This window comes from Podarcis erhardii, assembly GCF_964252035.2.
Source record: "Podarcis erhardii genome assembly, chromosome: 1".
Taxonomy (NCBI): Eukaryota; Metazoa; Chordata; class Lepidosauria; order Squamata; family Lacertidae; genus Podarcis; species Podarcis erhardii.
This window is the reverse complement of record NC_138497.1, coordinates 128,194,089-128,324,462: the sequence shown is the minus strand read 5'-3', so window position 1 is coordinate 128,324,462 and position 130,374 is coordinate 128,194,089. Positions and strand designations below refer to the sequence as shown.

At 43.1% G+C, this 130,374-nt stretch overlaps 3 protein-coding genes across 10 annotated transcripts; 1 reads left to right on the top strand and 2 right to left on the bottom strand.

Annotated features, from left to right (window-relative positions):
• Positions 1–224: 224 nt before the first annotated feature.
• Positions 225–14,023, bottom strand: SGO2 (shugoshin 2). 6 transcript variants are annotated; one of them, XM_081869364.1, is made up of 9 exons: positions 13,894–14,023; positions 12,679–12,856; positions 9,946–10,121; positions 8,328–8,405; positions 7,573–7,655; positions 6,548–6,762; positions 3,891–5,582; positions 1,672–1,822; positions 225–614 (listed from the first exon to the last, which is right to left on the bottom strand). In XM_081869364.1, exons 2-9 carry the CDS (start codon positions 12,821–12,823, stop codon positions 509–511), a joined length of 2,646 nt encoding a protein of 881 aa, XP_081725490.1. In that variant the 5' UTR covers positions 12,824–12,856; positions 13,894–14,023; the 3' UTR covers positions 225–508. The 6 variants fall into 6 exon arrangements, with proteins under 6 accessions (XP_081725490.1, XP_081725492.1, XP_081725493.1 ...); XM_081869366.1 differs by having other exon boundaries at positions 1,672–1,810; XM_081869367.1 differs by having other exon boundaries at positions 4,095–5,582.
• Positions 14,024–15,613: 1,590 nt separating this feature from the next.
• KCTD18 (potassium channel tetramerization domain containing 18) lies at positions 15,614–30,482 on the top strand. Of its 2 annotated transcripts, none has more exons than XM_081842112.1 (7): positions 15,614–16,060; positions 22,540–22,741; positions 24,510–24,721; positions 25,304–25,497; positions 27,271–27,365; positions 28,826–28,928; positions 29,685–30,482. In XM_081842112.1, the coding sequence occupies exons 2-7, from the start codon at positions 22,585–22,587 to the stop codon at positions 30,226–30,228; spliced, it is 1,305 nt and encodes a 434-aa protein (XP_081698238.1). In that variant the 5' UTR covers positions 15,614–16,060; positions 22,540–22,584; the 3' UTR covers positions 30,229–30,482. The 2 variants fall into 2 exon arrangements, with proteins under 2 accessions (XP_081698238.1, XP_081698237.1); XM_081842111.1 differs by lacking the exon at positions 15,614–16,060 and adding an exon at positions 20,439–20,498.
• Positions 30,483–32,621: 2,139 nt separating this feature from the next.
• On the bottom strand, positions 32,622–96,656 carry SPATS2L (spermatogenesis associated serine rich 2 like). Of its 2 annotated transcripts, none has more exons than XM_081879175.1 (12): positions 72,104–72,167; positions 68,496–68,604; positions 65,171–65,220; positions 59,993–60,236; positions 54,350–54,550; positions 52,736–52,871; positions 43,386–43,444; positions 41,909–42,018; positions 40,120–40,222; positions 39,134–39,360; positions 35,318–35,744; positions 32,622–33,213 (listed from the first exon to the last, which is right to left on the bottom strand). In XM_081879175.1, the coding sequence occupies exons 1-11, from the start codon at positions 72,140–72,142 to the stop codon at positions 35,346–35,348; spliced, it is 1,677 nt and encodes a 558-aa protein (XP_081735301.1). In that variant the 5' UTR covers positions 72,143–72,167; the 3' UTR covers positions 32,622–33,213; positions 35,318–35,345. The 2 variants fall into 2 exon arrangements, with proteins under 2 accessions (XP_081735301.1, XP_081735302.1); XM_081879176.1 differs by lacking the exon at positions 32,622–33,213 and adding an exon at positions 96,143–96,656 and having other exon boundaries at positions 34,378–35,744.
• Positions 96,657–130,374: the final 33,718 nt, after the last annotated feature.

The following is a 130,374-nucleotide window of genomic DNA, read 5'->3' as shown; positions in this document are numbered from 1 at the left end:
GAAGCAAGCAAGGGGAAGGCATCTATTCTAGACCAACCTTCCTTATATTGTATTAGAACCCTGTCCTCACTTGTCATTTGGTCACCCCATGTTTTTATATAGGCCTCTACATACAAGACACAACAGCTGTAACTCAGAATTGGTTCAGGCTGTGAGAAAGACTACTTTCCCAAGTAAAATGGAAAACTTCTGTTATCCTCTGAAATAATTATATTCACTTTACATTATGTGCAAAACTTGGAAACTTTAATTCAACAGTTTTAAAGTAGAATATGCTACGCAAAAGATGCTACGAAATGCTTAAACTTACATAAACTATCAACACTAAAGTTTTGTCTGTGTAGATATACTTTTGCTCACCTCATTCATTCTGATTAAAAAGAGAGTGGAAGAAAGCAATCTAGTTCAAATAAAAATTGAGTCAGTGGAATTTAGTAAAGAAGAGATAATAAAATTTGTTTAAAAAGTAGATACAACATACTGGTAGGCACTTTTCTGTATATCCTCTTTAGAGTAATCTTGATTTACTTTTAAAGCTTTGTTTATTTCTGACTTTGAAGACTGGAGCATTAAGAAACTCTGTATCTGTGAATTTATCTCCTCTCCTCAATTTGCTGAAAGGCAAAAATAATTAAATCACTAGTGGCACTGAGAATATAACTGGTGAGCTTTTCTGGCAAACATCATTCATAAATTTTACTTAGTGTAAGAATTTGTACAGAATAGCCATTCCTCCAGTTAAGACACGTTGGCTGCAATCCTAACTCTACTTACCTGGGAGTAAAAAAAACCATCCCCACCCGTTTTAAAGGCCTAAAAATACATAAGTAAATTCCTTGTATTTTGTAATAAGCTGCAGTTGATTGAGAGATGCTAGTTTTGAACTTTTTCTCTAATGGGGTACTTGAAATTATGTGATATAGTCACTATACTAGATTAGCTTAGATTGACACAAGAAGCTCCTCAAAAATCTGTGTACATTTAGAAGTCATAGCAGCTGTGTGATTCCAGAAAGGTGTACTAATTGTGCGCGTGCTCCACTTGCAAAATGTCAGCACCCATGTTTCTTTTTATGAGGCAATGAAATGACTAATACAGATCCATCTCCTTCATGTCTACTCAAAAATATGGGTTTAATGGGACTTAGGTGGAATCACACACATAAAAAATGCTGCGAAAATGCTTTTTTAAAAAATGTTTTGAAAAATACCTTGAATTTGGCATAGCTCACTGTTGCTATCTAGTGTCCCATTCGTATATTCCACTTTACAACATATTTAAAACGTTATTTATTTGCAGTTGTATAGCTGAGTCCCAAGTCCTAGGAAGTGTGAGGATAGGATTGCACCATTAGACTAGTTTGAGTAAGAGTTGCAGCTTTGTCTCTCTGTGTATGTGTTATTCCTTAAAATCAAACCTACATTTTAGGTATTATTAGTCTCAACTGTCATGATTATGGAAATTGTTTCAATAAACTCTCACAAAGTACCGGTAATTATTCTACTCTCCTAAAATGTTTCTGGGTCACTTTTGGGATTCCTTCTTGTACAACTGTATGTTTCCATAAAATATGTGCTTGATAAATGCCAATTGCAGAATAAGGTGTCAAGCATACTTTGAAAAATATTTAAATATAACAAAACAAAAAGAAACCATCTGTCAAAAACTAACCTGTTGATTTTGGGTTCTTTGTAGCAAACTGTAGCTCGCCTGCGTCTAACAGGTGATGTGGAATTTTCTTCTAAGTCTTTATTGGGTTTTGGAAGGGAAGGTGCTTTGATATTTGTCAGTTCTTGAAGAGGCTTACGCCCTGAAATTACAGCTATTATTGAATCACTAATTGCAAAAATATCTGGAATGTTAATAAACTTGAAAAAAATATTAAATATATATTTTTGGAGACACAGTGGTGTGGTTGATTGCATGCCAAACTTAAATTGGGGAGACTTGAGTATAGATTTTGTTCAACCATGATACTTGGTGGCTTTGGGACAGTCACCCTCTCTAAAACTAATTTATCTCACAGAATTGTTGTGAGGATAAAATATTGGTGGGCAACATAGCTCTTTCTGGAAGACCAGTAGGATGAAACTGTAATTAATTAATCAAACACAAGTTAAGCCATGGTATTTGAAATGAACTTTGTGATTTGTAAAAAGTAGATGCTGTAATATTCCCAGTTTTAGCAACTGAAACATAGCTGAAGTGAGAACTCTTAATGCTATTTCCTCACCTACTGCATCAGGCAATACAAGTGGTAGCATAGAAGTACAATGTTTCATTACAAGGAGGGCAAACTTTATATAGAGTGTGAAGGGATGTTGCATTTGTGAACACGGAGGGACACATACTTGTGAGCTGCAATCAATCACATAACTGTTGTGCATGTTCACCATATTTAACCACTGTGTCTCCCTTTAATTATTATTACTGTTTATCAGGCAACTGGATAGCTCAGTTGGTTACAGCATGGTGCTGATAACACCAAGGTTGCAGGTTCGATCCCTGTATGGGATAGCTGCATATTCCTGCATTGCAGGAGGTTTGACAAGATGATCCTCAGGGTCTCTTCCAACTCTACAATTCTATGATTAATTTTTTGCCACAGCAACTTAAAATGACTTACAATATTTTAAGCAAGCCCCGTATACATACATTCAAACCAACACTTTCTTTTTAAAAAAACAAAAAACAAAAACCCTGTACACTAAAACATCCCGTCCATGAATTTAAAAAAGCCATAGATGATTAAAAACAAAACATTTTGCCTGGTCTAAATACATGTAAAAATTGGCAAGCTTCCCTAGGGAGAGCATTGTACAAGTGGGGAGCCACCACTGAAAAGGCCTGTTCTTGTGTTGCTACCCTCCAGACCTCTCATGGAGGTGGGCATACAAAGAAGGGCCTCAGATGACAGTTGCAAGGTCTGGGTCAGTTCTTAAGGGGAGAGGTGGTCCTTGAGGTATTAGGGTCCTGATATGTGTAAGATTTTATAGGTCAAAACCAGCACTTTAAATTGGGCCTGGAAACTAACCAGTATCCAGTGAAATCAGTCAAGGATTGGTGTTACGTGCTGAAACTGTCTTGCTCCAGTGAGCAACCTGGCCATTGAATCAGCTGAAGTTTCAAAATCATCTTCAAAGGCAGTCCCATGTATAACCTATTGCAGTAATCTAAGCTAGAGGTTACTAGAGCACAGACAACAGAATTTAGGCTATCCTTCTCCATATAGTGGTGTAACTGGGCCACCTATTGAAGCTGATGGAAGGCACTCAATGCTACTGAGGCCACTTGAGCTTCAAAGAACAGCAATGGATCCAGAAGTACCCCCAACCTACATATCTTCTCCTTCAGAGGAAGTGTAACCCCAAAAAGAGCAGTCAGCTTTCTGTTACCAGGTCTAGGGAACCACCCATTAACAAGTTTATTGTATGGCATAAATGTGCATGGACTATTATAGCTCACTTTATCGGATATATGAAGTGGGCTAGAAGGCCATGAATATGAGGCAACAATCATTAGATTTTTAAATATAGCTCAAAAGTTTTTGCATACCCCTGTAGGATACCACTGATGGGCATATAAGCATCACTTCATACCAGAAAAGCGGTTAGTGCTACATGCGCTTCCAGATACTAACCAGAGCATAGTACATGATTCCTAATCACCCAGAGCTCACTACCTGATCCATAATGGCTATGGTCCAGGCCTATTCAATTGCATATATTCTAGTTTTTTCGTACAGGGATGTATATCGGAAGAATTCAAATCAAGTATTATTAAAATCAGAATACCCACCCAATTAAATTGGGGAATGGGGGCAGAAATTGACAGAGTCAGACTAATACCTAGAGTGCGTTTCCTAATATCCAAAGTAAAGCTACACATACCAAAGTTTGATACTGGTCTTTTGCTGCAAGACTCTTCACAAATTGTGTTCACATTCTCTGTGGAAGCATAGTGATTTTCTTCTTGGTAAATTATTGAGAATTGCAATATTTCAGGGTTTTTCAGAACTGGAATGTTTTTTGGAATTTTATGGAACTCAGTAGCTATTTCAGTATTGTTAGAAATTACTTTCTCTACACTTTTACCTTGATCACATGAACAAACACTATACGTCTTCTTGCTTGGGTTTGGTGTAGAATCTACCCTTTCTTCGGATGTTTCAACACAACATTCAGCTGCTTTCTTTAGGTAACGTGAAATTGTAACATGCTGAACGTTGTAATTTCTCTGAATGTTTTCATTTCCTTCATGTATATTCTCAGTATACACATTTTCATCATGTAATTTTTGTTTCACAGAAGTTTTTTTCTGAGAGTTTGGGTATATAATGTATGTCTTCCTACCAGCTTTTGCAAAAATTCTTCTTTTATCACCATGTGAAAACTCTTCATTAATTTGATCTGTTTTAGGAATACCTAAAGCATGAGCAGATCTCTCTTCTGTTGTTCCGAAATTGGAAGACACCTCTCTCTTATTAAAGCCACTTTTTATATCAGTCTTTTCATCTTGTATAGTCTGGCTATTAGAACTGCATACTTTTGATCTAGGCCCTTTCAAATACTGCCCATTTTCCATTTCACTGTAATGTGATTTTTTTATTTTGGAAACAACAGGATAGGACTCATTTATGTCTAAATCCTGTATTGAAACTACACAGCTTTGTACTGGTGGCAAGCTTTCAATAGAATAACCTTCTAATGGTACTTTACTGCTAGGTACGTTAAAATCATGTTCTGGGACCTGGCTGTCTGAATTCTGAGCTGTTTTGAAAATTGTATCTTTTATTTTTTCTTTTTCTAAAACATGAGTTGTTTGCTGTAAGTCTACAAGTCTTAGGGGATGCACCTGTCTGTCATTCTTGTTACTGTTCTTGAAATCTTCTCCAAGTTTATTGGTGTTCTTCAGTTTCATTATCTCATCATTTCTCATTTGAAACAATCCTTTTTCTGGTGGTAGAACATTTTTAGATTCAACAATATCAATATCTTTAACTTTTCCAATACTAGGAACTTTCTTGTTATATTTGTTAGGTTTAATGTTATATTTATCCTCAATCTGTTTTTCTGTACTTTTAGTTTTCACTTTTCTCAAAGTTGCTGAAATTTTATCAGTTTTTACTATTTTAGCGTTCTCAACCTTGGCTTTTGATTTAATTAAGAGTATCTCACCTAGTTCACTAGCAGTCAATTCCATGTCAGCATCATATACAGTTTCTTCTGGCTTTTTACCATTTATAAAACATAGATTATCGATCTGATCAGACTCCTTTCTAGGTTGAGATGATTTAGTGCATGAAACATCTTTTGGGGCCATCTGACCAATAGTGTGGACTTTGTCGGTGTCACAATGCAATATGCTATTTTGCTCTGTTTTACTCTCAAAATTGTTTATAGTAGACTGAATATTCGATGTGCAGGACAGTCCTCGTTTCTTCCGTTCAGTCACATATCTTTGGATTAGAAAAGGACTATTGTGTGCTTTTGATTGTCTTTCATATTTTTCTACAGAAGATGTATTATCCAGATTCAGTTTAAAGGTCCTACTAGACATCCGATCCATACATGATGGATTTTCTGCAAACAAAGCAAAACCAGGTTCATTTACATTGCATAAACAGGAAAGGGTTTTTTCCCATTTGGAACATGCTTTATTTTAATCTTCAAAAACAATTTCAGCTTGCCAGATGGAACATTCTCCCCTTGCCTACACCTGTGCTGTTCTGATGGATCTCCAGACACCCAAGAGCCATTTGGGGAGAAGCATGTAGGGGGCACGCAAGGAGAAGGGAAAGCAGGGCTTTAGCTGACAGGGTTCATCAGGGAAATCCCACCCATTATTAGTAACAATTTATATATCAACAACATGCATCTGTTTAACTGAAACTGTTAACAGTGTTTTTATAAATATCAGATGGGAGACCTGAACAAACCTAGTGATACTGGAGCTATTTTATTCAAATTGGTCTGTAACCTACTATAGTGTTTTAAATAGCTATCATAAAAGCATCTTATGTGCCTAATTTTTTTAAATATAATGAAAAAACATTTGGAATAACATGCATTTCTGTGTTGGTGTGTCCCAACATAAATGTTCATTTATTTTCTAAGACTCGAACGAGACATGAATCATATATCTAGCTCTATTGTCCCTGATTTTATAAACATAGATTGCCAGCATGAAACACGCCCCCCCCCCCCGCAATCTGAATCAAGACGCAGGCATGGAGTGGGAAGTAAGGGGCTTTAGTCCTTTATCCTCTTCTGCGGACCTGATGCAATGTGCACTGGGGTGAAATTCCTCCAGTGGGTGTATTTTTCCTTTACAAATTGCATGTATTAGAGATCCAATATAGACAAGAACTACAATGAAGGGAAAGGGCTGAAGACATCTACCCACCATGCCGGGTCACAATCCAAACCTCTCCTGCTGACAATTTATATTTTAAAAGTCCTATATTGAGACTCTTGCTTTCTGCAACATTTGGTAGGGAGAAAGGACCCTATAAAATGAAGTGAATGCAATAAAATATGCTGTATACCTTTGGTAAATTTATTTGCGATAATTACTGTTTCTATTTTATTTGTTTCACTTGATTTTAATATGTTTTTTTCAGACACAAATAATTCTGCATTGATTTGATCTGCTGCAGTTTCCTTTGATGTAACAAGATCATCAGGTACACAGACTGATATGTTATTTTGCTGATTTCCATCATGTTCTTCAGTCTGAGTGCTCACATGTTGCCTGATAGTTCTGAAAGAACAATTTATTATGAAAGAGTTAATAAAATGGGATTCACTTCAGCATTTAACTCATAAGTAAACTTCACTTTGTTCAGTGGGACACTACCAGATAACAATGCACAGATTTGTAATCTAATAATGAATCACATTCTGTGTTATAAAAACCCAAAAAATAAGTAGGAAACAAGATCTAGTGTAAAACAGAAGTGTATGAGATTACATCTAAGGAGAAAAACTGCTAGCAAATGTACTACTGTAAACTACCTTAACCTAAGGTATAAATTGCTATTCCTAATAGCCTGCAAACAATAATTACCATGTATAGGTATAAATTATGTTTTTGTTGGCAAAATACACATAAATGTCAGTTCATAAAAGATCAGAGTCTTTGTCATGTATTTTTCCAGGAAAGACTATAATCCTGCATGTATACTAGTTAAATCCTGTTAACCTCAGCAGGATTAGCTATGCAATCCTATACAGTAGATGTCTACTCAAAAGTAAATCCTGCTGACATTAATGGACTTTACTTCTGGGTGTGAGTATAGAGTTGCACCCTCAAGCAGTCAAACTGTACATATGATTGCAGCCTAAAACACAGTTTATTCATGACACTATGAATGAATTGTGTTTAATTATACTGTATCTAGTTCTTTTTATTTATAAGTACAAAAACTAAACTAAACTTTAAAGTCTTATTTAAAGCATCCCTTAGGAACCTGTGGGACTGTAGCCCTGATTAATACAATCTTTTGGCAGGTTTTATTTAAGGTTCACATTTTTATTTCCATCTAGATTAATAAATCAATTTAAATATTACCTAATTGGTTGATCAGAAATCTCAGGCTTTTGACCAGAACTGTTGCAGTGGTCTTTTTCCATTGCTAAGGGTTTTTGAATATGCTGTTTAAAAAGAGGAAAATGCTCAGAACACTTAAAGAGAAATTTTATTTACAGTATGTCTATAGAGAAATAATTCCCAGTTGAAGGGGGTTTGCTCCCAGTTTTGTGGACATAGAATTGCACCCATACCAATATATTAAGATTTCGAGTGTTAAACTATTTCAATGAGAACAATTTTAATACAGTAAGTGTAAAGATTAGCAGCTGTAAACTAGGAATATATGTATAAAGCACAAATATGCAGATTAAGAAAATATTTGCTCACATAATGTAGTTATTTCATTGAAATGCCACTTCTTGTGCACATATTGAACATTTATAACAGAAAAAGTTTCTTAATAAACCATTGATTTTGTACATGGGTATCATTTTACTGCTAGAAAGTACAGTACAGCAATATTGTGTATTATGTTAGTTGAAGTCATCTAGTTGTATGTTTAAATCTATATAAATATGTCAACAATACAATTGGGTTTCCATTGTTTTGATCAACATGTTTGTCCTGCTGTACCTGTATTTTAATCAAACATCAAAAGTAAATCCACAGCTAACTTCTGAAAAACCAAAGGAATATTGATCACCAAATCAGTTTTTATACTGATTTTCAAAACATGAAGGCATACAGTAGCAATTCCCTCTTCACCCTATGATAAGCGTCACAAAGCAGCATACCTCTGAAAGAGTGCTCATTTCAATTGCAGTTGAAATGTTATTATTCACGAATGCTTCCAGTTCTATGAGAATTTTATTCTGCATACAAAAAAAATTAAATATAAACATAATCAAAACTTTTATTTAACAAAGTTAGAAAGTTAGAGAAAAACAATGATAAAAAGGATTTATCTTTCTGGAGGAAAGAAAGAGACAGTTTTGAGAAATTAATATATTTTATTTGGGATTAAAGAGATTAAATTTATCTAAAAACAAGAAAACATCAAAAGTTTTTTATAAAATATATATTGTAAAACCTTTCCCCGCTCCAACCAGTAGCATTTCCCCCTCTGCTGTTTTACACATAAAGCAATGTACCTTATACAGAACAGATTAAGGTTCAGCAGTTCATTGTTTAAAAGAAACTTTGGGTGCATAGCTCCAGTTGCTGGGCGTGCATGCACACACAGGGTCTGAGTGTGACCAAGAGATAAGAAACATTTTGCCCTGATATAACAGGGAAGCTACATGTATACTCATGGACATACTCATGTATACTCATGGCATATACTCATGTATACTCATGGCAGCTACCCCCCCCCCCCATAAATCAAGTAAATAAATAAAAATAGTTAACTAACTGATCAATAATGTTGCAGATAGCTCAGTTCAGCCCGCCTCCTGCAAAATCCTGGCTATGCCCATGTGCATACTGAAAGAGGTGAGGACAGGTCTGTGTAGTCACCCCCCCAACCAGGCCTCAAAACCAAATTTCCCCTTTCTCTCTTCTAAAATCCACAGCTTCAGCTTTTCTCACATTTTCTCACAAGATGCTGCTGCATAAGCAAAGTGTTCTTTTTATCAGCGCAAGAAAGCTTCAAAAGCTAATGAATGGCTCTGTCAATGCCAAGCAGAAGCAGGCATGAGAACTGGGTCTTATCTCACCCAGTTGCAACAAATCTTGGACATGCTGACACACAGGCTTCTCAACCCCCTTTCTTCCTGGGAAGGGCGCCAGGAGTCCCAAGACAGGAGTTTCTGTTCATGCTCAGAGGAAGCTCATGAGGCAGGGCTCCTGAGGAGGGGGAGAAGGGAGGCAAGGGGCCTGGAGGGAATATATGCTGGGTGCAATGACTGTAAAAACTTGTGCTTGCTGTGAATGATCATGCAAAGCTCCTTCTACCAGCCCTGAAGGTAGAATAAACAGCTCTTTCTCTGGTTTAACCCTTCGGTGTCTGTGTTGACTCCTTCTTCCCTCCCCCCAGGGCGCAATGCTCTTTCCACCCGTGAAAAAGGCCTAAAAAGGCTACACATACCGCTGGTGTAATTCCCATTATGATATATCATTTGCATCATAATGTTTATCAAAATCCCACTGAACAGGATCTTTGAAACACATGGATGCTACGTAGCTGCTTACACTGCACTAAGGTGAGCATTCCACCAGGGCAAGCATTCCCTCTCCTCCCACATGCACTCTTCTGGGGGTTATTCCAACCTGACCCACCCCCAGCCAATTCGGGGAGTATGATGATTGTGGGGATGCCCTGGGACTCATAGCTGAATCCCTTCCCCATAAGTTTTATTTTCATAATATATGAATAATGTAATAGCTCAAATAGTATTTTTCAGAACATACCAGGCGATTCAGCTTTTGGCGCAGTAAGACATTCTGCAAATGCAGCTCATCCACTTCTTTCTGTAATAAGAGCTTTTCATTTTTTAGCTTCCTAGAATTTTCTTTCTCTGCGCTGAGGGCTATGGCCAGAGCTTTATTATTGTGTTTCAAAGAAATCTTAAAAAGTGACGAGTTGCCTGCATAAAATAAAAATATGAAATAATTTGGGATTTTAAAAAAGCACCTATGTATGAGTGTGTTTAAAATATGTATCTATTCTGTTTCTGTATGTTTTTAAAAAAATGTTTTGTATTTATTTTAAACCTGCATCCAGACTCATATCCACAACCATGGAATAGTTATACAGAAGACTTACAAATAAATACTGATATTGCTAATACTCTTGCACTCTACACCAAAAAATAATTTGGAGGTGCCAAAACATCTGTTTCTTCACTATTAAAAATTAATTGCGAGGAATTGTATTTATTTATTTAAAACCTTTAAATATCACATATTCAAATATAGTAAAAAACAAATAAAATCCTTCAGGCCTATATACTTGGGGTAGCTAATATGGTGCCCCCCAAATGTTGGACAGGACCTCTTGTTGGGCCTACACTTACATGGGAGTGAATTCTATTGCATTCAAAGCAACTTACATCTGAGTAAGCATATTGAAGACTGCACAGTTAAACAATTACAATTTTCTAATTAAAATGCTTGAATGACAAAGATTGTGCTCTTTTCTTGTGTATAGTTCTTGTAATCTTGCCTAACCATATTTTCTAATTTCTAGAAACTTGCTTTCTATAATTTCTAACAAGTCAGAATGCAAGCACCACCCCTATATACTATATTACTGAGTGATAATTTAAGGAGTAGTACGGGATAAGGGAATATTTATTATCAGGATTTGATAATGAATTAAATTCTACAGTATATCATACTGAAAATGGCCTTGCCTTAAAGCACGGTGGTTGTCCGCCCCCCCCCGCCCCCCGCATTTCACAGTGCTTTCCTCACTAGCTGTTCACATCAGCAAGGTTAGATTTGTTTATGTTTGTGTACATATCGGGATGTTGATGGACAAGAGTTGTGTTAAGTTGTGGGTGAACATATCAGACGACACAGCAATTCTTCAAACAGCTCTTGTTTATTCACAGGCCAGAACAGAACGGAACTGAAGGGTTCAGCCAGCCTGCTTATATAGAGCTCCACTACAACGCAACAGTAACCATTTTCTGTAACTATCCAATCACTGAACGTCACTTTCAATCCCTTATTTGCATATGTGGACCTGAGTGAAAACTATCTACAGTATCCCCCTGCTGACCCAGGGTGAGAACTTCAGTACATAACAGGTTGTCTTTACCCTGTGCGGAGATGTTCACAACTAGAGACAACTTAGAAATGGCTTAAGAAATCCACTCAGTGTGAAGCTGGTTTGAGAAGCAATGCATTTAGGATATGTGCACACAGATTAGAAACCTAGCATTGGAAATTGTGAGTACACAATAAGCAGCAGTGGGAATACAGTCTGAGAGACAGTAATATCACAGGGGATGCCAACCATTTGGGGTCCCTGAGTGAAACTGAACCTTTGAGGAACACCAGCCACTCTGGTGGCCAATCTCCTAACCTCCTCCATGTTTCCTTCTCCTCTCTTGCTTGCTCCATTTTCTGTCAGCTGCCAATCTAAATCTTGAAAACCACATAGAGCTGAAAGAGGGAAGAAATGGGAAGTGCAATGGTACCTTGGTTCTCAAACGCCTTGGGACTCAAACAACTTGGAACCCAGACACTGCCAACCCGGAAGTAAGTGTTCCGATTTGCAAACTTTTTTCAGAAGCCGAACGTGCTCCATTTTGCGTGTTACGCTTCTGATTTGTGTGCCACGCTTCTATTTTGAGCGTTATGCTGAGGTCTGTCTGTTTTTGCTATTTATTTTGTGTTTTTGTGGCTTTTTGTTTTTGTGACTGTGTGGAACCCAGTTCAGCTACTGATTGATGGAGTGTGTGACTGCAGTACATTGTTTATTGCTTTCATTTTATGGCTCAGTGGTCTCGTTAGATAGTAAAATTCATGTTTAACTGCTGTTTTAGGGGTTGTTTTTAAAAGTCCACTTTGCATTACTTTCTATGGGAAAGCACGCCTTGGTTTTGGAATGCTTTGGTTTTGGAACAGATTTCCAGGATGGATTAAGTTTGAGAACCAAGGTACCACTGTATGCTACTTTTCCAGCTTTCTCTCCTTCAGTTCCATGCACTTTTTGGGGAAGCCACCCTTGCCAGCCCATGAAGAAAAGGGCAGTAAGAAGTAGCAGTGGGAGGGGCAGATCCTCAAGGTCATTGTGCCCACATGCATAACATTATTAATCTTATCCTATTTTATTTGTACAAGCTACTGGTTTATTTATTTAGAAGCATTTATAAACCACTTAATATTTTAAAACCACCAAGTACTGTACAACATAAAAACAACAAACAATATCTTTTTAAAAAACAGCAACATAAAAACCAGTAAAAACAAAAGGTATAATTATGCTAAGACGGTGTGACTGGCCCAAAATTGCTGAATATAATTTGAATAAAGGTTTCATGAAACATTGGCTCTTTTTTCATTTTGGATGAATGTATTTTTGTAGACATATTACACTGGCTATTTTTAAAAATGCTATTACTTAAGGAGGTCTACAAGTATTTTATTTTTCTGAGAGTTACATATATTATCAAAATTTTAGTTGACACTCACTTCTTATCTTAGTTTTGATTTTACATGCAAGAGAAGCATTCAGCTTCCCAGCTTTTAGAGATCCGTTCTTCTTCCCCCCAACACGTCTTTTAATATCTCCAAAGATCAACGAGGAAGATGCTTCTGGAAATGGATTGCTTTCCATTTTAATGGATTCAGTTCATTACCCAGTAGAAATCTAACAATGGATAACACAAAGAAAGATATATTAATGTTTTAGTGGATATTTTTAGTTGCATAGTTTCAGTTAAGGGTTACCATACTCTATTATTCATCATGTGGGTCTTGTATTCATTCTTAAACAAACAAACAATTTTTAATATATCTTTAACCAACTCATTCACTCTATAGAATCCCAAGTTATTCCACACATTTCCAAAGTATGTAAGGGACATGAGAGAAAAAGTAGGAGCAATGTAGTGAAATTACTATCTAACAGTCTCTCCAGAGCTGGCCATGTGTGAGACTCCGTTTGGAACTATTAACATATTGAATAAAATAAATCAGTCAGAAAGGAAATGACTTTTGTTGGACCGTCCTTAAGTCTTTTTTGAACACACTAGTTAAATAATCTACTTCAGATTTTCCTAACAGCACTTCCTTAATTGTTCAATTCAAACATCAAATTCAAAGTTGTGTGTGAGCTATTATTAATAATACATGCCACTTGTATCCTGTTCTTCCCCTGCAGAGAGCTCAGGGAAGCCTTTCTAAGCCACAAACAGGAATTACAAAGTACAATATTGGGGAAATTATTTTTGAGCCCTCTCCATTAGGAAAAATGTGTAAACCACGGTAGAAAGACACAGGGGAAGCCCTGTTTTTGACATGACTGAGGTAAATGATCAGGGCCGGATTTAGGTTTGATGAGGCCCTAAGCTACTGAAGGTAATGGTGCCCTTTATATGTCCAGTTGTCCTTTGTCAATAACAAATTGTCACTGTTTTTTGTGTTGAATATATGCTATATAGTAATTTAAGGACCTAATAGGTATCTAAAGCCATTTGCACACAACAAATAGGAGCCTACACAACACAAAACACTGTAGGTTTTATTTTATTTTATCTTATATTTTGGAAATGTGCATCCAGTTTTCCCCCTCCTTTAAATGTTTTAAGTGGCCCAAGAGAGTGGGGCCTATAGCTTGTTAACCTTATAAGTTAACCTTATAAGTAAATCCAGCATTGTAAGTGGTCTTTCCCATTTATTATTTACTTGAGGAAAGGGACTCGAGCTCACAGGCTCCCCGGGGTCGGTTTTTAAAAGTGGCCTTTTTTTAAAGCAAAGTTTGAGGTAAAAGGAGGCAACACAGAGTCGTTTCTCCACACAGCTCCCCCACCGCTCTACTTCCCGCCAAAGCGGCGGCTGGCGGGGCGCTGATTGGATGGCCCGTCCCTCGCGCCGCAGCCGTTGAGACCGTTGAATCCCGTGGAGGGCGCGCGCACGAACAGCTGCGGCGTTCCCGCCATCAGCTGCTGCAACCCAGCCGAGGGCGACCCGGACGGCTTTGCCTCTCGCGAGCCACGTGGGCGCGCGCGGGGCGCGTTGCAAAGCTTTGTAGCCCGATCCATTCCTACCCACGTCTTTGCTCAAAAGCTGAAGTCCCACGGGGTTCAGTGGGTAAACTCGATGTCTGCTCTCTCACACTCAGCAGTGCATACCCAAGTTCAAATTGACCCCTGGGAAAACAGAAAGAGGTCGCTTTGCCCCTGTGTCTTCAAAACAAAACCAGAATTTGGAAACGTTTTGGGAGAGCTGCTATCTCCCCAAACAGAAGAATTTTACTAGTTGAGGCTGCACTCCTATACAGTGGTACCTCGGGTTACATACGCTTCAGGTCACATAGCTTCAGGTTACAGACTCTGCTAACCCAGAAATAGTGCTTCCGGTTAAGAACTTTGCTTCAGGATGAGAACAGAAATCGTGCTCCGGCAGCAGGAGGCCCCATTAGCTAAAGTGGTGCCTCAGGTTAAGAACAGTTTCAGGTTAAGAATGGACCTCTGGAACGAATTAAGTACTTAACCTGAGGTATCACTGTACATGCTTAAAAGGTAAAGGGACCCCTGACCATTAGGTCCAGTCACGGACGACTCTGGGGCTGCTGCGCTCATCTCGCTTTACTGGCTGAGGGAGCCGGCGTACAGCTTCCAGGCATAGCTGTCAACTTTTCCTTTTTCTTGTGAGGAATCCTATTCGGAATAAGGGAATTTCCCTTAAAAAAAGGGAAACGTTGACAGCTATGCTTCCGGGTCATGTGGCCAGCATGACTAAGCCGTTTCTGGCAAACCAGAGCAGCGCACGGAAACGCCGTTTACCTTCCTGTCGGAGCGGTACCTATTTATCTACTTGCACTTTGACGTGCTTTTGAACTGCTAGGTTGGCAGGAGCAGGGACTGAACAATGGGAGCTCACCCCGTCACGGGGATTCGAACCGCCGACCTTCTGATCAACAAGCCCTAGGCTCTGTGGTTTAACCCACAGCGCCACCCGGCAAATCATATTGCTGACCAATTGTTTTTGTAGGATTGTGCTGCCGTTTCTTTTCCTTTTTTCCAAATTATTATTAATTTTCCAAATTATTACAAATCAACCCAAATTAATCTAATAGTTTCTTAAAATCAGGTTCCCCCTCCTCTGAACATATGACCACCATCGTTTCCTCACGTTGCCACATTGTTTCTTATTTAGGGTTCAGTTGACGTCCTTCAATGTTCAGTACTGCCATTTCTAAACAAAAGCTGGTACAGTAGTACCTCAGGTTAAGTACTTAATTTGTTCCGGAGGTCCGAACTTAACCTGAAACTGTTCTTAACCTGAAGCTCCACTTTAGCTAATGGGGCCTCCTGCTGCCGCTGCGCCGCCGGAGCACGATTTATGTTCTCATCCTGAAGCAAAGTTCTTAACCTGAAGCACTATTTCTGGGTTAGCAGAAGCGTATATAACCTGAGGTACCACTGTACTTGAGAGTAGTCCTGAACCTCTCGCTTTGAGCCTACTGCTCCAGCTTCCTAACTATCCAGCACAAATTATATATGCTTATAAAGCGTGTCCCAGCTATTGTAAAAACAATTTACAGCCCAATTCCATACATATTTGATTGGAAGTTCATGCTTATTCTCATGCATGCATAGGATCATAGCTTTAGACATAGATTTGGAACATAAATGGAGGCATTAGGGCAAGTGGGATTCCAAAAGGAGGGTTGTTTGCTTCTGTGGGATAATATCTGCCAGCAGAAGGTTCCTAGTTCAATTTCTGGCGTCTCCTGACGGATGGGAAATATTTTTACCTGACACCCGGGAGAACTGCCAGTCACAGCAGACAAGACTGGGCTAGATGGGCAAATAGTTTTATCTATGCTCCTCTGTTCCCAACAGCAAATGTAATTATATTCCATGTTTCACCATGGGGCTCTTAGTTAATCTTTACCGCTTAGTAAATCTTTTTCCAAACAGTTGTTACCACAGATCATTGACCATGCATAAAACCCATGCTGCAGTGAGTTACTGTGTGTAGCTAATGAGTAACTGATGGTTTTGTACAATCACTGTGGAAAAGAATGTAATTGAAACACTCAAAGCTACTTTATTTATTTATATATTTGCTGCATCAGCAATCTCTTTTGCTGAGCCTTTCTAATTTATGTCAAAGTTATGCCATCTTAGTATTCTATTGGGGAAAAAAAACTGATTATAGGGCCACAGTCATGGCCTCATGTTATTGGTATGATAGAAGGCTTGCCTAGTGGCAGGAGCCACACCAATTGTTGGGACCAACAACTTGAGGATCATGATGAATCATCTGAATGGTGATTTGAACCCTAGTCAGCATGAGCAGTGTGTGGGATCAAACATGCCAGGCACTCACTGGAAGGTATTATAACATTTCCTGTTGCATTATGGGGCTGGTCAACCTGGGAACATAGCCCATCTAAGAGCAGGAAAACTCTGATCCTAAATCTCTGCTTGCGCATGTGCAGAAGCGCCGAATCACAACCCGCGCATGTGCAGACGCGCCGCTGAGGGTTGCGCTCTTTTCATGTTGCGAATGGACCTCCAGGATGGATCCCATTCGCAACCAGAGGTAACACTGTACACATTTATGCTTAACACCCATAGTCAAGTGGCTAAATTTATATGGATCATGCCCATTGTTAGCTTTGATTTACAAAGCACTAATTAATTTTAACCAAACTGCGGGAGGCAGTGGAAGACAGGAGTGCCTAGTGTGCTCTGGTCCATGGGGTCACAAAGAGTCGGAAACGACTAAACAACAACAAAAATTAATTTTGAGTGGTGTGAGGTTTCATTGTTGCTGTGAATTAATACAATGTAAATTGACTTCTTATAAAAGAGGCTTCTTATCTACAAATGTATAGGCTGAGCATCACAAAACACACATGCTACAAGTTGGAACGATCCCTGCACAGGCATATTCAACCAGACAGATGTTTACTACTGTTAACTTTCCTCCACCTTCCGAGCATGGGGTCTGCTTTGCCAAACCATATGCACTGTGTATGCAAATAGCTGCAGCTGCAGGATGCATTTATCCAGGAAGGGAAACTGCTTCTGCAGCCTCCTTATTCAGAAGCCTGCTTCTGCATGCAGATCACACTTTCTAGACTGTGGGTGCTTTTAGATCATCTGTTTTGTGTGGGATTCAATAATGTATTGAGGTCAGCTTGCACAGTTGCAATTGATTTGTAGCTCTTGCACAACAAAGCCACTTCCCAAAATATCAGACTGTTTGAAGTAAGGCAAGTGATGAGAAAATGCACTGAAAAGCTCCCCACAAATCAAGATGAATCCACAATAAACATATTGTCTGAAAGCACCCTGTGATATATTCTCTCTCTCTCTCTCTCTCTCTCTCTCTCTCTCTGTGTGTGTGTGTGTGTGTGTGTCATAGAAAGTCATCAAATCATAGTGTTGGAAGGGATCATGAGGGTAATCTAGTCCAGGGACGTCCAACTCACAATAGACTGCGATCTACTCACAGTATAAAAAAACTGGCCGTGATCTACCCATTGTCGTAAAAAGACTGGCAGTGATCTACTCAAAGTTATTGAGCTTTCTTTAGGAAGCCAAAGTTGTGGAGCTTTTTTGCAAGGAGAACACTGAGGGACCAGAGATCAACCAGGGTCTACCAGGAACACCCTGCGATCTACCAATAGATCATGATCTACCTGTTAGACATGCCTGATTCTAGTCCAACCCCCTTGCAATACAGGAATCTTTTTCCCAATGTGGGGCTCAAATGCACAACTCTGAGACTCTGAGAGTAAGAGTCTCATGCTCTCCCAACAGAGCTATCATGTGTGTAAGCATATGTGTACAGTCGTACCTTGGAAGTCGAACGGAATCCGTTCTGGAAGTCCGTTCGACTTTCAAAACGTTCGAAAACGAAATCGTGGCTTCTGATTGGCTGCAGGAAGCTCCTGCAGCCAATTGGAAGCTGTGGAAGCTCCGTCGGATGTCCGGCTTTCAAAAGAACATTTGAAAACCGGAACAGTCACTTCCGGGTTTTGATTGTTTGGGAGCCAAATCATTCGAGAACTAGGCAGTTCGACTTCCAAGGTACGCCTGTAATTATATATTGTTGGCCTCCATTTGTCTCAAGAGACAATGGAATGCACCGCGAAGGGTGAAGTGAAACCACTACGTTAGCAGCACAGAAGTGACCTCCTCGGGGCGCAAGCCTGGGCAGTGTGTATGGAGGTTGTGGGCTGCCCTTGGCCTTGTTGATGTGGTCCAAAGGAAAGCAGAGCAACACGTTTGGCACCAGCTTGACTGCAGGAGTTGCCACAAAGAGGTGTACTGTACAAGACACAATCCGTCCAATTTAGGGGCTCTACTTCAGATTTGCGTAGGGTTTACTCCTTAGCCTTTTTTCTCCTGAAGATATCCCATAAGGCAGCTCATCTCACTTCACTGGCTGAAGGAGCCACCGTACAGCTTCCGAGTCATGTGGCCAGCATGACTAAGCCGCTTCTGGCGAAACTAGAGCAGCGCGCGGAAACGCCGTTTAACTTCCCGCCGGAGCGGTACCTATTTATCTACTTGCACTTTGACGTGCTTTTGAACTGCTAGGTTGGCAGGAGCTGGGACCGAACAACGGGAGCTCACCCCGTCGCAGGGATTAGGCTCTGTGGTTTAACCCACAACGCTACCTGCGTCCCGGCAAGAATGTTACTCGCCCACAAATGGAAAGAAGCAGAAGTCTCAGCAAAGGAAGAATGGATACAAAAACTTGTGGAATATGCAGAAATCGCAAAACCTACTGGAAGAATAAGAAATCAAGATAAACTTTTTATAGAAGAATGGTTTATTGAATATTTACAGATAAACTGTAAACAGATAAGAACATTGGTAGGATTATTGTAATAACCTGCAGTTTTATAGGAGTATATATTTAAAGTAGATGAATAAATGAGCAAATTAAGTTAATTTAGATATGCAGAAGATATTAAAAATAAATCTAAGAAACTAAAGAAAGGGGGAAGGAAGTCAAGTTTTGAAATATTAAAATGATTGTAAAATTAGTGAAACGTAGAAATCTGATAAGCATAAAATTTAAAAGAAAAACAACCAAAAAACCAAAATCTCATGTAAATTCCTCATTGAGAAGGGATTCTCTCAGAGTCTATAGAACAATAAATACTTCCAGCAAGAAATAAAAAGAACCGTTGAGCTTACCTGTAAAAGGTTTCTTTCTGAGAGTGAACAGATGCTCCCAGGTGGGTTGTGGGCTCCTTCTAGTGCTTGCAGGCAGGATTGCAGCATTTTTCTCCTCGCTTGTTTACACGGATGTCAAAACTACAGCCATCGATCCTCAACACAAGAACATTATTTTTTAACACCTCCTGCATCTGGGCTGGACCGATCTGCCTGCGTGGTCCCAGGTGGCCTCTCTGGCCGGGCACAGCCTTCTCTGCAAAAGCCCCAGAGTGGTGCAGCCCCTTTGTAGTTTCTCCCAGGTGGGGGTCCTTCTGGCTGGGCAGGGATTCCCTCCCTCCTGGACCACAGCCCAATGCCTTTGCCCATTTGTCCTGGAATCAGAGCAAATGAATTACGTTTACAATAATCCACGCAGAAGAACCCATCTGGTTCTGGAGATCTACCCTCGGGGTCCCTGCCGACTCTACAATCAATCAATCAATCAATCAATTCATTCCTCGAAAGGAATTAACTTTCAAATGCAATCCTATTCGAGGGCTGAGCAGCCTGCAACCCTTCATCCTGGCGGGCAGCCTTTCTCCACCTTGGGTCTCCAGCTGTTTGTTGGACTACAACTCCCATCATCCCAGACCACTGGTCTTGCTAGCTAGGGCACGATGGGAGTTGTAGTCCCATAGCCCAACAACATTGGGGGGACCCAAAGTTTAGAAAACAAGGCAACATTTGGAGGGCTGCGAGGTTCGCCGCCTCTGCGAATAGACGGGCAAGTTGTGCGCTTGTTTCGGATGCTGCTGGCCTTTGAACCCCGTGGTGGTGCTGGTGGGGTCTTGCTTCTACGATCGCGCTACATCTCGTCCAGCCTCCCTGCGGCGGAGGAATCTCAACGTCAGCGTCATCATAGACAGATATTGATTCCTTCGTTATTCCGTTCACTCCATTCCCGCTCCTCCCGGAGGATGATGGGAGTTGTAGTCCAACAACCTTCCCTCCGCTGAACGCAGGCGCCTCTGCGCACGCGCCACAGCGTCTCCCTCCTCCCCCTCCCCCTCGAATGGTGTGGCGGGAGAGGCTCGGCGCGCGGCTGGAGGGCCGTGACGACAGTGGTGACGAAGAGGTGGGCGGAGCTTCGAACCGGGAAAGGTAACGAACTGCCGCGGTTGTCCTTTCGGCTCCCCACTCGCGCCTCAGTCTATCCCCCTCACACCCAACTCTTCCACGGCGGGGGTGGGGTGGGGCGGTGGGGCAACTGGAGGCTTGGGCCCCTCCCCCCCTTTTCACCGGCCTGGCTGCTTTGCTTCGACCCCTTTGCCTCAGGCGGCTCAAGAACCATGGCGGTGTCGGGGCCACGAAGCCGTTTGGAAAAGGAGCGGAGGAGGCGCGTTCCTCAGACTTAAGAGAGTCTTGTTGTTGTTTAGTCGTGTCCGACTCTTCATGACCCCCTGGACCAGAGCACGCCAGGCACTCCTGTCTTCCACTGCCTCCCGCAGTTTGGACTAACTCATGCTGGTAGCTTCGAGAACACTGTCCCACCATCTCGTCCTCTGTCGTCCCCTTCTCCTTGTGCCCTCCATCTTTCCCAACATCAGGATCTTTTCCAGGGAGTCTTCTCTTCTCATGAGGTGGCCAAAGTGTTGGAGCCTCAGCTTCAGGATCTGTCCTTCCAGTGAGCACTCAGGGCTGATTTCCTTCAGAATGAACAGGTTTGATCTTCTTGCAGTCCATGGGACTCTCAAGAGTCTTCTCCAGCACCATACAGTGGTACCTTGGGTTACATACGCTTCAGGTTACAGAATCCGCTAACCCAGAAATAGGACCTCAGGTTAAGAACTTTGCTTCAGGATGAGAACAGAAATCGTGCGGCGGCGGCAGGGCAGCAGCAGGAGGCCCCATTAGCTAAAGTGGTGCTTTAGGTTAAGAACAGTTTCAGGTTAAGAACGGACCTCCGGTATGAATTAAGTACTTAACCCGAGGTACCACTGTAATTCAAAAGCATCAATTCTTCGGCAATCAGCCTTCTTTATGGTCCAGCTCTCACTTCCATATATCACTACTGGAAAACCATAGCCTTAACTATACGGGCCTTTGTTGGCAAGGTGATGTCTCTGCTTTTTAAGATGCTGTCTAGGTTTATCATCGCTTTTCTCCCAAGAAGCAGGAGTCTTTTAATTTCATGACTGCTGTCACAATCTGCAGTGATCATGGAGCCGAATCTCTCACTGCCTCCATTTCTTCCCCTTCTATTTGGCAGGAAGTGATGGGCCCAGTGGCCATGATCTTCGTTTTTTTGATGTTGAGCTTCAGACCATATTTTGCACTCTCCTCTTTCACCCTCAATAAAATGTTCTTTAATTCCTCCTCACTTTCTGCCATCAAGGTTGTGTCATCTGCATATCTGAGGTTGTTGATGTTTCAAGAGAGTCTTGAGATGCCTTCATTGCATGGGTTTGGGCTAGGTCATCCCTAGCTAACAGGACCAGTGGTCAGGGATGATGGGAGTTGTAGTCCCAAAACATCTGGAGGGCCGAGTTTGCCCATGCCTGACCTAGCACAAACCCATGCAATGAAGGCATCTCAAGACTCTCTTGAAATATCAACAACTCCCATCAGCCCTTGCTTTTGGACTACAACTCCCATCAGCCCTTGCCAGCATGGTCAGTTATCATGGGAGTGGTAGTCCAAAGTATCTGAGGGAGGGGCACTAAGTTGGTGAAGGCTGGTCTAGTGGCTTGACTATTGGATTGGGTAAACAGGTGGCAGGTGGTTCACATGACATTTCTCAGTAGTCGAGGTGATGCCATCCAGTTCTGTCCTGCTTACTTGCCAAAACAATGCAGATGTTCTTGTAGAGAAGAGGCATTAGCCTAGCAGTGCCCTTTCATGTTCCATTGCAGATAACTGGGTCATTTACATCCAGTCCTTTTGAGTGGTTGTGTAAACTGATCCTGGAAGACCCAGGATTGCTCTGGGCAAGATAAAGCGACTAAGAAATTTTAAAAAGTAAACCCACCTCTGTCCTTATGCTGGGGTTCAAATATATGCTGCCTTTAATTTCTTGGAGGAAAGGCAACTTATAAATGTTATAAATGCTTTTTATCTGCCTTTTCAGGAGCATAAATTATTGATCTTAATGGAGAAGCCAAGTTATTCAGTGTTCTGAGCACAATTTTTACTCTTTTTACAGCTTTGAAAGCACACCACCCAGCCTGCAACGTTAGCTACAAATGCGATGGAAGATAGCAAGAGCGAAAAGGTCGCAGATATTATTCGGCTTAATGTTGGCGGATGTATGTACACCGCTAGGCGTAAATCTTTATGCCGTTTTAAGGACTCAATGCTAGCATCTATGTTCAGTGGACGATTTCCTCTGAAAATGGATGACACAGGTAAAAAAAAGTAGTAAATAACTAAAATTTGATTGTAAAGTAATTATGAATTCAATTTTCTAATATTTTTCCAGCTTTGGCCAAGGGATAATAAGCATGGGTCAATACAAATGCATTGTAATTTTTATTATTTCCAGTATAATGAGCAACTTATTTAATAGTTTAAAGGTTAGCGATTTCCAGTAAAGTGTGGTAGAAGAAAAACATCAAGTATCATAGAATACAATGTAGGGCTGCAAAGAGCTAAAGATGTCACTACATCTCTGTGCTTGAATATAGGATTGGCAACATCATCAATCGTTTGGTTCATCTAGGCAGCACGAGATATTTGTGCGGCAAACAGGTGTGATTTGAATAATATTTTCTTTTGCTCTCAGTATATTTAGAATTTGACAGATTTCCCTCAGGCAAAAATTACAGCGTGACGTCAGCTATTTTGTCTGACTGGTCCCAAATTAAGTAGAAAGATGGACAATTTTGAACAATAGAGGAGAATACTATAATAGAGAAAAGAGCTGAAAAAATCCTACCTGAAACCCTGGAAAGTGTCTTCCAGTCAGTGTTGATGTTACTGAGTTTGATCGATCAATGGTCTGACTCAATATAAGGCAACTTCTGGTGTTTCTCTTTTTCTCTGGACTGCTGTTCACAAAGAGAACGCTTCTTGCAAGCTAACATCTCTGGGTTTTTGCCATCTGCATCAGTTTACTCTTGGGGTGTAGCCTTCCTTCCATTCACAGATAATTTCCTTGGAGCCTGTGCACGAAGTAGTACTAGTTTGCTCAAGGATGTGAGCTAAGATCCATTCAGCAGGGGGAAACAGAACAAAACAAAATCTTTCCATCTTCTCTGATCAGTCTGATGCCAACTATTGCAAATCCTCCGGATAAGGAGAGACTATCAAGGGGTTGTCCAATAAAAGATTTTCAGGGCATCTCTCTTCTCTTCCTGCCTCCCCAGCGACTTGTTTATGCTGCCTCAGGTTATGATTCCCCAGCAGGAGAGAGGACTTTCCTTAATGCAGTTAGGGCCTGTGTTCAGGTTTAGCACTTAGTCGGGGCTGTGAATTGCTTGCCACAAGCAACAAACTAATGTAGCTGGTTGAGGAAAGAATTAGCCTTTTTAATTATGTTTGCCTTTTGATATTGTCTGTCGGTTAATACATACACAGGTTCTTTGTGTCTAGTATTTTATTTGAGCAAATCTGAAAGAGAGATTGAAAAAGATACATCTTCTTAAAATATAACACCGCCAAGAAGAGCAAACTGAGATATACAGCGGTACCCCGGAAGTCGAACGGAATCCTTTATGGAAGTCCATTTGACTTCCAGAACGTACGGAAACTAAGGCGCGGCTTCCGATTGGCTGCAGGAAGCTCCTGCAGCCAATCGGAAGCTGCGTCGGACGTTCGGGTTCCAAAGAACCTTTGCAAACCAGAACACTCACTTCCGGGTTTGTGGCATTCGAGAGCCAAAACGTTCAACTCGCAAGGCATTCGGGATCCAAGGTACGGCTGTGTTTATTTGATGAATTGACAGCTTGGATGCAGTTATGATAACCATGCCCTTCTCAAAAAATGGATTCAAATCCCCATTCAGCCATGAAGCTCATTGGGTGATCTTGGGCCATTTACTCTTTCTCAGCCAAACCTACTTTTCAGGGTTGCTTGGAAGAATAAAGGAGGGTGAAGTAGTATATGTGTTGCCTTCAACTCTTTGGAGGATAGGCACATTATAAATGTTGTACATATTTTTATTTGCCTTTACAGGAGCTTGCCTTATTGATCGAGATGGCAGCCTCTTTAAATACCTCTTGGATTATCTTCACGGAGAGGTTCAGCTACCAGAAGATGAGCAGACACGCATTGCATTGCACGAAGAAGCTGATTACTTCGGCATTCCTTACCCTTACAATCTTGCTGACCATTTGGCCAATGAAATGGAGACCTATTCTTTAAGATCAAACACAGAACTCAAAAAGGTACAGGAATTTTCCTGTGCCTTTAAATTAAAATTAAATTTTAAAACGTCATTAGCAGTTGAAGCACAGGGGTGGCATTGATCTGATCCTGGGATACCCAGGATTGCCCTATGCAAGGTAAAGTTGACTCAGAAATTGAAAAAACACCCCAAATACAGTGAAACCAAAGTGACATAAGGGTGCCCTGAGGCGTATTGATAACTACAAGCCTTGCATTCATTCATTCATTCATTCATTCATTTATGAATGGATGGGTGGATGAATGGACCAGGCAAATGCAAAGCAAGTGGCTTATTTGGGTGGGAGATAGGGGGCAGGAGACATTTGTGAGGCCAATGGGCTCTAATGGGGCAACAGCCCACTGTCCTAAAAGAAAATGTCTCCGTTGTCTGTTATTCAGAGTAAAAGCAGTAAGGCTGCAGTCCTTTGCACACTTGCAAGTAAGTACAATTGAACTTAGTGGGATTTATAAGTAAACATGTACAGGTTTAGTCTGAGCACATTTTTGTGCTCTTTTAAAGTCCCTCAAACACACAGAAAATAATGAAATTGTTTGTATGTATTTGTATATTTCCTCCCCAGGCACTTCTAGATTTTTGTGAGTCTTATGGCTTAATATGCACTAAGCCTACAGTGTGGGTCTTACACTACCTCAACACTTCTGGTGCAAGTTGTGAGAGCAGAATAATGGGTGTGTACGCCACAAGAGCTGATGGAAAAGCAGCAATTGAAAAGGAGCTGGGAGGAAGATTACACAGCAAAAATATTTACAAGAGGTAAGAAGCTTTATAGTCATGTGATTACATTAAAGTGTGCTGAGAATCTTGTACAGTCAAACCTCTGTTGTCAAAACGTAATCTGTTCCGGAAGCCCGTTTGGCTTCTGAAATGTTCAAGAACTGAGCCACGGCATCCAATTGGCTGCAGGAGCTTCCTGCACTCAAGCGGAAGCCACGTCTAACGTTCAGCTTCCGAAAAACGTTCAAAAACCGGAAACGTTCCAGAACGGAGGCGTTTGGAAACTGAGATTTGACCGTATCTACTTTAAGAGATGGTAGTATTAGATGTGTAAAAACATGCACATCTCTTCCATGCCTATGGAGTTTAAAGAGATGCTTAGTTACACAAATTTCCTTTGTTATAATAATATTGGTAGATTATTGTTAAATACTTTGGGCCCCAGTTGATCATAAACAAAAGCAAAGGCTGGAACATCTACCGTATTTTTCGTCCCATAGGACGCACCTAGTTTTTTGGGGGGGAAATAAAGGAATTCCCCCCCTTTATTTCCCTCCCAAAACCAGGTCGGGGAAACTGAACCAGGTCAAGGAACAGCGGGATGGCGGCGCTGCGCCTCCCTGCTGTCCCCCGAGCTTGTGGGGCTGGCCAATGTCTGCCCGGTGCGCGGGGCGCTCTGCTTCAGCGCGCCCTGCCCACCGGGCGGCAGGCTACTATCCACAGCGAGGGGAGCCCTGCGGGGCTCTGCTTCCAGCGCGCCCGGCGCTCCGGGAAACAGGCTGCCTAGGCCTAGGCTGCGGATGTCTTCCTGAAGCCTGGAGAGCGAGAGGGGTCGGTGCCCACCGACCCCTCTCGCTCTCCAAGCTTCAGCGAAAGCCTGCATTCGCCCCCATAGGATGCATCCAGATTTCCCCTTCATTTTTGGAGGGGAAAAAGTGCGTCCTATAGGGCGAAAAAATGGTAAATGCTTCTCCTCCAGATATAAATAAATAATAGTCAACCTGAATGTGGGAAACACTAGACTTACTAGAATATTCATAAGACAATACTCAAAAGAGTTGTTTTTGAGTATCAGAAGATGTCAGTGGTACCTGTTGTTTATTTTGTGTATTTTCCCCCTAGACAGTTAGGTGAGAGTGTTGCTTTAACCTTGGTGCAGAGAAAGCAAGAAAAGGAGAAGCTTGCAATCTGCAAACCATTTGATCAGGAGTCTTGTTTAAAGCCAGTTGCTGCAAGCCGTTGTCTAAATGGCAACACTGAAGCTTGATGGACCCATTAAGACTAACCTTAGTGCCATTGGCTGAGTGATTCAATAATTGCTGTGAACGTTCCCATTTGTGGGGAAAAGTTGTTATTAGTATTTAATAAATTTGCATACCACCATTCATCAGAAGATCCCAGGGCAGTTAGTAACATAAAAATGCAACATGGGAACACTTAATAAAACAAAAACGAACCAATGACTCCCTCTCTCAAAAGCCCATTTAAAAGGCCATTGAATGTTTATCAGCCAAAGGCTTCACTTGGCACCGCAAGATATGTAAGGAAGGTGTCAGGCAAGCCTCTCTGGGGAGAGCATTCCACAAATGGGCAGTCACCACAGAAATGGAAACCATTTACAGTTGTGAGAATGAAACTCAAAAGAATTGTGGCTTTTGACAATGAAGGTATATTACAAAATTGGGAAAATGTGTTTTTATGCCATCAGTTTTAAACATACTTTGCTTTTAGACTTTAAGCAATTTTTAAAAATTATTATTCAGCTTGTAAAGCAGCGTAATTTCCCCTCTTTTTCTACATTTTTTTCTCCAGGGAAGCTGGAAACAATGTCCAATATATCTGGAGCTATTATTCAGGGTCCGAATTGGAAAAGATGATGGATGCATTTGAGGCTTGGGAAGGGAGAGGTATCTCATGTTTCTGATAGTATTTTCCGTAAAGAATAAATGTTTTATCCTGCAACTGTTTGTCCTGAAATAGTGTCAATTTGTGAAGGGCAGGCAGGCTATATTTCCAACTATCCTTTAGTAAGGAAAGGGAATAATTGAATTGTCTGTGTTTGGTGGGGAAGCATTGCAATTGGCAGAATGCTAGGTTATGGATGTATTTATCTATTTAAAAGTCTGTGCTTTCATACACTGGTCCTATTGAGCTCTCAAAACAGCCAATTTATTTTGCATTGCAGTTGTGCACTGCTTTAAGTTTTAAGATTTAAGTTTACAGACATGCTTGTGGAATATCTTTGGAAGATCTCTTCTGGTGGTTGGTTGTTTTTTATTAACCTAGGAGAAAATTCGTAGACATTTTATCTTAGCCTAGATAAATTCATGTTTCTTGGACGTTAATGTCACTTGGCTTCAAATACTTGTCCACTACTTTGATTAATAATGCCGAAGGCAAATGTGAAATACATGCAAGTTCAGGGAATTCAGGGAAGTTTTTAATATTTAACGCTGTACTGTTTTTAACACTTGATTGGGAGCCGCCCAGAGTGGCTGGGGAAACTCAGCCAGATGGGCGGGGTATAAATAAATTATTATTATTATTATTATTAGGAAGTATCAGATATTTTGGGAGAGCTTTCAGCCTTCTGTACATGATGTATATGTCAGGGAGATGCAAACGGCAAAAGAGCTAAGGGGAGAGACCAGCACTTATAGAGAGCCTAAAGAGATAATTAGTAGCCTTTCGTCCGACAGCGAAGAAGAGGCAGGGAGGGGGGAGGCTGAGCCCGGAACTAGTTATTCTTTGAACAGAGGAAATCAGAGGTGGGGTTTCCGCCGCCTAGCCTGCTGGGGAAGAAAAAGTAAAAAAAAAAACCATTCGAGGCATCTAAGCCGACAGGGTCGGACATGCTTTGAAGCTCTGGAAACTTTCCTTGAACTTTATAAATAAATCTAAAAGACAGCAACTGGCAGTGAGCCTGGAGTTTTATCTATGCCGGCTTTGGCAGCACTCACCTCTCACAGTATGTTAGTTTAAATTTGAGTGTTCGCTCTGCCTGAAGAAGAGACCTGTGAGTTCTGAACGCTTGCACATTCTTACAAGCAGGATTTAGTCCACCCAGTATCACATTCTCCCTCCACTCTCTTTTCCGGAACCAACATGACACCACTGTATCAGACAGTTTTTTGAGAGAAGGAAAAAAGACTGTAAATAAAACATTTAGCTCTTTAATTAGGAAAATAACGATTTAGGGTGGGAGTACATTGTGCCAAGCTCCCCAAAGAAAGCATTATAGTTGAGCCCTCGGGAGATATATGGTGTCTGAAAGAGTTGCCAGTGATCCCTGATTGCATATCATTGGGCTTATACATTTGACAGAAACATCTTGAATATTGTATTAAAATTGCATTTGAAATTACAGGTGTCAGTTATTGGCGAGTCCCGCAGGAACTGATAGAATGCTGGACTCTTGAGGAACGCCCTTTGAAAGGAAGTCTCCAAAGCATGCCTCCAATTCATAGACGGTACGTCTCACTAATCATGTTTCGTTTTCTCGAAGAATGCTTCATATGGAACAGGGACTATTTCAAAAATAGCGTTATCTTCATGTTAATATTTGTGCATCCCCTAGTTATAAGGGTGTAAAATCAAAAGATGATGCAGGAAGGTTTCATATCAAGTCTGTTAATTGTAAGTATATTACAAAAGCTGGCATAATACTAATTACATAACTAAATTAATGTAACAAAACTATAATTGTACACATTTTAAGGACTGCCTCTGCAAACGCATACCCTAAAACAGGAAAATATATAATTGTAAGTTACGCATTCCACAGATATCTGTGTGGTGGGCCTCTCGCTATATATTACAAAGCCAGCCATTAGCCCATTTCATAAAAATTTAATCAGGAACATAAGACTCAGTACTTAGAAATATCCTGCAATCCATATTAGATAATAAAAGAATATGATTACCCTGTTATTTGTGTTGAATCCAGCTGGTTCATTCCAGTATGTTGGCCTGGTTATTTTTGGCTGAATATACATGTAATTTGTATAGTTGTTTTATACTTGTATATTTTTCCTTGCTCTGTGTAAGTCCGATATAAAAAATGAATTTGAATGCATACACCTACTTCAGTTTTAAACAGATCCTGGAATAAGAAATATTGTATCCAGAGGTGAATGTAGGAAGCACCCTTAGTTGCATCTGAGTTATGATCTGTGCGTAATTTCCCAAAGCAATCGAGTCAGTAATTTTATTCTCCGTGTTTACAGACAATTAATAGATCTTTCTGAAGAAGAAGAAGAAAGTCACTTGAGCAGAACAGGCCGAAAGCCAATTCAGTTTTCTGGTCCGTCAACAAGTACTCGCATCACAATTAAGAATTCTGCTTTTGTAAAGGTAGCAGTATGCCCTACATCTTCCCGTTCCCAGAAGACTCTCAAGCGACCTAGCAGAGACAGTTCGTTGCTGTGCAAAGACGTACCAAAACCCACACAATTGACTAAAAATTCTCAAGAATCCATTAGGAGCACTGAAAATGGGGCAGACTGTCACAGGACGCTAAAGGCCCCGTTTTCGAAGAAGCCTGCAACCAGTCGTGCGGTAAAACTCAAGCGGACTCCGCTCTGTAACGACCGGTTAAGTCAACACACTTCCCAGGTGCTGAGTACGGTAGCTGAGCACCGAGTTCCATCTGTTGCAGTTGGCTCCACTCCTGCTTCCCAAAACTTAGGCCAGGAGGAATTTGGACACTCCGAGGAAAACGTTACCACTAAGAATCATTTACAGGAAGACCAACTGAACGATGTGGCATGAATTTTATATATATGGTGTTATGGTGTTATCCGTCATGATCTGCTAGAGACAAAATTCTGATCTTTTGGGAGTCCTAATAAATGTGACGCATTTGGGAGGGGGGAACATTCACATTTATAATCAGATTTATAATGATTTTTCTCTTTGTGTGGCGAAAGAGGCATATGGATGTTTGTTCAGAAATATTATGTGCTTTTTGCAGTTCACTCATTACATTATATAAATAAAATTTGAGCTGCTCAGTCATTCTAGAATAGAGATTGTGCCAGGCTTTGTGTACACATCGTCCCTTTTTTCCTAAACCTCCAATTTTCCCACTCCATATAATTTTTGTGTGACTTATTCTGCATCTCTTTCCATTTTGTGTAACTTATTCTACTTCTGCTCCTCCTGAGCAGCATCAAGGGCCTACAGAGGTCAGTGAAAACTCTGTACTCCACAATTCTTCTAGTTTCTCAGCAGGCATTGTCCACATTTTTTCAAGCGCATCTTTGTAGCTGTTTGGGCTATATGGCATGTCTTAGAATCTGCACCACGGGATCTTTCAGTAGACCTTGAAAATTAGGCTACATTTTGAGAACAAGCCTTGGGCTTGCATACTGTCCCCTTTCTCTGGCACAACTAAGAGGAGACTGGAAACCCTCTACTTATATGTCAGTGTCTTTTGAACTCTAAAAACTGTAGCTAGTATATCTGGCACAATATACTAGCTGGATATACTAGCCTGGCACAAGCTGGTATATCCAGTATATCTGAAGGAGCGTCTGCTCCCCCATCGTTCTACCCGGACTCTGAGGTCCAGCACCGAGGGCCTTCTGGTGGTTCCCTCACTGCGAGAAGTCAAGTTACAGGGAACCAGGCAGAGGGCCTTCTCGGTAGTGGCGCCCTCCCTGTGGAACGCCCTCCCACCAGATGTCAAATAAGACATCTTTTAGAAGACATCTGAAGGCAGTCCTGTTTAGGGAAGCTTTTAATGTTTGATGTATTACAGTATTTTAATATTTTTTTGGAGTGGCTGGGGAAGGCCAGCCAGATGGGCGGGGTAAAAATAATAAATTATTATTATTATTATTATTATTATTATTATTATTATTATTAGCTAATGTTAGCTAGACTTGGTTGAAACATGCCAGTTCCATAAACTAGGATTTGAAATTGGGTCCATAGTTACAATGAACTAGTGTGCCTGTGCTTGAAGAGCATGACTAGTTGTAGTTAATATAAAACAGAAGTGAGATTTTCAGAGTACAGTCATACCTTGAGTTGCGTTTGCTCCATGATACATTTTTTCATGTTGCGTCCCGCGGCGACACGGAAGTACCGGAAAGGGTTACTTCCGGGTTTCGCCGCTCGTGCATGCACAGACACATGAACGTCATGCGCAGACGCGGCGAATCACAATGCGCAGACGCGGGTTGCATTCTGCTCATGTTGCGAACGGGACTCCGGAACGGATCCCATTCGCAACCAGAGGTACTACTGAATTTAGGCATGTGTCAGAAGAGGAAGGAGGAATGCGTCACCCCAGGGCTTGGTGTAGCTTGTATTTGTAATACTAAGTTATGACCAATGTTTTGGTTTAGATTAGGAGCTCAGAGCTATGAACCATGGTGTCTGGTTTGAAATCCCACTCTTCTCTCATCCTTAGTACTCCACCTGTGATACGGGGATAATAACGTAGCCATTCCTTGCAAGTTCAACATGTAAAGATTATTGACAAATCAGGAGCTGCTACATTAGTAAAATCAACTTGAAGTTTTGTGCCATGCATTCTGGTTTGAAATCAGTGCATTCAGTCAGATGAGAGTATGCCTGCTGGGGTTTTTTTATATTAATTGTTAAAAATCTGTGTTAAGAAAACTTATCTACAGTAGCAGGAGAAATTAACTTTCACAAATTGGAAAATGCTGAACCCTGGCAATGTGATTAAATTTGTATTGAGCCATTAACTTGATTGAGAGTAGCTCATCAGTCTTCTAGTGCTTAGTGTTTGGTTTGATTTGAATTGAGTGCTCTGACCTCATTTGTAACATTAAAATCCGTTTTAAGTGGATCTTATTAATGATAATACTTTTGTCAATGACGTCACAAGAAACATGTTTCTGCAAAGCTTGGTAAAAAAAACACTTCTACAAAAGCAATAAACTTATGTTAACTAAAAGAGAACATTAACTAACAGAAATCAAGAGTTGTAGAACAAAGCTTTGTCCTTTGTTTTATTTATTAAATTTATTGCCTTTCTTCCCAAAAGAACTTTTAGGCCTGCTCTAATATTTGGTGGGCCGTGTTCTTTCCGCTATAATACTTTTATAAGTACTGCTACATTTCACATAATCTATCATATGACTTTACTTAATGATTATTTATTACAAAAGTGCATTCTGAGCCTAAAATGACATTTTAAAAAATACCATTTATACCTAGAGGTGGCAGTAGAACTAGATAGGTAAGGGAAAAGAACGCAGGACACCCAGTCAAAGTTGACTTCTCTTTCTAGTCTCTTATATGAGAAACACGGTGGAGTAATCCTGGCCCCCCCACTTGAGAGGATGGCAATACAAGGAGTCCAGATGTAAAATTCAGTATGACAAAATCATTTGCATGTGACAGAGCATGGGTTAGTCAGCCTGTTAACTGTCCTTAGGAGATGCTGTTCATATGGCTTTCATTAAAATAGCTGTAGGGTGGAATGTGATAACGAATGATAAATTCATATGACAAGCACATGATTGTTTTAGAATCCATAGCATGACATTTCGAACAATGAATCTGGGGAGATGAAAAGCTGTCATAAATTAAGTGAAAACATAATGTTAAGAATTTGTCGGATTCTCCAAAGGGAGGGAATGTGGGGGTGTCTTTATTGAATCTTTACTGCTTGCCATTTTGGACTTACCCCCTGACTATCATTTGGAACTTGGAAGGGTCAGTAGATCTCCTCTTCCTAAGCAGGGCCATTTGCTTCCCAACCAAGTAAGACATTCCCTGTCATGCAAGGCAGAAAAAGAATAATGCTCAGATTTTATTTCCAGATCTAATAGAAGTGGTTGATCGATGATAAGACTTTTCAGGAGTATGTCAAATGGCATGTGCTCAGTACTGTACTTCCATGGTACTTCCAGTCTCTGACGCATGGACCAATGATGGCAGAGCATTTCTCAGCAAGCTTGGATCCACTACAGCCATAGCCCACTGAGGGATGAAGAACTGCCAGCACGTTGATTTTCCTCAAATTGGTGACAACTCATTATTAACTTCATGACTACAGTGTTCGACCCCGTCTCCTTCCATTACCACTTGCTGTCTTTATGGCAAGTTGTTGCTGAGTTATTTTTTCAGTGATAAAGCTTGGGTGACTCCAACGAATGGAGGCAGATGCAGAAGCTTAAAAAATGGAAAACGGAAATTGCCTTCATTTCAGAGGCTCATGTTCCAAAGGTGGGTGCGGAATAGTGCAACACCTTTTCTAGTGACAGTACGTCCTCTCCCTGCTCCACCCCCCTAAAAAAATATTATCAGCTGAATGAACAGGATTTAGGGAAGAAGAGGAATCTTTCACTTTGCATTAGGATTTTAAAAGGTAAAATGCAGGACAACTTGGGAAGAAAGCATGGAAAGCTACAAATACTAGGTAAAGGGACCCCTGACCATCGGGTCCAGTCGTGGCCAACTCTGGGGTTGTGACACTCAACTCGCTTTATTGGCCAAGGGAGCTGGCGTACAGCTTCCGGGTCATGTGACCAGCATGACTAAGCCGCTTCTTGTGAACCAGAGCAGCGCACGGAAATGCCGTTTACCTTCCCACCGGAGCGGTACCTATTTATCTACTTGCACTTTGATGTGCTTTCGAACTGCTAGGTTGGCAGGAGCAGGGACCGAGCAACGGGAGCTCATCCCATCACGGGGATTCGAACCGCTAACCTTCTGATTGGCAAGTCCTAGGCTCTGTGGTTTAACCCACAGCGCCACCTGCGTCCCTCTACAAATACTAGCTGGTTACTAATGCAGGCCAACATTTGTGGACCCCTGTCATAGAACAGTGAGCCAGACATCTTCCTTTTCATCATTAGAAATGGCTGATTTGGGGAAAAGGTAATAAGGTAACAACAGAATCCAGATGGTTTGGTTGTTGCAAAATAAAACACTGCATTTTGTAAAATTGTTTGTTTTTTTAATAAAAAGGGGGAATAATTTTTCCGAAGTACAGTCTTGGGCTATTTAAAGCTGTGAGCTTGTTTTAAAATATAAGCCTGGGATTTTGCATGTGCTCAGGTATGATATACACGGTATCCTGTAAGATTTCAAGACACACAGGCCATAATTCAATAAACAGTTGAAACCCAAAGAAATCAAGTGCATACAACTCCGTACAGGTTTGTGGCTTAAATAAGGAAGGGATGTCTACAGCGATGAACAAGAAAATTAAAGAATCTCATACTGAAACATGTCTGATTTTTAGTCTGCAAAGATAATTGAAAAGGATTTAAGAAGCTGGAAAACTTACTCTTACTTTTTCAGTTCAAAATTTATATCTTACCCAATCTTGTACAAGTGGCACAGCACAGAAAAATATTAATATGCCGTTTGTTAGCTAGTATTTTGGACTCATCTTGACAATCATTCAGGCTATGAAATTCGGTTACATCAAACTGAACCACGAGGTTCGTTCCGCACAAACAATTTGGGGTCCATATAAAATGGAAATAGTTAAGAGCAATTTTATATGAACACAAGTATCTTGATTGCAGACCAACAATAGGAATGCCAGGATTACCCTAATACCAACCTTTTGGACAGTAACAAACACATTATCTATATTAACATCCTCCTGCCATTTATTTTTAACAACAATTTCATTGTTTTACTAGGCACTGGCTAGCTAAAAGCTGCATTGTTATGAGAAAAAACAATATCGAGTATATTGAGCAAAGCCTTTATAGTATGAAATGAGATATGGCAGATTACTGTGGTTTAGAAAACCCCCAGTAAGTTCAATTTACCACAATTGTAGCTTTTTTTGTGTGTGTACAGTATTTGGAATAAAAAGAAAGCACCTTTAGTGAGAAACTTAAATATGAAAATGCATTACATTTGCTAGTCGTCTGTCTTTCCAATCCTCACGCCACCAGTGTCACAGCTGGCACTGAAAGGACAGGGGCCTCTGTGGAGGTTTCTATTCTTGCAGGACGTAAGTTGCACTGAGAAACCCTTGTAATATTGCTGCATAAAGGCCTTTGCTCTGTGGGGCCTGGCATAGGATGCTTTCGTCTTGTTTTCTCTGGATACGTTAGAGTTTCCATGTTTTTTGCTGCTGCAGAATGCTCTTGGGTTTTAAAAGTGCCTTTGTTTTTTGACCGGAAACTATTATGGTGCTGTCTTCTGTATTCCTGCCGAGAGCTGCCTTTCAAGCTGTTCTGATCTGACTCGTTAATGGCACTTGGAGACTTAAGCGGTCCATTGAGCCGAATTCCATGATACTGCGTGTGAAATCTCCGCCTGTGGCTAGAAGCTGCATTCTGTCAAGGAACAAAACGAATGGGTTATGGCAATGGTGGATTTTGGGCTTTCAAGCTTCAGCGATGCCCTGTGCAATGCTAAAATATGGCGTGCGGTTCCTCCCTCCTTGTGCTCCATTCTACAGCAATGTTGTGGCACCCCCTGCAGCACAGCCACACCAGTTGCACTTTTTAAAAAAACTTCTCTGCCAATGGATGTGGTTGCATCTTTCCAATGGCCATTTTTTGTGAAATCATTCTCATTATACCTGTATACCTGAAGGAGCATCTCTACCCCCATCGTTCAGCCCGGACACTGAGGTCCAGCTCTGAGGGCCTTCTGGCGGCTCCCTCCCTGTGAGAAGTGAGGTTACAGGGAACCAGGCAGAGGGCCTTCTCGGTAGTGGCGCCAGCCCTGTGAAACGCCATCCCATCAGATGTCAAGGAAATAAACAACTATCTGACTTTTAGAAGACATCTGAAGGCAGCCCTGTTTAGGGAAGTTTTTAATGTCTGATATTTTATCGTGTTTTTAATATTCTGTTGGGAGCCACCCAGAGTGGCTGGGGCAACCCAGTCAGATGGGCAGGGTATAAATAATAGATTCTTATTAATAATATTATTACACCTCCACGCATACTTATTAAACATACAGTTTGGGATCAAGACCACTGCTGGCCACTGTGGCCTGTGTGCAATTAAACATGGGCAGGCTGGAAGAAGAGCACTGTGGCGTTTGGGTGTCTGACGCTTTCTCGCTGCCTCTGCATCCAAACAAAGAGGAGATTGGAGAACAACAAAGGAGACACTGCAGGAGACACTCAGAGAGCACAGGAATGTGATTGGCAGAACCAAGAAGGAGGGATACCTGAGATTAAGGTGGTGAATTGTGGCAAGAGGGGAATAAGGAGAATTAGTATGAAAGCCTCTTCATTGTGTGCTTATAGTGTGCTTATAATTTTCTGGAGGACCTATTTGTTGTGCTGACTACTGGACCATGTTGAAAGGGGATAAAGAGCTGCCATGCCTTCTCCAAAGTGTTTGGTTGGTGCTTTCCTGTTCACAACAGCAATGACAACAACAACATTACAAGGTCCTTTCTCTGAAATACGGTAATCAAGAGTACAATTTGCAATCTTAAAAAACAGACATCACCTTGCTAACAAAGGTCCATATAGTTAAAGGTATGGTTTTCCCAGTAGTGATGTATGGAAGTGCGAGCTGGACCATACAGAAGGCTGATCCCCAAAGAATTGATGCTTTTGAATTCTGGTGCTGGAGGAGACTCTTGAGAGTCCCATGGACTGCAAGAAGATCAAACCTCTCCATTCTGAAGGAAATCAGCCATGAGTGCTCACTGGAAGGACAGATCCTGAAGCTGAGGCTCCAATACTTTGGCCACCTCATGAGAAGAGAAGACTCCCTGGAAAAAACCCTGATGTTGGGAAAGATGGAGGGCACAAGGAGAAGGGGACGACAGAGGACGAGATGGTTGGACAGTGTTCTCGAAGCTACCAGCATGAGTTAGTCCAAACTGCGGGAGGCAGTGGAAGACAGGAGTGCCTGACGTGCTCTGGTCCATGGGGTCACGAAGAGTCAGACATGACTAAACAACAAGTTGCAAAACCAAATCAAATTAATTCTAGTGGGTGTTGTGCTGCAGGAATAGAAGGAGAGCATTTCTAGGTAAGGTAAAAATAAAAAAGGTAAAGGACCCCTGGACGGTTAAGTCCAGTCAAAGGCGACAATGGGGTTACAATGCTCATCTCACTTTCAGGCCGAGGGAGCCAGCATTTGTCCACAGACAGCTTCCAGGTCATGTGGCCAGCATGACTAAACTGCTTCTGGCACAACGAAACACCATGACGGAAACCAGAGGGCATGGGGAAACGCAGGGATTCGAACCGCTGACCTTCTGATCAGCAAGCCCAAGAGACTCAGTGGTTTAGACCACAGCGCCACCCACGTCCCTGTTGTTGAGAAACTGTGTATGTGCAGCTACTCACACAGAGTCAATTAAGGTTTGGCAGACAGCCAGAAGGCAATCTGAAGGAGTAAGTCTGCCTGGTGATAGCAGAGACATAGAGACCGCTCCCTGATTGGTCAAGCTCTCTCAAAGGAGTGATAATTAATGGAAGGGACATGGGTGGTGCTGTGGGTTAAACCACAGAGCCTAGGTCTTGCCGATCAGAAGGTTGGCGATTCAAATCCCCGCAACGGGGTGAGCTCCCATTGTTCGGTCCCTGCTCCTGCCAACCTAGCAGTTCGAAAGCACGTCAAAGTGCAAGTAGATAAATAGGTACCGCTCCGGCAGGAAGGTAAACGGCATTTCTGTGCGCGGCTCTGGTTCGCCAGAAGCGGCTTAGTCATGCTGGCCACATGACCCGGAAGCTGTACGCCGGCTCCCTCGGCCAATGAAGCGAGATGAGTGCCACAAGCCCAGAGTCGGCCACGACTGGACCTAATGGTCAGGGGCCCCTTCACCTTTACTAACTGGTAGTTCAGAGTTTGGAGTTCGTGAGTTCAGAGTTCTGTGTCAGTGTAGGAGTTGTGAGTCGTGTCAGAGAGAGCTAACATAAGATCCGTGTTCTTCCTGTAAATAGTCCACTGTATATAATAAACACCTAACTACAAGTTCCTAGTTCCTGCTTCGTCCATCCTGTCTGCAGCCAAGTTGCCAATTGCTTCCGTGGATTCAGCGTGTACTCTGCTAGGTCTGTGTCAGGGAACTGCCATCAGTGCTGGAGGGAGAGAGCAAAATCCAGAGAGATTCCAGAGAGCGTCCCGGGATTGGGAGAGGCAGCCCATCTTCTGGGGAAGAGAATCAGCGTAGCACCAGTGGAGAAGGGGGGCAGATGGGGGAAGCGGCGAGGTGGTCCCATGACTCCTTGCCGGGGACCAGCGGGGAGAGTAGAGGTCCTCCGCTGCCTACGCCCTCCTTGTGCAGAAGGCTTTCACGCAGAGAGAGTAGGAGGAGACTAGGTGTCAAAGAGCTTCTTTGCTGGAAGAAGTTTAAGAAACACCCACTGACGGATTCTGCCAGCGACTGAGGCAGCCACGGGTGAGTGGCTGTCCGGACAGAAAAGGTTCACTCAGGCAACCCAGCCAGGTGTTTGCACCGGCTTACGCACGAGCAACCCCTAGAACCATTACAGTCTGGCTAAGGTCCTGCAACTAGTCAGAAAGTTGCGAAACACCAAATAGGTTTTACCAATACCTGTTTCTACCCAGTGCAGGACTGTGAAAGTAGGAGATAGCTTGATATTACTGAGTTTCTGATTCCAGGGAAGTTGAGGGTAGTGGATAATAAATTACATACTTTGAGAAACATTTTGGTTTTTTCTTAAAACAAAAACAAGATACGAGATATTGGTAGGGATTGAAAGCCACTATTATTTTCTGTACCTTACCTGTTTGTTTGTTGAAATTGTCTGAGGAGAGGATTCTGTGGTGTTTGTGCTAACTTGGCTGGAGACTTTAGGTGTTGCTGCTTTGCCATCAGGAGTCTTGGCATGAATTCGATTTGAAGATTTTTGGATGTATGTGCTTGGTATGCTGGTTGCTGTGCGCAAAGATGTCGACTGCAGCAGTGGGCCGGATGGCGTTCTTGAGGAATAATTGTTCTTTGGGTGAGAAACTACAAGGAAGAAAAATGCCCAACACTCACAATCACAAAATGGAAACAGTTTAACTGAGGGCAGAAAGGAGTCCGTTTTTTTGTTGCTGTGTGCTGTGATTTGGCAACCAACAGCCATCCAAGATAATAAAAATAATCTTCCGAGTAAAGTTTTGGATATATTTAAATACAACACTTAAAACCACATTAACTGTGCTTTATCAATTCCAATTGGATACTTCAGCACAGATATCATCATGGCCCACTTTTAAATGTTTTGTTTCTTAAATATAAGCCAAATAAGTCAGATCTCAATCAATTTAGAGAATTTATTTCAAGAAAACAGTAGTGAGTAACATCTGCTGGCCCTCGGACTTAATTTTTACCATATATTCCTCTGTTCAGTTTCATTTGGACTTAAATACAAGTTCATATTTTTTTGTGTTATTCAGGCATGGTGTTTACCAGCCTCTGTAATAGGTACACTGCACAGAATAAAAGAACAGCTGGATTCCTTCAATCATATTTTCGAATTATCCAATCCGTTTTAGAAGCAGGTCATCTAGTGATCTTCTACCTTGCCAAGTGACCAACCATCAAGGCAGAAGCTTGTGAAAGCCTATTTGGCTCAAAGGTGGGATAGTTGAATGAGGAAGAGACTACAGTGCACACACACTTTGCCCACCTAGCTTCCCAAGGAGAAATGCAGTCAGAAAGGTACAAGCTGTACAAGGGAATCAAGAAACTACACGAGGCTTCGTCAGAAGCACCACGACTTACGTTCTCCGCACTGCAGAATCTCAGTCTTCAGGTGTTCTATGTCACAGGAAAAGCGGGCAGATCTTCCCAATTCTTCATCATATTTACGTTCGCTTACAAAATGCTGCAAGGTAGTGGGGGGGGGGGGAAATGACTTAAGTTATAAACTGCACCAGGTAATAAAGGAGATGTCAAAGAAGCCTGCCCAATACAAAATAATTTTAAAGCCTCATCTGCTGAATCTCAAGCGTTTTAGAGAGCAGTCTTAAAGCGTTGGGGTACATTTAAGGCTTTGTGAAATGTCCCCACACCTATTGATGCAGCACGAAAAGAACAACACCCTTCCATCTCATGATCTGGGAAATGCTTTTCAGTTGTTAAAAGAAAAAAAGTGGATTGAAGGCAGGGCCGGATTTAGGTTTGATGAGGCCCTAAGCTACTGAAGGTAATGGGGCCCTTTATATGTGATATTTTAGGGAGCAGGGGAACAGGAGCGGCCCATTACTTACATCATAGGAGCCTACACAACACAAAACGCTGTTGCTGTATGTAGGTTTTATTTTATTCGTTTTTTATCTTATATTTTGGAAATGTACATTCAGGTTTTCCCCCCTTTAAATATTTTGGGGGCCCCCAAGAGAGTGGGGCCCTAAGCTATAGCTTGTTGAGCTTATACATAAATCCGGCACTGATTGAAGCATGATCCTGTGCTCTAGCGCAGAGGAGGTTGAGCACAAACCTCAAAATAATATCCAAAACTTTCGCAACACTGGGAGGGAAACTATGAATGGCGTTTTTTGTTGTTGCTCATCACTAATGTGTTCACAAGCAATGTCCAGCGTCTGTGATCATCCTGCAATCCCACCCCACATGCCTTGTTTTGATTAGCACTCCATGCTCACACACACACATCAAAATGTGTGCATCTCTCTATATCTATATACATATCCACATATGTTTCAATAGCCAGCATAAAAACAATGCTAATTCCAATAGGTAATCTGTAAACAGCAGCATAGGGACGTGGGTGGTGCTGTGGGTTAAACCACAGAGCCTAGGACTTGCTGATCAGAAGGTCGGCGGTTCGAATCCCCACGACGGGGTGAGCTCCCGTTGCTCGGTCCCTGCTCCTGCCAACCTAGCAGTTTGAAAGCACGTCAAAGTGCAAGTAGATAAATAGGTACCACTCCGGTGGGAAGGTAAACGGCGTTTTCGTGCGCTGCTCTGGTTTGCCAGAAGCGGCTTAGTCATGCTGGCTGTGTGACCTGGAAGCTGTACGTCGGCTCCCTTGGCCAATAAAGCGAGATGAGCGAAGCAACCCCAGAGTCGGCCACGACTGGACCTAATGGTCAGGGATCCCTTTACCTTTACCTAAACAGCAGCAAAAAGCATAACTGGGGACAGATACATAATTGGGGACAGAGGCATAATTGCGGTAGGGAATAAAACAAAATGTTAAGAACTGCAACAGAGTTACTGCAGTACATGCATGGTTCAGGGAATATTTCTTTAAGGACAAAAAACCAGAAGGAAGAGTTTAAATCTTTCTTTTACTGTCTCTGGGTTCAATAGAGACCAACCTTTTAATTTCATGACCTTAAGTGAAATTCAAATGCATTGCAGGGGGTTGGATTTGACTCTTGGGAAGTCTATGATTCTATGACCTACCTAGGAAGTCAGATCCGCACTTTGTTTTGGAAAAAAACAACACCCACCCTGTATTTGAGGAATGAATTATTGTGTGTCTGGTTCGTATGCTACAGGAAAGGAGGCACGGACGACCTGAAAAGAAACGACCACACAGACTAACCTTAATTTCAGCCCTCAGTTCAGCCAACTGAGACTCTGCCATTTGGCTAGCCAAATCTGTTAACCTCTTCAATTCTTCAGCTTTTTTCTGACGAGCGGTTAAGATTTCCACTGCCAAACAAGAAGGTGATAACAACAACAACAACAACAACAATAATAATTTTTATTTATATCCCGCCCTCCCCAGCCGAAGCCAACAACAACAACAACAATAATAATAATAATTTTTATTTATATCCCGCCCTCCCCAGCCGAAGCCAACAACAACAACAACAACAACAACAACAACAACAACAACAACAATTTTTATTTATATCCCGCCCTCCCCAGCCGAAGCCGGGCTCAGGGCAGCTAACAACAATAAAACAGTACAACATTCTAAAATTATTTCATTATAAAATTAATTCAAATCAAATTGATGGCAACCGTTAGGCTAAAGTTCTGTGAAGATTGCCAAAGGAGGGAGTCAGGCTGTGCCCTGACCAAAGGCCTGGTGGAACAGCTCTGTCTTGCAGGCCCTGCGGAAAGATGTCAAGTCCCGCAGGGCCCTAGTCTCTTGTGACAGAGCGTTCCACCAGATCGGAGCCACAGCCGAAAAAGCCCTGGCTCTGGTTGAGGCCAGCCTAACCTCTCTGTGGCCTGGGACCTTCAGAATGTTTTTGTTTGAAGACCGTAAGTTTCTCTGTGGGACATACCAGGGGAGGCGGTCCCGTAGGTACGAGGGTCCTAGGCCGTATAGTGCTTTAAAGGTTAAAACCAGCACCTTAAATGCCAACAAAAGTTTAATGTGGATTTAATGTCAGAACAGGAATTGTACTTTGCCTGCAGGCCAGATCCACAATCTCTGCACCCTTCACCGGCCAACTTTGACAGGTTGCTGGGAGTGCCCACTTCTCGGTCACTTGCTTTCCTTGTGGCAACTGCAGCACCTGGCAGTTCTTGAAAAAGCTCTTCTGGAGGCAACAACACTCTCAGGAAAAACCTAAGATGTGGTGTGAGCAAGGTGGCCCAAATCCACTTGTGTGAGACTGGGTGCAATCTTACGCAAAGAGGTGTGCAAGACAACCCTGGCTTTGAACACTACAAATCCCAGTCCTCTCTGCCCATGCTTTTGGCTTGTGAGAATTCACCCAATTCCATTAAAGCCTATTTTCATAGTTAGAAACTTGCTTTTTTGGAGAGGGGGGTGGTTAACATTTCAAACCTTACTCTCAATCCAATAACCATGTGTGTCCTTATGATGGCTGGATGCACAGCAACCCTCATTACTCTTAAAAGTGCAATTTCAGGCCAGAACATCTGGCACAAAACCTAGGTGCAATTCTACCTGCAATCCAAAAACTTTATGTGGTGAAACACACAATGCCGCTTCTGAACAGATGAATGATTGTTTTTATTTCTGCAAAAGCAGCTATAAACACCCCTTCCCAATTGTTTCAAAGCATACAATATTCCCATTTACTTTCATCTTTACTTACTGGCTTCCTCTTTAACTTTGTCAACTTCTGCCATTAAAGAGACTTCTTTGTCTATGATGCTGAAAATTAAAAACATGAGATTTAAAATAATTATATTCTTTCGAAGGACATACGGACAGTACCTTGGCAGTTTGGGCATATATTATAAGCAATTTCTGGGAAGATATAAAGCATGGGCAAATTTCTGAGTGCCGTGATAGTAATTCATCATATGTCGCTACTTTATGAAATTCAAGCCTGTGCAATTTATCTTAAGAGAATTACTTGGCTGTTACCAACAGAACACAGTGATTACAAATGCCACAATTTGGCTAGTGGTGATGGTATTTTGCCCCAGGTTTCCCATGCAAGTCCTACATATGTCAACTCAGAAGCAAGCATCACTGAACACACAGGAAAGTCCGCCCAGAGGGAGCAAGCTACAGTCACATCATGCCAGGACTGGTTATATTTTGCTGCTATGGCTGCTGTAACCAATGTGTGGTTAGCTCAGAGGGAGGCGATACGGATATGGATTGGTGTGTGTGTGTTTCTGCATTAAACCTTGAGAATCATTCCATCTAAAGGAGGGATATAAATCATCATAAACATGGACTATGCACACCCCATAGTCACCTTTGACTGGACTTAACCACCCAGGGGTCCTTTATCTTTACCTGTCAATTTTAACCAGCTTCTTCACCTAATAATTATTTTAAGAATGCCTAAATGTCACAAAAGGGCACATCACAAAAGGAGGTGTTCCGAACAGGCGTAGGAAACAGTCTCATTAAACACAGCGCAACCCCCAAGGCATTTTGACAAAAGATGTTCCTTGTGGGCAGCATCTTAGAATTCTTCTCTTGTAAAGGAGCAACAGATTTGAGCTCCTGCAGTGCTTTCATGTCTTGGTAGTTGAAGAACGTTTCTACGCATGGGGAATGTGCAATATAGACCAGCCTATCCAGACAATAAGACAGTTCATTCTACGCTGTATATGCGTTTGCTTCTGTCCTCCTTTTTCAGCAATGCCGTTCTATTCCCGCACCTTTGCTTTTTTGAGAATCTGCAAAACTTGGGGTTACACAGAGCCTGCCAATACCTCTCTCTTCTGTGGTGCAATTTTGCTGCCTACCCCCCCCCCCCCCGGTTCTGCAAGCATGACTCAAATTAGCATTAGTGCATATTATCTCCTGCACCTATTGGGAAAATCGTTTTTCTGTGGTCTGGATTTGATTTAGCAATTCTGTTTGGGGCACAGCTGAGATGCAGTCTCCAGCAGATGGCGCCCTATGCATAGATTCTCTAAGTGCTGCTGGTCAGAATGTTGGTCCAGTATCAGGAAGGAACATCTGTAAAAATCAAGAGGTCTGGCAGCTGGGACAGCACCAAGTGCCCCCCCCCATGTTACTTGCCCATGACGGATCCCAGTGACCCAGTTACAAACACCCCCATCTTCCTTCTGCATGGTATGAGATGATATTACTGCAAAACCATTACAATACTGAGCAGCTATTGTCTCTCTCTCCCTCCCTCCACTCCCCAATTCCTATTTAATATATTTTCAAAGGGTTTGACTTGGAACTCTGTGGCAATTTCTCCCAGCTCTTCAACTTGTGTGTGTGTGTGTGTGTGTAGGGGATTTTAGGGAACTGTTATAAGAAGGAGCAGTTTTTTCTTATAACAGGAACAATGTGGTACAGTGCAATACAGTGTTAACATCATGCGTCGTGGTGGGGTATGTTTGCTCATGCGGAGCCTGGGGAGACCAGCCTGGGCTCAGATAGCAGCTTTTGGGGTTGGGTATGCATTTACAGGGAACCGGGGATCAGATGGGCTGAATCAGTGGTCCCTCCCTACTCAAGAGAAAGCACAGTTCAGTCAGTCTCCTCCTTCCACTGCTGTGCAGGATATCTTCAGGAGAAGAGGAGGCTAAGGAGGAAATTCTACACAAATCCGGAGTGCAGTCTCTAAGACGGATAGATGGCACCTTGTAGCCTCTTTCCAGCAACTCCTGCAGCCAAGCTGGTGCCAAACATATTGCTCTGCTTTCCTTTGGCCACATCAGTGAGGCCAAGAGGGAGGCCTTGTTGTCTGGTTAGCCCAGGACCTCCAAACACACTGTCCAGGCTTTTACAGTGACCAATAACTATTCTCACATTTTTATGGGGTAAAATAATACCAGTGTTCAGTAGTGGGTAAAGTTTGGAAGCACTTTCACCAAATCTGTTATGTACTGAAGTTCTCACCCTGGGCCAGCAGGGGGATACTGTAGATAGTTTTCACACAGGTCCACATATGCAAATAAGGGATTGAAAGTGACGTTCAGTGATTGGATAGTTACAGAAAGTGGTTACTGTTGCGTTGTAGTGGAGCTCTATATAAGCAGGCTGGCTGAACCCTTCAGTTCAGTTCAGTTCTGGCCTGTGAATAAACAAGAGCTTTTTGAAGAATTGCTGTGTCGTCTGATATGTTCACCCACTACTTAACAAAATCAACCCGAACTTTCTCCCCAGCATCAAGCTGGTTGTTGGATTTGGGGAGTGGGGGTGGGAATGTTTGCTGGTGAGGCGCATGATTTTGCAAGTTTGCAGCATGGGCTCGCCGTGAGTAGCACTGACCTGTTTGCACCCATGAAATCGCCTAAATGCTCAGTCTCCAGAGCAGTTCTGCAACAGTGTTTAAATGCTGCTGTTTATTTATTTATTTAAAAGATAAAGGATGAACATATCAGCAGATAGAGGTACATGTGGCACAACTGGGGGCAAAAATTAGGGCAGAAGGAAAAGGAAAATAGTGAGAAGGGACAGGACTGATGATGGAATCCGTGATATATCTGTCTGTCACAAACATTGCAATGTCAGGAAAAATCTGCTGTGAATTCTCTTTAGATATGTGTCTCTGCCTTTGCCCTGATTTACTTCTCACAGGCAAAGTTACATGGTCCTTTGAAGTAAGAGACAGCACTGTGAAATCTGAAGTGTATGTTGAGTGCTTGCCCATGGCAAATTAAGCAGCCAATGCATGATTGGGAAGGTCTCTAAAGATAGCATGAAATCATCTCAGAGAAGATCCAGGTTTTGTGTGGCGATTGCTAATTCGGGCTGGCTTCCTGCTGTTTCCAAAAGGCCAAAAAAATGTCTCTCTCTCCTTCCCCATATGGAGAACTTGGCTCACAGTGTTATTGGAAGTTGGCTGCCTTGAAGGGCTTTAGAGTAAACAACATAAATGGTTTCATTGCGGCTTCAAATCCCCCATCTAGTGAGAAATTTTATTAGTGGGAATTCTGCATTCTAGAGTTCTGCTGGCTTCTGCAGCCACACAAATGAAAACAAACTGAAATGAGGGGGGAAAGGAAGGAGTGTATCCACTTGCACAGATAATCTTTGGAACATCAGCACCACCACGGCATAGTAGTTATGTAGTTCATGGGGGGGGGGACTTCCAGAAATGCTGATAAAAACATCAACAAAAGCCCACAGCCCACATGTAAATTTGTAGGTTAAGGCCAAAGGATCTTTTCACTGCTGCTGCAACAACTGCTGCATTTGCATGGAGTGTAGAAAAGGAATTCGGGTAAAGCACTAATAAAAATGCCGGTAATTGTTTATGTTTAGATGAATGCTTAGAACTGGAAATATTTTTTAGGGAACAAGATTAGTTGATTGTCAAACCCTAAATATGGTGAAACTACTTTTTGTTCATTTATGAGACAAAAAGAGGCCCCTTCAACTGTACCAGCCGTGCATCTCTTCAATGGAATGTGCATAACAAGAGACAAAATAATTACCTGGGTGCTTAATGCAAATATATGCAGGATTGCAGATCTAGAAAAGCGATTAGAAGCTTTGTCAAATGACGGATGAATAGAACCACTGCCTGGCTGGGTGGAAACATGTAGGCAGGCTCTCTATTCAGCTAGGACCCCAGGAGGATAGCCATTAAATTACATAATTTTTGCCATGCTCTGGAATACAACACTGTTCCATTATTACTTCAGCTATATCCATTGTGCACAAGATTTGAATAACAAACCAGATTATGCTTCATTCTTATTCTGGATACAAGAATTAAGCTTGCTGGGGGGTGGGGAGAGATTGAAACATGTGATATAATATAAAGCAACTGGGCCAAAGTCCAAGAGTAAACTCTCTAGGATAAATACCTGAACACACTGTAACAAAAAACTCTATTCTGTAATAAAAATAATTGGATCCAACATTTTGCAAAGTGGGTTTATTCACCCTAACCTTTGCAACTGTTGGCCAAACACATACTGAACACTTTTGTTTTGCAGGAGCATAACCTGGATTCATGAAGGAAATCAGGATGCCTACACAGAGCTCTCCCCAAGCTCTCTGAACTTTGGGAAGATTTAGTTTAATGTTCTAAGCCTGCAGCATACAAAAGGGTATTCACCCATCTTTGGTTGTTTATCCAGAGTAGATGTCTGGGAAATGTTTGGGGAAAACCCAGAGGCCAGCATTCAGTGGGCTAGAAATCAAATTCTGCAAAAGATGCTGCTACCTAGAAGCAGGGACGCGGGTGGCGCTGTAGGTTAAACCACAGAGCCTAGGGCTTGACGATCAGAAGGTTGGCGGTTCGAATCCCGGCGATGGGGTGAGCTCCCGTTGCTCAGTCCTTGCTCCTGCCAACCTAGCAGTTTGAAAGCACCTCAACGTGCAAGTAGATAAATAGGTACCACTCCGGTGGGAAGGTAAACGGCGTTTCCGTGTGCTGCTCTGGTTCACCAGAAGCGGCTTAGTCATGCTGGCCACATGACCCGGAAGCTGTACACTGGCTCCCTCGGCCAATAAAGCAAGATGAGCGCCGCAACCCCAGAGTCGTCCGCGACTGGACCTAATGGTCAGGGGTCCCTTTACCTTTACCTAGAAGCAGAGGGTGGGGTGTGAGGTAGCAAAGATTGCAGCTGTGTGCTCTAGAAGCTGACTTGAACTCAAAATTAGTTTCTTACAGACCTGACTTCTCAACTGCAGACCTCTGCCCTATCAGAAACAGCAAGAAGTGTCTCAAGAGGCCCTTTCAGGCTTGAAGAATTTCCCTTGTATGTTTGTTTGTTGCAAAGTTTGTTGATGGCCCAGTTAGTCTTCGCTCTGACACTATGTGCTATTAATATAGACAGAGCCTGAACACAATGTTGGACTGAAAGGAAACATTAGCCACCCCATTTTCCGTACCCAGCAGAACTAAGCTGTTCTGGTGTTTATACAGCTAATGCCACACCCCTCGACTCTTGTATGTAAGTAAAAGAATTCTATCAGTGCTGACTTTGGCTTTCCACCCACTTCCTGCTTTTTATGGCTCGTGGATTCGTTCTATACAAGTTTTCTTAGGATTGGTAATAACGTCTGGAATTACTCCTCTTTCTGCCTCCCTCCCGCACCCGCAGTGTTACTCTGGAAACAATTTCCTGAAAGCATCTGGTGAAGCTCTGAAAGTACTATCTGCACATTTCCAAATATTTAAATACACTGAACTTAATGCTTGGCCTAAGCCATTTGGCGCATGGGAACGTTTGAGAGGCAAAAGGAGGCAAGTTGTTTCTCCGGTCAGCTCTGCACATAACACAATGACATCTAGGTAATTTCTTTCCCACAGTTTGCTTTGCAACGGTGGCAAACGACAGACCAAACGGTCCTAGGAACAGATGTTTACTTTTCATCGGTAGCAAAGCAGTAATTTGGGGCGGAACTGTCTTCCTGATTCCTGTGGTTTACCTGAAAGGTACTGGGCAGGTGAGCTCAGGGCTGTGCTGATGCACTCATGCGAGTGCACAATTAACTCAGAAACTAAGCCCTGCTGTGTCCAATGGGACCACTCCAGATCATGCAACGGATCTCTTGGATCCCCTGCTCTCCCCGCAGGGGTGATGTCTTCTTCCCACTGCAGCCCTGCTACAAAGAGGCTTTTCACCGCTAAACACAACGCACTTGGTCCTTCTGACCGAGTCGCTGAGGGTCCTACTAGTCAGCAGAACAAACAACTGCATCACATCTGTATGCAATCATCCAGTGACAACAGAGGGACAGCTTCCGTTTTGCAGGTGCGGTGAAAACTCTACCACATGCAAATATGTGTGTCCATCCTGGCATGCTTTTATATTTAGACAACATTTCCTCTCTCTCTCTCTTTTTAAAAAAATTATATCTGGCTCCTTTAAAGCTAGGAAATAAGTCCTCCCTATCTTCTGTTTTAGGGACATGGGTGGCGCTGTGGGTTAAACCACAGAGCCTAGGACTTGCCGATCAGAAGGTCGGCGGTTCGAATCCCCGCGACGGGGTGAGCTCCCGTTGCTCGGTCCCTGCTCCTGCCAACCTAGCAGTTCAAAAGCAAAGTGCAAGTAGATAAATAGGTACCACTCCAGAGGGAAGGTAAACGGTGTTTCCGTGCACTGCTCTGGTTCGCCAGAAGTGGCTTAGTCATGCTGGCCACATGACCCGGAAGCTGTCTGAGGACAAACGCTGGCTCCCTTGGCCTATAGAGCGAGATGAGCGCTGCAACCCCAGAGTCGGTCACGACTGGACCTAATGGTCAGGGGTCCCTTTACCTTTATCTTCTGTTTTATTACTGCAGTACATGCCACCCAACTGTTCTACACATGTACTGTATGCTAAAAGGACAGGAAGATCATCGTTTGTTGATTAGGTTACTACATGGAGCAGGGAAGAGGAGGGAGGCAGCAGTGGGAATCTGCTCATTCAGAATCAGTGTCGTCCTATCAGAAGCATGGTGAGAATTAGAAAGTCAGGCATAGATAGAAGACTTCCTGTTGGAGCTGCTATCGTTGGCCTTGTGCCCTCTGCTGCTAAAGATGAAACTAGATAGCAGGCCGTTGTGTGTGTGTGTTTCTTCGCCTGGAACATTTCTATAATCAAAAGCAGCTGCGGGCGTCTGCAACCTTGTAAAAATGGCTGGTGAGAAAGGGTTCAGCAGCTCCCATTCTCTGTACGTACAGCTTTGCTAAAAAAACCTGCAGCCCCTCCTCCAACTGCTCTTGATCTCTCTCAAGAGAAGCATCATCATCATTATCCTCATTTGCTAGTTGTTTTATACAAAAATAAATAAATCTGAAAGCAATTGAGCAAGTTGAAATACAGATAAAATAAATTAAAAGTCATGTACTCTTCAGATTAGGCAAGCATGTGTGCCAGGTGTAGTTTCAGCCTCAAAATACTTGTGAAACTTAGACTTATTGGAAAATAAAACTCCAAGGTGGCTTTCACCTCTGGAAGCTAAGGCCCGAAAAAGACTCAATATGGAGGCCAAATGGCCAAAATATTGGGAAATATTAGAAAAAGATGGAGACAATTGGAAATTGCAGAGTTTGGAGAAAATGAAGGATAAGGTGCGAGACTGGTTACATTATGCTCAGATTAAAGAAGTTTTTAAAAATGACAAAAAGTTAGGGTTCCAGGTGGAGAAATCGAAGTTAGAAACAGAATTGTTAGAACCAAAGACCAAGGTATTATCTAGAATGTATAACTTGCTGCTAAAGTGGAATACACAAGACGAAATGGTTAAATCGGCTATGATAAAATGGGCACAGGACATTGGGCATAACATTATGTTTGAGGACTGGGAAAGGTTGTGGACCACTGGGCTGAACTTCACCGCATGTAATGCTCTGAAGGAAAATGTTATGAAAATGATATATAGATGGTACATGACCCCAGTTAAACTTGCCAAAATATACCATTCGTCTGATAATAAATGTTGGAAATGTAAAGAAAATGAAGGAACATTCTTTCACCTCTGGTGGACATGCCCTAAGGTGAAGGTCTTCTGGGAAATGATATATAATGAGCTGAAAAAGGTATTTAAGTATACCTTCACAAAGAAACCAGAGGCCTTTCTTCTGGGCATTGTCGGCCAGAAGGTGTTAAAGAAGGATCGAACATTTTTCATGTATGCAACAACGGCAGCAAGGATTCTCATCGCAAAAAACTGGAAAACTCAAGATCTACCCACACTGGAAGAGTGGCAGATGCAGCTGATGGACTATATGCAACTGGCCGAGATGACCGGCAGAATCCGTGATCTGGGAGAAGAGAAGTTGGAGGAAGACTGGGAGAAATTCAAGACGTATCTACAAAAACATTGTAATTTGGTTGAATGTTAAGAAGGATGCTAGATTATAAAAAACTGGTCACCACTAAACTAGATTTAAATTTGATGATAAGTGAGACTAAAGAAAATATAAAATTTTTTGGAAGAAGCGCTAGATTATATGTGTGAGTGGACATGAGATTGTAAACAAGTTGATAATTTGTTTGGAAAAAATTTTTTTAACGATGTAAATGGGAGCGGGAGACGTGAGGGAGCCCAAAGAAGTGATGAAACTGTTGTGAAAGAAGTAAGATTGTTTATTATGTGTGCATTTATATTTAAAAACCTTAATAAATATTTATTAAAAAAAAAAAAAATACTTGTGAAACTTGGGATAGTATTACCCACCCTGTGACTTGTTGGGTGAAATGCAAGCAAGAAATTATTAATTACAATCCCTTTTATTCTAGTGATGAAATTGGCCCACCACCCACAATGCAGTACTGTAGCTACGTGGGGTGGGTGGCTAGCCAGGTTTTTTGCTCTGGCTGACACCTCCATTGGGGTGCCAATGAGGCTCCCAGCCTGTGTCTGTTTGTATGCAAATGTGGGTGGGTGGGTAAAGGTGCCAAACTGGGTCTTTGACCCGGGTGAAATAAAGACTAGTTTTGCCCCTTCACAATGGCAAGGGGTAAGGTTCTGAAGAAAAATTATTTGTACATCAGGTTAGACAGGAATGTAGAAGTTACATGTTTATAAAACAGAACTGTCCTAGTTACATAGAAAGAATGGGTGCGATCTGATTTTGGCAGCAAAAGGGGAAAAGAGGGCAGAATCGTCTCCCCACCCCCCATATGTGGTTTATCTCCCCAAATGCTTTTCACGGCTTCATTAACTATGAACCCCATAATCTGGGGCCAACTCCAAATCTGCGCCAAGATTTTGCTATGTTGCAAAACTTTGGTACAGGTTTGGATGGGATCCCAAATTTGTTTTGTTGTTGCTGTGGTATAGGAAAACATTTCAGAAAGAACAAGAACAAAAGTTATATTGACAGAGCTGCCTTTCCCCCAATGTGGCATGAAAAATAACTGAGCTGCATTCACCTGCTTGGGTAAAATCTTGGTTAATAGGTCCTTGCAATTCTTACCTCTGAGACCAGCAACCAAAGAACATAAAATGTGCCAAGGTCTCAAGTGCTCTTATTTTCTTTGTGGAGTAAGTCCAGTGAGACTGGAATGGTCCTCTAACGGAATGGACTTCTGAAAGATCTCACCTGAGTTCCTTGTCCCTCACATACTTACCAGCTATGTAGTTCTGCAAAGGCTGCTTTAATCTTCTTCACAGAATTATCCACCTCCTCTTTAATCATCATGCGGTATCTTGTCAGCGAAACAGTGCATCGCTGAAGATCTTTTACAGATTTTTCAATGTTCGGACCTGTAACAGCAAACAAACGTCAGCTATCCTTCTGCTGTCAAATTTAATCTGGAAGTGAGAAAAATTGCACTAAGCAGCACCAGATGTGTTGGGCTGCAATTCGATGTAGCGCCAACAAGCGCTTTGTGCAAGCAGGACGACACCCGCTTGTAAAGAAACCGTCATTTGCAAAATGGCAATTCCATTATGAAATAGACAGGGCTTCCCTGCCGCACACAGTAATCCTGCAACTTGTGGAGGAGGGTAGAAGAAGGCAGAGATAGGGAACTCTCTCTCACCCTCATATTATGCCATACTGGCCTGATTATCACATCACTTTAAACCACAGCCAAACGAAACTATAGTTTCGTATGTGTGCACCAGCATGCTACTGAAATCACAGGTGATTTGACCCTTCTCATCTCCCGCTGAGCTGCTGCAAGCGAAACCATGGTTTGGCCTAATATTACATCAGAACATGGACTCATGGGTTCCCCTACCACTCCAAACAACCATGAGCAGTAAGCAAAGAACAAACCTTGCTTGCATCTCACCGTTTATTTGCACTTGATACGTTCCATGAAATACCAGAGTGATGATGCAAAACACAGTTCGTTACATACATTTTTGTCTGAGCCGTGAAAATGGATAAAGAGGCGGAATGAAGTTAGAATGAGTTAATCACCGAGGACACTTGGGCTGCCTTAAGGCAGGTCCGGGGAACTTGTGGCTCTCTAGGTATCGCTGGATCCCAAATCTCACTACGCCCAGTCAGTACCCTCAACTGTCCCGATTTAAGTGGAACATCCCGTTTGGGGGGTTGTGCTCTTCTGCAAGTCACCTGGCTCCCATGAGCTCACAGCCCTGAAAGATGCATGTGCTCCCGCAGGAGCAGCGGCGGAGCATGTTGTCATGGCGCCCAGGGAGCACATGTGTCAGGAGGGTGAATGAAGCCCGCTGCACACCAGACCAGCCCTTGTCGCCACTTGAGCAACAGCATCCCTGAGCCACTTTGCAAGGCTGGAATGGTCCCAGCCTTGGAAAGTGACACAGGGTCCTGCGCTGCTTTGCAAGGCTGCGGTCTGATCAGATTCCAGTCTTGCAAAGCGGAGCAGGGCTGACTTGGGGAGGGCGCCGTTAGCAGTGCCCCCCCCCAAATGTGCCCAGAGTGATTGTCCTGGCAGCCTCCCAGTGCTACACCTCTGCGCAGGAACACAGCCCCAAATGACATGCGTCCCGGTTTTACCCTGGGGCATGTTGGAGTGCATGTCAGCATGGCCAGTGATCAGGATGTTTTGAGATGTACTCTAACCACATCTGGAGGGTCACAGGTTCCCCTTCCTACTTTACAGAGAAGACAAAAACAGCATTGACATACGATGCTTCTTTTAAAGATTACTAAATGGCTACACAGAATTTTTGGTAAGGTTAATAAAAGCTTTGGAAGTAAGAAAAAAAATGCACTGGGTTGCACTTCAGAGCAAACAATTCTCTTGTACCTCTTTTCTTGACTGAATCCTCTGGTTTTATTTCAAGATGGGCTGTGGGGACAGACGGCTTAACCACGGATGTCTTTGCCTTCGGCCTACCAACACTGCACTGAGATGGGTGGGAGGACTGGAAAGGATCAGGCAGCTGTGCGCTATTTACATATTTTCGGCCAGCTTCTATAGGTATGGTTTTTTGGTCTGCCTTTTGGTCTGCAAAAAGCCAAAAACAACAAGTTGGAAGATCAATGACGGAGTTTCTTGTATCGGTTCATGTGAGAAATCAGAGGCTCTTTCTCATGGGGAAAAAATTCTAAAGGAGAGGAATTATAAAAGGTCGATGATTAGAAATGTCATCCTTCTGCTTACTTTCCCCATACTCTCTTACAACTTCTGGTGCTGGGGTCACCAACCCAGCACCCCCAGGGCCGCATGATGCCCATAAAGACTTTTACTGGGCAGGTGCCTCAGGGTTTGAGCTTTTGTTCAAAGTAAGTAAGTCTCTAGCCCCCCTAGAAGCAAGTTATGGGGCAAATGGTGCAGGTTCTAAGTAATTTCTGTGAAATCAGAGGTACTGTGGTGTGATCACCTTGTATGTTTTCCCTCTCTGCTATTAGACAGCAACAGTGTGTGTGTACAGTGGTATCTTGGTTTACGAACTTAATCCATTCCGGAAGTCTGTTCTTAAACCAAAACTGTTCTTAAACGGAGGCTCGCTTTCCCTAATGAGGCCTCCCACAACCGCTGCCCTTCCACCGTTCGGATTCCGTTCTTAGACCGAGGTAAAGTCCTCAAACCGGGACACTATTTCCGGTTTTGCAGAGTTTGTAAACTGAAACGTTCTTAAACCGAGGTAAGGTAAAGGGCCCCCTGACCATTAGGTCCAGTTGTGACTGACTCAGGGGTTGCGGCGCTCATCTCGCTTTATTGGCCGAGGGAGCCTGCGTGCAGCTTCCGGGTCATGTGGCCAGTATGACTAAGCCACTTCTGGCGAACCAGAGCAGCACACGGAAACGCCGTTTCCCTTCCCGCCGGAGTGGTACCTATTTATCTACTTGCACTTTGACGTGCTTTCTAACTGCCAGGTTGGCAGGAGCTGGGACCGAGCAATGGGAGCTCACCCCGTCGTGGGGATTCGAACCGCCAACCTTCTGATCAGCAAGTCCTAGGTTCTGTGGTTTAACCCATAGCGCCACCCGCGTCCCTTAAACTGAGGTGTGAGCTCCACAGTCAGGACCAGCAGGACATAGCTGACTTCCCATGATGAGCATAGGGTTGCCAGGCATTGCAGCTTATCCAATTTTGTGTTATGCCACTCTCCCCATTGCACCCATATTATGTGGCGCCACACACACCCCAGCACTTATTTTGTGCATGACATCTCCAGCACTCTCTCAAAATCCCAAGAAGTTTGGCAATCCCTGTTCTAGTGAGATGTATCGCATCATGACAGACTATCACCATGAGCTTTCAAACATCTCCCTACGTCAGCCAATGATGCTGAATGGAGGTGGCCTGTTGGCATGATAGATGCACCAAGATTCATTAGAACCAGATACAGGGAGAGGCCATTTTTCGACAGCAGGGATGTCTAAGGTTTCCAAGGTAGTTTTTCTTGTTTTCACGACATTTCCCTGTTAGTTTCCCTCTTACTGTTCACATTGAGCTTTCATATGATATACAAGGCACTTCTGGAAATATAGTGCATGTTTAGTGATCATTTCCATGTTATTTGCAAACAGAACTTTTCAGTTTGCAAGGAAAAGGGTTGCTAAACTTCAGCAATAGTCTGCTATATTGGAAGAGCATTCAAACATAATGCATAAGTTAAGTGTTAGAAAAACACTGGGAAAACAGAATAAACTGTTGTGTGGATGCAGCCTAAATCCCTCCCTGACACATTGTGTAGTTTCCATTTGTTTAATTCTTGGCATTTAGAATGTGCTTTCAAATGTTCAAAGTGCTCCACGTACTTTACCTTGTTGTAATGTTTGTTTTATATATATATTAAAAATGAAATTGCAATTTTAAATTTTACTAAGCTGTTCCGAGTCGTGCTTTAGGAATGAGGAGGAGTGGGGTATGTTTTAATAAATACATGAAATAAACTAACCACCTTGAAAAGTAGATTGAGGAACCCTGTAAGGTAGATCAAATTAACTTTATTAGGTTAAATCCAACGATTTCTCCCACCATCCTCACAACTTCAAGAGCCTAAGTTAATGCTTTATTATTTTGATATATTTTGCCTTTATTGTTTTTTGTTTTGTTGTAAAGGCTTCTCAGCAAACCTTGTGGCACATGGAAAACTGTGCTTGCTAACAAAACTTAAAACTCAAGGGCACCAGAGGTACTGCCAGTGTTACAAACATCTTAATGAGAAATCAATTGCTGGTGTCTCAAGCACCAGAACAGTACCCTTTAGAATCTCTTTCACACAGAGCTGAAACACTATCTGAGATGTAGCTCTTCAGTCACTGTATTAAGGGCTGAGTGTTTTATCAGGTCTGCTGATAGTGGGATGAGCTCAAAGAGTCTACTCTGAATCCCAAACTGCCACTTTCCAAGGACTTGCTGTTTTATCTCGATATTTTCAAACCCCCTAAAGAGGGGGTGGGGGAGCTCACCCTGAAGCTAGAATCCCTTTCTTATTAAAAAGCTACCTTGAAAGGTCAGCTAGGAGTTGGGGAAATTGTCAATTGCCTTTTGCGAGAAACACTACAACCACCACTCTACAACAAAAGGTGATTTCGGAAAAACTTCAGGCACTTCTAGACAATGTCCACCACATATCTCTATGTGGCTTTTCTATATAAAGATGTGCCCACCCGCAAGATGTCAAAGGTAGTCAAAATCTAAGCTATTCTAACTGTACAGAATTCCTTCATTAGCTCTCAAAACAGATACCCGTATTTTTCGCTCTATGAGGCACCAGACCATAAGACGCACCTAGTTTTTTCGAAGAGGAAAACAAGAAAAAAAAAAATTCTGAATCTCAGAAGCAAGGACAGCTAGCGGGATCGCAGCACAGCGATCCCGCTGGCTGTCCTGGCTTATGGGATAGCCGCGTACAGGGGGAGCCTTCATCCCCCAGCCCGGGAGAGGCTGCGCACGGCTAAGGCTCCCCCAAGAGCCGCGCTCCCTTTAAAGGGCGAGCGGAGTGTGTGTGCGACTCTTGGGGGCTTTTCCCCAAGGAGGGAGAAGGGCAGCCCTTCTCCCTCCTGGGGAAAAGCCCCCAAGAGCTACACACACACGCTCCACGCAGCTCTTTAAAGGGAGCGCTGAGCAGAGCCTCCCGCCTGCATTCGCTCCATAAGACGCACACACATTTCCCCTTACTTTTTAGGAGGAGAAAAGTGCATCTTATAGAGCGAAAAATACGGTATATCATGAAACCGCTTTGAAAGCTTCCTTGCTGCATTCAGCTAGGATTTTATTATGTAGGGTTTAGCTGTAACACAGAAAAATGTTCTGCAAGTTCACAAGGCAGGAGTCTGATTTCTCTTTCTTTTTTTAATTTAAGGCAATCATTACTGTTATTAATTACATTTATGTACCTCCCCTTAGCAAAAGAGTGGATTAAAATGTAATTAAAAGGGGGGGGGAGAACCACACCAATAAAACATACGATTAAATTAAAACCAATAAACATGTCAGGCAATTGTGCTTGCGATACCACAAGCAACCTCCTCATCTCCCAGTTAGCCTTGCAATTGTTTTGAAAATGTTTCTGCCTGAATAAAAGGAAGGGTGAATGCATAAATGAATGTTTCACAAGTGGTGCTTTGAAATGTGTTTTAAAATGTATTCTATGTGTGGCACATTAGTAAAATATGTTGGGGCACTTGCCTAAAGCACAGGGAAAGGACCAAGGCTGATTGCTAAGGAAGTGGTCGACTGGACAGGTGCTACCCCCAAAAGCTGCAACCATTCTTCATAAGGAAGTCGCCCAACCCCCTTAAATCATTTCGGTTACCCTTCTCTGAACCATTTGCAACTCCATGGTATCTTTTTCGAGTTGAGGCAACCAGAACGGTACATAGGATTGCACATACACCACCAGTTATACGCAGCTTTTATGTCTGTGTAGAAAGACATACTCCTGACCATTAGGTCCAGTCGTGACCGACTCTGGGGTTGCGGCACTCATCTCGCTTTATTGGCCGATGGAGCTGACGTACAGCTTCCAGGTCATGTGGCCAGCATGACTAAGCTGCTTCTGGCAAACCAGAGCAGCACACGGAAACACTGTTTACCTTCCCGCTGGAGCGGTACCTATTTATCTACTTGCACTTTGACGTGCTTTTGAACTGCTAGGTTGGCAGGAGCAGGGACCGAGGAACAGGAGCTCACCCCGTCACAGGGATTCGAACCGCCGACCTTCTGATCAACAAGCCCTAGGCTTTGTGGTTTAACCCACAGCGCCACCTGCATCCCTTGTAGAAAGACGTAAGTCAGCCCCAAAGTGGAAGCAGTTTTGAAGTTTTCCTTAAGAATCAAGGATGAGTAAAATACTACAAAAGCCCCAGGAGAGGTATGTACTGCCAAAGGGAAGAAATGTCCTCTCTTGATGTTAACACTGATGTGGGAGGAGAAAAGCTCCACATCTACAGTGGTATCTTGGTTCCCAAACTTAATCTGTTCCGGAAGTCCATTCCAAAACCAAGGTGTTCCAAAACCAAGGCATGCTTTCCCATAGAAAGTAATGCAAAATGGATTAATCCGTTCCAGACTTTTAAAAACAACCCCTAAAACAGCAATTTAACATGAATTTTACTATTTAAAGAGATCATTGATCCATAAAATGAAAGCAATAAACAATGTACTGAGGTCACACAATCAATCAATCAGTAGCTGAACTGGGTTCCACACAGTCGTAAAAACAAAAACGCAAAATACCGTATTTTTTGCTCTATAAGACTCGCTTTTTCCCTCCTAAAAAGTAAGGGGAAATGTGTGTGCGTCTTATGGAGCGCATGCAAGCTGCGCAGCTATCCCAGAAGCCAGAACAGCAAGAGGGATTGCTGCTTTCACTGCGCAGCGATCCCTCTTGCTGTTCTGGCTTCTGGGATTCAGAATTTTTTTTTTCTTGTTTTATCCTCCAAAAACTAGGTGCGTCTTATGGTCTGGTGCGTCTTACAGAGCGAAAAATACGGTAAATAGCAAAACCACACAGACCTCAGTGTAACACTCAAAATGGAACTGTGGCACTCAAATTGGAAGCGTAAAATTGGAGCATGTTTGGCTTCCAAAAAAAGTTCACAAACCGGAACGCTTACTTCCAGATTTGTAGTGTTTGGGTTCCAAGTTGTTTGAGTACCAAGGCGTTTGAGAACCAAGGTACCACTTGTACACACTGCAAACAGCACATCACTCCTGGCAATTATGATAGCTCTCGTCTGCATTCCAGACAGGTTGGAACCCAAGACAGATCAAAGAACAGAGGTGGGGTTTGGATGTGCTGTGCAGTGCCTCTAGCACAGATCAGTTTTAAAGGAGATGGCTGGAGGAGATGCACCTATATTCACATCCAGAATAATATAACAATGTGTTCAACAAAACCTTCCTGTTGGTGTGAGGACTTCCATCCTGGGGGGCTGAAAAGGAAGCTGTTTACACATCTTGCAGAAGCCACCTGGCGTACAGTGCACTGACCTGCGGTTTCTGGTTTTGCCTCTCCCCTGTCCTTGCCTTCAAATCTCTTTGGTTCTTGAGGAACTGCTTTCGATTTTTCACTGGCAGGTTCGCTGGGGGAAATCTCCTTATTACAGCCATTCAGGTGGCAGCCATATAATCCTTGGGATTCCAGAGATGACAACTTTTCTCTCCCATCCTCTTTACCTTTCATATCTCTGCTATGGAAGTGCTGCTTAGAGTTGCTTCTTTTCCTTTTGCTGTTCTGCAGGGTGGGGGGGAGGAAATAATTCAAGGATAGCAATGCCATGAAATATAGATCATATTGCAAGTAAAACAACCCCCAATGTTTTCATTTTCCAAAGCATGGCATAAATTTTACTAATTGTACTAGAATTTGAGTAACTGTGATGCACTACATCATAAGCTTTGTCTTTGCACCTTAAAAGTAGATCAAGGAACTCTGTAAAGTAGATTAAATTAACTTTATTAGGTTAAATCCAATGATTTCTCCCACGATCCTCACAACTTCAAGAGCCTAAGTTAATGCTTATTATTTTGATATATTTTGCTTTTATTGTGTTGTGGTTTTTTTTTAAGGCTTCTCTTGTCTTTGCTCCAAAAATCGTGAGAGACAAATATATATACGTGTATATTGGATCTTGGATCTACAGAAGTTGTCCAATATAAGTTCCTAGGGCCATTTTTTTCCTGTTTCATCCTGTGTTCCAAATGCTTCATTGCGCTTGGAGGCTAATCTCCCCTCTGTTGAATTACAGATTTGGTGGAGGGCATTTAATTATTGGCTTTGTCTAAATTTAAACCCCCTGTTCCACTACCCTTAGAATTGCAAGATTGTCATAAGAGCGCTTAGACTAAAATTGTCAACCAAAAGATTTACTTTTCTGGTTTATCACCACAACAGTTATTAACACCAGGCTTCAGAAAGCAAATAATTTAATCTGACAGCGCCTATATCAGGCATCCCCAACCTTCAGCCCTCCAGATGTTTTCAACTACAATTCCCATCATCCCTGACTACTGCTCCTGTTAGCTATTGTCAGGGAACTGCCATCAGTGCCGGAGGGAGAGAGCAAAATCCAGAGAGATTCCAGAGAGCGTCCCGGGATTGGGAGAGGCAGCCCATCTTCTGGGGAAGAGAATCAGTGTAGCACCAGTGGAGAAGGGGGGCAGATGGGGGAAGCGGCGAGGCGGTCCCAGGACTCCTTGCCGGGGACCAGCAGGGAGAGTAGAGGTCCTCTGCTGCCTACGCCCTCCTTGCGCAGAAGGCTTTCACGCAGAGAGAGTAGGAGGAGACTAGGCGTGAAAGAGCTTCTTTGCTGGAAGAAGTTTAAGAAACGCCCACTGACGGATTCTGCCAGCGATTGAGACAGCCACGGGTGAGTGGCTGTCCGGACAGAAAAGGTTCACTCAGGCAATACACCCAGGTGTTTGCACCGGCTTACGCACGAGCAACCCCTAGAACCATTACAGCTATGGATCATGGGAGTTGTAGACGAAAACATCTGGAGGGCCACAGGTTGGGGATGCCTGGCCTATATGATATTGAGTGACAGAATAATTTGGCCACTATAAGGAAAAAATTTTCCATGGTATGATTATTTTCCACCTAGTCATTTTGACACTTTGGCACCATATTTGCAAAATTTGACAATTCCAAAATAAACGCGCTTTCACTTCCACAAGATTGAATATACTGCTCTCGACTGTATTTGAGGGTTGATTTCAAAAAATATCACTGGAAAAACAGTTATGTCCCTGTGGAGATGGCAGTATTGAGGCAGTGGCTCATGTGCTTTTGGCTTGCATTCTTTATATAAGTTTGAGGAGTGAGGTTCTGTATTACTCTCCACGCCGGGTCGCTCAACCATTGCTACTATGGCCTTCCTTTTAGCAGATCAAGGTTACAGCAAAAACTGCAAGGTTTTCAGCACGGGCAATTAGAATAAGATCTATTATTTGATTATTGATGTAAACCTCAAAAATGTATTTTGTATAGTTAATCTTTTACCTCTATCTTCAGTACATTTTATTTTATTGCTATGGCTAGTGGCTGATGCAAATAAAGATTCTTCTGATTACTCTCTCTCTCTCTCTCTCTCTCTCTCTCTCTCTCTCTCTCCAATACACCATAATATCTGGCTTCTTTCTGAGTTGCTATTCTGAACACAAATGTCTGCTCATTTAAACCACAGTAGCCCATAAGTATCAAGTAATCAAGTATACATAAAAAAGGGAATTTAAGGACAACACTCATTCACAGCAAGAAAAAAAAAATATACTGGCACCCAAAGAATTCCAGAACACATATTTATTTTGGTGCCGTCTGAAGATCACGTGGGATGGAAGTAGAACCCATGTTTCCTATATTTTTTTCAAAAGTATACACTCTGTTCTTTTTGGAGCAGCAATCAACATCCATAGCAACTGAATTTTGGACTCGGTTGGATGCTATATTCAGATGGGTTTTATTTCTTTCTGCCAAACACCTGCCATTTGGCACAGTCAGGATAATTCATAGGACAGTAATTTAAAGTGCTTTCCATAGCTGGAAATTATACATTATGTTTGCCCTGGCAGTAATTGCTTGTAGATTCTCTCTAATTCTTCCTTCTGTTTCACAGAAGATATCTGTGAGCTGACACTAGCAGGAGTCTGGCATAATGTTGTTTCTGAAGAACAGAATTTATTTTTTTTTATGATTGGGGACCATTAGATAAATAAGTGCTATTGTCTCTGTGCACCACATTCAGTGCCTACATACTGTCAGAGTTATGTCCATATCAATAAAAAAGACGAGCACTTCCTAGAACCTGCTGAATCCATTGCTTAACAGAGCTAAACAGAATTCACTTGAGAGTTCAATACCAATTTGTTTCCCATATCAGAAATCTTAGAAAAGGACACTCAAGTTGACATCCAGCTTGAAACACTCTGTGCAAATAGTTCTGAGAGCATCAGTAAGTATTGTAGCCATAGAGGGATAAATTAGAGGCACACGATGTCACACCTTTGATTCCTTCCAGGAGTCCGTGAGCACTACAGTGGTACCTCGGGATGCGAACGGGATCCGTTCCGGAGCCCCATTTGCATCCTGAATGGAACATAAGACATGATGGCGTGTCTGCGGGTCGTGTTTTGCCGCTTCTATGCATGCGTGTGACATCATTTTGAGAGTCTGTGCATGCTTGAGCGGCAAAACCCAGAAGCAATGCACTCTGTTACTTCCGGGTTGCTGTGGAGTGCAACTCAAACACGCTCAACCCAAAGCACATTCAACTTGAGGTATGACTGTATAGAAAAATGCAGTTTTACTAGACTGCTGTCAACTACTGTCTAGAGTTGTGAGGGGGGGGGTGAAGACCCAATTTAGCACAGCACCCTTGTGGCCTCTTAGCATGATTGCTTTGGGCAGATGTACATATATATGTAAAGTCCTTCTCTTATACAGTGGTACCTCAGGTTAAGTACTTAATTCGTTCCGGAGGTCCGTTCTTCACCTGAAACTGTTCTTAACCTGAAGCACCACTTTAGCCAATGGGGCCTCCCACTGCTGCCACACAATTTCTGTTCTCACCCTGAAGCAAAGTTCTTAACCTAAAGCACTATTTCTGGGTTAGCGGAGTCTGTAACCTGAAGCATCTGTAACCTGAAGCGTATGTAACCTGAGGTACCACTGTACGGACAACAAGCCCTTCTGGGTGTAGCTCACACATTTGCAGAACCTTTTCCTAATTGTGGCCCTGACGCCAGGGGCGGTGCAGTGGGTACAGGCCGCCCCAGGTGTCACCACTGAGGGGGGTGACAAAATGCCAGGCGGCACTCACCACAGGGCCTGCAGCGTGCCCAAGCCGCCCAAATAGTCCACTCGCTGCCTCCCCCCAGCTGTAGGGCGGCTGAGTGGGAAGAGGCAGGCAGACTCCAGAGGCCCCGCGGTGTGCTCCGCCGCTATGGGAGACTCGCCTGCCCTGGGCGCCCCACCCCAGGCGCCTGAACAGCTTCCTCCGCCGCTGCCTGAAGCTACTCAAGAACAGTGTCCATGTAAGGTATCCAGGAGAGAGCAACACAGTGAAGACCAGAGCTTTCCCAGATATGGAATTTTATTAAGAAGCTAAAGCAAACTGCAATTTTATAGGCTATCGGCGGCTGCCCCAGAGAAGGGGGTGGTAAAAGGGGAAGTGAAGCAGCTAAACAATTCAAACGAGGACCAGAGTGCAGGAAAGGGTGTTACCCAAAAGTACTGTATTTTTTGCTCTATAAGATGCACCAGACCACAAGACGCACCTAGTTTTTGGAGGAGGAAAAAAAGAAAAAAAATATTATGAATCTCAGAAGGCAGAAGAGCAAGAGGGATCGCTGCGCAGTGAAAGCAGCAATCCCTCTTGCTGTTCTGGCTTCTGGGATAGCTGCGCAGCCCGCATTCGCTCCATAAGACGCACACACATTTCCCCTTATTTTTAGGAGGGAAAAAGTGAGTCTTATAGAGCAAAAAATACGGTATATTTTCCTTAACAGGGCAAGGTGGAGTGTGTGTGTTTATATTCTTTGCATCAGGAAAAGTGTGGGGGGAAAGGGAGAACCCTTTCCTCGGGGCAGCAGTCCAGATCTGAATTAGGGAAGGCTGCTTAAAGAAAGAAAGAGAGAGAGAGAGAGAGAGAGAGAGAGAGAGAGAGAGAGAGATGATATAATTTTGGATTTTCAAGATCTCTTCTCTTCCTTGGTCCTAAGCTGGTTGTTATCACTTGCATATCGTTACAGTTGAGTCCCACATATGCATTACCCTTGATGTAAAGGAGAACGTCCTTTTATCATTCAAGGGTCAGTTGCCAGAGAAATAGCTTGGTGCTGATTAGAACTGCTCATAGCATCTTGAAGAACAGTTTTGCGATCTCCATATAAATACCTTAATTATTCCGACAATTCTGTCAGAATAGCAAGCTCAACCTGCTGGTATAAAAATAGCAACAGCAAAGCGGGATTAAAAATGTAAAAAGCACCTATTTATTTTGAAGTCTTTTGAACGCAGGCTTGGGAACAAACAGTTCACAGTTGTTAAAAAGAAATAAAAGTGTGTTTGTGTGCGAGCAAAAGCCTTGGCAACAAAAATGCTGTTGTGCTCCAGCGAACTATGATGATAAAATGGACTTAATGACTTAACTTTCACAGGAAACTCCTTACCTTCTTTTTCCCTGACATATTCCATTCTTTTAGAACTTGAAGTGCACTACCTAGAGGAGAGAGAAAAAGAGACTTCAGCAAGACAACAATAACCCTCTTCCAAGCTGGTGACCATTTGCTCAATTTATTTTCATTTATTTTGGTGAGTGTGTCCCAAGAGTCAGGAAAAATTTCATTTCCTTTAGTTCCCTTGTCTTGAAACAAGAGAATGTTACCTGTTACCTGTTCCCGTCCCTTGCAGGCTGCTTTGAATGACGGCAGCTTAGCAACTCAGCTGAGCCCAGAATTTAAGCAGGTGCTTAGACTTAAGCGGGATGCGGGTGGCGCTGTGGATTAAACCACAGAGCCTAGGACTTGCCGATCAGAAGGTCGGCGGTTCGAATCCCAGCGACGGGGTGAGTTCCCGTTGCTCGGTCCCTGCTCCTGCCAACCTAGCAGTTCGAAAGCACGCCAGTGCAAGTGGATAAATAGGTACCACTCCAGCGGGAAGGTAAATGGTGTTTCCATGTGCTGTTCTGGTTCACCAGAAGCGGCTTAGTCATGCTGGCCACATGACCTGGAAGCTGTACACCGGCTCCCTTGGCCAATAAAGCGAGATGAGTGCCGCAACCCCAGAGTCAGTCATAACTGGACCTGATGGTCAGGGGTCCCTTTACCTTTAGACTTAAGCACCCAAGTGGAGAGGCTGTCATGTACCTTGCTCTAGGTATCTCTGCCTTCTGGTGAGATCGACAACCAAAAACAACAAGAACTTTCCTTAAAAGTGCATCTTTCCTATGGGGTCACCCTTCTACATAGTGGGTGGGTTTAGTCACCACAAACATTTCTGCTTGCCCAGCAGAACTATCTCCCCTCTCCTCCCCATGGCACACGGTTCAGGATGTTCTCCTGACCCTCCACAGCAGATGTGGGGGAGGCCTAGGGGGCACACAGCAGAGGGGAGGCAAGGGAGAAAAGACACAGCACACTAGCAGCCCCGTGTCCAATTGTTTCTCAACCTACACTTAGGTTACCAGACATCCCCGTTTCCCGGGGACAGTTCCTGGATTTACAAATCAGTCCCCATACAAAATCCATTGAAGTTGGACAGTGTCCCCGGATTCATTGAAAAAAATCTGGTAACCTTAACAGGCTAGTCCTCAATCTCACAATGCACGAATAATGAGTAATAGATAAAATGCAACATGGTGAAATCTCAGGAGTTAGAAAGGAATCCAGCTGCCAGGGAATGTGGAGTCAGTGCTCTATATACCGTATTTTTTGCTCTATAAGACTCACCTTTTCCCTCCTAAAAATAAGGGGAAATGTGTGTGTGTCTTATGGAGCGAATGCAGGCTGCGCAGCTATCCCAGAAGCCAGAACAGCAAGAGGGATTGCTGCTTTCACTGCGCAGCGATCCCTCTTGCTGTTCTGGCTTCTGAGATTCAGAATTTTTTTTTTCTTGTTTTCCTCCTCCAAAAATTAGGTGCGTCTTGTGGTCTGGTGCGTCTTATAGAGCGAAAAATACGGTAGATATTTGCGTTGGCTCATGGAAAGGGCAAACACAATCCTCTTTAAAACTAAATGGGTAAATTATACAGTGCATGTATTGCATACTGATAGTTAAAATAATAGCGTTACTGAGAACCATACCACACATATGGACCACCAAAGTCATTTTGCTCGCTTTAGAATAGCCTAAGGATTTGAATTAAGTCTTAAAAGCAAATTTAATGCTTGTTCTGGGCCTCCTGTGGTTTAACAGGATTTCCTTCTTCCGTGAGAAAACACAGTGTAAAGGGTTTGTTTTTGACAAATCAAAGGGGCAGGGATTTTAAATAAGGAATAACTACCCATGTGAAACTTGCAGTAATGAAATGTTTCCTAAATTCAGCTTTTCTACCAGACTTCATCATTTGTCCAAGAATCTAAACTGGCTTGAGTATGTTTTTAACCATTTTGATTTGGTCCTTTAAGAAATATAAGGTTTACATGCAAAGTTGAAAATGAACCTCAGTACGTTTTTCCTTGTTTGTTATCCATTGCTATCTCCCGCTAGGTAAGAATTTCTGACATCTATTGAAAAGGAGGCAGTCAGCAAATAATACGTGGCATTGCAATCCGCATTCACACACACCCTCTCCAAATATGAACAAGACAAACTGCAGTCGGGAAGAGGAAGGTTTGCACAGTTTTCAAAAGCAACCTTCCAGCATTCTACACAGGCCAATTAAACCCAGATTTAAGTTTGTTTGGTTAGTTCATGGACACCAAATGTGTTATGAAAAGGTATAAAAATGAGCAGATGTAGGAAGTGGATGGTGGTCTATTTTTAGGATTGAAGTTGTTGAACTTTTTTATGATTTTACCCCAAAGTTCTTTTTTAAGGAGTTTACCCCAGAAGATAGACTGCCACAGGGGGCCATATTAGGCCCCCAAAACATTCCTTGGGGCAATGTATGTCCTTAACGAGCACTGTGCATAGACCTTTAGCAGCGAATGCAGCCAATGATCTCAACTTCTTAACCATGTGAAGTTAAGGCGCAGGTTCTTTTCCTCCTCTGGGGGTCGGTACCAACCTTAGCTGCAGTTAATGCCTAGTAAGGTTTCCCTGGGGTGGGATGCAGGTGGATGCGGGTGGCGCTGTGGGTTAAACCACAGAGCCTAGGACTTGCCGATCAGAAGGTGGGCGGTTCGAATCCCCGTGACGGGGTGAGCTCCCGTTGCTCGGTCCCACCTAGAAGTTCGAAAGCACGTCAAAGTGCAAGTAGATAAATAGGTACCGCTCCAGCGGGAAGGTAAACGGCGTTTCCGTGCGCTGCTCTGGTTCACCAGAAGCAGCTTAGTCATGCTGGCCACATGACCCAGAAGCTGTCTGCGGACAAACACCGGCTCCCTCAGCCAATAAAGTGAGATGAGCGCCGCAACCCCAGAGTCGGTCACGACTGGACCTAATGGTCAGGGGTCCCTTTACCTTTACCTTAAGGTTTCCCTGTGCCCAGGGTTTCCTACCACCTTAAGAACCTGCTTTCAAATCCTCATTTTCCAAAAGGAAACATGGACCCTGCATAAAGCATGCCTGGAACGCCTGGAATCTCACAACGCTTGGAGATTGGGGTGATATGTGATGTTATCTACACAGTGATTTTTATTGCAGCGCATATATGCCCACACAGGTTGGCTAACTCTTGACTTTTTAGAAGGGTCTCTCAGGTTGCTAAGAAAGACATCATAATATCTTAGGAAATTCTGAATGTTCACTTTTTAGCAGCATATACACCTGTGGACTTCATTTTGGACAGTGTTACTTTTCACAGTGTCCGTGAAATAGAAAAAGGGCACAGACCATCCACAAAAGCTTGTACGGCTTTGTCTACGTTGTTATCAAACTGCTGTAGCACCAGCACTATTTCATTGTTGCTTTTGTTGGGTACAATTGATCGCACCGCATTGATCTGCAAGCAAGAGAAATGAACACAGGCATCGTAAAACACAGAAAAGGCACACCACACCGCAAGGCAAGTAGGTATTTTTTACACAAATGCCCTACAATTCTGCAAAGGACTGTTTTGTGCTATGTAGTCAGAGCACCTTAACTACGCCATGTCAGTACAATTACATCCAAAACACGTAAAATAACAAATCAAAACCATTCCCATTCCTTCCCACACACTTCAGATGATTCCCGGAATGCTGATCTAGGTTGCAGTATATTATTTCTTTAGCAACAACTTTCCCCAATGCACATAAAATTGGTCCTGATATTTTCCATTTATTTGCAACCTGTTGACTGCTTGATAAGTCTTAACTGATTTTCAGCCAATGGTACAGAAGCACAGCTGTATGTATGAATATGTATGCATGTATGTATTTAAACACACACACACACACACACACACACACACACACACACTTTGCCAGCCTGGATATGCTCTTGACATTTAAGATGGTTGGAGCAGCACTTTAACACTGTACAATTTCAACAAAATGAGATGCACTACAAGCCCCGTTTCCCTGGTTAATTCAGCTCCCCCGCTGGGCTGGCTTTTATGCTTCTCCTAGCATGCTGTGTAGAATCATAGAACTGCAGAGTCGGAAGGGACCCCATGAGTCATTTAGTCCAACCCCCTGCAATGCAGGAATCTCAACTAAATCATACACGGCAGATGGCGATCCAACCTCTGCTAAAAAAACCCAAACCTTCAAGGAAGGAGACCTCTTGTCCCCAGCTTGTCAATATCCTTCTTGAATTATGGTGCCCAGAACTGGACCCACTACTCCAGGTGTGGTCTGATCAAGGCAGAATAGAGCGGGACACGGGTGTCGCTGTGGGTTAAACCACAGAGTCTAGGACTTGCCGATCAGAAGGTCGGCGGTTCGAATCCCTGCGACGGGGTGAGCTCCCGTTGCTCGGTCCCTGCTCCTCCAACCTAGCAGTTTGAAAGCACATCAGTGCAAGTAGATAAATAGGTACCGCTCAGGCGGGAAGGTAAACGGCGTTTCCGTGCATTGCTCTGGCTCGCCAGAAGCAGCTTAGTCATGCTGGCCACATGACCCGGAAGCTGTACGCCGGCTCCCTCGGCCAATAAAGCGAGATGAGCGCCGCAACCCCAGAGTCGGTTACGACTGGACCTGATGGTCAGGGGTCCCTTTACCTTTACCTATGATTTCCCTTGATCTGGATATTATATTTCTGTTGATGCAGCCTAGAACAGCATTAGGCTTTTTTTTGTTTCTGCATCACTCTGTTGACTCATGTTAAGCTTGTGGTCTACTAAGACCCCTAGATCCTTATACCAAACTTATTACCAAACTTAAAACCATGGAGAGACCTGGTCTGAACAAAGACATTGGAACAAAGACATCACCTTCTCACCCCTTGCTTTTTCCTGTAAGACCTATTGCAGTCGTTAAGAGTCGTCAACAGGCTCATCACAGCTATCTGCCAATCACCCAATCCCACCACCCTTCTGAGTAATACCCCTCCCCACCTTCTCACTATATAGAAGGGTCTGGGGACTTCTGTTTCAGTGTATCTGAAGAAGTGTGCATGCACACGAAAGCTCATACCAAGAACTAACTTAGTTGGTCTTTAAGGTGCTACTGGAAGGAATTTTTTTATTTTGTTTTAGATATAGGCAGAGTGCACCTAGAAGACCTCGTCTCATCTTGAGAAGCAACCTCCTCAGGATGTGCCCTTTGATAACCTCCTGCTGACTCATCGAGGGTTGCTACCACTGCAGAAGATAGCAACAGACAGAGAATAGAGGGGTGGTCGAATACGGATCAAGAAGGATGCAGAATTGTACTGTTGGATTCTAAATCCCATCAGCCCCAGCAAGTGCAGCCAATGGTCAGGGATGATGGGTGTTGTAAAGGTAAAGGGACCCCTGACCATTAGGTCCAGTCGTGACCGACTCTGGGGTTGCGGCGCTCATCTCGCTTTATTGGCCGAGGGAGCTGGCGTACAGCTTCCGGGTCATGCGGCCAGCATGACTAAGCCGCTTCTGGCAAACCAGAGCAGCGCACGAAAACGCCGTTTACCTTCCCCCCAGAGTGGTACCTATTTATCTACTTGCACTTTGACGTGCTTTCGAACTGCTAGGTTGGCAGGAGCAGGGACCGAGCAACGGGAGCTCACCCCGTCGTGGGGATTCGAACCACCGACCTTCTGATCGGCAAGCCCTAGGCTCTGTGGTTTAACCCACAGCGCCACCCAGGTCCCTGATGGGTGTTGTAGTCCCCCCCCCAAAAAAAATATGGAAGGTCATGTGCTTATTGACCGTCTTTTTATATTATTATTCTATAACACAGAATCAGTCATTATTCTGTTTACAAACAATATTAGATAGCTGTTTTAAGGCAACCAAATGCCATCAGTCAATACCCATAGTCTCAGCATATTTCCCCCCTTTACCCATGGCTAAGGCAAAAAGCCCTATATCATTATAATTGTGGTATTTAATGGAATGCATCAAGGCCCTCAGATAAATGATACGATTTTATCATTTTCATAATTTGATGGGGGAAAGTCAGCATTTATAAAGAAAGGCCAGGAAATGTCTAGTACTCCAGAGAGATTAAATGCTTTTCAGATATTTTCTTGCACAAAGAATTCTCATTTTTATGGGCAGGGTAATAATAAAATAATAATTATTATTAATAGCTTGATGAACTATTTTCTTTTGAATTCGGCACCTTCTTATTCCCTTAAAACTCCTTATTAAGAGATTTGGGCCAAAAAAATGGGGAAATGGAGAAAGCGATCAGTAACCAAAAGAAACAGATCCAAATAAGCTTTACTGAGGCAAAACAAAACAAATTCCTTCCAGTAGCACCTTAAAGACCAACTAAGTCAGTTCTTGGTATGAGCTTTCGTGTGCATGCACACTTCTTCAGATACCTGGATTTCTTCAGATACTGTTCTTCAGTATTCAGTAAACAGTATTCAGTATTCAGTAAACAGTATTCAGTAAACAGTATTCTTCAGATACTGTTTACTGAGGCAGTAATGCAGAGTGGGGTCGCAACTTTCCAAATAGCCCAGTGGTCCCTGCCAAGAACCAGAGGAGTTGATTAAATATTTCATCTCCAGTGGGAAGGCAGATGTGGCCAGCATCATATTTTTCGCTCTATAAGACGCACCAGACCACAAGACACACCTAGTTTTTGGAGGAGGAAAACAAGGAAAAAAATATTCTGAATCTCAAAAGCCAGAACAGCAAGAGGGATCGCTGCGCAGTGAAAGCAGCAATCCCTCTTGCTGTTCTGGCTTCTGGGATAGCTGCGCAGCCTGCATTCGCTCCATAAGACGCACACACATTTCCCCTTACTTTTTAGGAGGGCAAAAGTGAGTCTTATAGAGCAAAAAATACGGTATATTTTTTAAACATCCGAAAGGTTCTGGACCTGTATGCTGTGTATGTGGAGTAGTATCATAATTAGAGATCTTACCTTTTCCTTGATGTTTGCTTGCGAGCCAATTTCTGCCATCTCCAATTTGATATGGATTAGAGACCTGCAGGTCACAATAAGTTAAATAAACAGTATTATTTTAGTAATCCAAATGCTTCCCTTGCTATGGAAACTCTTTGCTGCTATGTTCATTTTTTAAAAAACGAACTACATTGACAAGAAAAATAAAGACATTTTATATGCACTTTCTTTATAATTTTTCATTTTAGACTATCTCAAGCATATTTTTTATTTTTTCTCTTTAGGATATCTCAAACATGGAAATGCTTTCAAACCCTCGGGCTGCATATTAATGTCATCATCCTGCACTTACCTGGCAGTAAATTTAATCTGAACATAATGGGATAGAGTCTGCTATAAAGTTTCAATCCTAGGAACGATCACAAAATCGCCAACTTTTTGTCAGCCCTTGGTTTTAACCGAACTTGATTGTCAGATATTAGGGCAGAGGTGGGAAATCTCCTGCCCTCCAGATGATGTCAGAGTAAAATTCCCATCAATCCTAGCAATTGGCCATGTTGGAAGGAGCTGATTGGAACTGGATCCCCACAATATCTGGAGGACTACTGATCTCCTTTTCCTGCAGCATGGTGAGAATACTCTGAATAAAGTTCACCTGCTAATTTCTGTGGATCTGAGCAGCTGATCCTGTTAAGGACAAAAAAAGAGGCTAAATCATTGGTTTTCTTGGGGGGGGGGGGGACATTCCTAGCAGGAAAAAGTGGTTTGCAAATACTGAGGGAAGGGATCAGTACTTCACAACCAAACATGGGTGTAGCTGGGGGGGGCAGAGAGGGATAGCTGCCCCCCTAAATCAATAAAAATACATAGCTAACTGAGGTTCTGCCCCCCCATTAAAAAAGGCCTGCCCCCCGCCCCAAATCCTGGTTTTGCCCATGTAACTAAGGCGCTTTTGCTGGGTGGGGGATAATTCATCTGGCAACCCTAACTGAAGTATCATAATGGTTTATAATAATAATTCATTATTTATACCCTGCCCATCTGGCTGGGTTTCCCCAGCCACTCTGCGTGACTCCCAACTGAATGTTAAAAACACAATACAGCATCAAGCATTAAAAACTTCCCTAAAGAAGGCTGCCTTCAGATGTCTTCTAAAAGTCAGATAGTTGTTTATTTCCTTGACATCTGATAGGAGGGCGTTCTACAGGGCAGGTGCCACCACCGAGAAGGCCTTCTGCCTGGTTCCCTGTAACCTCACTTCTCGCAGTGAGGGAACCGCCAGAAGGCCCTTGGAGCTGGACCTCAGTGTCCGGACAGAACGATGGGGGTGGAGACGCTCTTTCAGGTATACTGGACCAAGGCCGTTTAGGGCCTTAAAGGTCAGCACCAACACTTTGAATTGTGCTCAGGAACGTACTGGGAGCCAATGCAGGTCTCTCAGGACTGGTTTCTAAGCATTTTAACAAAACAGGAAACTAGTTTAGCATCTCTGTAAACATGTTTGCTATTACAGTGGTACCTCGGGTTACAGACGCTTCAGGTTACAGACACCTCTAACCCAGAAATAGTATGTTTTACCTTTTTTTTCACCTTTTCACCCCTTGCTTTTTCCTGTAAGACCTATTGCAGTCGTTAAGAGTCGTCAACAGGCTCATCACAGCTATCTGCCAATCACCCATTCCCACCACCCTTCTGAGTAATACCCCTCCCCACCTTCTCACTATATAGAAGGGTCTGGAAACTTCTGTTTCAGTGTATCTGAAGAAGTGTGCATGTACACGAAAGCTCATACCAAGAACTGACTTAGTTGGTCTTTAAGGTGCTACTGGAAGGAATTTGTTTTGTCCAGAAATAGTACCTCAGGTTAAGAACTTTGCTTCAGGATGAGAACAGAAATCGTGCGGTGGCAGCAGGAGGCCCCATTAGCTAAAGTGGTACCTCAGGTTAAGAACAGTTTCAGGTTAAGAACAGAAATCCGGAACGAATTAAGTTCTTAACCAGAGGTACCACTGTATAAGTGTAAGCAGCCAAGGTAGTTTGGTGGATTTCTTAGAGATGAGTGAAAGGACAGTGACTGCGGTTGTCTCCCATTAAATAGTCATATAATATGACTTCCTTTCACAAAAGTATACACAAAGTCCAGCAAATCCTCAATTGGGATACTGAAGGCACAGTAGAATCGGGTCCTTAAAAATGATACCCACCGAACTGACAGCAATAGTGGAGATAGAAGGACCTTTTAAGCTAAAGATTCTTATTCTGAGAATGAGGAAGAGAGAGGAAGGTCTCTACCATTCCAGTGAATTCAAGCCCTGAATACTAAATGGACTGAACACAAGGTATTTATAGAAAGCCTGCTAGAGAAAGCTTTTCAAGTCTGAATGTCAGCTTTAATATTATGCCTCTTTCTTTAGCAGCATCTCATTCACATTTCTGATACTGAAATGTCATTGCATGATCAGTCTTGTAAAAAGAAAAGAGAGAGAGAACTGGAGGGGAGAGAGATTAAATAAAAGAAATAAAGGATCTCTTATTTAAAGAAGGTCTCACCTTCTGAAACTGGTTTCCAAGCGCATGTTTCTTGAGACAGTAAAATGCTTTTCTATTTATTCCTTACATAGCAAGGGACAGGAGGGCAGCCTCTGTTCTCACTCAAACTACACACCCTTTCCTTGCAAAACTGAGCAAGTTAAATATAACAGCCGTACACTGGAGGGGAAAGCAACAGAAAGCCTTTCCATTTTGCTGGAGCTTTTCTCCCATATGGAAAGTAGCTGTGACTTTCTCATGAAAGAAGAACAAAGAGACATTCAATGAACTAAGAAGCGCCAAATTCTATAACGGAAAGCAACAACCCTGACACACTGTATTGGAATTTAGAGGCTCAAAAAAGGCATTTTTTAATTTTATTTTTAAGGAAGATGTATTTATGGCTGTCTTTTCTATTTAAAGGATGGAAGTGTTCACAGTTCTACTTTTGCATGGCTTGTAGAACTCATTGCAAATTTTGATGAGATATGGAACTTTGAGAAATCTTGCATTAACCTCTAAGCTAAGGCTGCTTGTATTTCAAAAAGCAAATAAAGTTTTTCAGCTATTTTTTTAAAAGGAAATTTGCCCCCCCCCCCAAATCAACGCTTCCAATATGGGCTGCCAGGTTTTCCTGGACATTTCAACCGATTACAGAAAATTTTCGACAGGACACAAATATGATCTGAGCATTCCCCCCCCCCCCAGATAGCATGAGGACACTCTTTCTTTTCTTGTGAGCAGTGTTAGCATGCTGCAGCAAAACCAAAACAACTGTTGCTTCAGATGCAGTGGGGTGCTAATAAGACAGTGATGGCCAAACTTGGCCCTTCGGCTGTTTTGGGACTACAATTCCCATCATCCCTGACCACTGGTCCTGTTTGCTAGGAATGATAGTAGTTGTAGTCTCAAAACAGCTGGAGAGCCAAGTTTGGGCCATCACTGTACTAAGAGGTGACCATAGAAACATAAGCAGAGCCTGAACGCTGGATCAGGTTAAAGGCCCATCCAGCGCAGCACTTTGCTCTTACAGTGACCAACCTATGCTGCCTTATGGGGAGCCTGTAAGCAGAACCCAAGCATGACATCACTCTCCCCACCTACGACTCCAGCAAATAGTATTTAGAGGCATATACAGCCTTTGAATGGGACGCGGGTAGCGCTGTGGGTTAAACCACAGAGCCTAGGACTTGCTGATCAGAAGGTCGGCGGTTCGAATCCCCATGACGGGGTGAGGTCCTGTTGCTCAGTCCCTGCTCCTGCCCACCTAGCAGTTTGAAAGCACCTCAAAGTACAAGTAGATAAATAGGTACCACTCCGGAGGGAAGGTAAACAGTGTTTCCGTGCGCTGCTCTGGTTCACCAGAAGTGGCTTAGTCATGTTGGCCACATGACCCGGAAGCTGTATGCCGGCTCCCTCGGCCAGTAAAGCGAGATGAGCGCTGCAACCCCAGAGTCGCTCACAACTGGACCAAATGGTCAGGGGTCCCTTTACCTTTACCGCCTTAGACAGCGGATGTAGAGCAGTGGAGGTAAAAACAGCCTCTGTGTCTAGAAGCGATTGGCATCCTTATCCTGCCAATAATTTGTCTAATCCTCTTCTGAAGCCATCCAAGTTGGGTGGTTGTCACTGTCTCTTGTGGGAGCCAATTATATAATATGTGCTGTATAAAAGAAGTACTTTCTTTTGTCTCTCCTGAATCTTCCAACGTTCAACGTTCATTGAATGTATGGGGGGGGAGGGGTTTGAGGTTCTACCTAACAACTTTCACCACACCATGCATAATTATACACCCACATCACATCTAAAGAGATCCAAATGTTTCAACCACTGAGCCTCTTGGGCTTGCCGATTGGAAGGTCGGTGGTTCGAATCCCCGCCACAAGGTGAGCTCCCATTGCTCTGTCCCAGCTTCTGCCAACCTAGCAGTTCGAAAGCATGTCAAAGTGCAAGTAGAGATATAGGTACCGCTCTGGTGGGCAGGTAAACGGCGTTTCGGTGCGCTGCTCTGGTTTCGCCAGAAGCGGCTTAGTCATGCTGGCCACATGACCCGGAAAAACTGTCTATGGACAAACGCCGGCTCCCTCGGCCTGTAAAGCGAGATGAGCACCGCAACCCCAGAGTCAGTCACGACTGGACTTAACTGTCAGGAGTCCCTTTACCCTCCCCCCCCCCCCCCAGATCCTTTTCAAGGCGAGGCAACTAGAACTGCACGCACCATTCCAAATGTGGTTGTACCACAGATTCGTGCAATGGATTCATGCTACCGGCAGTCTTATTTTCAATCCCTTTCTTAACGATCCCTAGCATGGAATTTACCCTTTTCACATCTGCCACATACTTTAGAATTCTTTTTGCTTTTAGTTACTACAAGTCTCTTGGTTGTTGTTGTTGTTTTGGTCTTTTCCTGTTGTATATTTATTTGAGCTCTGTAAAGAAATGTTACAATTGACTGTGGCCATTTCATAGCCGTTCCCCCCCCCCCCCCCGATCACCACTCCCGCCTTATGCAATATCCTTTGTCATGCAAAGGACAACTATGCAAAAACTTCTGTTTTTCCACAATACAAACCATTGCGTTTATTTTTGCATTAATGTGTTTAATTTGAGAACCACCTTGAAAAATACTTTTATTAGGAGAGGTTTTCTTAAACCGACCAATGAAATAGTCTTTTCATTTGTGACAGGATATTTCACTCTGCATATGTAATATCCTTGCTTGTTCAAACAGAAAATCACTAAATACCCAGCCAAATCCTAAAAACAAAGAACTAAGCTTTGTACTACTTTGCATAGCCATGTTTTTCAGCTCAGATCACAGGTAATTGTCATTTACGATTTCTGGATTTTCACTTTTTAAATTGCTAAATGAGAGGCTTTGCCCACAATGCAACCTGCTTTTAATCATGTACGTGTAAATGGATTTGGAAATTTGCCACACCATAGCTTTGCTTAAGCCTGTCAAACAGCATTTGCAAGGAAAAACATCACTGCAAAGCACCATGGGTGATCTCCTTTTATGGCATAATCAACATTTGTCAGGCTTATTTAACCGTTGAAGGAAACGAATATGTTGGAAAACATGCCAGACAAGCAAAAGCTGAATACGACCTAAGACAATTAGGACCATGAGCTTGGGCATATGTTCCATGGATCTTAACGTGCTAATGTTAGAAAGGAAATTATAAAATATGCAGTTCAATTCTAAAAACGTTTAGAATGTTCAACAGGGCTTGCTCCAGAGTAAATCTATACGGGATTGCAGCCTTAATTGCAAATAGGGTGTCGCAAGATAAAGACGTACGTGATAGAAATGAATTTCACATTCTGAGCTGTAGTTCCAAGGTTCTGGACTAAACATGCTGAAAATCATGCTTTTTGCTGATGGCGGATGTAGCAAAACAGCTCATCCATAGATATGAACACACACTCTATCTCTCTCATTAGCAATTGGGTTCACAGTGATTGTCTTAAACTTGAAGTGGCTCTCTGACTCCAAATCTGACACTAAAACCTCAACACCACACTGATTGGGGTGGGAGACTTACTCCTTGCCAGATGGCCAATCATTTGCAGTTATCCCGTGAAATGTTTTCCATCAGATGCCCTTCCATGGACACAAACATCTCTTCCCCTCACTGGAAAACCCTGCCCATGAGATTTGTACTCTCCTGTTTAAATACAGTTTATTGATGAGTGACATTCATAGCTTTGCATGGCTGAAAGACAAATGAGTTCACTGATCAACACCACATGGCCAACTGTATTATATTATTGTAATTTTGAGTTCAGCGGACAGCAGGAGACAATAGGGCAGGACTGAAGAGAAGGTTCAGCACCTTTTAGCAAGAAGGGAGCATTTAGCTGTTCTAATTAAATGGCTACGGTGATTTGTGTGTAGGAACATGAATAGAACTCCATCACAATCTGGATATAATTGCAGCAGCGGAAAACATGATTAGCAATTCAAATGCACCATATGCACTTAAAAAATATGTCGTTTTACAAAATCACGTGTATCAAAAGGGTTATTTTAAGAGTGCTTATGTTGCACAGAGGGCAGCGCTTCAAGATTACAGCAACTGCATTTTAAATTATTACGGTATGGTCCTGATCGTGGTTTTGCACTTTGCATTAGGGCTCCAGTTTTGATCTTTTGTGACCCACCCTTAACACGGAAAGAAAGGGCATTCCTTTCAACCTGCTCAGTCAAGAGAATTTAAAACGGACTTAAAAAACAAAAACCCAGCAAGATCCAGCATTGTCCCAGCAAATGGAAAGGAACCCATCCTTCATCTCCACCCACTACGACGCCTCCTCATCTGCTCTGAAGGCTCCGCCGATCCTCCAGAGCAGATTTTGGGGGCAGACAGGGGACTGCAGGGGGGGGGGAGCAGAGGATGTCCTTTTGTGTAAGCAAGCTGTCAGAGTTGGCATGTTGGCACCATGTTTTTAAAGCAACCAAAATACTCGGGGTGCTAAGTACCACTGGAAGAACGAAACACTTGATTTCACTTTTGGAAAATGTTTTTGTGTGTGTGCGTAAACTAAAGTGCAGAGGGCCTAGGACTTGCCGATCAGAAGGTCGGCGGTTCTAATCCCTGCGACGGGGTGAGCTCCCGTTGCTCGGTCCCTGCTCATGCCAACCTAGCAGTTCGAAAGCACATCAAAGTGCAGGTAGATAAATAGGTACTGCTCCGGTGGGAAGGTAAACGGCGTTTCCATGCGCTGCTCTGGTTCGCCAGAAGCAGCTTAGTCATGCTGGCCGCCGTACGCCGGCTCCCTTGGCCAATAGCGCGAGATGAGCGCCACAACCCCAGAGTCAGTCATGACTGGACCTAATGGTCAGGGGTCCCTTTACCTTTTTAAAACTAAAGTGCATTTTAAAAATTAAATAAAATGTTATCCCAGTAAACTTTCTTAGAGCACCTAGCCTCCTGAACACTAAAAGTACTTTGGCCTAGACAGATCTTTTCAAGTATCATCATTTCTCATTTCATTAGTTAATGTTGTTAGAGCGTTCACACGATGATGGAGCAAGGCTGCCTCCAAATGAAAACTGCGAGGCAAGATTTCTTACATAGGTTCCCTATTACCAGCTTTCCTACCAGTGCATATCACAGGTGTATTTTGAATGCTCTCAGAGAATGCTGTATGCAAATCTGGAAATCAATATTGTCAAGTCCGAAAATGTTCCTTTGGAAAGCATGAGACCATTATGCTAAGTGGCCCATCTAAAAGTTGCCATTTAGGGGTCAGTGGTAATGGATCAAACTCATAGGGTAATGTCCAATGATAATCATACTCCGAGTGGATCCACTGAAATCAATGGACTTAAGTTCATTGGTTTTCCTGGATCTACTCCAAGTACAAATTACTGGGTATCTTCCACAGAGAATCTGTGATAGAATGCATTCCAAGAGGGTTTAGCTTGTTTTTCTAAAGAAGGGCAGAAAGGCTATTTTACTCTCAAGATCTGTCTGGTAAATGCTGTGGTCAGTGTTCGAAACTACCATTGTTCTAGGCGCATTTTGTGACAGTGGATTTCATTGGTGTGAGCAGTTTCTGAGCTCCGGGCGCAGTACTGCACCTAAGATTTCAGTTTAAGATTGTAGAGTAGAAGGAAGGGAGGACCTTTCTCTGCTTCCCCATATCCAGCTACTCTCTGAAGACTGGAGAAGAGACCCTCTTAAAGAATATTAGGGGGTGGGCAGGGAAAGGACTAGACCATGTGAAAAATGAACATAATATTTCAACTGCAGTTCATTCATTTTCAGCTTTGTATTCTTGTTATTAAAAATGTGTACCCGGACATTCCATTGTTGCACACATAACCTAGGTTTAAGGCACCATTTAGCTCCATTTCTCAGTTCCTAACACTGGCTGGAGTGTGGAACTATGAGAGAATGGGTCAGTTTACATCTGATTAAAAATTGTCAATTTATTTTCTTTGTTTTTTGTTTAGAACATAGTTATCTCTGTTAGCTGAAGAAGTGTGCATGCACACGAAAGCTCATACCAATAACAGACTTAGTTGGTCTCTAAGGTGCTACTGGAAGGAATTATTTTTTATTTTGTTTCGACTACGACAGACCCACATGGCTACCTACCTCTAACTATCTCTGTTAGCTGTAACTCACAGCATAACTTGCTGGGGTGGACCTTCTAAATCAGATTACTCAAGCTCTCTTAAACGAAATAGCTAAACACAACGTATTAATCAAACAGACTCCCTAAAGAAAGTGTCTGAGAAAAGCTCATTATTGTCATTTGGTTGACTGAAAACCATTAAGACATTCTTGTGGATAAATAGATGAGGAAATATGGCAGAATGTGACAGTTAAATAAAAGATGAAGCAAAAGCTTATTAATATTGCTGTGCAAAAGGATAGGAAAAATAAATATTGTCTCAAGTGTCCCCACCCCTTTTTTAAAATGTGAACTATCCATTTGGACTGGAATTTTTATACGAATAGTGTATACATGCTCAAGTTAAAGTAAGCCTTCATCAAGGTATGTTTTCCTCAATAGACGCTATTAGAGAATAAAAATAATCAGCTGGCGTGGAATGAACAGAGTAGAAGATCCAAACAATTTGTTAAGAAGTTGCCTCTTATATTTAATACTTGCACAAAATTGGTTGGGTAGGGAAGGAGAGAGAGAGAGAGAGAGAGGAAGGAAGGAAGGAAGGAAGGAAGGAAAACACTGCATTTTAACTTCTTTTTAACTTCCTATGGTTGAGTCATAAACCTTCAGTTCCCAGTAGTGCAGTAGCTAAGTTAGAAAATATTTCACAACCTCTCAGCCAACTTCATTCTGAAAAAAGAAAAAAACACCACCACCAGGATAAATGTGACTTGAGGTTTGTTTTTTCCTAGACTTGTCCTGTTTATGTCTCTAAATCCATTGTCTTTGAGAGATACAGGAAGAAGAAAAAAGGTGTATACAGTGGTACCTCTGGTTACATATGCATCAGGTTACATACGCATCAGGTTACAGACCCCACTAACCCAGAAATAGTACCTCGGGTTAAGAACTTTGCTTCAGGATGAGAACAGAAATCATGCTCCGGCGGCACAGCAGCAGCAGGAGGCCCCATTAGCTCAAGTGGTTCTTCAGGTTAAGAACAGTTTCAGGTTAAGAACGGACCTCCAGAATGAATTAAGTACTTAACCCGAGGTACCACTGTATTGGGATGATTCCACCCTATTTCAGTTTGCTGGTGCTCAATTATAGGTCCATTCTGTCTCATTTTGTGCAGATCCCCCCCCCCCCAATGTCTGCTTTTAAATAGTATACATTTTGTCAGGGCTATTTTTTTTTTTTTTAGGGGGAACTCACCAGAACTTTGGAATTGTCTAGTGCTTCCCTTTGCAAATTAATCTGAAGTGTAAATCTGGATGGATTTGTACCCAATTATGTTTTTATTTGCATTTTTAATACAGAAACAAAAATCCCCCACCCCCTTCCCTCCATCCACCACTTATTTTTTTAAAAAGGATTTGTTCCTAATTATGTTGTAAAGTCTCTAGCTTTTCTACAAACTGTGGACCTGATAATGGGAGTACAGTCTTAAAGAAGTTGCATACGTAAAACCCTCTCTCTTTCCAAGCTTTAGGACTTGCCGATCGTCAGGTCGTGAATCAGGTAGTGAGGAAATCACACAATAAGATCTCTTGGTTTTCCCCTGTCAGTGTGGGTCTTGGGTAGGGAGAGTTCTGTGAATTTTGTCAATGTCTCATTCCAGGAGTTCCAGTTAGTAGCTCAGATAAACCTTTTACATATGACTTCTATCTTCCACGTCAACTAAGAGGAGTTTAATCTGTTGTTATGTTTAAGGAATAGAAGTGATAGATGGGTAACTATGCACACCTAAATTCCAAAGCTGAAAAAAGCAACCCTTTTATTATCATCTTTTATGACTACTCTTCTGATAAGTCACTCTTAATTTCCCCCCCAGCATTCTGGTAAGAATTTCTAATTCTCCTTAACGTCACTGTGTTTTGGATGTCACTGCAGACCCACCAGGTTTGTCACTGAAGGCTGCAGAGAAGATAACATGCTGCAAGCCAAAATAGATTTTGAGAGACATTTCTTCGAATCCATGGACTTCCTTTTCAGGCGCAGTATTATAAATATTTAGTTTATGTGTTTTGGTGCAGTTAACTGCTATTTATCCAGGTGAGGGGGGGACTCAAATCAGCTAGCCATCTTCAAAGGGGCGGAGAAAGGGGGTGCGGTGGGGGAGGGCCGCCCCAGGTGTCACCACTGAGGGGTGTGTGTGACAAAATGCCGGGTGGCACTCACCGCGGGGCCTGTAGCGTGCCTGAGCCACGCGTCTCTCCTGGGAGTGACATGGTGGCTTGGGCGCCACGGGCTCTGCACTGTCCCAAACGGTCCGCCCGCTGCCTCCAACTCAGCTGCCCTACAGCAGACCCCACAGAGCGTCCTGCCCCAGCTCGCCCACCCTGCGGGCAGCTGGCCCCACACCTGGGCACAGGGCACACACACCACCTCAGGTGCCCAATTGGCTTGCTCCGCTGCTGCATCTTCATCAATGAAGTCCCTGCTCCTTATGCATTAGGTTTTTCCCTCTCATCCCACACGCCTTCACAGTAAACACCATCAATCCATGACATAAGGATGTAAAGCTATAAATCACAACACAGATAATTTGATGTCACAAATTGGTTTATTTTCTCCTGTCTAGCAATTTTTTAAAAAATAGCAAGCATTTTTAAAGTAGTGAAAGAGAAATAAGGCTGCTACAAATAAGATTTATCTGATATAAAAAGCCTCTTCCAGAACAATAGCGTATATGTCATGTTCCATCAAATGAAATATAATTCCTTGAAAATAATAATAAATGGTTTCATATGGAACTTTCCTCTGTAATAAAATTACTCCCTTGACTGTTTTGTTCACTAGCTAAATGTTCCATGGCAGATCGTCAAAGAAAACACTGTAAGAAGTAATGACTTAAGGGGGGGAAGAAGAAAGGAGTAAAGGTACTCACACTTCAAATTATTTTTGGTAAATAGTAAACATTATAAAAGCAATTCTCCAGCCCATTCCGGAGTTACAGTGATGCCAACAGGATGTACAAATAACTGATAACAGAACTGCATGCTCTGCTAGGTTGGAGGCAAGGTATCAGCTACACTCACGTGTAACAATAAGCTGGAACCTTAGCTTGATAAACTGTACTGTACATGAAAGTAGCCTTTAATCCTCCTTTCACACAGGTGGGTAAAGCAAACCTGCAAAGACACAGGCTAGCATTACTGAACCCAGGGTTGTGGTCAAGGTTCGTATGTCAAGACCAAACTCTGGTTGCCAGAGAGTCTTTGTCAGAGAGAAACAAACTATGATCCTGGGTTCAGCTATCCCTCCTCCTGGTTTGTTTACCTGCTCACACAGATGAGGAAGCTACCGTAAGTAGGAAGAATCCCAAATTTATTGGCTTATTGTTATGTGCAAACACAGAAAATTGGATATGGCACAATGTAAGTTATTGTTGTTTTCGCAGAGTACCCATATTTCTTTGGTGTTGTTATCCTCTCTGGTTAAACAGGTTTTGTAAATTTTTGAAGCACCGCAAACCTCTGTTAGCTAGTAGATAGTAGAACAAGTGCATACAGTCCAAACAACAATGGCTCTTTCATACCACCTTCAATACTGGAAAAAACCTATTCTCTTTCTCTAGCCCTAGGTACTTTCCCAAGCTTAACAATAAAAGACCAGGCTCAGTAACAGCTTCACAGTTCAACTCTTTTCATGAGCTGGTAGGTAATATATTTCAGCTGGGTTACATGCTCTGTGCTCAGATGGCACATATATAAGTGCTTGCAAGTTGACAATGTCTGTCTGCCTGGAATTAAATATGCTTATCAAAAAGAAAAGAAAAGAAAAGAAAAGAAAAGAAAAGAAAAGAAAAGAAAAGAAAAGAAAAGAAGTTTAGGATATGTCTAGTGAGATTCAAGGTCTTTCTCCCAGGTACAACAAATCCTAGATCCCTTGAACTCCAGCCACAGAAAATCTTTCCGGACTTCCCTACACAATCAGGATATTTTTTTTTTGTACACCAAGAGTCTATTTGTTTATGATATTTTGCACATAGTCCGCATGCCTCCCTTCAAGGCATGGTTCATTGTATAACTGGGAAAATGCAATACCTCCCACAAGATACTCATTGCCTTTATAACCAAAGTGTGAAACATGGCGCTGTGGTTGCTACATGGAAACATTACTGCTAATACTAAAAACCCTTCCCCCAAATCATCCCAGGGCAGCTTACAAAAATATCAGAATTAAAAGCAAAATACTGAATCAATAAAAATCACAAAACTGCCAAATTCCGTAACATATCTTGTGAACAGGGACATAAGATTCCTACTGGCTTTCATTTGTTGTTCAAACATGCGGTGCCATTTTTTCCTGCTTAAAAAAAGATGTATGGATTTGACATTTCCAATACACTTTGTATTATTTGGAAGCTGTTCTGCCACAATTTCTGTGTGGGAATGGGATGAGTTAGTGTGATTTTTATTTAATTATTTTTTTAAGGTGGCAAACAGCAGAGAGGCTCCTTACAGACAACTGCTGCCAGAGCAATTGAGGATGTTGATTGTAGGGCAGATGTGACAATACCTTAAAATGCGGTTGAAGCGTATTTTGAATGATCATTCAAAAAGGACTTATGTGTTCCTACAAAGTCCAGGAAATGATCTGTTATGGCACAAAATGAAATAAAATTTTAGCTAGGAGTTATGCTTGAATTGTTGCAATACCGCATTAAGAAGAAGAAGAAGATTCTGAAAGAGGTTTAGTTTTCTTTATATTTAATTTTTTTTTTGTATTGCATAATATTTCTGGACATAAACAGAAATAGTTTATTAGGTTTGCATTTCTGTTTGTTTGAAAAATGTGCAAATGATCGTTTGAACAAGGAACGCGGGAAAGCTTGAAAGACCTGAAAGAATTAAGGGGTAACAAGATTAATTAAACATACTGTGTGCCCCACTCCTTATGGGTATCCATAGGAGAGTCATTATTTTTTAGGATCAAACCAGTTTCAGTCCTTGGCAAAAGCAACTTAGTACAAAAATATCAAGTATGGCTCAGTTTAAAAACTGCAGTGGCCAATTGTGATCTGTTTACTCTTAGCAGATACCACCTGTATCTGTCAAAATGCTATTACTGTAAGTGAATGTTAGAAAGAATGATCCGAAGGACGTTGTTGTTGTTGTTGTTGTTGTTAGAATACACACACCACTGTATTTGACTGGAGAGTAAATAAAACATTTTGGCAACTTCATTTTTAAATAAAAGTCCCAAACAATAAACAACTTGGGAGGAAATTGCAAAAACAACAACCATGTTATATTCATTATGGGCATTGAACCGCAAGCTTCAAAATTTACTATCTCATCAGTCTCTAGCAAGTCAGAACAATTAGCCATTTTATATCGAGTGTGATTAATGACCAGGGCCGGCCCCACCATGAAGCAAGGTGTGCTGACTGCCTCGGGCGGCAGGATCCAAAGGGGCAGTAGATCTTGCCTCCAAAGAATGCACTGTCAGCCGCCGCTGCAGCAAAAGCAACAATGGCTGCAGCATGCTTCTCGGAGACTGGATCTGCCGCCTCTTCGGCAATAGCACCCCATGCTGCCTCTACAGCAGCCCTTGGAGAATAGGAGGTGCTGGTGGTCTCCCATCCCTAGGAAGGAATGGCAAGGGCTGCCCTCTGGGGTCTCCTGGGCTCTGCACCCGCCCAGCCTGATTCAGAGTGAGCGCCTTTCTCCCCCGTGACCAGGGCCATCTTAAGCATATCCAGCGCCATGGTGCAAAGCTCCCTTGGGCGCCCCCCCTGTTTTCCAGAGTTTTTTAGGGAGGATGGCGCTGCATGCGAGGCTGGAGGAGGCGGGCAGTGGCCGGAGCGCAGTTCCTCTGGTGGGGAAGAGGCAGAGGCTGGACGCGGCGCCTCCTGGCTTAGCTGGCCGCTTCGTGCCGCGGTGGCCACGGCAGACGAAGGCTCCGGGTGTGGAGCTGCATGGCGGAGGTGGGCGAGGGCAGCTGATGCCGGGAGGCGCTGCGTCCAGCCTCCGCCTCTTCCCTAGCACCCTCCAGAACTTGGCACCCTGGCACCCCACACCACTAGCCTCTATGGGTAAGACACCCCTGCCCGTGACAACCTTTGATTCCTTCTTCAACTGTCAGGTAAAGTTGATTTGATTTCCCTTTGATTCCTTCTTCAACAATCAGTTAAGGTTGATTTGATTTCCCCCTCCCTTGTTGCAGTTGTAGATCTTTACTCACCCCCTTGTTCCCAGTGTAGGATTTTATTCCACACACCCACCCTTGTTTCCAATGCAGATCTTCCCTCAACCCTCGGCGAAGGGAGGAGTCATTTTGTGGTTTGCCTCAGGTGCCAAAATGTCTTGATGACAGCAGGAATACCTCACATTTCCTTTACAAATGTGATTGTAACTGCAGCTCTCTCTCTCTCCATTCCTTTGGCATTCCTCAATTTAGACTCCATTCTGTTATGTTTTCAAATTAAGGTAAATCTGCACTGCTGCCTATTCTTTGTTGTATGAAAAAGGCTGCCAAAGTTACAAACTGACTTTCTGCTGTTCTGCCATCACTTTCTTGAGAACTGTCCCCAAAGGCCTTTTTTTTTTTAAAGAGAATTAAACTGTACCTTGAAGTGAATACTGAAAGCAACCTTTGATGTCAGACTATGAATTTTACACTACTCTATTTAAACTGAAAAACGAATTGCTAATCAAACGAAATTCTAAACAGAAAGAACAGGATAGAATGTACAAACAGCTTTATTTCTAGATAAAGGCTTCTTCAGATCACCCCCAATATCCTCCAGCCACACAAAGACCAATGTTGCCCTTTGATTATCCTTATTACGGTAGTCCAAATGGAAGACTGGGGACTAGCCAGATTAGTATGGGTGGCACTGCACAAATACAGAGAAAACCAAGAAAATGGTTGTAGCCATTTATACACTGTTTAACCTAAGAAGTTTCTGAGCGGATATGCAATAAAATTGCAAAAAATAGTATACAGTGGATAAAATAAAATAAATCGTAAAAACAGAAAGCTTCCTTAAAACGTGTTGAAGTAGGAAGGTCTTCATCAAGTACCTGAAGTATTACAGGAGGTGCTATCTGATTTCAAGCCCGCATTACTAAATTGCTTCTGGCAGATATAAGCTATGCATCTGAGCTATGGGGAACCACAGAGGCTTCCCCAAAGATCTCAGCGATCGGGCAGGGATAAAAGGAATATGAAGGTATTCCTTAAGGTATCCTGGACCCAAATTTTTAAGGGCCTGGTAACATGTGGTAAGGTAAAGGGACCCCTGACCATTAGGTCCAGTCGTGGCCGACTCTGGGGTTGCGGCGCTCATCTCGCTTTATTGGCCGAGGGAGCCGGCGTACAGCTTCCGGGTCATGTGGCCAGCATGACTAAGCCGCTTCTGGTGAACCAGAGCAGCACACGGAAACGCTGTTTACCTTCCTGCCAGAGCGGTACCTATTTATCTACTTGCAATTTGACGTGCTTTCTAACTGCTAGGTTGGCAGGAGCTGGGATGGAGCAATGGGAGCTCACCCCGTCGCGGGGATTTGAACCACTGACCTTCTGATCAGCAAGTCCTAGGCTCTGTGGTTTAACCCACAGTGCCACCTGCGTCCCACGGTGGCATTAGAAGTCTGACCTTTGCAATGGTCTAACTGCAGCATTTTGCATGGGGCTTCCAGTCCAGGCTTGGGCGTAGCCCCAGAGCGCACTGCAATGCATTTCAAGGGACTGTGAGCATTTCCTATTTTACATATTCCATTTGTGTGTCAGCAAATGAAAGTGAATGCATCACACAGAGTAGTGCTTTGGACACTAAGGCCCAGTTTAGAGGAAACCACTGCAAAAATGGCACCATGGGCCGAAGAAGTTGCTCAGTCCCAACACAAATGGTTTGTTCTGCGGTAATGATGCAAACAACAAAATTCCTATTTCAAGAAAGTAGCAATTTGCAACGAAAACGATGTAATATAACCTAGCAGATGTAGGCTCAAACCCCAAATCAACTACAGACCCATGTGAATTCCATTCACAGCACTGTGTTTGGCCTTAGATTCCCATCTGCAAAATGTGAAGAGAATGCCTTCCTTAGAAGGATGCTGCGAGCGGATACAACAATTGTACAGTGCTCTGTGCAGCTAAAATCGTAATGAAATGCCATATATGCCTATATAACACACCCCTTGGAAGACTCAACTGATGAAGTGTTACGTCTTACCCAAAGTTTTATATCTGATACTGAATCATTTTCAATAAGTAAAGCATCTTTTGGGCAATTCATAATTGCGGTAATACTGACAGCTGGTAACATCCAATGCAGAAGTAGAATTCTTCCTAACTGCAGGAAAATGTACAATACCGCAAAGTTGTTAAGTACTGTAATTTAACTCAGGATGTCATTTCATGCAGAACAGCAAGTGAGCGGTTAAGAGGCCAACACATTCCTTTGAGAGGACACTCCCTTGTAGCTGGCATTTGTGTTTCAGGATAGCGTGTCAGCAATTTGTCTGTTCGTAATGTGCATATATTATATCCCATACAATAGGATAGGTCCCGTATTCATGGGCTACACTGCACTTATCTGTCTGCCTCCTTTGCAACAGAGCCAGCATCCATAAATTGAGGGGAATTTCAGTTTCATGAGGGGAAGAGGGGATTTTGTTGAAAAGGGAAGCGTTGCTAGAAATAACACATACACACAAAAAAACCCACCAGCGTCGTTTTGCCTATTTGAAGTTAGCTCTTCTTCCCGTCTTTGTGTGGATATTGTATGGTGGTTCCAAAATGTAGTCTGAGTGAAGACTCCTCCTTAGTTACAATGCTGTGCTCTCCCTCTTTTACACACACACACACACACACACACACACACACTGCATTGACACTTCTACAAGAAGGGTAAGCGAGAATATTTAGTTGTTGACTGTATAAAGAAAGATTGCAATAGGCTTTTACATGCCTGTTTTGCATTTCTTTCAGCATATGCTTATCCCCGGCATTTGATAGTTATTTGTTTTGTGGGACACCTCTTCTGCTGAATCTATACTGTTCTGTTCCATTTGGAACATTTTTACTTGCTTCAGTCATTGTGTAATGGTTCTATATGTTTTATAACTGCATATTATTTTCATCAAATCTACCCTGGGACCTTATGGTGAAGGAGTCTTCTGAAATAAATATGTAAATGTTCCCTTGTAATGCCAGACTCTCCTTAACCAGAAATGGTGTGTTTTGTGTGGCGATGCCAGGTTTATGATTTATGCGCTACCCATGCACAGAGGGTTTTAGGCACCAACAATGGAGCTGGTTACTTTAGCAAGATGTCTTATGAAAATTATGTATTTTTATTATCTTCTTGTCCAATTGCCAATGTTGTAATCCTGATTCAATAATGTATTTTGCTTTGATTTTATGTTATGCTGCTTTGGTTCCAACCAATATTTTGTACGCTGCATAGATATATTTTTATATGACTTGTGAAATGAAAACCACCACCGTACAATGTGTCATGTACTCCTAAAATTTCAGGCAATGGACAAGGCCTGATATATTACTATGAAGCCTCATTGTGCTTGCTGGGTGATCTTACTGAGGTAGTGGAATGGATCCTAGACTTAATGCCAATCGGTGTGCTCGTCTGAGGTCTGTATCTGCTGGTTATGAGGAGTGTGTTCCTGTAGAATATGAAAAACCCCATAGAAGAGTAAAACAAGACACTGCAGCTGAACCTAAAATTTCTGGAAACTTGGAAATTCCTGGATACTTTGGGGGTCTTCACCCATGCCCTTTTCTGACGTGTAGATTATTTTCATATAGAAAACGTGCCAGGCATGAAGAAGCTCACAGCTAAGTCTCACTTGAAACCCAAGGAAAGTTGGTTATTAACTTACATCCCATTTTTGGCCCCACTGATTACATCTGTTTTTCTCCATGTAAGCGCCTGCCAACAGAGGATAACAATTCATGCATCTGACAAAATGGGCTATAGCCATAAAAGCTCATGTCCCAATAAATCTGTGTTAGTCTTCAAGATAATGCAATACTCTCTGTTGTCCAAATCTCATTATTTTCAGTGGAACTAATAGTGCAATTGGAAGAAAGTCCCACTGTGTTGAGAGGAACTTACTCCCATGTAAGCGTCTTTAGGATTGCATGATAGACTGAACTGAGCTCTTGCAGTGAAAGAGAGGGAAATGACTGTGCTACATCAGCTCAGTGGCTGATTCATGTCAACATCTCACTTCCAGCAGTGAGTAAATCTTAATGCTATAAAGGTAAAGGACCCCTGGATGGTTAAGTCCAGTCAAAGGTGACTATGGGGTTGCGGCGCTCGTCTCGCTTTCAGACCGAGGGAGCCGGCGTTTGTCCACAAACAGTTTTCCGGGTCATGTGGCCAGCATGACTTAACCGCTTCTGGCGCAACGGAACACCATGACGGAACCCAGAAATGTTGTTTACCTTCCCGCCACAGTGGTACCTATTTATCTACTTGCACTGGTGTGCTTTTAAACTGCTAGGTTGGCTGGAGCAGGGACCGAACAACGGGAGCTCACCCCATTGCGGGGATTCGAACCGCCAACCTTCTGATTGGCAAGCCCAAATGGCTCAGTAGTTTAGACCACAGCGCCACCCGCGTCCTATATAATGCTATAAGAAGTCATAAGACAACGGAGAAAGCTAATGGAGGGTTCCCATCAAGCATTTGATAATTTAGAGCATCCAGGAGCATGCTAAACATTAAGATGAATGGCCTGAACGTCCTAGCTAATAATAACTGTTGACAGCTGAAAGTTTGCTCTTCAACTTGAAACACTTAAAAAATCTGTTGTACTTCTTATGAGGTCTGGAATTGTAGAGGGTCAACCAGTCCAATGCCCTGCAGTGCAGGAATTTCAACTAAAGCATCCATGACAGATGGCCACCCAACCTCTGCTTAAAGACCTCCAAGGAAGGAGAGTCCACAATATACAGGGTTCCTTCCCAATGCAGAGAAGTCAATGGAGGGTAGACAAAAGAAATCTGCTCAAGACCAACACATACTCAAGAAATACATATTGGACTAATTAGAGCTGGAAGATGGTCCAAGTATACAATATACTCAAGACCACTTTTTTGAGAGTAGCTAGCCCATGCCAAACCTGAACAGCTTTACTCTCTTACAAAATTGAACAAAAATTCATCTTACATGTTTGAAAAGTCATTAATCCAAGATACAGCACCAGCCACTTCCAGGGGGTGAAGGGTAAAAAGTCTAGTACAGTAAACTACAGTATCCCAAGGTAAAGAAGGAAGCAATTGTTTCAAATGCTGGATCAAAGGAGCTTAAGATGGTACACAGTACATGGTTGTCTATTTCCACTCATTTTGAGGAGGTTTTGTTGATGATGACAGATGCTGTAAACTTATAACCTGGACCAAATTTGACTATGGTTGCTTATGACAAAATAGTATCGCAGAATGATGGTCTGGAAACTGCTGGCTTTAACTGTATTATGATAAATGTGTAGTCATGCTTACTTACTTCCAGTCTGTTGAGATCCCAGCACCTGAAGGCAACACACACACACAGAAGGGAGAATCTATGCTAGCTGAGTTGGGGGACTCACATAATCATGCTTTCTGCTGGATTACACAAGGCCTTTAAAAAGTCGTGTTGGGTCTGGGCACAGGAGAAGGGGCACAATAGCTCATCTCCATTGCTGGATGGGAGAGCACAGCCCTGGAGCCAAGCCCCAGCTCAAAGCTGAGCAGCAAGGAAGCAGAGGACCAGGAAGGTGAAGGAGCAAGGAAGCAATGTTCCTCTGCTTCATCCAGACTCCTTGCTGGGCTGGGAAGTGGGTCTTGGTTAAAAATTTGAGCTAAGCCCAGGCTCCAAGCTGAGCAGGATGACACAGCAAAGGAGCAAATCTCCTTTCACCCCTATACTTTTCTGTGGGTTTCCAACTGTGGGTTAAACCACAGAACCTAGGGCTTGCCAATCAGAAGGTTGGCGGTTCGAATCCCCGCGATGGGGTGAGCTCCCGTTGCTCGGTCCCTGCTCCTGCCAACCTAGCAGTTTGAAAGCACGTCAAAGTGCAAGTAGATAAATAAGTACCGCTCCGGCGGGAAGGTAGACGGCGTTTCCGTGCGCTGCTCTGGTTCGCCAGAGCCACATGACCCAGTTCTGCTGGCCACATGACCCGGAAGCTGTACGCCGGCTCCCTCGGCCACTAAAGCGAGATGAGCACCGCAACCCCAGAGTCGGTCACGATGGGACCTAATGGTCAGGGGTCCCTTTACCTTTACCTTTTAACTGTGTGGAATGTTTTTTTTTTTAAAAAAATAGAGAGGTAACCGTTTTATAGCAAAATTACATTTATTGCTAACTTGCACTTTCGAATAATAATGTTGCGCACATATCTGAGTGTAACCTCCACTGAACACAATGTACCCGATTCCATTCTGAGTAAACAGGCATAGGTTTGTGCTGCTAAACAGCCTGAATGCACACAGACTCCTTATCGTTCCGTTTCCATCAGCACCAAACTCTCTCTTACAGGAACAGCTGCAATTACACCCCAGTTAGCAAGCTACATTTTAAACCCGCAATTGATGCAGACATTGTGCTTATGAAAGCTTTCTGTAAGTAAGCTACTTAACCGAGTGACTTACAGCAGTAGTAATAATAATACTGATCATTTGGCACCCCAGACAAAAGTAGCTTTAAACAAGCCCTGGGCTAGAGAATTCCCAACTGCTTCAGGTGCCCACTAAAGCCTTGTTGCCTGATCTCTGGAAGTCCAGCTCAGAACTTCTCTGGCTTTTGAGATTTCACCAAGCGTTGCTAACCTGCATACCTTTCTACAAGTTGCATCCCATTCTTTTACACCAGAGTGAAACATGTTTGCTAGATGGGCCCCATGCCTTAAAAAGGAATTTTGATATCATTTCTTTGGGAGGTCATCCTGACACCTCCTCTTATTATCTGCATTTTGTACCTATTCTCAAGGCTGTTTATTCTACCATTCTGCACAAATGTGTAGGAACGTGAGAAGAGCTTCATCAGATCACACCAAGGGTCCTTCTACTCCAGCATCTTGTTTTCTACAGTGGCAAGAAAACTCTTCTCATGTTCTCTTGATGTTGCTCCTAGCAGCTGGTACTCAGAATCAAACCACCTCTGAAATCTGTCAACTGCATTTAAGTCATCCTATCTAGTAACCTAGTATCTTAAGGACACGGGTGGCGCTGTGGGTTAACTACTCTGCTGGGGTGGTTATCTGTGGATGAGCCTCACAGGCTCACTGAATTCTTTTTTCTCTTTTGTCATGGACCACAAGGGCAGGCATCAAGCTGTAAAGGCTTGGACACAAGAACTTCCCACACTGGAAGAATGGCAGACGAAAGTGATTGACTTTATGGGATTGGCAGAAATGACTGGCAGAATCCGTGACCAAGAGAAAGAGACGGTGGAGGAAGACTGGAAGAAGTTCAAAGCTTATCTTAAGAACTGTTATAATATTGATGAGTGCTAAAATGTCAAGGGAAAGGAAGATACAGAATTGCAGCTGAAATTGTTTGTTGAATTAAGATGAAATTGAGAAGGATAATAAGTTTTAATTAATTGGAGTAAAGGGTTGCTGAAAAATTGTAAAATAAGGATGCAAAAAGGGTAAGGTATGGGGAAGTCCGAGAAAGAAGGCTTATGAAAATGAGGTTATGAAACTATATTTGTGTGTTTGTTTTTGTTTGTTGATGTGTGTATGTTGTTTCGTCTTAAAATTGGAAAATTAATAAAAAATTATTAAAAAAAAACAAACCAACAAGCTGTAAAGGCTTGTATTTTCTCTTTGTGGGTCCGTCTCCTCCCACAAAGGTGTATTCCGAATGACTTACAGCAACATCTCTCTAGGCAACCAGAAACAGAACTATTCAGTTTTCCTTAATTTTATGCAAGTTGCAGAATTCAGCTTTTCTTGATGTAGAATTTCAGTGTAGGCTTTTTTTCTTTTAAGGACAGATAATACATACCCTGCATTTTATCAGCACTCATATATAATTTATAATCACTCACATATATTCATTCACATATTCTAACGGATGGATAGAACTTCGGATTGAAAATGTTACAAAGGTTTTTGCATGAGCAGGAATGCAAGGAATGGGTTGTTGCCTATTTGCTATCTCTAAATGTGGGTAGCTGCACACTGGCAACCAAAATCTCTTTCCTTCTCTACCTCACCAAGGAAAGAACCAGCATTTACAGTTGTGCAGGAAAAGAAAACCACTGCGATGATGTGGAACAAAACCAATCCTGTTGCTGCCAGCTGCCAGTAGACACAAAACGATCTGAAAATAGCAACAGCGATTTTTTGTGCTCTGCAAGGGAAGAGACTGAATGTGAACAGCGAAGCGCTGACTGAAACAGCAGCCAAAAAATAAAATAAAATGACAGAACCGCCGTGCAAACAGCCTCTACGGATCACTCACCTTTGCATCTGCCCGTTAAATCTCAGCACATTTCTACAGCCACATTTGGGGGCAGTTCCTCCAGAAAATGCCATGCATCCCTTCTCGAAGAAACGAGCAGTGCTGCTATCTCAGCACATTTTGTTTCATTTTTTTTCCAGGGCAGCCAGTACTACTGTCGCTTCATAGTTTCACGGCGCCGCTCCAGTCATTCAGAATTAATATTTCCACAAAGCCATCCAACTTTAATACCGATACCCTTTAGAGACTTTTAGCAGGGGGGGTGGGGGGTGGGTATGGGAGACAAGGAATGAGGGAGGGAGCCTGGGGAATGTGGTTTATATGTGACTCACACATAACATTTCCCCTTGCAGAGAGCCTTGGATTGCATCAATACTGTACTATGTACTGTAAGACGAGCCTCAAAAACAAAACATGGGTCGGCGGCTCCCGTCTAGCTAGCTCATAACCCAGGACCCGATCCTGGGCTTCTGACGCCCCCCTGTGCTGGAATCCAAGGGGAGCGCTTGGGGAAAGGAGTGCCAGGATCAGATCCCCGAGGCTGTTTATAGATTGGACAAGGGCACGGGCGGGCTCCTTTCAACGTACACTTCCCTAAAGCTGCAATTCTATTTTCGTTTCTCCGGGCTGAAGAGCAACACTGCATTTGATGGGGGGGGGGAGGGGGGGAGGAGGAGAGAGAAAGAGAAACCGAGTTCCCTAACTGACCCCACAGCACCAGAACCACATTTGGTTCCCCACATATTTCGCCTTCCTAAATATGCGCGCCCTGGAAAGGCTGGGGAGGGGGCACTTTATTTTGTGGGGGGTGTTCTGGATCCTTCCAAGCATTAATGAGAAGACGGCAAGTCCCCACCCTGCTGCCCCCCCCCCCGTGTGTGGGGGGGGGGGAGCCAAAGGCATTCCCCAAGTCGAGGCGCCATTGCGCCCCGGAGAGGCGCGAGAGAGACGCGCCGGGCGCCTTACCTCACAGACGCAGCCAATGGTCTGTTGTCGCCTGAGGCGTCGAGGTCCGGCTTCTTCTAAAAGGGAAAGGCTGCAGCTGCAGCTGCCGAGGTCGAGCGGGCGCCTTCTTCTTCTTCTTCTTCTCCTCCCTTCCTCGCCTCTGGCTCCCCTCACGGAACTCGCTTGGCAGGGAAGCGGCGTCCTTTCCCCGCTCCAAGCTGGGTCTCCACGTCCAGCCAACTTTCCTCGCGCGCGCCCAGATGCTCGCCCCACGGAGACACTCCCCTTCTCTCACACAATCTCTCTCTCTCTCCTCCTTCTCTCTTTCTTTCTACGCTCCCTTCTTTTTTTTAAAGCACAGGAAGGCGAAGGGCTCTCCTCCTCCTCCTCCACAACTACCAAATGACTTTACGCCTCCCCGCAGCAGCCGCCACCACTGGCGTTTCCTCGCTTTTGCGCGCCGAAATGCAGAACCTTGGCTCCCTTCTGCGTTCCGGTGCATTGCTAGCTTCTGCCTGGAATTGAGGAGGAGGTGTGTGGTGTGAGAGAGAGAGAGAGATGGAGAAAAAAAGAGAGAGAAAGGGAGATCATGACAAGCCAAGGGGACATAGCCAGCATATTTTCTCGATGAGGCATTCCGGAGGGGGAAATAATATTGCGAGGAGTTTCTCACAGCCTAAAACACGTCTCCCCGCCCTCCGAACTGGATCCTGAGGGAAATGGCCCCACTTATTTGATCAGATTTTGTGTCAGATTTTAAGACTTCGTTCCTCACAACTTGCCCCGGTTGCGAGATGCGATTTCTCCTGCGATTCTAGCACGTTGGGGCAGACACCGAAGAGGCAAACGAGAAAAATAAATAAATAGCGGGTTAAGATGGGTGGCCGAAGAGACTAGCCATAGACAGAGGGCAATAGTTCACTAGGTGACTCACTGAACTGCTTCAGAAGGATCCAATAATCTCCTCCTCAAACTGTTTTTTTCCATAAATAAACTCCCTCCATTAGGACACGTAAACAAACCACACTTTATGTACTCCGATTGAATTATTTACCACATTCATCCATTCAAGGAGCTTTGAATCTCTCAGCAAATTGTCCATGAGGCAAACGGTGGTGCTGAAAGATTGTGAGAGGTTTTTCTTTTCTTCTTTGGTTGGTTGCTTAACACCAGTAATTTCCATTTTCAAGTAATGCTCAAGTACCGTTGTAGCTGCTAACTGATGGGCAAAATATGGGATTTTGAAAAACTGGCTTCAGCAGAGCAATCCTATGCCAGTTTACTCAAAAGGAAGTTATACTGTGTTCAGTGGAGTTTTGCTCCTAGGTAAAATGTGCATGGCTTTTATTATTATTAATGTGCGGTATTTTGGAGCAATGCAATCTCAGCTCCATGGCAGTTTAAAACTACCTTGTTTCTTGTCCTTCACTTCCGGTCATCCGGGGCTGAAACTATGACCCATAAAAAGCAGTGGGAGTTTTGCTACTAGCTTGCAAAAGAGCATGATCCTGTTCCAACTGTGTACTTAACCTTTCCCAATCTCTCTCTGAACTGTAGTTCAGTTACATGTGGCATTTCTAACAATATTCTTAAGAAATGATCAAACAAAAGGATGCTTCATGCAGATATTTTTTAAGGAACAATGCAGCTTACTTTACACATACATACAAAAACACGAATGCCAACAAGCATATTTGCAAGTGTGTGTGTATTAAAGAAAAACACTTGGCAGAGAAGAAACAGAGGAGATTGCCTCTCTATTAGTTAGAGTTAGGGAACTACCTCAGGCAACTGATTTGGAGTGCCCTAGATCCCAAATAGTAATCACTTTGACAAAATTAAATAGTTTCCCCTCTGTGGTTATGTCAGGATGCTTCAGAGGGATTTCCCTAGAAAAGTCCTGGTGTCCCAAGAGAACTTGGAATGGAGTTATGTCTGCGTGCTGTTACTAAACTGTTGCTCCTTTTCTTGCAGACAGGATAATACTGTTATGGATTTGTGGGTGCCAGGCTTCTAATCCCTATAATCATAGCTGTCAACTTACAGATTTGAAAATAAGGGACCAGCAGCCTTGAAAATAAGGGACCAGCAGCCAAAATAAGGGACCTGCAGCCTCACCTGTTCTAGGCACTGCAGTCTTCCTGTCCTCCTGCAGTCTGGTCAAACTCATGCTGATAGCTTCGAGAACACTGTCCAACCAACTTTGTAACCAGAGGTTCAACTGAATAGAATCTGAATCACATGCACCACAAGGCCTATGCAGCCTCAACTTAAGATGGCTCCCTGGCCTGACTTTGCACTGCAAAGTTTGCAGCAGCACGTGCAACAAAATGGTGCCCAGCATTCAAAAACCCTCTCAGCTTGCATTAACTAGCCACACACAAGGCATGCAAGCTCCACCCCCCAGTCGTTCTTAGACTTCTTATTGGGTGAGAAACACAACCAAGCAACACAGTTGGAGCCTCCCTCCTCCCTGGCTGGCAGGGAGGGAGGGAGAGGAGCTGCTTCCTTTGAAATTTAAGGGACATCATTTAAGGGACATCCATCAATAAGGGACAGCAGCAGGACATGGCGCTGGAATAAGGGACTGTCCCTTCAAATAAGGGACACTTGACAGCTATGCCTATAATCCTAGCAAGTGTCAAAATATAAATCAGGCAGAGGTGATCGACTGGCAAACGGGCCATTAAGAGAACCAAGGAAAGGGGGGCTTTGTGCCAGACGGCAAAATGGGTGGGGCTCCTCCTCTTCTCTCTCTTAGATCAGGAGTAGGACAAAGCAACAGTTGTTATGTGAGTGAGAAGCTGGAGTAAAAGCAGCAAGCAAAGGATCAGAGAGCAATGTTTGATTTCTGTTTCAATCACAGGCTGCTGCTATGGGAGAAAAAAGACATTTTGGGGTGTTGATGCTATGAACCCCTCCATCGTATGCTCAGGTTGTATGTATGCGTAACTAAACTAAACTAAACTAAACTAAACTAAACACCCTAGTGGTCCCGGGCCCTAAGGAAGTTAGATTAGCCTCAACCAGAGCCGGGGCCTTCTCAACACTGGCTCCGGCCTGGTGGAAAGCTCTGTCTCATGAGACCAGGGCCCTGCGGGATCTGATTTCTTTCCGCAGGGCCTATAAGACAGAGTTGTTCCACCTGGCCTTTAGCTTAGAATCAGTTTGATTCCTTCCCCCTCTTTCTTTTTACTTTCTCCTCCTGTGACGAGGCTGCATCCTAATGTTTTAATGTTGTATTTTAATATTTTTTAAATTGTATTTTAATCAACTTGTTTTTATTATTGGTTGTTAGCTGCCCTGAGCCCGGTCTTAGCTGGGGAGGGTGGGGTATTATTATTATTATTATTAAACCATAAATCCTGAAGACACCACACTCTTGACTGTGCCTCATTTTGAAAAGGAAGCACAAACCCTGGAGTTTCACACTGCTGGGAGATTGGGGTGTCATGCAACAATACCACACCCTAGCTTTTTGTTTAGTGTGAAATGCATATGCAAACTAAGAGCCCATGTACAAAGGGTTTCCCATTTTGTTCTTAAAGCAATCTATGGGGAAAAGGTTAAAACGAGACAGTGCTTTCTGGTAGCTTTCCACTGTGCATCATGGTCTCAATGTAAACTTGAGCTCTGATCCACTATGTTATGTGGGCTGTCATTTGTATCCTCTTTCATATGACTGGCATACAACCTAGTAGGGATAAAGCAGGCATAGGCAAACTCGGCCCTCCAGACTACAATTCCCATCATCCCTGACAACTGGTCCTGCTAGCTAGGGATCATGGGAGTTGTAGTCCCAACACATCTGGAGGGCCAAGTTTGCCTATGCCTGGGATAAAGGATCAAAATAAATATTGCGTGCAACTTCTGAATTTTCTAAACATACATTTTGAATTTCTTGGATCCAAGTTCTTTTCTAGTTACAAAGTTCAAACATGCGTCTTATATTATGCAGCGCGGTGGGGATTTTGGGAATCATTGAGGATTCTTATAGAATAAAGCTGTTATTGCAAACCAGCTGGGAAAACAGGATTCAACAAAAGACTCGGACAAAGGTCTTGGAGAAGAATGTAGCTATAAGATAAAAGGCTATAAAAGATTTACAAATTATATCTGGATGTGGGAAAGTGAAGAGAAAAATCTGGAAAGTGAGCAAAAAAGTCTCCTGCTGTTTAGTTCATACATCAAATGTATATGTTCAGCCAAAGGTCAGTTAGCTTATTTTTTCCATTTGATTCATAGACTGGCGTGGGTGTATAGCACATGCATTTCTGTATTAGGAAAGTAAATGCTAAAGCATATCAGGATAAAGAATTTACGTATCATTTGCACTTATCTAAAATATTTAGTTTTTGTGTTAATAATTTTCCAACTTCAGCCATAGCTCCAAAGTTGGTTTTGCAGTCTGTAGTCATTTGGTTCACGTGATAGGAAACATTTTTCATTTGATCCAATGCTACTTTTGTCTGCCAGGAAAAGTCCAAATATCCAGAGATGCCAGAACGCCATAAAGGTAATTTAATAGAAATCCACTTCTCCTTTATGGAGAACTACATAGTTATGTGGCAATGCATATAAAATAACAGCATCCCAATGTTGTTGTGCCGCTTTTTGTTAAAGAGCAAAACAAATTTGGGAAGGGAGGAATCTATAGAAGAGGGATGGCAGGAGGGGGAGCTTCAGATACTGTATTGCTAGTGAACACAGGCAAGCTACGAAAACGATGAGTTCAATCTAAAACCTCTAAAAATAATACTCATTTTAAGATCTTTTCATAGGAGTTCAGCATAAATCAGGGTCACTTCTTAACTGCCCACACATAAATAATTAAATGATAAAATCATTCCTTAGAAGAGATCTGTATCCTTTCATAACTGAATGCAGCTGCTGACAATCTGCCCAAATCTCCCTATCCACACATTTTCCTACCCTAAAAATAGCCTATACAGATGACATTTATGTGCTCTTTCACAGCAGAACTGCAGGCTATAGCTCTTGATAAAATATGCATTATAAAGGCATTAGAACCTACTGTTCTGCAGTCACTAACATATAAATGTACAGTGGTTTTTTTAAATATACAGTTACTGGCTCACACTTGCATGCATGAAAGGCTTAACCTTTGTTTCCTCTCTCTCAGTTTTGTTCTCTTCATGCTTCCTGGAACCAGTGAAGAAGGAGAAATGTGGCTTGGCTCCCAACTCAGCAAATGCTGCTTGTGAATGAAGAATCTCGCTAAAATGAGATTTTATAGCCTGCATCTTTGCTAACCTAAACATTGCATGATCCTTTTTTTGTAACCAATTCCTTTTCATTTTTAAGTTTCTTGTAAACTTTTTTCTTATTTATTTCACTGCCCATGGATGGAGTCAATATTCTTAGGAGTTAACCAGATTCCCAAATATTTAACTTTTTTCACCACTTCTATCCCTATTTGTTGTTGCATTATTTCTATCATACCTTGGTCCATATTTTTTGCAAGTATTTAGGTTTTTTTCTTATTTAATATAAACCCTTCCACTTGACCAAATTGTTTGACTTCCTCCAAAACTACTTTTGCACTTTCCAACGGTTCTTCTACTGTTATTACCAGATCATCAGCAAAGGCTTTTACTTTATACTCATTCTGGCCTACTGACACACCTTTTATTGCTTCATTTCTCCTTATTGAGTTTAGAAAAATTTCCAGAACCATTATGAATAACAATGGTGAGAGAGGACATCCTCGTCTCGTACCCTTAAATATTCTTAATTCTTCTGTAGTCATGTTGTTTACAATTAACTTCGCTCTCTGTTCAGTGTATATCGCTTTTATTCCATTAAAGAATTCTTTCCCTACCTCCATATATTCTAAATTTTTTAACATAAAATCCCAAGATATGTTGTCAAAGGCCTTTTCTGCATCCACAAATATTAACACAGCTTGTTTCTCATTCCTGGCTGTCAGATATTCCAACATATTAATTATATTCCTTATATTATCTTTCATCTGTCTGCCAGGAAGGAAACCTGCTTGATCTTTGTGAATAATTTCTTGTAATATCTTTTTCAACCTCTTTGCTAAAATGCTTGCAAAAATTTTATAATCTGTATTTAGCAATGAAATAGGCCTATAGTTTTTGACTTGAGTTAAATCAGAGTCTTGTTTTGGTATAAGTGTAATAAAAGCTTCTTTCCACGTCTCCGGCATTTCTCTATCCTTAAGGATGTTATTCATGACTTCTTTCAACGGTGTAGACAGGATGTGTCTCATTTCTTTATAATAACTTGCTGTAAATCCATCTGGTCCCGGAGCTTTCCCTTTTTTCAATTCTTTTATAACTTCTTTAATTTCTTCTATTCCTATTGGGGCGTTCAGCCTTTCTTTCTTTTCTGTCGGGATCTTCTGCACCTTTTTTTCTTTTAAGAATCTTTCAATTTTCCTCATATTATTTTTCTCTCTATTATTGTATAAATGTCTATAAAAGTCCAAGAATCCTTTTCTAATGCCTTTTGGATTAACTATCTCTTCTCCTTCCATGATGATTTTATTAATTGTATTCTGTTCCTTTCTTTTCTTGATTTGCCACGCCAGCCATTTGCCTGATTTAGCTGCCAATTCAAAATTCCTTTGTCTCATTTTTTTTATATTCCACTCCACTTCTTTATTATCGTCACAAATTGTGTTTGCAGAGCCTTTATATTCTGTTTTATTTTTGAATTATCTGGTTTTTTAATTAGCTTTTGTTCATTGTCCATTATTTGTCTTAAAATTTCTTTCTTGCCTTTTTGTCTGCTTTTATTTTTTATTGAATTTTGTTGAATAAAAAATCCTCTCATCACCGCCTTGCTGGCATCCCAAACTATATTCATTTTCGTACCTTTATTACAATTGTTCATAAAATACTCCACAAGCTTCTTTTGTGCCTCTTCTAAGATTTTTTTATCATCTAGAAGGTAGTCATTGATTCTCCATCTAAACGATTTTTCTTCATAACCTCTTATCTCACATTTGATTGGACTATGATCTGAAATTACTCTTGGTTGGATTTCAAAATGTACAAAATGTTGCTGGAATGGTATACAAAAGACGAGGAAGTTAAATCGGTTATGATACACTGGGCCAGAGATTTGGGACATAATATAGAGTTTAATGATTGAAGCGGACACGGAGCAATGGATCCAAACCACAAGAAAGAAGATTCCACCTAAACATTAGGAAGAACTTCCTGACAGTAAGAGCTGTTCGACAGTGGAATTTGCTGCCAAGAAGTGTGGTGGAGTCTCCTTCTTTGGAGGTCTTTAAGCAGAGGCTTGACAACCATATGTCAGGAGTGCTCTGATGGTGTTTCCTGCTTGGCAGGGGGTTGGACTCGATGGCCCTTGTGGTCTCTTCCAACTCTATGATTCTATGATTCTAAAATTATGGAATGAAAATATAAAATTTACAGCATGTACTGCGCTAAAGGAAAATGTTATGAAAATGGTCTACAGATGGTATATTACACCCGTAAAATTGGCAAAAATGTATAAAACATGCAATAAGTGTTGGAAATGTAAAGATAAAGAAGGAACATTTTACCATATGTGGTGGGAATGTAAGAAGGTGAAAGGTTTCTGAGAATTGATATATAATGAATTGAAAAAGATGTTGAAATATACATTTGTTAAGAAACCAGAGGCTTTTCTTTTAGGAATAGTAGGAAATGAAATAAATAGAAAGGATTGTAAACTTTTCCAATACGCAGTAACAGCAACGAGAATATTATTGGCCCAAAAATGGAAACAGGAACAACTACCGACGTTAGAAGAATGGAGAATGAAGGTGATAGATTATGCAGCACTGGACAAATTAACAGGGAAGATAAGATATCTACGAGACCACAAGTTCATCGAGGACTGGGGAAAATTTACAGATTATTTGGAATGTTGATGTGATAAGCAAATAACGCTAGTGGGTTTTAAAGAAGCTCTGTGAATGAGAAATATTGTAATAGAATAAAATAAGAGGGAGAGGGTATACAAAATGCAATATAAAAATTAGGAAATGCGTAATTAAAAATTTGAACAATGGATGATTATCAGAGAGGCTGAAGGAAGTCTAAAAGAGAAAATATGTGATAAATTGTGATTTGATATAAATATATGTTGGAAAATTAATAAAAATTATTTTTTTAAAAAAGAAAGAAACTAATCTGGGCCACCCTAGAATTGCATGTATGAAACAGTCTCCAAGTAGCTGTCTTAATAATAATGAAAAAAAATCCCACTCAAGTCTCTTCCAACACACATGGGAGTTATCAGGAATCTGCCAGCTTGTTTTAAGGTGTCAATATATAGTTGATATGCTATGTTCTTGATACAGAGTTAAAGACCGAACATGGCCTCAAGGAAATGTCCACACTGAAGCCAGTTAGCTTGTTCTCACCCCGTCATCTCAAACAACTAAACTCCTGAAACAAGAGAAGTGCCTTAAACATATCTCCTTAATGACTTCGTTTTCCAAGAAGGCAACCTGAGCTCATTCCCATGCTGTTACTGTTATATTACAGTGGTACCTTGGGTTATAGACGCTTCAGGTTACAGACGCTTCAGGTTGCAGACTCCGCTAACCCAGAAATAGTACCTCGGGTTAAGAACTTTGCTTCAGGATGAGAACAGAAATCGCACGGCAGCAAGAGGCCCCATTAGCTAAAGTGGGTACCACTGTATTACTATCATATTGCAGCTCAGAATCTGAATGCTTCAAGAAAAATGAATCTTAAAAGGGTTGCTTTAGGGTGTGTTTTCTGCACTGCAAAGCATCGCCTTGTTCTGGATGGCTATCTATTGTTGTTTAGTCGTTTAGTCGTGTCCAACTCTTCGTGACCCCCTGGACCAGAGCACGCCAGGCACTCCTGTCTTCCACTGCCTCCCGCAGTTGGTCAAACTCATGCTGGTAGCTTCGAGAACACTATCCAACCATCCCCTTCTTCTTGTGCCCTCCATCTTTCCCAACATCAGGCTCTTTTCCAGGGAGTCTTCTCTTCTCATGAGGTGGCCAAAGTATTGGAGCCTCAGCTTCAGGATCTGTCCTTCCAGTGAGCACTCAGGGCTGATTTCCTTCAGAATGGAGAGGTTTGATCTTCTTGCAGTCCATGGGACTCTCAAGAGTCTCCTCCAGCACCAGAATTCAAAAGCATCAATTCTTCAGTGATCAGCCTTCTTTATGGTCCAGCTCTCACTTCCATACATCACTACTGGGAAAACCATAGCTTTTACTATATGGACCTTTGTTGGCAAGGTGATGTCTCTACTTTTTTTTTTTTTAAGTAGGGATGGCTATCTAGGGCAGCCCATTTGCTGATTTTAGCTAACCACAGGATCCAGCATTGGCTGAATGACTTCAACAGTATTTGTTTGCTAGCCTGAAGAGTATCTGATCCCTGTGTAAAAACTATGTGCAACTTCTTCTGTGTCATAGTATATAATTAGTGAATTTGTCACTTGGGTTTGCAGAACAGTTCTTAACTTGCAGTGTGCCTAATTTCATGATAAACGCTTGTGCTTCACATGTCAAATGGATCGTATTGGTAAGTTGTTATTCCCGTCTTGTTTTAATTATGAAGATTAATGTCTATGAAATATGTCATCTAGCTTGCAGTATGCATTATTTAATTACTCTGCTTGAAATGTAAATTAGTTTTTTGGGGTTTAAAATAGCCATACGGAATATGTAAGTAATGCCAGCATCCTTTATATACTGTATTTTAGGAACAGGATTAGTAACTAGAGTCTGGGGTGTATGTGAGAGGGTTTCTGACTGCCTCCCTAGTCTACATCACATATAATCCTGCAGAACAGCTGAGTAACTTAAATTGCCTTAATATGTCACTTGTTTATTTTGTCCTAGTCAAAACCTGGAAAGCGGGAACCCATATGGGACAATTTTGTGAACTTGCATTGGTTGTCAGTAGAATGATGAAGAATTTCAGCTCTCTGCCTTCCTTACCAGGCTTGGGAGGTTCTTGCAAGATCTCAAAAGGTCTTCCTACAGCCCAGTAAGTAAGGCAGAGAGCTTTTAAGTTTTTCTTGGGGGTGGGAGAAAAGACCCATTAAGTGTGCTGGCATGGGTGGAAATATAGGCTGTTAGACCTTTAAAATATGCCCTTCTAAGTTCCTTTCAAAGTTCCCCTCTCCCCACTAGCACAGAAACAGACCGCATGTTTGGTAAGTTAAAAAATAGTTTACTTACAAGTGTTCCAAAGGTCAGATTCATGTGCTTTTCCATACAGCAGTCAGAAAATGTTGCATAGGCAGTAGAACTTGGCTTAGCTACAGTGGTGAAAGTTTCTAGATTATTGGTATAGGAACTCAACCAGCTCAGACCTCCTCACACACTGAGCTTCTCTGGTAGATTGGGGAAACAAAGGCTTGATTACCTAATCCCTCCCAAGGTGAGCTAAGTCTGGCAGCACAGCTTACTCTATGGTCTTAACCAGGGGTCAGCAAACTTTTTCAGCAGTGGCCAGTCCACTGTCCCTCAGACTTTGGGGGGGGGGGGCTGGACTATATTTTTTTTTGGGGGGGGTGAACAAATTCCTATGCCCACAAATAACCCAGAGATGCATTTTAAATAAAAGGACACATTCAACTCATGTAAAAACATGCTGATTCCTGGACCATCCACGGGCCGGATGTAGAAGGTGATTGGGCCAGATCCAGCCCCCGGGCCTTAGTTTGCCTACCCATGGTCTTAACCCCTTCATGCATTAATTAGACATAAGCATGATGGTTATGGGACGTGGGTGGCGCTGTGGGTTAAACCACAGAACCTAGGACTTGCTGATCAGAAGGTCGGCGGTTTGAATCCCTGTGACGGGGTGAGCTCCCGTTGCTTGGTCCCTGCTCCTGCCAACCTAGCAGTTCGAAAACACTTCAAAGTGCAAGTGGATAAATAGGTACCGCTCCGGCAGGAAGGTAAACGGCGTTTCCATGTGCTGCTCTGGTTCGCCAGAAGCGGCTTAGTCATGCTGGCCACATGACCAGGAAGCTGTACGCCGTCTCCCTCGGCCAATAAAACGAGATGAGCGCCGCAGCCCCAGAGTCAGTCACAACTAGACCTAATAGTGCCCTTTACCTTTATGATGGTTATATGAGACTAATATCCCAAAGAATGGAGCATGTTGTTGACAGATCTGGATATGAAGCACAGCATTTCCAGCAGATCTAGGAATCAATCCCAGTGGGGATTTTTGCCAATGCAAAAGCTGCCTATTCACTGAAGATGTACAACTTTAAAAGCCTGAAGGTGAAGAGCGGCAAATGACTCTGAAGTTTACAAAATAGGTTAGACCATTATTTTTCTGGCCAGTTTGGGCAACCGTGGAATTTTAGCAAGTGTCTGCCATTTCAAACTCTGCTCTAGCCAAGGGTCTAGTTACCTTCCTATATCTTCTTGTCCTTTGTCCCTTCACCAGTACTCTACATGGTTCCTGCTATTTTTAAAGCTCTGTGAAGGCTGTAGCTTCATCTTTCTAAATATGGTAATTGTAGTTGCCACTAATTGATCTTGCATCAAGTAAGACCTAGTCTACATCCTAATCAGCTTCACCAGCTTATCTTTACAATTAGTCTTGCAATATTTCTCTGCTCCCACCTACGGCAATCGTGCATTTCATCTTAATGAAGGGTTGACATGTTGCTGAATAGCAGCTTGTGAGTAGAACCCCGCTTTTGAAAGGTTTCCCATGAGAAACTGGCATAATATATCATAAATCAGAACATTTTAATCCTCTGCAGCTGCTACAATAGACATGTTTACATATTTCTTTCCCTATTGAAAGCAGTCTTTATAATGCATTGCTTGATCAGGATTAGGAATGCAATGTGTACTCAGAACGCGGCGAGTTTTTTTAATATAAAAAAATAGCACTCTGCACAAATAATGGAATTTTTCAGACGCTACTTGAAAAAGGTTGTGGCACTGATTCAGCAGTTTTCTTTACCATCTGCAATTATTCAGGGTAAAATCAGTGCTCTGCTCAAACCTACTAAACTATACTAAATGCAGCCACAAGCACGAGCGAAACCTTAATTCTTGCTTATGTGAGCAGTGCCATTTTTTTCATGATCTAATACTATTTTTCATGATTGAAAATACCTATATTAGCAACTCAAGAGTAGTGCACTGTCAATGTACTAGATATGTGCCCTCAAAGAAAGCAGGGAGCTTAGCTGATAGCAGGTGGAGTTTGGCAGGGCAGTTACCATTAGCCCTAATGGACCAGACTCCACCAACAATGGGGCTGTTTGCCACTATCTCCAACATCTGCTACTCTTTGGGTGATTGTTTGGGGATCCTCTGGACTATAGTGCCCTGAACCTTGGCCCCCAAAGTCCAGCTCTAACTGCACCACTGGGGAACAATGTAAGCCTGCCTATTTCCATTCTAATTTCTAAATCTGAGAGCCAGTGTGGTGTAGTGGTTAAGAGCGGTGGACTCGTAATCTGGTGAACCGGGTTCGATTCCCTGCTCCTCCACATGCAGCTGCTGGGTGACCTTGGGCTAGTCACACTTCTCTGAAGTCTCTCAGCCCCACTCACCTCACAGAGTGTTTGTTGTGGGGGAGGAAGGGAAAGAAGAATGTTAGCCGCTTTGAGACTCCTTTGGGTAGTGATAAAGCGGGATATCAAATCCAAACTCTTCTAAATAGGCCCTAGTAAATCCCAGTGCACGTACTCCGTCAACTTATTTTAGGTGAGATAGCCCTGAGCAATGAAATATACAATGACCCTTCAGGTATTGTGTGGTACTGTTGTACCATTGCAGTACAAGGCCTACTATAACATTTTGAAGGTCTTAATATTTACAGTGGTACCTCTGGATGCGAACGGGATCCATTCTGGAGCCCCATTCACATCCAGAAGCGAACGCAACCTGCACCTGCGCATTCGTCGGTCGCAATTCGCTGCTTCCGCGCATGCGTGTGACGTCATTTTGACTGTCTGCGCATGCGCGAGCGGCGAAACCCAGAAGTAATGCACTCCATTACTTCCGGGTCGTCGCAGCGCGTAACCCGAAAATACTTATCCCGAAGCCACTTCAACCCGAGGTATGACTGTACAGTAGTACCTCAGGTTAAGTACTTTATGCGTTCCAGAGGTCCGTTCTTAACCTGAAACTGTTTTTAACCTGAAGCACCAGGTTAGCTAATGGGGCCTCCCGCTGCTGCCGCGCCGCCGGAGCACGATTTCTGTTCTCATCCTGAAGCAAAGTTCTTAACCTGAGGTAATATTTCTGGGTTAGCGGAGTCTGTAACCTGAAGTGTATGTAACCTGAAGCGTATGTACCACTGTATATGTGTGACAAGGTTTGCTGTGTGCCCACCTCCTTGTAGGTTACCGCTTACCAAAAGACCACTCATGATTACATTGCATGGTTCAGATTCAGCCACAACTTTATTGGTTACAGCTGCAAGAAGTTTGGCAAAGGCATTGGGTTACAACTGATGTCAACCAGCCCCAGGGGTCAAACCAATGTTGAGGAGGCCCTATGACATACCTCAAACAGGTATCACCTCCTGAGGATTGCAACTCAAGAAGTGCTATGGCCCTAGTCCCCCCTCCTCCAACTGGACGTCCGGACAGAAGCACCACCTCCAGGATTTCCAGGGAGAGGACTTGAGTGGAGTCCCTGTTGGACCCAGACAAGTCCGTCCCTCAAAGTGAGCCTGCCTCTGAGCCCACCTGCCATTGGCCAATCTTGCAGGCGGGCTACTTCAAATTATCCAACTGGAGGAAGAGCGCTGTAATGTCTCCGTCTGGGCTGTTGCAGCTGCTACAAATGCCTCATAATGCTTTTCTCATGAATGTTAGGCAGCCATCTTCACTGTACAGTATTGTTTTCGTCACCTTCTAAAAACTTCTTTGTTTGGGTGAAACTACCCAGACATGCAAATTTGACATATCAATATGTAATTTTCCTTTTAAAACCACTGAGTTCATTTGTATTTTAAGGCCAGCTTGCTATTTAACACCTGATTTCCTCAGTATCGTTAGCGTATATTTTATATGAACGGCTTAGAGGTTTCGATTATTAAGTGATATATAACTCCTGTTAAATAAATGAGAAAATAAAGGTTTGTATGGGATTGGACGAAGACATTTGGTTGCCTGACGCACAGCAGCAAATTGTGCCTCCCCCAGCAGGTCAAAGTGCATTGTATATCCAAGGGTGGCTAAATTATTTTGGCAGCTGAGGCATGAAATCCCACAAGCACCTTTCTCTTTTCTGGCAGAATTTTTTTTTTTAGTAATATTAAATTATATAACAATTTGCAGCTATTTTACAACGCCCAGAATCAACTGCCTGAGGCAGCTGCTTTGCTCTGCCTAATTGGTAGAACCATCAGTTCATGCAGCTGGGGGAGTTAAATCATCTTTTAAAAATAAAATAAAAATGCTGCTCCATCATTAAATACCTTCAGCAAAATGACTGGTGTCACCTTTAATCTCTACCTATGAAAAGAAGCTAATCTCTTGCCCAACAAAAAAAAAATGTATGTCCATTGCCTTGATATATTTAGTGTAACATATGCTCTTGAAAAGGATTTGATTAATAATCCATGTTAAAAAGAGAGAGAGAGAAATGAACAGAACCCACTGAGTAAAAAAAGCCTGATAAACTGATTCCCTGAGCGCAAGCTGATGTAATCAAAATGTAAATGAACCAGTTCCAGTAATATATTTATAGCCTGAAAGTGATGTGGCTGATTGGAGATGCCTTATTTAATGCTGATGGGAAAATTAGAAATACTGTTGTTGTTTTTTTAAAAAAATACTTGCAAACAATTAATGTGTTGGCATAGAAATGAGCCCCTTTGGGCGTGTGTTCAAAAAGTTGTGAGCAACAGATTAACAAAGCTTTTAAATGCCACGAAGCAGAAAAGCATCTGTTTCACCATTATCCTGGACATAGCACTCTCAAAGGACTCCAAGTCAAAAGGCTTGATATCTAAGATTTCATCCCAGCTACTAATGTAGGTCACACACATTTGGCATCCTATGACAGTCTCCAGCTGTCCGCTTTGGAATACAAAAGGGGGAGGAATGAGTTTTGGCTACAAAAGATGCCAGAGAGAACATACTGAGTTAGAGCTACGATTCTAATATCTGTGGCTTAAAATGTATAAATAAACTTTTTCTTGCCTTCACTGTTGCTTTTATATAACAGTGGAACAGTCCAATTAAAACTGTGTATCTTGTCAAATATTTCATCCATGGAAACTTATGCCATAATACATTTGTTAGTATTGAAGTTCTGAGCTGCCAAGTGACCCAGACGCTTTTAGGATAACTTTCTTTTAACGCCCATCATGATTAGAGATGTCTTTTCTAAAGTCAAATCCCTGCCGGAACTTACCCCCAATTCTCTGTTAGTTTTGGGGTTCCCCTTTCCAGCCTATATAGGTAAAAGGACCCCTGACCATTAGGTCCAGTCGTGACCGACTCTGGGGTTGCGGCGCTCATCTTACTTTATTGGACGAGGGAGCCGGCATACAGCTTCTGGGTCATGTGGCCAGCATGACTAAGCTGCTTCTGAGCAGAAACGCCACTTACCTTCCCGCTGGAGCGGTACCTATTTATCTACTTGCACTTTGACATGCTTTCGAACTGCTAGGTTGACAGGAGCAGGGACCGAGCAACGGGAGCTCACCCTGTTGAGGGGATTCGAACCACCAACCTTCTGATCAGCAAGTCCTAGGCTCTGTGGTTTAACCCACAGCGCCACCCACGTCCCTTCCAACCTTTACAAATGGATCTATTTTATACCTGCCTGCTTAGAACCTGAAGTGGTAATTACTTGTGTAATTATGCCACTTGCGACAGCAGGCAAGTTTGTAAAGTAGGAATTACTGATTAGAGTTGAAGAGGGTTGGGCTAGTAGTGAAGCTCAAGTGAGAAGACCAACCTTTTCAAACTGTGTGCAGAATAATTAGAGTGGCACCACGTCTAGCATTACCGACTTTTCAACCTGATCAGAATTGCTGGCTCCAATAGCAATTGCTGGATCTGTAGCAATTGGTAGCAATTGTTTAACGCTATGTCATGAAAAACGTCCCCAGTTGATATATGCCTATGCTGCATAGCTGTCAACCGTCCCTTATTTGGTGGGAAACTCCCTTATCCCAGCGCCGTGTCCCGCTGCTGTCCCTTATTGATGATGTCTCTTAAATTTCCTGGGTTTCAAAGGAAGCAGCTCCTCTCTCTCCCTCCCTGCCGGCCAGGGAGGAGGGAGGCTCCAACTGTGTTGCTTGGCTGTGTTGCTCACCCAATAAGGAGTCTAAGAACGACTGGGGGGTGGAGCTTGCATGCCTTGTGCCGATCAAATCGGCCGGGTTGCCTGGGGACTCGCCTTTGCTCAGCGCTTCCCAGCGGAGAGGTGACGGTGGTTTTCCTTGCTGTATCCCCCTTTGCCGGGTTGCTGCGCTGTGGGAACCACCGCTTGAGGCTTCGTTTGGCTGCTGGCTGGGCTTTCTGCCTTTGGCTTGGAGGGGCTCAGAAGTTGAACATACCTGTGCTTGGAAAATCCCTTATTTTGGCTGCTGATCCCTTATTTTCGAGGCTGCTGGTCCCTTATTTTCAGACCTGTAAGCTGACAGCTATGCAGTATGCTGTCAGGAGGAGGGGGACAGGCTGGCATGGGGAGGGTACATTGACAGGACCACCAGATTGGCCCTGTGCTGACCTCCCAATGCCTTGCCCCTCTCACTCCTGGTAAGCAACAGTGACTTTGGTGCTGAGAGGGCAGGTAAGGGTCACTGCCCCTCCTCACTGGACGCTCCTGAACTCATGACTTCGGGGGGGGGGCTTTCTATTCTTAGCATTTAGCATCTAACCCAGGCATAGGCAAACTTGGCCCTCCAGATGTTTTGGGACTACAATTCCCATCATCCCTGACCACTGTAAGCTAGGGATGATGGGAGTTGTAGTCCCAAAATATCTGGAGGGCCGAGTTTGCCTATGCCTGATCTAACCTTTTTACCTGCCTGCTTAGAAGCTGAATACAGTCATACCTCGAGTTGAATGTGCTTCAGGTTAAGCATTTTCAGGTTGCGTTACTTCAGGGTATGGAGCAAGGGTGCGTGTTACTTCCGGGTTCCACTGCTTGTGCGTGCACAAACGCTCAAAATAACATCACACACATGTGCGGAAGCGGCAAAACGCGACCCACACAGTCGCGTGTTACGTTCTACTCAGGATGCGAACAGGGCTCTGGAACGGATCCTGTTCACATCCTGAGGTACCACTGTAAAGCGGTCATTTCTTGTGCCGTGTCCCTTGCAATACATGGAAATGGATTGCCTTGCAATGTACTGATGAGTCTAAAATATCAAGGCTGAAAGACGCAAAGTATAATATGGAATATGCAGATAAACAATATATCGGTTGGCATCAAGAAACCAAGTGAACAGCTTAAACATTCAAATTAAATTATCTCTTAATTGAAGTCCGTCAGAGATGTGGCAAAGCCGCATTGAAAGCATTCCTAACAACTGACAGAATTTTAAAACTGTCCAAGTATGCATGTGACTGTGAGCCATGTGATCCACAAGGATCAGTTCAGTTAAGAACAAGTTAGGGAACCTTGTGTCTGTTGAGTGTAGTGATTTAATTCACTGAAATGGTAAATACTTGTGGGCATTACCATGTACTTAAATTTGATTGGTTGGTAACTAAATTCTAGAGAGTTCTCTAGTAGTTCTCATGTGATTGGCTAATGTTGGTCACATGGGACATAGCTAGTGAAGGAGAGACTCCATTTTATGAATAATAATAATACTCCACCCATAATAATACCCCAACCTCAGAATTACATATTATTATTAAAACAATAAGCATTCATTTAAAAAACAAGTTACAATAAAATGGAAAAGACAGCTTATTTATTTAGAAGCAGCTGTTACCGCTTCTTCTCATTCCTCTCAGGGCAAGATGGTTCCACAGAAGCCCTTATAGTAGTGTTGCCATATTGGATTTTAAAAGCATTAAAAAACACCACCTCGCCCTACTTGCCATATGTCCGGCTTTTACTGGACATTTTGCTGACCAATTCCTGGACAATGGTTTCCTGTGATGGCAGACAGGTGGTGGCAATCCCCAAAGCTTCTCTTCCATCTACAGTGGTACCTCAGATTATATACGCTTCAGGTTACATACGCTTCAGGTTACAGACTCCGCTAACCCAGAAATAGTGCTTCAGGTTAAGAACTTTGCTTCAGGATGAGAACAGCAGCAGGAGGCCCAATTAGCTAAAGTGGTACCTCAGGTTAAGAACAGTTTCAGGTTAAGAATGGACCTCCGGAACGAATTAAGTACTTAACCCAAGGTACCACTGTATTCACTAAATGTGGAAGACTTATTGGCATCTCCAGAAAAGGCTGAGGAAGATTCTTTTCTTCTTTTTCTTGTTGAGAGCTTGGCCAGCCACTGTTGCCAGTGTTGTGTAGATCAGGATACTCAATGTGATACCCTCCAGATGTACGGTATAAGCCAGGTTCATATGTTCAGCTGAGAAAGACTTTCTAGGCCAAAAGGACTAGTTTGCATGTGCTGCCCCATTCTAACTCTGCATTTCTCACCTGGTTACCAACCACATACCCACTATATGGTTTCCACACTAGGGATGCTTTAGGGCAGGGGTGCCCAAACTTTTTTCAAAGAGGGCCAGATTTGATGAAGTGAACATGTGTGGGGGCCGACTACAGTTGCTGAGATTTTTTTTTTTTTTTTTTTTTTTTTACGATTTTACTCCATAGTTGTTGACCTTTTTAAAGGATTGAAGTTGTTGAACTTTTTTAGGGTTGAAGTTGCTGAGCTTTTTTACAATTTTACCTAATAGTTGTTGGGCTTTTTAAAAAGGATTTAACTTGTTGAGCTTCTTTTGGGATCTGACCACAATAAATAAACTGCCACAGGGGCCGGATAAAGACAGCCGGGGGGTGGGGATGGATTAGGCCCCCAAATCAGATTTTGGACATGTCTGCTTTAGGGGGTTGGGCTAGGGATTACAGAAATTGGAGTCCAATCACAACTGAAGGACCACAGGCTCCTAGTCCTTGAGCAAGGAAAACAAGTATTATTATTATTATTATTATTATTATTATTATTATTATTATTATTTCAATTTACACACTGCCCTTTATAGAAAGATCTCAGGGCGATGCACAACAATAGACACATTACAAAACACCAATGATAGAAACATAATAAAAACACGGCAGAAACTAGCATGCTGACAAACAGCCTAATAGTAAAACAATCACAATAATAACAACAGTTATTGAATTTACTAATGGATCTGTTTATCAGAATGCTTTTCGTATTTGTTTAAACCTGGACGCATTACATTTCTGGACTGGAATTAAGATACTTTCCACTCAGAAAAGGCAACCAGTAGTTCAGATTAGAATTCTTACAGCATCAAGGCCTGTTCTTCTGCTCTTTCTTTTACCTGTTCCACTTGATTTCATCCCTTAGTTTTATGTCAAACAAATTCTTAAAGTAATGCAATGCATGGGATATGTTTTCCCTGGCTTTTGCTCCTTATTTTCCCTGTTGACCTTGGCTAAGAATATATCCAGACATTCTAGCCTTTTATTTGGACCTGTTGTGAGAAGCTCCTTTCGGCACGTCTGAAATGGTCTTCCTCAAACCAGACAGAACTCACTAACTAGCAGATTTTTTTTTAAAAAAATGTTTATCGGGAACAAGCAGTTCAAGGCAGTGAATGTCCTGTATGTTAAGCAGTGTTTGGAGGCAATGATAAATATTAGACTTATATGAAACATTCCTAGCATTCTTCCATTGCTCATGGTGAATGGATATTAATGGCATTTGCTTAGCGTTTTAAGGAAAGCTAGCTCAGAAGGATGTTAAAATTTGGTGTTGGGGAAGAAATCAATATTGGCCCAAGAAGTATTTTTTAAAAACAAACAAACATAGATTTCATTTTATGGAATATTTTACAGCCTGAAAATTTATTTCCACACGTTGTCTCATATGCTCACTGCACTGGGAATTTAACTCTTGGTCTCTAGGCTGTTTAGCCCTGCCATCATAACATTTAATTTCAGGGAGGTTTTTGGAATGAGTCTACTGGAGGAAAACATATGGTAAGCATTGCACTGCAATTGAAAACCCATGTGGATTTTTACAGAAAAGATTCCTGTATCTAAATGGTATCTAAATAGCATAAGATATCATTTCTTGAAAAGTTAAGAGAATTTTCAACGCCAGCATGACAGTATTCCATGTATATTCCTCCACAGGAATCACTCTAAATCTGTGAACTATTAGAACGCTCTGGAATGTTTTGTGCAAATTTTCAGCACATTACATAAATATAGAACCAGCTATTTTAAATTCAGGAACAGGGCAGCCATGTTTATCTTGTTGTAGCAAAACCTACAAAGGGCCTGTGGCACCTTGAGGACAAATTATACGTCATAATAAATACGTTAGCCATTTAATATTCCAGACGTTATGATATTTCACCCAACTGCACTAGTTTCCTTGTTACCCCCCCCCCCACCTCCAGCAGTATGTGATAGCTAATCACACAGCTAATCTTTCTTGTATCTTCCAATACATTTCAAGGCCCTGCAAAGTTAACCACAAGTCTCCTATGACAGACAACAACAAGGAATTATAATTTTTATATAACATTGCTGGCACTCCACCAGTGGAATTATAATTTTGTGGGATTTTGTGGGATTAGACCAAGAATGAGGAACCTGTGGCCCTCCAGATGTTACTGGACCACAATCCCCATCATCCTTGACCATTGTCTATGCTGGCTGGGAATAATAATAATAATAATAATAATAATAATAATAATAATAATAATTTATATATACCCCGCCCATCTGGCTGGGTTTCCCCAGCCACTCTGGGTGGCTTCCAGCAGAATATTAAAATACAATGATTCATCAAATCTTAACAGCTTCTCTAAACAGGGCTGCCTTCAAATGTCTGAAGAGGATGATGGGAGATGCAAGCACAACATCTGGAGGGCCACAAGTCTCCCACCCCAGAATTAAGCATTAATGAAGGCAGAGGCACCAACTTGTGAGGGAGATTGGGAGAGGGGCTGACATTGTGCATGTGACGTCACACATGTGGTGTGCGGCATGTGACAACATCGTGTCAGGATGTCGGGATGTCAGGAGGAGCCAGAGGGCAGAATCCAATGTGGTAGCAGTACAGCTTCTGGCTTCTTCTCCTCTCTGATCCATGGCCTCTTCCTCCTCAAGCTGCCGACATTAGCTGGAGGCTGCTCCCCCCCCCCTTCTTCCCCTCCGTGGCAAAAGGAAGAGAAGGAGCTGGCCACTGAAGCCACGCCATGCTCAGCTCTGTGCTTGGCCTCCTCTGCCCCCTGCTTTTGTTAACATTGCCCCTCCCAAATTATTAGGTAAAGGTAAAGGGACCCCTGACCATTAGGTCCAGTCGGGACCGACTCTGGGGTTGTGGTGCTCATCTCGCTTTATTAGCCGAGGGAGCCGGCGTACAGCTTCCGGGTCATGTGGCCAGCATGACTCAGCCGCTCCTGGCGAACCAAAGCAGCGCACGGAAACGCCGTTTACCTTCCCGCCGGAGTGGTACCTATTTATCTACTTGCACTTTGACGTGCTTTGGAACTGCTAGGTGGGCAGGAGCTGGGACTGAGCAACGGGAGCTCACCCCGTTGCGGGGATTCGAACCGCCAACCTTCTGATCAGCAAGTCCTAGGCTCTGTGGTTTAACCCACAGCGCCACCCACGTCTCTTCAAATTATTAGTGGAGCCCAAAAGAACTGGGCCACCAGGAGTTGGTGCCCCTGACTGGAGGATAAATCTAGTTGCACACCTATTAGTTAACAACATCACCTTCTTTTTCAGAGGACACATGCCTCTAATAACCAGGTACAGAATGTCTGCCTCCATCATGCTTTGCTTATGAGCTTGGCAGTGGTATCTAGTGGTATCTTCCCAGGCTGAGAGGGAAAAATGGTGAAAACAGGTTATTTATTGGGACAGTGTGATTTTTGCAACTGCTGTTAAAGTTGCAAAACAATGGAACACAGGACGGAGCAATGGAGAATTTCTGAAACTCCAATGGGATATTTGCTCCGCCCAAGGCATGATGGAGAACAGCTACAACTGGGAAAATATAGACATAATATTCTACAAGGACAAGGAAAAACAACAGGGACAGAATAACTGCCACACACAGGAAGAACAAGGATATAGTTTGAACGCCTCACCTGTAGATTGATGTGTCAATACAAATGGAAGTTGCTAATACTGCAGTTGTTGTATAAGGAATTGTTCTTTTGACTGGAGTGCAATTGAAATTAATAACATATTGGAATGCAGAAATAAAGTGAATAATCAAACCATCAATTCTAGCACGTGGGGGGGGGCACCTAAATTATATAATTTGGTATCTGAATGATTGGCATTAGTATTATATTTTGGCATTGTTATAATGAGGCTACTATTGGATTATTGTAATTGAAAACTAATCCACTGGATCAGTGTTGGAGACTGACTGCTGAGCTAGATGAGCAAGATTTTTGTTTAACACTCATACACGGATTCTGTGAGTATGCCAAGCTACAGGGAGTCTAAGGACAGAGGAATTGACAAGGAAAGCCATCTTGCTACACAACCAATCCATCTAGTAATGCATGAAGTATTGTGTTTGGGCCTTAGAGCACTGTATTCCAATCCCTGCCTAGCTATAGATTCACTGAGTATCCTGTTGTCTCATAGTTTTGCTCCTGTACAAAATAACACCAATAAGAACCCCTCTCTAAATAATAACATTTGCACATTAGAAGTATGAGGCAAACAAAAGATACTAAAAGTCAAACCTGCAGAGCCCCATAAAAGGATGTTCTTCAAACATTAAGCCTCAGCATACCGCCAATTCAGCCCTACTTATAATTCAATGTTCTTTGTACAGCTGTTATTTTGTACAGCAACAAGCCGCATGGTTTTCCTGTTACTGAAAAGTAAGAATGCCTGTTTCTACAAGTGTCTTTGTAGTACACTTACATTAGTAAAGGTAAAGGGACCCCTGACCATTAGGTCCAGTCGTGACCGACTCTGGGGTTGCGGCGCTTGTGGCAATCACACACAGGGCTCCCAGATGTTTGACGGTCTATTGACCCTGTGCCGCCACTGTGATAGCTTTTTCCACTGCCACCACCCCGTATCTCAAGGGGAAACACGGAGTCCAGTCAGTTGTTAACATAAACAAATAATCAAGTTTATTTTTAAATGCAGGAACAAGCTTTTGGTTACAGTTAATTTTTCTCTTGGCAGTTTCTTATTCTTAGTTCCTAACAACTCCAAACTGATTATTCCCAACTATCTATCTGACTCCACCTAACAGTTCCTCTCACTCTCTCACAATACAACTCTACCAACCCACACCTAAACCTCCCTCTTCCTTCTTCAACTCCCAAACCTCAACCCTCAACTCAACTTCACTTCAGCTTCAACTCAACTGAGTTTCAAAACCTCCCACTCTAACTTTTATCTCCCCCTTGCATTCTCACTGGCCAATCACATCACACCCATTTTAACCTTTTCCTTAAGACCCATCCTAGGAGGCAAACGCCACAGCCCTCATCTCGCTTTATTGGCCGAGGGAGCCGGCGTACAGCTTCCGCGTCATGTGGCCAGCATGACTAAGCCGCTTCTGGCGAACCAGAGCAGCACATGGAAATGCCATTTACCTTCCCGCCAGAGCGGTACCTATTTATCTACTTGCACTTTGATGTGCTTTCGAACTGCTAGGTTGGCAGGAGCAGGGACCAAGCAACGGGAGCTCACCCTGTCGTGGAGATTCGAACTGCCGACCTTCTGATCGGCAAGTCCCAGGCTCTGTGATTTAACCCACAGCGCCACCCGCGTCCCTACACTTACATTACTTGAGGGCTATTTTGGTTTTCAATACAATCATAAATCCAAGATCATCTGTCACTGTGATTACCAAGAACTGAACATGTGTTGTGGGCAGAGTATAATCAACTTGGATCAGAGAAGTGCTTGGTTTGAAGTATGAAGATCTCCAGTTGACCTTCAGAAATGTATATGTAAAATCAACCTCTCAGTAGCCTAGTTTACACATAATGATAAGCCATGGTTTATTAAACTGGGGCCTATTAAATCACATCTTAGTATTATGTGTGAATCCTGTCGAAGAGCTTAACTATGGTTTGTTCAAGTCATAGTTTGCTTCTGTCTTATGAACCTTGGTTTGTCTTAACTATGACTTGGTATTACTTGTAAAGCCGGTACTCTTCCTTAACCATAGTTTGTTTTATCATCCCACCCCATGAAATTATAAAGGTACAATACAAGAGCAGTTGGGGGGGGTTGAGAAATTAAGCTGTGGGTTTCTTTTTAATGGTCGATAGGAAAACTCATGGTTTGTTAAACAAACCATGGCTTAGAGCTTTGTGTGAATGAGCCCAGAATTGTGAAGATAAAATGTACACCCCCCTCCCAGTTCCTTGGAGGAAGGTTGAGATTACAAATATGAAAAGTGCTGATTTTCTCAATTTTGTTAAAAAGCCCGGAGAACACCATTTATACCAAATCAGCAAAGTTGTTCCAAAGAAAGTAAGATGACTTACCCTTATCTCCTTCCTGTCCTCTGTGCTTTGGATTGCCTTTAGCGGGTTTGCTTAGAGATAACAACTTGACAGATGTTAAATGCTAGAGTAAAAATCAATGACCATTCCAAACAAATTGCAAGCACATCAAATGGTCTGCTGTCAGCTTTAGGGGTCAGCTCCATGTCAAGAAGGCCTGCACAAGTCAATTCTACAAACCTTGCATGTAAACACCGCTTTCAATGCAGGGTCACAGAACTCATTTCGACACAAAGACCCTGACATTTGTTTCAGTGGCTACGTACTGGAAAAACCATAATTGTGTGGTTAGGGAGGGAAATAAAACACCACATTCAGAGAGTGACCTTGTATTATTATGTACAAAATCTTTAAGTAGCATGGCAATAACAGTTTTTCTTATTTCCTGATTCTGCAGAGACATCAGCCATGAGTGTCCTTGAGTTACTGTCTTCACAGGCAGAGGGACTCCCTTTCTCCTCCAGATGGGGTCTAGGCCAGGAGTCAGCAATCTTTTTCAGCAGGGGGCTGGTCCACTGTCCCTCAAACCTTGGGAGGGGGGACGGACTATATTTTTTGGGGGAGGGGAATGATGCAAGAGTACCACGAGCCCTGGTGACTGCTTACCTGTGTCTTGTGAGGGGCAGGGGCTGGCGGCAGTGGTGGCAGGACGATGAGCGGCGTACGAAAGGACTCTGGGGAGGGGCTGCTTAAAATGGCGGCTGCTTGAGCGCTGCTGCTGCTGGCACCAAGAAAGCCCAGCCCCCTTCCTCCTCTAGGCAGGGCGGGGAGAAGCCAGGAGGAGGGAGGGAGGAGACGCCGCCGCCATGTGAATGAGAGGGAGGGAGAGAGAGGGAAAGAACACATATGCTGGCGATCCACACAGCGATTCCTGGACTGTCCACGGGCCAGATCCAGAAGGCAATTGGGCCTGATCCTGCCCGCGGGTCTTAGTTTGCCGACCCATGGTCTAGGCTAATTGTGTAGGCCGGGGTGGAGAACGTGGAAGAAGAAGAAGAAGAAGAAGAAGAAGAAGAAGAAGAAGAAGAAGAAGAAGAAGATGAAAATTGAGGGGGGCAAAGCCCCTTCTGCCCCCTATAGTTGACGCCCCTGCATACGGTTGTCTCTATTTTTATCAAAAAGCTGTTTCCATGTTCCAGGAATAAGCCCTTTGGGGACAATAGTGGCTGGAGGAATTGTGTTTGGTGCTCGGCGAACCTCTTCTCTTTGCAGTCCTCAGCATTATTCCTGACATTGATCTGTCAGGTGATCATCCTGGTTCTGCAGCTCCACTCCCATTCGCAGCCACTGAGAGAAGGATCCCTGGGGCATGTCAAAGAAGGGATGTCCTCTAACTACAGCTTTCCACACCTCACAACTTCCTGAGCAATCAGGACGAGCCCACATCAGTTTTGTGTTTGTTTGTTTTGCTTAGTGAACAGAATAAAGGTCCAAGAATAAGCCCTCCAGGAACAAGAGATGGCTGCGAGAACTGAGTGCACTATTCTTGCCAAAGGACAGGCTGTTGTCTGTCTGGTAGTGTGCTGGCCCAGGAACTAACAGCTTTTGCCAAATTAATAGGAAGACAGCATAGGTTGTTATGGATAAATGAAGTCTAGATGTGGCTCTGCTTATTTTTCTGTGACCTCTGCTGACATTGGAGGTCTCATGCCGTTCCTTTGTTGCTGGTATGTAGCTGCTTGGTAACCAGATTTGAAAAAAGAGAGAGAGAGAGGAAGAAAACCCAAACCCTTTGCCTGGATCAAGTAAATTCATATCGATTGATCTTGGGTAACAACAGGCTCTGATTGGTTGTCAGTTTGGAGTTGATGGTCAGAGGGAAGAAATAAGGAGTTAGGAAAGACAGTTAAAAGGGGACGGCTGAAGACTGCTGGTGTGGACTGTTGACATCCATCTGTCTTGGGAGACAATGGAGAAGTGGACCTTTCCGGGTGAAGTCAAACCATTGGGGAGTTACAGCTCCTGCTGTGGCTGTAGAGACCGATACAAGAGAGACATGTTTTGTTGCAGCTGGGGCAGATGAAGCCGTCCGGTTGTGCTGGTGCAGAGGCACCATCGCATTTCTTTTCTCTGTGCTCCTCCCAATGGTCATTCCTCTTTTGGTTACTGCTGTGGATACATGACCTGACAGTCTGTCTCCAGGCGCTGCAGTCATCTGCAAGGGATTTCCACATGGCAGGAGCTGATGCTGGCCAATGAAGCCACGCCATGCTCAGCTCTGTGCTTGGCCTCCTCTGCCCCCTGCTTTTGTTAACATTGCCCCTCCCAAATTATTAGGTAAAGGTAAAGGGACCCCTGACCATTAGATCCAGTCGTGGCCGACTCTGGGGTTGCGGTGCTCATTTCGCTTTATTGGCCAAGGGAGCCGGCGTACAGCTTCCGGGTCATGTGGCCAGCATGACTAAGCCGCTTCTGGCAAACCAGAGTAGCGCACGGAAACGCCGTTTACCTTCCCGCCAGAGCAGTACCTATTTATCTACTTGCACTTTGACGTGCTTTGGAACTGCTAGGTGGGCAGGAGCAGGGACCGAGCAACGGGAGCTCACCCTGTTGCGGGGATTCGAACCGCCGACCTTCTGATCAGCAAGTCCTAGGCTCTGTGGTTTTAACCCACAGGGCCCCCGCGTCCCAGAAGTATAGGAAGGACCAAGAGGAGAGGGAGATGCTCTCTTACATCAACAGCACACAAGTGGGAGAAGTAAACATGTTGCTCTGTAGCACCTTTATATTATAGAAGCTCCCCTCTCAGCCCATGTGGCCAAATCTCTCAATTGCTCAATAGATCTCCTGCTCTATGTGAAAAGTGAGTGTGACCTCCTTTCTCTTCTCCTGCGTTCGAGACACTAGAATCAGCACTGGGTGTTGGTTGCAGAATGGCGTAAACAAACACATTGGGGGACATCAATGCCATGGAAGTGGCGCTTTCACACTGCCTTACAAACATGTCAGCCTATAAGGAGGAGGATGTAAATTGTTACTGTTCACATGGTGCATCATTGTATATAGCCTTTGGCAGTTTGACATGGGAAGAGGGGACACGATCCTGTCTGAAGAAACATGCAGTCTAAGTTGCCATGGTTCAAGAACTAACAGATGTTGGGGTAGAGGGCTAAGAAAGGTTAGATGTTTCTTTATTTTTAGGCAGTGCTTTTTCTGGGGGGGGGGGTACGCATACCCCTAAATATTTTGTTAGGGGTGTATGGAAGTGAGAGCTGGACCATAAAGAAGGCTGATCGCCGAAGAATTGATGCATTTGAATTATGGAGCTGGAGGAGACTCTTGAGAGTCCCATGGACTGCAAGAAGATCAAACCTATCCATTCTGAAGGAAATCAGCCCTGAGTGCTCACTGGAAGGACAGATCCTGAAGCTGAGACTCTAATTCTTTGGCCACCTCATGAGATAAGAAGACTCCGTGGAAAAGACCTTGATGTTGGGAAAGAAGGAGGGCACAAGGAGAAGGAGACAACAGAGGATGAGATGGTTGGACAGTGTTCTCGAAGCTACCAGCATGAGTTTGACTAAGCTGCGGGAGGCGGTGGAAGACAGAAGTGCCTGGCGTGCTCTGGTCCATGGGGTCACGAAGAGTCAGACACGACTATATGACTAAACAACAACAACAAAATATTTTGTGCATCTAAGTTTGGCCTCATTGAGGGGCAGTATTTCAATATGAGTAGGAAAATGAGAGTACCCCTAAACATTAAAAAAGGACTGTTTTTATGCGTTTGGGGAATTCTTCAACACATTCAGTGGTTATCTTTCCTAAACAGAGCTTTGTTTTACAGCCCCAGATCTGAGAACCAGTGAGGTTGGCATCCTTCTGGTCTATTCTTTCCCTCCCTGAGCATGGATAGGAGCTAATGGAGATGGATGTGAGCTACTTAGGTTCAGCTTGCTCCAACGACGACGAACATTGGATAATGTGATTCTGCAAAGCAGCCCCTTTTAAAAGGACAGGAGTAAATGATGACTTGCCTCCTTGTTCTGCACACATAGCAGGAAGCGCCCCAGACCTTTCAGCGTGCTGATGGACATTAGAGGAGCTAAACCCCTCTAAATTCTGTCGAACAGGAAGGGGCTTCTGCTGACATAGCAAACCTGAACATCAAATACTTAATCTATGAGCACTTTATGAGACAAGGTGTTAGTAAGCATTTGGAATCACAGCTCTCTACATAATCTTAACCAGTAGCCAAGACAACAAGTAGCAAGTGGTATAAAAATAGCCAACTTAACAAACCTTAGCATGGTCCATTAGGGTTATGACGCACTGTATATGAATTTGAATCAACCACCATCTAAATACTGTACACTGTGACTGGAACTGATGCAAGATCAATGCAGATCTAAAGACTGGGGGATGCCTGAGCTCAAGATGTTTCAAATTAAGATGGTTCTATAATAATAATAATAATAATAATAATAATAATAATAATAATAATAATATTTATACCCTGCCCATCTGGCTGAGTTTCCCCAGCCACTCTGGGCGGGTCCCAATCAAATGTTAAAAACAATACAGCATTAAATATTAAAAACTTCCCTTAACAGGGCTGCCTTCAGATGTTTTTTGAAGATAGGATAGCTGCTTATTTCCTTCACATCTGAAGGGAGGGTGTTCCACAGGGTGGGCGCCACTACTGAGAAGGCCCTCTGTCTGGTTCCCTGTAACCTCACTTCTCGCGATGAGGGAACCGCCAGAAGGCCCTCGGCGCTGGACTTCAGTGTCCGGGCTGAACGATGGGGGTAGAGACGCTCCTTCAGGTATACAGGACCGAGGCCGTTGAGGGCTTTAAAGGTCAGCATCAACACTTTGAAGTGTGCTCGGAAATGTACAGGGAGCCAATGCAGATCTCTCATGACCGGTGTTATGTGGTCCCAGCGGCCAGTCCCAGTCACCAGGCTAGCTGCCGCATTCTGGATTAATTGCAGTTTCCGGGTCACCTTCAAAGGTAGCCCCACGGAGAGCGCATTGCAGTAGTCCAAGCGGGAGATAACCAGAGCTTGCGCCACTCTGGCGTGTGTGTCTGTGCATGCATGCGCTCAAAACACACAAGTGTAGCATAAGCATAGCCCTTTTACCTTTGTGATGGCAAAGTGTTCAAGAAGAGACTTGAGCATGGAAAAACAATTACAGTGGGTGCCGCACGCAAAGAAAGCCGGAAAGTGAACTGCTGAAATAGGCAGGGTGTTGTGAATGAAAGCCTTTTTTTAAAAAAAAAATCATAGTAAGTGATCATAAATTCCTGCACAAATACTTTCTCAAACCACAAGAGACAATGCAACAGTGTGGGAGGAAGCCATAACCGCTGCAGATCCTATTTAAGTTTCTCTAGCAGAAATGAATGGAGAGAACAGGGGGGAAACTGCTTAGAACAGATCCTAGAGTACTGCAAGTAAAGCGATTGCTTTAGCAGTGAAGGAAGAGGCTGGAAGACAGAAAAACACAATGTCTAAATTCATTATCCAAAGCAGTGACTCTTGGGGTGTGTGGTCTGTTTGGAAATCTGTACTAGTGTGTGACTGCAGTAGGATAGGAGGGAAGAATGAGATCTGATATAATATCAAATTTTGCAGAAGTAAGGTAGTTTTTTTAAGGGACGCGGGTGGTGCTGTGGGTTAAACCACAGAGCCTAGGGCTTTCTGATCAGAAGGTCAGCGGTTCGAATCCTCGCTCCCGTTGCTCAGTCCCAGCTCCTGCCAACCTAGCAGTTCGAAAGCGTGCCAGTGCAAGTAGATAAATAGGTACCACTCCAGCGGGAAGGTAAATGGCGTTTCCGTGTGCTGCTCTGATTCGCTAGAAGCGGCTTAGTCATGCTGGCCACATGACCTGGAAGCTGTACATCGGCTCCCTCGGCCAATAAAGCGAGATGAGCGTCGCAACCCCAGAGTCGGCCACGACAGGACCTAATGGTCAGGGGTCCCTTTACCTTTACCAAGGTAGTTTTTGCCTTCGAACATATATGCATTTTAGGCTTTTTGAATTATGGAAACCCACAGTTTTCATAGACCTGGATTCTTAAAGTGCAATGAGTTTCTAGGTATTAGATAGGGGGGAGCCACCAAGGGTGGCCCTCAGCCGCATTTTATGAGGCCCTCCGCAAGTGATGGTAAATTCAGACCTTTGTTGAGAGCAATCGGTCTCTGATGTCCCCCTCGTATTTATTTTTAGATTACAGTGGTACCTTGGTTCTCAAACTTAATCTGTTCCGGAAGTCCCTTCCAAAACCAAAGCATTCCAAAACCAAGGTGCACTTTTCCAGAGAAAGTAATGCAAAATGGAGTAAACCATTCCAGACTTTTAAAAACAACCCCTAAAACAGGAATTTAACATTAATTTTACTATCTAACGAGACCATTGATCCATAAAATGAAAGCAATAAACAATGTGCTGCAGTCACACTATCAATCAATCAGTAGCTGAACTGGGTTCCACACAGTCACACACACACAAAAAGACAAAAACACAAATGCAAAATAAATAGCAAAAACAGACAGACTTCAGCGTAACACTCAAAACGGAAGTGTTGCACTCAAAATGTGTACCAAGGCGTTCGAGAACCAAGGTACCACTGTACCAAGGTACCACTGTACAGTGGTACCTCAGGTTACATACGCTTCAGGTTACAGACTCCGCTAACCCAGAAATAGTGCTTTAGGTTAAGAATTTTGCTTCAGGATGAGAACAGAAATTGTGCTTCAGCAGCGCGGCGGCAGCAGGAGGCCCCATTAGCTAAAGTGGTGCTTCAGGTTAAGAACAGTTTCAGGTTAAGTACGGACCTCCGGAACGAATTAAGTACTTAGCATGAGGTACCACTGTATAAGCAATTTGGGGCAAGGACTTGTCATTGCACACTTTGTCCAAGGGTTGTGGATTGTTTGTTATTTATTTATTCTATGATATTATTTATCCATGTACATAGATGACACTTGTCAATTAATTATGTCAATTAATACCAACGTATTGCTAGGAGAGCACAAGGTGTGACTGGTATCCTGTCATACATTTAGGCTGAGGAACATGAAAGCAAACTGACAGGATACCAGTCAAGGTGAGCTAGAGACATCCCTCTGCAGAGACCCGCTGGGATTCAAATCTGAAAATCACAGGTAAGTAATTAAAGGCTTAAACCACTTTTGCTATAGTGGTTTGGCAATGGATAGTCTAACAGAGAAATAGTGCAAAAAGGGATCCAATGGGCCATAGCACGTAAAAAGCCCAAATCTGAATCCATAAAAACCTAATCTGAATACAGTGAATTTACAGGTTGCATTTAGCCACACAGTCTTTCCTTTTTATCAGTCAAAACCTTCAAAGCACCATTTGCTAGCTTAAAGGGTGCTTGCGGGGCGCAATGTAACGCAGCGGAAAAATTCCATTAAAAACCCGACACCCTCTCCCCACACTGACTGCCAGCCTTTCTCAGCTCCTCCAGGCAAATGTTACGCCCCTGTTTAAATGTCAACTCTTAGCTGGGTGACCCTAGAGCAACAGTACTGAATGGCAGTAAGCTTCTTGAGAGAGGCAACTATCTAGAAGGACAAATTCATTGCAACAGCAATTTTAACCCAGAACAGCCTTATCTGGTAACTGTAAATAGGCTTGGCCCAAAAGAGTCTCATGGTATTTTTGAACCACATTGCTGGGGAAACTGCATTAGGCGATTCTCCCACTGACATTAGGTTGTTAGGACAACAACAACAACATTTTTACCCTGTCCACCTGACTGGGTTGCCCCAGCCACTCTGGGCAGCTTCCAACATATATAAAAACATAATAAAACATTACACATTAAAAATGGGTGTACACATGGTATCGACGCTTCATTTGACATGATCGAAACTGACAATAGCATCCAGGCAGGACATCATTCAGCATCGCCCACTTTGGAAAACCCTGCTCTAGCTTATCCATATTCTTTCTCAGTTCGGCGAGGCTTGGGAGGGTTTCAAGAGGTATTCGTGGCTTTCCACCATGTTCATGTCTAAAGCTTTATCAATCATCTTTTGGAAGTCAGACAGCAGCACCCTCAGAGGTCCTGTGAACAATGACGTACTGCAGTTGAAAGCTTTTTCCAGTGCCTCTATTCAGGGGCATATGAAGGGGGTGCAGTCCACCCTGGGTGCCACCCTGATGGGGGTGGTGGTAAAAAAATGGCGGGCGGAACTCATCATCACGGGGCCTGAAGCATGCACAAGCCATGCGTCTCAGTGCCCACAGGTTGTCTGCCTGCTGCCTCCCCTCCAGCTGTAGGGTAGCTGAGGCCCTGCTGTGCTCCCCATCCCTATGGGTGCCGTGCGCTGCGTCTCCTCCCTATGGGTACCACGTCCATCCCGTATGGGTGCCATGCACCCTGTCCTTATGGGTCCCATGGCCGTGTCTTGTCCCTATGGGCGCCGCACGCTCTGTGGCACGTGGCGCCCATAGGGACGGGGACGGCACAACACGGGGCATGCCGCGGCGCCCATAAGGGCAGCACAGCACGCTGAGCACCCTGTTCCGTCCTTATGGGTGCCACGTACCCTGGGCATGCCACCCAAGAGGCTTCCTCCGCCGCTGCCTCTATAGTGGTACCTCGGGTTAAGAACTTAATTCGTTTCGGAGGTCTGTTCTTAACCTGAAACTGTTCTTAACCTGAAGCATCACTTTAGCTAATGGGGCCTCCTGCTGCCGCTGCGCAATTTCTGTTCTCATCCTGAAGCAAAGTTCTTAACCCAAGGTATTCTTTCTGGATTAGCGGAGCCTGTAACCTGAAGTGTATGTAACCTGAAATGTATGTAACCCGAGGTACCACTGTATCACGTTCGATATCGGATGAATAGCCTGGTATATTTTGTAACAGTCCTGAAGTGCGACTTTCTGGGGGAATTTTTTCACCATCCGATTGAAGTCCAGAAAGCAACAGAGCAGATTGTGAAGAGGCTGCCTCAGATCTGTGTCTTCCACAAAGGCCTCCACCAAGTTTAGCCTTTCCTCTGTTTTATTCTTGTCCACTAGGACTGTTCGATCCACTGGTTCACCAGCCTCTGTCCTTGAGCTGTTCTGCACTTATTTAACAGGCTGGCCAAAGACCGGGTACCTCAGACATTTTCTGGAGATCCCTGGAAAAGGTTAAGTGCCCTGACAGCAGAATGATCCAGTGTGACATACTAATTTAGGTCCCAGGTGGAGACTTCAAATTGCCCAAAATTAGACTCATCTAAATAGTTCTAAATTAGAGAGACGAGAGCCAGTGTGGTATAGTGGTTAAGAGAGGTAGTCTCGTAATCTGGGGAACCGGGTTCGCGTCTCCGCTCCTCCACATGCAGCTGCTGGGTGACCTTGGGCTAGTCACACCTCTTTGAAGTCTCTCAGCCCCACTCACCTCACAGAGTGTTTGTTGTGGGGGAGGAAGGGAAAGGAGATTGTTAGCCGCTTTGAGACTCCTGAAGGGGAGTGAAAGGCGGGATATCAAATCCAAACTCCTCCTCCTCCTCCTCTTCTTTTTCTTCTTCATAATGTGGCCAAAGTATTGGAGCCTCAGCTTCAGGATCTGTCCTTCCAGTGAGCACTCAGGGCTGATTTCCTTAAGAATGGAGAG

Coding starts and splice junctions, on each gene's coding strand:
- SGO2 (XM_081869364.1), bottom strand. CDS start 12,823: ATGGAAAGCAATCCATTTCCAGAAGCATCTTCCTCGTTGATCTTTGGA. Junction 5,583..6,547: donor CGCAAATAAATTTACCAAAG/GTATACAGCATA, acceptor CTTTGTTTGCAG/AAAATCCATCATGTATGGAT. Junction 1,823..3,890: donor AAGACCAGTATCAAACTTTG/GTATGTGTAGCT, acceptor ATTCAATAATAG/CTGTAATTTCAGGGCGTAAG.
- KCTD18 (XM_081842112.1), top strand. CDS start 22,585: ATGGAAGATAGCAAGAGCGAAAAGGTCGCAGATATTATTCGGCTTAAT. Junction 24,722..25,303: donor CAAACACAGAACTCAAAAAG/GTACAGGAATTT, acceptor TTTCCTCCCCAG/GCACTTCTAGATTTTTGTGA. Junction 27,366..28,825: donor TGAGGCTTGGGAAGGGAGAG/GTATCTCATGTT, acceptor TTGAAATTACAG/GTGTCAGTTATTGGCGAGTC.
- SPATS2L (XM_081879176.1), bottom strand. CDS start 72,142: ATGGCAGAAATTGGCTCGCAAGCAAACATCAAGGAAAAG. Junction 42,019..43,385: donor CAAAGTTAAAGAGGAAGCCA/GTAAGTAAAGAT, acceptor CTTGTTTGGCAG/TGGAAATCTTAACCGCTCGT. Junction 35,745..39,133: donor CAATTTCAACAAACAAACAG/GTAAGGTACAGA, acceptor GTTCCTTGACAG/AATGCAGCTTCTAGCCACAG.